The 123,419-nt window shown below is 46.8% G+C and overlaps 7 protein-coding genes across 10 annotated transcripts; 6 read left to right on the forward strand and 1 right to left on the reverse strand.

Annotated features, from left to right (window-relative positions):
- The first annotated feature begins 6,425 nt into the window (after nucleotides 1-6,425).
- On the forward strand, nucleotides 6,426-16,852 carry LOC136764978 (uncharacterized). The gene has a single exon (XM_066719384.1). The coding sequence runs from the start codon at nucleotides 6,517-6,519 to the stop codon at nucleotides 15,850-15,852; it is 9,336 nt and encodes a 3,111-aa protein (XP_066575481.1). The 5' UTR covers nucleotides 6,426-6,516; the 3' UTR covers nucleotides 15,853-16,852.
- A 2,174-nt stretch (nucleotides 16,853-19,026) lies between these two features.
- LOC136764979 (zinc finger protein 771) lies at nucleotides 19,027-28,658 on the forward strand. 3 transcript variants are annotated; one of them, XM_066719385.1, is made up of 5 exons: nucleotides 19,027-19,319; nucleotides 21,853-22,022; nucleotides 22,666-23,322; nucleotides 23,998-24,432; nucleotides 28,074-28,658. In XM_066719385.1, exons 2-5 carry the CDS (start codon nucleotides 21,866-21,868, stop codon nucleotides 28,334-28,336), a joined length of 1,512 nt encoding a protein of 503 aa, XP_066575482.1. In that variant the 5' UTR covers nucleotides 19,027-19,319; nucleotides 21,853-21,865; the 3' UTR covers nucleotides 28,337-28,658. The 3 variants fall into 3 exon arrangements, with proteins under 3 accessions (XP_066575482.1, XP_066575483.1, XP_066575484.1); XM_066719386.1 differs by having other exon boundaries at nucleotides 22,666-23,250; XM_066719387.1 differs by having other exon boundaries at nucleotides 23,998-24,436; nucleotides 28,074-28,247.
- A 152-nt stretch (nucleotides 28,659-28,810) lies between these two features.
- LOC136764981 (myb-related transcription factor, partner of profilin) lies at nucleotides 28,811-32,389 on the forward strand. Of its 2 annotated transcripts, none has more exons than XM_066719388.1 (4): nucleotides 28,811-28,998; nucleotides 29,665-30,353; nucleotides 30,494-30,919; nucleotides 31,475-32,389. In XM_066719388.1, exons 2-4 carry the CDS (start codon nucleotides 30,104-30,106, stop codon nucleotides 32,152-32,154), a joined length of 1,356 nt encoding a protein of 451 aa, XP_066575485.1. In that variant the 5' UTR covers nucleotides 28,811-28,998; nucleotides 29,665-30,103; the 3' UTR covers nucleotides 32,155-32,389. The 2 variants fall into 2 exon arrangements, with proteins under 2 accessions (XP_066575485.1, XP_066575486.1); XM_066719389.1 differs by having other exon boundaries at nucleotides 28,811-28,938.
- A 15,316-nt stretch (nucleotides 32,390-47,705) lies between these two features.
- LOC136764079 (zinc finger protein 665) lies at nucleotides 47,706-50,230 on the forward strand. Its single transcript, XM_066717905.1, has one exon. The coding sequence runs from the start codon at nucleotides 47,747-47,749 to the stop codon at nucleotides 50,228-50,230; it is 2,484 nt and encodes an 827-aa protein (XP_066574002.1). The 5' UTR covers nucleotides 47,706-47,746.
- A 1,516-nt stretch (nucleotides 50,231-51,746) lies between these two features.
- On the forward strand, nucleotides 51,747-58,491 carry LOC136764080 (uncharacterized). Its single transcript, XM_066717906.1, has 6 exons — nucleotides 51,747-51,881; nucleotides 52,762-52,935; nucleotides 53,080-54,210; nucleotides 54,419-56,374; nucleotides 56,556-56,744; nucleotides 56,897-58,491. Exons 2-6 carry the CDS (start codon nucleotides 52,788-52,790, stop codon nucleotides 57,469-57,471), a joined length of 3,999 nt encoding a protein of 1,332 aa, XP_066574003.1. The 5' UTR covers nucleotides 51,747-51,881; nucleotides 52,762-52,787; the 3' UTR covers nucleotides 57,472-58,491.
- Nucleotides 58,492-65,586: 7,095 nt separating this feature from the next.
- Nucleotides 65,587-79,343, forward strand: LOC136764081 (uncharacterized). The gene is made up of 4 exons (XM_066717908.1): nucleotides 65,587-66,024; nucleotides 68,046-72,906; nucleotides 73,144-73,172; nucleotides 75,614-79,343. The coding sequence occupies exons 1-4, from the start codon at nucleotides 65,646-65,648 to the stop codon at nucleotides 77,191-77,193; spliced, it is 6,849 nt and encodes a 2,282-aa protein (XP_066574005.1). The 5' UTR covers nucleotides 65,587-65,645; the 3' UTR covers nucleotides 77,194-79,343.
- Nucleotides 79,344-84,302: 4,959 nt separating this feature from the next.
- Nucleotides 84,303-99,725, reverse strand: fpr1 (formyl peptide receptor 1). The gene is made up of 3 exons (XM_066717909.1): nucleotides 99,627-99,725; nucleotides 90,554-91,723; nucleotides 84,303-87,585 (listed from the first exon to the last, which is right to left on the reverse strand). Exons 2-3 carry the CDS (start codon nucleotides 91,665-91,667, stop codon nucleotides 86,969-86,971), a joined length of 1,731 nt encoding a protein of 576 aa, XP_066574006.1. The 5' UTR covers nucleotides 91,668-91,723; nucleotides 99,627-99,725; the 3' UTR covers nucleotides 84,303-86,968.
- Nucleotides 99,726-123,419: the final 23,694 nt, after the last annotated feature.

The raw sequence follows: 123,419 nt of genomic DNA on the forward strand, positions 1-123,419 counted from the left end.
CAATGTGGACCATGACCAGTGGATTCCCCCCAGCTTTGGCCAGTAGCCCGTCTACTAGTTTAGGGAGATCTGCAACCTGAGCACCAGGCAGGCAAGATATAATATATAAATCAAGTTTACCGATGTGTTTTTTCGGTAAACTTGATTTATCTTTTATCTATGTTTTCTATATATCGTGTTTAGTTGTATAAGCTCATTGTCGTGTTATTCGAGGTGATATTTATATTTGCAAGACACAGTTATTTTATTATCACTCAAGATGGCCGTGCAAACCCTCATTCAAACTCGGTTGGTTGGGATTTTGTCTTCGGTCACCAATTTTCCTCCAATCCCCTCGCTTCACTGGAACTGGATTCGCCGTCCGTCCCACGTCGATGACGTCAGACGCAGGTCGTGCAGGGTTCGCTTCCTGTGCACTACGGATGTTCCTTTGAGTTACATTTTTTTCGTACCCTAAAAAAAATAAAAAATAAACAATAAATAAAAACCAATACAAATAAAAAAAAAAACACAATTATATTACAAATATATATACATACGTTTTTGTTTCATTTTGTAAAAAAAAAATGCGTTATGTTTGGTACCGAGCGGCGGTAGGGTCCACCGCTAACAGAGCTGCGAGACTCCGCCGTTGTTGAAAGCATGCCCGGAAAACGAGCGACTCCTCGGCACAGTTAGCGGAGCGGCATCGAGGAATTTGGGTAAGTGCTTTTATACTGGGTGGCTTAAAGAAGCCCGACAAATACGGCGTCTCGGCCCTCAAAACGAAGCTGTATCGCCAGACAGAAAGGGGGATCAAAACGTAATAAAAACACCTTTGCATTACGTGTCTTTTATATTCAAATAAAACCTGGTCAGCGTTGTCTCGTCTAGAGACTTTCGGTTAAAACAAACAAATAAACTACAATCATGCATGAAAAAATACATGTGCAGATAAACACTTGGTGCATTGATTATAGTTCAAGCTCTATATACAGCGATATATTGATCATTAACCAAGGTAACAAAATTACATCAAAGTCTGTACAACCCCTCTACGTTATACCCCAAGTCCCCACACTTCTCGTTATTAAGAGAATAAGATATGTATTTCAAATTCATCTTCTCGTTATCATACGTTCTCTCACACACACACGGGGATAAATGGGATTATTGGAAAGGAAATTGCCTCGAAAATATGTTTACATAGATAACAGCGTCTGTTAGTACTACTAGTGTGCGTAAAACTACGTTAGTTACGTCGACTTGGATAAAGGCGTCTGATTTTTTTTTTTTTTCTGCACACCATGCACATAGGTGAATATTTGTGCGTTTGAATCATTCAATCGTTTAGCTTGTGTGTCTTTGTTCTTGTAACCAATTACGAATTGTCATTCACAATTCCGCCTTAACGTTGATTTCTGCACGTATGGTGCGGTGGAAATGAATATCGAGAGCTCAGCCCCGGTGTGCAGGAGCGTCGCTGTGACAGAGGTACTGTGGTGCAGCACAGGGACGATTGGATGTTTGCATTGTTGATATTGTGACTGTAACATCTTCCATATCGATAACATATTTGCAATTTCTCAAGACTTTCACAAAGGTGGCAGTTTTCTTTTTGCTCAGTAACCCAGTTTGAAAATATTGTAATATGATCAGTTTCTTAAATGATACGTTTTATGTATTCATTACTGTACTATAGATCAGCAGTGAGCATTAGTAGTGTCTAATTTACAGTGGATGTTGTATCTGTAGAGTACTGTACATTCCATTAGTTGGTCATTAATCTGTGTAATGCTGTACACAAACTCAGTGTAGATTACTAATAACAACATTTGAAAATATATAAATATGATCAAATTCTTGTCCTTAAAGTGATGTAATGAAAGTACAGGGGATTCATTTATTTTGTCTGCAGGATAATAACGATTGGGCTTTAATTCTTGTTTACTAGAATGACAGATCATGAAAGTCTCTGAATTTCACACAATGGACTGGGGTGTCCTCCAGCAAGATACAACCTGAACACACCTGTAGAAGAGGATATATTGTTCTTTATAAAACAATCAAGTTATTAATGTCACTTAGACAGAAGCGCAGCTGTGATGTTATTGGAGTGTGCCAGAGGGGTGGCTTGGGACGTGCATGTGTGCGGTGCAGGAGATGGGCAGATGAGTGCATGTTCAGGATCATTCACTTTCGCTGCCAGCTGAGGAGCTGGATTCACACAGACAGCTGGTACAGCAACACTGCCTAGATTTTAACAGGAGAATAGAAATGAGAGTGGCAGTCAGCCTGGGAAAAGCAGTACACTAGGAAGTGTGGTGTCTGACACTGGTCTCTACTCTATGTGGCTGTCTCTCTGAATGGATCCCTTCCTGGCCAGTTCTCTTAGGAAGATAGATCTGAAGATTTGTGTTTGTTAGATTATCTTCCTGCTTAAATAAATGTTAAATGCATGCATATTTATATATATTTGTGTGTCTGTCTGTCTGTGGGGGGGGGTTAGAAGTTCTGTTGTGTGTGTTATTGTGATATAGTGATGCCCAGCACACACACAGCACAGCAAAATGAGTCATCAGTGCCAGGGGTAGGATCTGCAATAAATGCTGGAATATGGTTCCAAGGGCTCAATTCAATAACATTAATTTTGGGCACTTTGACATGTTACAAATAGAACTGGTGGGCAGTAGTGTGGAGTGGTGGTTAGGGCTCTTGACCCTGGATTACAGGGCTGTGGGCTCAATCCCAGGTGAGGGCACTGCTGTTGTACCCTTGCAAGCAAGGTCCTTTACCTAGATTGCTCCAGTAAATGCCCAGCTGTATAAATGTAAAACATAATGTGATATCTTATAACAATTGTAAGTCATTGTCTGCTAAGAAATCAGGTTATAATAATAATTTCATGAAAAGAATATCTCGCCATGTTTTTCACCCCTCTCACTGCGGGATGGCTTTTGGCACAGAAGTGACAAAAACACATCACAACAATTTGCCCTTCAGGGTGCTGCAGGTCAGGGAGGCCAGACCCAGAGCCCTCTGCGGCCCTCTCTCGGCTGTGCATCAAGTCAGAGATTTAATGCTGACAGTCTCTTCTTTAGGGTGACGAATAGATGTGGCTCAAACTTTGGTCACATTGATTAGAGCTGAGACCGAATAGTTGAACATTCGTCTATTAGTTAACTATGGCCACTATCAACAAGTGAATCCAACATTCGAAAGTTTAAAAAATAAAAAATAAATGAAAAATGTATAGATTTTATTTTAAAGTCTGTACTCTGGATTGGCTCTCTATGTAGTAGTTAATGAAGGTTGACTAGAGGGTGGGATTTGTTATTTATTGTCTGTGATTGGCTACAATAGAACATACCTTGGCTAAGGATGACTTCTTCATAGAAAAGTACTGCATGGTAATACTTTAACAAAGTGAATGAAAACACTTAAGTGTAAAATGTGCAGTGCATTTACACTAGCACAGATCTACAGTGTTAACTCACATAAAAGCAAAACACCCTTCTGTGAAGCTAGCTACATGCATACCCAGCTATTGCCTATAGGCGATTTACTTTGAATTCACTGGAACTCGACTCTATGAACATACTTGAACGGTATGTTTACAATTTGATTTAGCATAGACCAGTAGTCTATATGTTGTGTGGTTTGGAAACGTGTGAAAAGTGAATCGTTACTATTGATTGAAAAGTAGGCTAAATTAATAATTTAATGCAAATTGAAAAATAAAAAACTCTGGTCAGTCAGGTTCCAGCTGTAATTCCAAAAATGTGTACATGTATTCTGTAATTTTCAGGAGAAACCCATATAGTATAAACAAGCGTTCCTTAAATGTTCTTGTTTGCAAGCAACCTGCTTGCAAAATACAAGTCTGATATGAGATGTCAGAGTTGACAGGTGCTTATTGCTGTTATTATTATGCCATTTCCACTTGTCTCCTAATAGGAAGGTATATTTTTACATTGCTTAATGTTTTTTTTTTTTTACATTTTTTTTTTAAATTTGTTGCCTTAAGTAGTTAAGTAACGTTCCGAACATATTGAAATAGCAGAAAATGTCACGTTGCATTATTTTGCATTTAGTCTAATTTTGAATGGGTGATAGGGGGGAGGGCAACTATTCGAATAGTCATTGACAACAGCTGTAGACTTATGGCTAGTTAAAATATTTGTCATGCACATCCCTAATATTGTACCCAGTCCCTATACAGGGTTTTACACTGCGACCAAAACACTAGCATTTGCGGCCCTTTTATTTGGCATTGCGACACTTAATTTTGTATTGGTTGGAAGGGTACCAGTGAAATAATGTACCTCATCACGGTGAAAAATGATTTATCGTCAATACCGGCTTTTTTTAAATTATATATTTTTAAAGCTGTGCTTAATAACCTGCAGCTGTGATAGAAAATAAAACCATTTCTGGTGTGAAACATTGGACTATTTGTCTCTCAGGTTGTTCACAGCCGTAGCATCAACACATTTCCATAACAAATGCCATTAACCAGCCGCATTTTCTTCTTCTAATAGTCTAATAAATTCTCTCATGATTCTCTTATGTTGCCATTTTCTAAAACATTGAGTTGCAGACAGTTAAATTACATGGGGTTACTTCTTTTTATTCAACATATTGAACAAATATAAATGTATAAAACTCCAATGCTATGATAGTGTAATCAGATAGAAGGCTCCATTGAAGAGCTGATTTAAAATGAATAGCAAAACATTGCAACTCTGTTGCGAACACAGTTAAAGTCAGTATATTGAGATTTTTGGCACAGAACCTCCACACACACATAACTGAAATATTTACTTTTTTTTTAACAGACATTTTCTAGCATGGATCCCTCAAATCTCTCCCTGTCAGAGAGAAAATGTCAAATATGCACTGAAGGCAGGATTTTTTTCATTTTACATAATAAACTTAACATTCATTTTCATCATAAATAACATCCACAAATCAAACATTGTAAAAATAAATTAGTTATAGTAAAGGAATAGTAAAGGAAATATAAATGTGCATGTTCTGTACATTAGAACAAAGGACAAGGTATATGAGCAATTTCACACACACATTGAAAAATGTGCATGTTCTATACATTCTTGCAAACAATGATATAGTGTTAAGTGCTGGTCTATAATATATTTGCATTTTACAAGCATCAGGTTCTCAGGTTTGCACAGCCTACTCAGTGCTCAATAGTGCCGATCACACAGTGGCAGGGTATAGTGCAGCCAGCACAGCTGCATTTGTTTTTAAAAAATGTATTTAAAAATGCCCTCGAAAGTGAAAAGTTAAACGTATTGCAATACGAATCATAGGCAAAACATGATGTAGGATTTGAAATAGTTTTATAAATATCATGTATAGTTTCAGTTTTATCCAACATCATCTGAGAGATGTGTTTTTCACTAGTTTTCATTAGATGTTTTACTGTGATCTGAGCTTGCTTGTCATTTGCTGATATCCAATCTGCATCTTCAGTGAACATTTACTGTTTTTCTTTATTTTAATTGCTATTGTGAATTTTGAAAAGCGATTTCATTAACTTTTCAGTAAAAATGTGAGGGGTGAAATGCGCCATAGTATACGGTGATCTTCAATAATGATGAAAATAAACAATCAAAACCAATGATACTCAAATGCAGCACAACTTTCAAAAACATTTTGTATTGGTTATGAGGGTTTTAGTATAAACATATGTTTATTGGTTTATCAGCCCTGTGTTTCTCAGTGGGTGAGGGTGTGTTTCACCGGTGCTCAGTAGTGTGTGCGGTGCCGCTGCACATGAGAATCACTGCAATTGGAAGCTTCCAGCGAAAACTAAACCACCATAATAACTGTTAAAAAAGAATGGTAAATAATTATAGTAACTGTAAAACCATATAAACATGTATATATTTATTGTCTGAAGCTTGACAAAGGATTTTATGGTAATTTAAAAAAATATATTTTGCCAATAGTTTTAGAAAATATATCGGTGCATTATCGGTGGAATATGTACCTGTATGGGATGCAGGTAGATAATGGGACACGGCCGATTCATCTCACAGTGGTGAAAAATTGGTCTGACCAAATCACGTGCTGGTTCCACCAACTGAAAATGTTAGTAGCACCAGTGGCACAAGTGGAAAAAGAACCCTGCTGTAGGAACCCTTTGAGATCACATTGATCTTTCATGATCAGTGTTAGACAGAGAAACAGGAGGGTATGGCAGTCATTTACTGTGTGCATCCCTCACCTGGTCTTTAATTATTTTCCTCTTCCCCCACCTCTTTTCTCAGGTCTCTGCCTCGGAAGCCCTCTGCGCCGCCCTCCACCCCCTGAGCCAAGTCTGCAGAAGACGACATTGGAGAGGAGGAGGAGGAGGAGGAGGTGGAGGAGGAGGCGGAGGCGGAGGAGTGGTGGTGGTGGTGGAGGCGGTGGTGGCGGGAGAGGGGGAGGAAGAGGAGAAGAGGAGGAGGAGGAAGGAGGAGAGAGGACAGAGAAACAGCCACCAGAACGGACGGAGAGAATCCTCCAGTGATGCCTGAGGAGGAGGAGGAGGAGGAAGAAGGGAGGAAAGGAAGAGGGGGAGGAAGTGGCGGAGGGGCGGAGGTAAAGGGGAAGGGAGTGAAGAAGGAGAGAGAGACAGCCGCAGCATCAGTCTTGTCTCCAGAGTCTCTCCCCCTCCAGACACTACAGAAAGGGGATCCAGGGTGCCCCAGGAAGGCCCCAGAGGTTGACAGGATGTGGGCGGAGCCAGTTCTGGGGGAGGGGCACTTCTTGACAGACTCTGGACTGCTACAGACCTCTTCCTCCTCCTCCTCTTCCTCTTCATCTTCTTCCTCCTACTCCCCTCCCACTGTGTCTCTGGGGCCAGAGCTCAAACAATGTGTGACGGAGAACGGGAGTCCATCGAAAGAAATCCAGAAGCAGCAGCAGCAGCAGCAGGAGGAGGAGGAGGAGGAGCAGGGACGAGGAGAGGAAGAAGCCAAGATGCAGCAGGATGGAGCGACGGTGGAGGAGGAGTGTAGGATGCAGATGAGGGAGGACAAGACAAGGGAGGAAGAGGAGGAGTTTTTCAACACTGCACAAACTGAAAAGCAGCAAAACTGGTGGAAGGTCCAGAGGGGTGCTGAGGACAGGGGGGCCACACAAGGTGGTGAGGAGGAGGACCCTGTCAGCAGCCCCCTACCTGGTCTAACGCTCGACAGACCAAAGGACATCTGCAGAGAGGACGAGGAGGAGGAGGAGGAAGAAGAAGAAGAGGAGGGAGAGAGTGGCATCCCTGTCCTCCCTTCTCTTGGGGGTGTCTCTCCAAGTGGGGGTGGTGTCTGGGAGGCGGGCAACCCCACAGAGTCTTCGGGATGGGGAGGAGCTGTTGCAGTCATGGAAACCCCTGCCAAGAAAGGACACCTGGACGAAGAGAGTGTAGGAGGAGAGAGGGAGACTAGGGAGGGAGAAGGAGGAGGGTCAGGGCTGGAGATGGACACTGAGATGAAGAGCAGGAACTCGCCAAGAAAATCAACCACAGACCCCCCTGTCTCTCCACCCCCTCCCCTTCCTCCCCCTTCTCCCCCCCATCCTCCTCCACCTCCTCTTCCTCCCGGAGAGCAAAACCCCCAAGAGCAGCAGGAGAATCCAGACCAGCCCCAGTGTGGCCAACTGTCAGGGTTTCGCTTGGGTCCCGGCCGGCCTGCTCTCCACCCTTCTCCTCGAAAAAAACGGCCCCGACCCCTACAGCAGGGCCAGCTAGTCCACGGAGCAGCAGGGGCAGTGGCAGAGGAGGAGGAGGAGGAGGAAGGAGGGAAGGCCACTGCCAATGTCAGCGCCCCCTCTTCTGCCACCGCTGCCGCTGGCAAGCAGGTTTCGTTGGAGCCGGAGCCAAAGCGACGCCGGAAAGCAGGTCGTCCCCCCAAAAGGAAGTCTGGGTCCACAGCCGCTGGGAGAGTGGCGGCCACTGGTGGCCCTGTTGCCGTGAGGGAGCTCATCCCTCAAGGGGATGAGGAGGAAGAGGAGGGGGTGGAGAACCACGCAGGGGGGATGAGGAAGAGGCGTGATGCACTGGTGGTGAAGAAAGAGGAAGTGGATGAAGAGGAGTTGAGAAGGGGAGACACTCACCAATCCATCTATCCCTCCCCCTTGCTCCCCACCCCTCCACTGCTCGGGGAGTGGCGACCAAGGACTGTGAAGAAGGAGAGAGGGAGAGGGAGAGGCAGAGGCAAAGGCAGAGGGAGTTGGAGGGAGCCATGCCCAGGTCTGCCTGAGGCAGAGGCGGGCTTTGAGGGACCGCGCAGGAAGGTTGGTCGGCCCAGGAAGAGTCAGCCTGTCGGGGAGATCAAAAGGGAGTCTGGAGGTGAGTCAGGGGCAGAGTCAGGGGCTGCCTTGGCATTCTTCAGCCTGATGCAAGAACACAGCTCCACAGCTTCTGAGGCAGCAGTGCTGGTGCAGGGAGAGTCCTGCACAGGAGAGAGGCTTGTGCCTCCCCCCAACCCCCAACAGAGCCCGTCCATGAAAGGCAGAGGGAGAGGCAGGGGCAGAGGGAGAGGCAGGGGCAGAGGGAGAGGGCGGGGACGCTGGCTGGTCTCCCACACCTCGGTGGCAGTGGGGACGCCTGATTCCATCTCCGCTGCCGCCGCCCCCGCCATGGTACCCTGGGGGGACCTCAAAGCTGACAGAGGTGGTTTGGTTTGTAGTCAGCTGCGGAAGAAGGTGGGGCGCCCAAGGAAGTTTGCAACCAATCATATTAAACAGGAGGAGGGGAAAGAGGGAGCAGTCAAAGATATTCCTTTTCCTCTTCCTGAGCTACAGAACTCCACCCCCATCCATGGGCAGACCCCTCCATCAGGGGGGGACATCTCCCAGGATTTCAAATTGGAGCAGGATGAAATGCCTGTTGGATCTCCCAGAAACCACCTGGGCAAGAGGGGGCGGGGAGCAGGAAGGTGGGGGAGGGGCCAGGGGGAAGAGGGTATGGCCAAGCAAAGGAAGAGTAGTGTGGTAGTGGAGGAGCAGTGGCCAGCGGAGGCCGAGAGAGAGGGAGAGGACATTGTGAAGCACAAGGGGGAGAGAGAGCGAGCATGGGCAGGTTGCGCCACAGGCACCGGGCTTCTGCTCAAAGTGCGCCGGAAAGTAGGGAGGCCACCCAAGAGGGGGAGAGGGAGAGGGAGAGGGAGGGGGGAGGCTAGGGCTATGGAGGGAGGGGACACCAACCTGACCCACACCTCCACAGCCAACCACCTCCCACTCCTGCAAAATCGCATGATCTCCCCTGAGGACATGCCCCAGGGACCCCAAGGACTGGAGCTGAAGGAGGAGAAAGATGAGGGGGAGAGAACAGTTGAAACCAGGACAGGACAGGGAGCTGGGAAGCCCCTAAAGAATGCAAAACTGACCAGGGAAGCCACTGAGGGGGAGGTGGAGGACTGTTTCCCTGAGCCACAACATCGCCTGGCACCCCCCCTTGAGAGTTCACTGCATCCTTCCCCACCTCCAGATGCCATTGCCATCCCTAGTGCCACCCCAAAAGTGAAGCGCAGGGTCGGGCGGCCGCGGAAGAACCCCAGCCAGACTGGGGACGCCAAGACTGAGCTGGAAGGGAGACGGCAGTCACTTGTCGCCTCCTCCCGGGAACACCTACTGTGCCCTTCACAAGAAAACCCTGCCGCTGCAGATGCTGCTACAGCCCCTGCCACTGCTGCTTCCGTCACTACGAAGCTCCAACGGACAGTGGATCGACTGCCAAAACTCCCCACAAGCTGTGGTCAGGATGCAGCTGATGACAGCTTACCAGAGATGCCAAAAGTTTCCCCACCACTTTCTCCTTCTCCTCCTCCTTTTCCAGTGGACCCCACAGTGAGACGGAAAGTTGGGCGGCCACCGAAGAATAAGAGCAGCACTGTGAGTAAACCCAGAGAGCAATCGCCCCCTCCCACATGCCCTGAGGAGCCCCTCCCCCTGACTGACAACATCGCTGCAGCTGTTGCCAAGGTTGGGCGAAGGGCCGGACGGCCACGCAAGAACCCTGCCACAGCTGGAGGAGGAGGAGGTGCACCGGTAACAGACACGGGAACCGTCTCTGAGTTGCACGTTGGCCCCGCCCCTGCGGAGCTCGCCCTGCTGTCCCCATATGAAGCCCTGAAGCAGCCACCGGAAAGCCCTTGCAAGACAGAAGTGACACTGGAAGAGACAGTGCCCGGCAACATCCCCCATTTACCAGTCGACCAATCCCCCACCAAGGCCTCCCCACAGGCTCTCCCAGCTATCGAACCATCCCGCAAGGGAAGGCGCCCAGGAAAGAAGGATGGCAAGAGGGGGATCTGGACACTGGACGGGGCTGCCCCTGCCGTCACTCCAGGGTTCCTGCCTGCACCACAATACAAGGAGCCAGCTGGACTGGGTGCGGGCAGGGCCAGGGGGGCAGGGCTGCGGAAGGGAAGGAGGCTGCAGAGGACGACCCTGCCACGGAGGACCAGGCTACCCAGGGGAGTTGTGACAGTGGAAGCCACAGCAGCGGTGCCTCTCGGTTCCCCTGAGGAGCTGAGGAGTGATGCTGAGGCTCATGGGTGGACTGTAGGGGAGAAGGCCGCAATGGGCGGCATAGCCAACAGTAGCAGGAAACCTGGGCAGCTGCTACTTCCGTTCTCTGAAGGCACAGAGCTGAGGAAAGCGAAAGAGGAGGAGGAGGGGCTGAGCCTGAATCTGGACTATACCGGTCACAACCTTGGCCCGCCCCTCTCCTCTCTACCCCCACCCCCGCCCCCACCACTGTCCATCTTTGCTGCTGCCGGGCCCACGCAGACGAGGCTGCCCAGGAGGGCAGGGCGGCCCCCGAAGAAACGGGGCCGGCGGAGGGGTCAGGGGACAGTCGAAGCCACTGATCCCGGGCACCTCTATCTCGCTGGGCAGGACCTGGTGGCCACTCTGGAGGCCTCTATGCAGCCTGGGCAGGCCAGGACAGGGGAGATGGCGGAAATGACATCACTAATGGAGCAGCCCAGTGCCCTGGCTCCTCCTCCAGCTGAGGGTTCAAGAAAGAAGAGGTCAGAAGAGACCACAGAGACCCAAACTGAGCCCTACACTGCCCCCGTCGATGTACCCTCAACCCCCGTCTTTAAATTGCCAAGGAAAGTAGGGAGACCACCCAAGAAACGCCGCAAGAAAGAGCAAGCAGCAATAACGGTGATGCCCACGCTCCTCGCCCCAGTCTCTCTCGAGCCATTGGTCCCAGCCCTGGCAGAAGCAGCGGCAGCACAGAGGGACGTGACATTAGGAGAGACCCGGGCTGAGGAGGAGGTAGGCCTCAGTGATGCTGCTGTCCCAGGAGAGAGGCACAGTGGGGAGGAGCATGCGGCGGTGCTGGCACATGGCCCACATGACAATGAGCGATCAGAGGAAACCTTAGAGGAGGAGGGGGAGAGCCAAAGTGCAGATACAATTGTGGACAGCCGAATTGGTGGGCGTGGGGTGGAAGGAGAGGAGAACGAGGACGAGGAGGCATTAGAGCCACACCAGCTGCCCAGGTTGAAATCGAAATTGAAAACGCCAACCACCACAGAAGCCAACATCCAGGAGAGAGATGGCAGCCCAGTCCAAAATGTGTCCTCCAGGACACCAGCAAGTAGTGAGGAAGTGGATGGGGTGGCGGTGGTCGAGGTAAAGCAAGCCGCCACCTCTGCTCCCCCTTCCCCCTCAACTCCAGAGTCATCCCCAGACAGGCCCCCCCCAAGTCCCCGTCTGCTCTCATCCCAGGAGGCTCTGGGGGCAACGGTCACCACTCCCCTGCAAGACGTACAGTCCACCCCACAAGAGGAGCAGGAGGAGGAAGAAGGACAGGAAGTGGATGGGGAACCAGACATCCCTCCTGCCCCACTGGATGAGGCAGAGGAAGAGGAGGAGGAGGAGGAAGGACAGGAGGTTGATGGGGATCAGTGTTCCAAAGTGCAGGATCAGGCTGACAACGCAGCAGCTACGGAAGAACTGCTGGCTCTGCCCTCAGATAGGCCAGCAGGGGGAGCAGAGGCCGAGCAGACAGTGAGAGAGAAGGACCCACCAGGCCCAGAGTCAGCACAACCAGAGAGAGGGCCAGAGAGGGCAGCGGAACGTGAAAGACCACTGGCAGCTGCTATGGGGCAGGCGCCTTTGTCTGGAGAGGAAGACAGCAGAGAGGACGAGGGCGAGGAGGCGGCCCTCCAACGGAAGCCCGCGAGACCCAAAAACAGGAAACGTTCGCAGGCTCCCTCAGAGCAGAGAGTCTTGAGGAGCAGGGAGCCCCGTGTTCAGGACTTGGGGCACACAGAGGCCAAATCAGACAACCAAGACCCCCTCCAGAATGGCCCAGAGAGCCCAGTCCCAGAGTTCAAGCCCACCCAAACAGAGCCACAGAGACTGGAGGTGGGAGGAGAGGAAGCGGAGCCCCAAGAGGTTAGCCCAGTTGAGCCCAGCCCTGCCCCAGCTGACCTTCAGTCTCCTGGGGCTCTGCCGTCTCTGCAGACTGACCCCCCAGCCCTCCCCAGCAGGACAGAGGCAGACACACAAGACGAAGCCTCCAATGCAATAGAGATCCAAGGCTCAGGGGGGCTCCAGGAGGTGCCCACAACCCCTCAGGTACCCCTCCTGGTGGCAGCAGCAGCCCTGGAGGAGACGGTCATTGAGGTGGAAGACTCCGCATCTGTCTGCTCTGGCCGCACTACCCCCTGTCCTGGGTGGACCGGACTTGGCCCCCTGGTGGTCAAGGCAGAAGTGGAGGAGCTCCCCATCATGTGTATCGAGGAGGTGCCATTGGCCACCTTGGATCTAGAACCAGAACTCCAACCAGAACTAATACCAGCTGCCACTGACCCAACCCAATCCCGAGCAAGTCTTCCAAAGATGGGCCTGGACCAAACTGCCTCCCAAAAACCACAAATTGGAGTCAAGTTGGAGGAAGAGGAGGAGGAGGCTGAGGAGGAGGAAGAGGAGGAGGCTGAGGAGGAGGAAGAGGAGGAGCTGGAAGAGCAGGATTACAGAGAAGAGGGGGAGGAGAGGGTTCAAGATGACGACAGAGAAGAAACAGGAGTGGGGGGGCGAGACATCGGGGAGGGAGAGCAGGCTGCCCCCTCACCCCGCAGGGCCCGTGGCCGTCCCCCCAACTCACCCAGGTCCCTGGGCAGGAACCCAGTTGAGTGCCAGTACTGTGGGCGCTTCTTCCGCCACCTTTCACCCTACATCATCCACCTGCGGGTGCACACAGGCGAGCGACCCTACAGCTGCCAGGACTGTGGCCGCTCCTTTGCCCAACTGTCCAACCTCAATGCCCACCGCAAGCTGCATGAAGCTCCCGGCCTGTTCCCCTGCCCACACTGCCCCCGGCGGTTCCGCCAGCTCGACACCCTGCGCACGCACCTGCACAGCCACGCCTCCTCGCCCCAGCACCTGTCCAGTGCCCAGTCCCCAGCTCAGTCTCTTCTTCAGTCCCAGTCTATCACCCAGTCTGATACCCAGACAAAGTCCACGGCTGTTACCCAGCTGCAGCCCCAATACCAGTCCCAGTCTATTTCACAATCCCAGTCCAGGTCTCAGTCAGTCCTCACTGGGGAAAGGCCGGAAGCAACCATGACAACATCTGAGGGTAGCGGTCAGTCCCAGGCCAAGTCCAGCTCCAGCGCTGCCCCCCCCACTCCTGCTGCCCTCCCCCCGGCACGTGACGGCAAAGCGTTCGTGTGCGGGGAGTGTGGGAAGGCATTCCGGTATGCGGGGCCGCTGCAGATCCACCTGCGTGTGCACAGTGGTGAGCGCCCTTACCGCTGCCCTGTGTGCGACAAGAGCTTCAGCCAGGTGTCCAGCCTCAATACCCACGAAAAGACTCACTGGCCGGTCAAGCCCTATTGCTGCGCAATCTGCGGCCGTGGCTTCACCCAGCTGGGGGCGCTCAAGGCCCACTCGCGCACCCACACAGGAGAGCGGCCCTTCTCCTGCGCCGACTGCGGCCAGGCCTTCACGCAGCTGGGCAGCCTGCGCACACACCAGGCTCTGCAGGTGTGCTGCGCGGGGGAGAAGGGAGCAGAGGCAGAGGCAGAGATAGAGAAGGAGAAGGAGAAGGAGGGGCGGCCGCAGTGCGAGTTCTGCGGAAAAAGCTTCCGCTACGCCGGGCAGTACGACGTCCACCTGCGCTCACACACCGGTGCGCGGCCCTACGTCTGCCAACACTGCGGCCGCCAGTTCTCTCAGGTGTCCAACCTCAACGTGCACCGCCGCCACCATTGCCCAGCCGAAGGGGGGATGGGGGGAGCGCAGCAGCAGTCAACTGTGACATCGCCACCTGGCCCACTGCTGCCCCACAGTCCTCTATCGGCGCAGGCCACACCCAGCTCCAATTCCTCTTCCTTGCTATCCTGCCCCCCACTCCAATCCCACCCGACCCACTGCCGTAGCCTCCCCAAGAAGAGCTCTGAAGACCGGCTTTCTGCCGCAGTTCCCTCATCCTCTGCCCCCTCCCCCTCATCCTCCTCTCCCCACGTCTTTCCACGCCCTGACTGGCACTGCCGGCCGCCCCGGGAGCACGAGTGCCCGGACTGTGGGCGCCTGTTCGGGCATGCGGGGCGTCTGCGGGCCCATATGTTGACTCACGCACGTGGCTCCACCTACTCCTGCACTGACTGCGGCAAGACACTGGCCGACTGGGGCAAGTTCCGACTGCACCAGCGCGTGCACAGCCGCCGCCGGGTGGGCCGCTATGCATGCACCCAGTGCGGCCGCCGCTTCCGCTTTGCCAGCTTGTACCAGGAGCACCTGCGCCAGCACGCCACCCAGGCACCCCACGCCTGCCCCCTGTGCCCACACTCCTTCACCAGCCAGAGGGAGCTGCGTGCTCACCACTGGGACGCCCACAGGCCCCGGAAAGCCCACAAGTGCAACCTGTGTGGCAAGGGCTTCAACCATCCCGGTAACCTGGACCGGCACCAGCTCATTCACCGTGGGGGGCGGCCGCACCATTGCCCTTGCTGCGCCAAAAGCTTCCCACACCTCTCCTCCCTGCAGGCCCACCAGAGCAGCCCTGGGCCCTGCCATGAAACACCCCCTACCCTGCCCCCTGCCCGGCCCCCCCGCTCGGCTCTGTATCAGTGCGGTGAGTGCGATGCCAGCTTCAGGACCCTGGACCTACTCTTTCGCCACCAGCTTTGCCACTCCTCCGCAGATGACCGGTCGCCCTGGGGAAATGGGGAGATCGCTGGGCGCAGGGTCTCGGCACCCCCCCTCCTTCAGCGCTCCTCCACCCCAGCCCCAACCCAGCCCAGCCCCCGCCACCCCCACAGTCCCCACAGTGTCTACATCTCTGCGCACCCTGACGACCTCTACACCTACCCCAGCCCTAGTGTGCCGCTCCCCCCCCTCCACGAACCACCCCCCAGCACTGCCTACCAGTCCCCCCGCCGCCACTCCCACTCCCTGCTCCACCACTCCACCCGAGGCCTTGAACTGTACAAGCCGCCCTCCTCCCGTCCCCCTCGTTCTTCCGTCGCCCTGTCCCCCCTTGCCCCCCTGCCCCGCCACAAGCTCCTACCTCAGCCCCCTGCGCCTCAGCCCAGTCTGGTCAAGCCTGTCCCCGGATCCCGGAATGGGCGGGGCAGTGGTGGGGCAGCATTCGTCCAACACGCACCTATTAGACTGACCCAGCCCCTCGCCACCAGCAGCCCCCAAGAGCCCCCTTTCCACAACCAGAGCTGCAGCCACGTCTACAGGGAGAGCACGGGCCCTGTTGGGCCTCTGACAGAGACAGAAGCAGAGGAGGAGGAGGAGGAGGAGGAGGAGGGGTTCCAGTGTGCCGAGTGCTGTGCTGAGTTCCGGACTGTGCAGGAGCTATACGAGCACTATCTCAAACACGCCAGGGGGGAGGTGTGAGTGGCATCCACAAGCAGTATCATAAAAACTTCACTTTTTTTCTTTTCTCCTCATATATATATACATTATATGTGAATCTTTTTTTTTTTTTGCCCTGATCTTCAGTTTTTAAAAACATTTTCTAAACCATTTGTTTTTATTCCCCCCCTGCTCTTGTTCCTGTAAGATTTTGTTCTAGTAGTTGTTGTTGATAACGGTGTCAGAATGGTGGGGGTGGGGCCGGGGGGGGGGGGGGGGGTCTGGGATAAGCGCCAGCCTGTCCAGAACACTTCTTTCTCATAAGCGGGGAGGCGGTGACCGAAACCTTATGGAAGCTACAGTGCTGAGTGTGCGACTGCAAAGAGACTGGGGGGTGGCACTACTGAGATTACCTCATTGGAGGGGGTGGTGGGATGGGTGGGGGGGCTGTATTTTGAGAATTTGTAAGTTTTGGGGTGCAGCTGAAGTTGTGTAGGCAGGGACTGGTGAGGGTGGTGAGACTGGGAGGAGAGGGATTACAGGTGGTATCCAAATCTAATCCTATAGTGTTGTAGGATTCTTTCAAGTCGCAGGGTTTGTGGACCACAGGGGCCTCCAGCCCTGGTCCTGGAGAGCTGCAGTACAGCACACTCCCCCAGACCAGGACTAGAGACCCTGTTGTATAAGATTTAGAAGGCAGCAAAGACTTAGAGAGGAGGAGAGAGCAGTATGTGGACAAACATTTTTTTCCCCCCTGCTATTGTGACTTATTTTATTATTGTTACTGTTGTATTGTTATATATTTTTTTAACTCTCCAGTTTGTTTTTTTGCTCTTGTTTTCGTTTTTAAAGCCACAGTGATGCTTGTAGGTTCAGGGTTAAAGGTCAAAGGATAGGACCCCGGAGACATTTGTACAGAATTCCTTGAGACTCCGTGTTTACCCTCCGCAGCACCTGTGTTAAGTGACAGTGAAAAAGAAACCAACGAGTTCACAGACATCTGTAAAATAATATTCAAATAAAAACTGAATTCAACAACTGATCTGCACTGTGTGTGATTGTTATTTTATGTTGTTGTTTGTGGGTGGGGGGGGGTTCTTAGCCATTTGTCCATGTTTTTGATTTTAAATGTACTTTAGCTGTTGGTAAGAGAGTGTATGGAGATTGAGGAATGAGTGGAGGTTGGTCTAAGCACTGTTTTAATAGTTTTATACCTTCAGCTTCCTTAATTGAAGACTACTAGTGGGATTAATTTGGGCAGCAATGTGGGGTAGATGTTAGAACTCTGGAGGGTCGTGGGTTCAGTCCCAGGTGGGGGACACTGCTACTGTACCTTTGAGCAAGACACTGTACACAGATTGCTCCAGTAAAAAGCTAGCTACATACAGTGAGGGAAAAAACTATTTGATCCCCTGCTGATTTTCCCCTTGCTGATTCTGTAAGTTTGCCCAATGACAAAGAAATGATCAGTCTATAATTTTAATGGTAGGTGTATTTTAACAGTGAGAGACAGCATAACAACAAAAAAATCCTTCGACTTAGTACTTGGTGGCAAAACCCTTGTTGGCAATCACAGAGGTCAGACGTTTCTTGTAGTTGGCCACCAGGTTTGCACACATCTCAGGAGGGATTTTGTCCCACTCCTCTTTGCAGATCCTCTCCAAGTTATTAAGGTTTCCAGGCTGACGTTTGGCAACTCGAACCGTCAGCTCCCTCCACAGATTTTCTATGGGATTAAGGTCTGGAGACTGGCTAGGCCACTCCAGGACCTTAATGTGCTTCTTCTTGAGCCACTCCTTTGTTGCCTTGGCTGTGTGTTTTGGGTCATTGTCATGCTGGAATACCCATCCACGACCCATTTTCAATGCCCTGGCTGAGGGAAGGAGGTTCTCTCCCAAGATTTGACATGGCCCCGTCCATCGTCCCTTTGATGCGGTGCAGTTGTCCTGTCCCCTTAGCAGAAAAACACCCCCAGAGCATAATGTTTCCACCTCCATGTTTGACGGTGGGGACGGTGTTCTTGGGGTCATTCCTCCTCCAAACACGGCAAGTTGAGTTGATGCCAAAGAGCTCGATTTTGGTCTCATCTGACCACAACACTTTCACCCAGTTCTCCTCTGAATCATTCAGATGTTAATTAGCAAACTTCAGACGGGCCTGTACATGTGCTTTCTTGAGCAGGGGGACCTTGCGGGCGCTGCAGGATTTCAGTCCTTCACGGCGTAGTGTGTTACCAATTGTTTTATTGTTTCCCAGCTGCCTTAAGATCATTAACAAGATCCTCCCGTGTAGTTCTGTGCTGATTCCTCACCGTTCTCATGATCATTGAAACTCCACGAGGTGAGATCTTGCATGGAGCCCCAGACCGAGGGAGACTGACAGTAATTTTGTGTTTCTTCCATTTGCGAACAATAGCACCAACTGTTGTCACCTTCTCACCAAGCTGCTTGGTGATGGCCTTGTAGCCCATTCCAGCCTTGTGTAGGTCTACAATCTTGTCCCTGACATCCTTGGACAGCTCTTTGGTCTTGGACATGGTGGAGGGTTTGGAATCTGATTGATTAATTGCTTCTGTGGACAGTGTCTTTTATACAGGTAACGAGCTGAGATTAGGAGATTGCTCCTAATCTCAGCTCGTTACCTGTATAAAAGACACCTGGGAGCCAGAAATCTTGCTGATTGATAGGGGATCAAATACTTATTTCCCTCATTAACATGTAAATCAATGTATAACTTTTTTGAAATGCGTTTTTCTGGATTTTTTTGTTGTTATTCTGTCTCTCACTGTTAAAATACACCTACCATTAAAACTATAGACTGATCATTTCTTTGTCAGTGGGCAAACGTACAAAATCAGCAGGGGATCAAATACTTTTTTCCCTCACTGTACATGTGGAGAATAAACTGAAGTCAAATAAAACTGCATCTATAAAATACTATATATATATATATATAGATATAATATATATATATATATATATATATATATATATATACACGTTTATATATACATGTTTTTTACATTGCTTGGCAAAATACTAATAAATAGCAATTTGAACTACAGTATACTCATTAAAGATATGCGCTTATGTTACATGCCATACGGTACACAAATACAGCTCCGCCAACCTCGGATAATAGTATAGAAAACCAATGCGCCTTTTGACCCGTGTTACGGTAAACTCCCACTACACATCCATGAGGGCCTAACGGGAAGCAGCGACAGTCGTGCGGAGGAAACTGACGGGCAATAATAATAATAATAATAATAATAATAATAATAATAATAATAATAATAACACCGTGGAGTGAGAGATCCCGCCCCCTGTGCCCCTCTTCCCCCTCTCTCCGGTGTCAGTTAACTCGATAATCCCCGGCCAATCCTGATCTAGAGTGGTGTTATAGTGGGGGCACTGAAGGGGGGGGCGTTTTGTTGTTTCTCGGAGGAGCAGCTGACACCTGGAGACGCCAAAGAGAGAAAGAGACAGAGGATAAAGAGGGAGGTGAAGGTAAGGTAGCGGGGCTATGTCTCCAGTGCTACACAGTGCATGCTCGGATTATGTTAGGGTGCTGGAGGACGGTGCGATCTCGACCTGTCTGTCTATTTAGATCTGCGCGTCTGCATGATTATTTCTCGGCATTTGTGTCTTTTTTGCCACTACTGCATGTTGCTAAGGTAAAGGTCAGTGTGTGAGAGAGAGAATATGTACGTCCAGAGACGCAGTGTACATGTAACCACCTATTATTACTCACACTATAACGGCTGTGATCGTGATTTTTTATAATCATCCATAATTATAGTTTTTTCAGTTATTAGTTGTAGCATTATCATGATTTACTGTATTATTACTACTGATCATCAAGTCATTCTAACATAAAACTCCTTTAATATGCAATTTGAGCCGATAAGGACAAGATAGGTCCTTGTTCCATTATTCAATATTATGGTTCAAGGCAGGCGGTGGCAATGTATGGAGATGGTCAGGATACTTTACAGTAGGGAGTCACTTTTATGTTAGTGCTGCTGTTAGCGAGCGACTTTTTCAAGCGAATAATATTTGAAGCTGCCGCTAGTGCTAACGGTACCTAATTTTGTTTTGCTCAACAGCTAAAATAAAGCCTTTTTTGGCGGAAGGCTTTGAAATAAGGAGCTGCCTTTCCATTGCTGGACTGTCGCTAGCGCGGCTCGGATCATGGTTAATGCGAACTGGCTGTTGAAAATGAAGGCTGTTATTTTCACAAGCACCACATTGTATATTTTAGCTCTAAATGTAAACATGGCTGAGAAAGATACTCAACTGTTTGAACTCTAAACTAAACGATTCAGTGTGACATTTATTTTCCAAACTGGAAAATATGCTCTTTAAGCATATAAATCATATTGCATAAACCAGGGGTATCAGACTGCAGTCCTGGACGGCTACCGTTGGGTCTGCTGGGTTTTCTTCCAGCCCAGCTCTTGGCTACTTAATTGGTCTAATTAAACAATTAATTGGATGAATTGAACACTTCTCTCCAGGCTCTGAAGTGTGCTGTGGATTATTATTATTATTAATATTATTTTTAATTAAGCAGCTATACAAAAATAAAATGATAGTTTTAGATAATTACATTAAGTTATTGGGAATGCAGTATACTGCACCACAAACTGGACCAGATGACATCTCCTATACCAGTGGTCTCCAGCCCTGGTCTTGGAGAGAACCTATCCAGTAGGTTTTGGAGGTCACCCTTCTTGCACCACTTTATAAAGACCAGGAAGTATTTAATTCTGATCAGTGAAGCTTTGGACTGGTAAATTCAGTAATTTAGAAACCACTGGAATACCTTCAGCCTCTCAGCACAAGAGCTCCCTCACCCAGTATTTAGAAATTGGTGATTTAGGGTGACCTATAAGTTATTGGATTGGGGCTCTCCAGGACCAGTGTTGGAGACCCCTGTCCTATACAATAGAAGACACCCTTCACTTGTTAACATATGTAGTTGTATTCCTTATTACCAATACTATGCTTATTGTAACACCTCAATGCGAAGGTCAGGCTATAGAAATTCTGTACGTGTTCTACACACACTCAAATAATCTTTTGATCGGGTTGGTGTTCACAATTTCCTTACAATAAAACCCAAGACGGACAATTACAGAAACCTTCATTAATTGTTAAGAATCACAACCATGTGAAAGGTGGAGGGCTGGGGGTGTAGCTGTGCTCTCCCAAAGAAACACAAAAAACTCATACCACTCCAATGTCAAACCAAACAATAGAACTGTAAACTTAGAATAACCAAGTAAAACCCATGAACAATAGTCGATGAATAAACAGAACACTGCAATACCAGCCCCCCACCACTAAACAATTGGATCTTTAAAAGAATGTTTAAAATAGTCTGTCATGCTAAAATTATCTATTTAAATATAAAAAGTTTATTAAAAGAAGTTAAAAACAAAACAATTATCCTAATATTGCACTACCCCAAATAGCAATAAATAAAGCATCAGGGAGACTGAGGGAGGAACTACGAGGACAGCAATAGCCCGATATAGATATATAGACAACACACAAACAGGACAGCTAATTGGTTAATCCAAGCACCCTACTAAAGAAACTGAGATAAAATGTAGTTTTCCCCACTAGTGCTTAGTGCAAAATAGCAATTTAAACATGTGGTCTTGCTACCACCAGTCCCCTTACCCTATCATTCACAAATAGAATAACTCTCCTTCCTTTACACAAACATCACTGAACCGCAGCCCACTTGTCCTGGCTGTTCCCCTCTCTCGCACAGATTCCAATGCACTCCCAACTCCTTTTGCTCTCTGCAACATGGCATATATAAGACAGAACCAACAAATCCAGGAGAATCAGGAGAAATCAGGAGAAACTTTAAATCAGGAGAAACTCCTGATTTATAGAGCCCTGGATACAAATATACCTGGAATCTAATACAGTTAAGAAGTACAATAAATAAGTTTAAAAATACAAACCCCACATAAAACACGTTACATCATTATTCATATGAATCCTGTATTTGCCGTGTCTGCAGGCCGGAGCGAGGGATGGAGAGGGTGCGTGTCAAACGAGAGGTGCTGGACTCTGACACTCTCCTGGTGGTCATCAAGCAGGAGGAGGAGGAAGAAGAGCTGCCCACACCTCCCCTCTTCATCAAGAAAGAGGAGGAGGAAGAGGAGGGGAGGGGGGGAGAATATCTGTTGTGTGAGTGAAGTGGCCAGAGTTCAGCCCTGTTGTGTCAGTATGTCAATCACTGTGTCAGTTTATCAGTCAGTCAGTGTGTCGGTGTAAGGCTCACAAATATAATTTTCCAGGTTTTTGAAACCCAAAATCAATATACAATACTTGCAAGTTCTCCATAGATCTCTGGTAGAGATCCCTTAATACACATAGAAGCAAACACACACACACACACACACACACACACACACACACACATCTTGTTTTCAAACCATTATTCTCTGGTCTGAGCATACAGTAAATTCTTTGCTTAACAGTCTGCACAGACACTGACATTACTGTTACAAAAAACACTTTTCATATATTTTTCCTTTGCAATCTAAGCACCTTATTTTTAGATTTCCTCCAATCATCACTAACCTATCCTTATCCTATCCTTTTCTTTCTTTGGACACTTTTACAACCTTAATATGTCAACTTCTTTGTTATTAAGATCATAGATAACCATTGTCTTCACAGGTCAAAGAGAGAAATATTCAGAGAATGTCTTAGAAACATTTTGAAACACAAAATACATGTAATATATAATATATAAATATCAGAGTCAGTGTGTCAGACAATCAGTATTGACCCCTACTCTCTCTCTCTCTTTTTCCTCTTGGTCCAGCCCACCCTGATCTTCTGCCCCTGAAGAAGGAAGAGCAGGAGGAAGAGGAGGAGGAGGAGGGGGAGGAAGAGCAAGGAGAGCGAGCGGAACTGCAGGAGGGCAAGGCGCCTCTCAGATGCCAGGAAGGAGAGAGGGACCAGGAGGACAGGGCAGAGGGAGACAAGGAGAGGTCGATGGATGGAGGAGGAAGAGAAAGAGGGGAGAGGGGGGGAGAGGGCAGTCTTTGGCGATGCCGTGGCTGTCAGCGATGTTTCAGCTCTTCCTGGGAACTCACCGGTCACTGCTGCCAGGCTGGAGACTCCAACCCTTCCTCCTCCTCCCAGCAGTTCAGGTGTCCAGTGTGTGGTGACCACTTCCTGCGGCCCACGGCCTTCATCATGCACAGACGCAGCCACATGGGCCAGTCCAGCTACGCGTGTCCAGACTGCGGCCACACCTCCCCCTCCCTGGGCCACTTGGCCACCCATCGCCGTGCCCACTGTGGCGGCGGGTTTAGGAGCATGGGGGGGGGGCTGCGGAGACAGCTGTACAAGCGCCACTGGTGCTGGGAGGAAGAGGAGGAGGAGGAGGAGAAAGAAGGGAGGGGTGAGGAGGAGGAGAGCGAAGGTGTTACAGCTCGGGTGTGCCGGGGGAAGAGGGCAGCTGGACGTAGTGGGGGTGAGTGGGGTGTGAGTGAGAGCAGGGCCGTCGCTAGACCCTATTTAGGGGGGCTTCAGTATTTTCACTCTGCCCCCCCCAAAAATAATACGATTATAAAGCAACGGCCAAAACACCATCAGCCGCCCCTTGTATTTTCTCTCAGCCCCCTTAAAAATAATACAACAAAAGAATCCAAGAATGAAGAAGTAAAAATACTGTCAGCAACCCACCCCCCACTCTGACACCGGAAAGAACCACCATCAGCACCCCCCGCCCCCCCAATCCTGGACACCATTTCGAAGCCCCCCCTAAAACTTGAATTCTAGAAACACCCCTGAGTGAGAGAGAGAGTTGGGGGGAGAATGGGAGAATGAGAGAGAGAGAGAGAGAGAGAGAATACCAAAACACCACACATGCAAACTTATTTTAACACCCTAAAAGACAAGGTGTGGGGAGGTTAATGGTAATGGAGGGAATGATAAATGCCTCTTTGATGTCTAGCTTTCTGCTTCTTGCTGATTTCTATTTTTTGTTGATTCATTTATGATTACTTTTAATGTATTTAAATATATATCTCCTCCCCTCTTCCTCCCCATCTCTCTCCTCCTCCCTCTCTTCCACTCCACCCCACCTCTCTCTTCCTCAACCTTTCTCTCTCCTCCTCCCTCTCCTCTCCCCACCCCCCATCTCTAGCCCGTCCCAGCTCCCCCATTCCCCCCCGGTCCCTGCAGTGTGCCCAGTGCTTCATGACATTCCGGGACGCAGAGACGAGCGAGAGGCACCTGCGCTTCAAGCACCCGGCCGAGTACGAGCGACTCCTTCGCGGCCGCACAGTGTTTGCCTGCCGCCGCTGCGACCGCACCTTCCCCTCCTCCGCCCAGCTCTCTGCCCACCAGCGCGCCCACGGCAACTGGAGCCTCACGCTTGCCTCCAGCTGCAGCCTGCTGCCCTCGCCATCATCGCCCCCTGCTGGCTCAGAGGACAAACTACACAGGGAAGCAGGGAGAGGTGACGGAGACTGGGAGAGGAGGCAGGCGGAGGAGGAGGAGGAGGAGGAGGGACAGGAGAGGAGTCAGAAAGGGCAACAGCTGCAGCTGCAGCTCTGGCGCCCCCTGTCTGAGCCCCTGGGTGTGTGCGTGTCTCCCTTTCTCACTCTTTCTCCCTTTCTCTCTCAATTCTTTTTAATGTTTTTTTCTTATTGGCATGACAACAGTATATTGGTATTGCCAAAGCATCACAGAAATTATACTAAACAATATTTCAATAATAAACAATACAGAAAATACATATACATATATATATATATATATATATATATATATATATATATATATATCCACCCGCACACAGCTCAAATATATACAGAAAAGGTCCCTCCCTCTCTCTATTCAAATGACACAATACAATTGAAACAAAACTAAAACACACAATAAAAATAATTACAAAAAACATTGTATATACCCTGGGTGTTGTTGCCCAGGTGAAACAGTATCTGTTTCCCTGAGATCCAGCTTTCTTATTGAATACCAGTCTGGTCTTGTCCAGATTGACTGTCAGGGCCCAGGACGGACAGTACTGCTCCAGAAGGACCAGATTCTGCTGCAGTCCCTGTTCTGTGGGTGACAACAACACCAGGTCATCAGCGTAGAGCAGGAATTTAATTTCTTTGTTATGTAGATTGCTCCAAAACTGTGGCCAACTCGTTGATATACAGTTAGGTCCATAAATATTTTGACAGTGACACAATTGTCGTCATTTTGGCTCTGCACCACCACAATAAATTTGAAAGGAAACAAAGTGTAGACTTTCATCTTTAGTTTCAGGGTAGTTACATCCAAACTGGGTGAACAGTGTAGGAATTACACCCATTTTTATATGTAGTTCCCCCAATTTTAGGGACTCAAAAGTAATTGGACAAACTAACATAATCATTAATTCAATTGTGAGTTTCAATACTTGGTTGCAAATCATTTGCAGTCAATGACTGCCTGAAGTCTGGAACCCATAGACATCACCAGATGCTGGGTTTCTTCCCTGGTGGTGCTCTGCCAGGCCTGTACTGCATCTGTCTTTAGTGCCTGCTTGTTCTTGGGGCATTTTGCCTTCGGTTTTGCCTTCAGCAAGTGAAATGCATGCTCAATTGGATTCAGGTTAGGTGATTGACTTGGCCATTGCAGAACATTCCACTTCTTTGCCTTAAAGAGTCTTGGGTTGCTTTTGCAGTATGCTTCAGGTCATTGACCATCTGCACTGTGAAGCACAGTCCAATGAGTTTTGTAGCATTTGGCTGAATCTGAGCAGATAATATATCCCTAAACACTTCAGAATTCATCCTGCTGCTTTTGTCAGCAGTCACATCATCAATAAATATAAGGGAACCAGTTCTCTTGGCAGCCGTACATGCCCATGCCATAACATGCTTCACAGATGAGGTGGTTTGCTTCAGATTATGAGCAGCTCCTTCCCTTCTCCATACTCTTCTCTTCTCATTATTCTGGTACAAGTTGATCTTTGTCTCATCTGTCCATAGGATGTTGTTCCAGAACTGTACAGGGTTCTTTAGATGTTTTTTGGCTCTAATCTGGTCTTCCTGTTTTTGGGGCTTACCCAATGGTTTACATCTGTGGTAAACCCTCTGTATTTACTGTATCAAGTCTTCTCTTGATTGTTGACTTTGACACAGGTACGCCTACCTCCTGGAGGGTGTTCTTGATCTGGCCAATTGTTGTGAAGGGGTTTTCCTTCACCAGGGATATAATTATTCTGTCATCCACCACAGTTGTTTTCCGTGGTCTTCCGGGCCTTTTGGTTTTCCTGAGCTCACCATTGCTTTCTTTCTTTTTAAGAATCTACCAAATAGTTGATTTGGCCACACCTAATATTTTTGCTATCTCTCTGATTGGATTGTTTTGATTTCTAAGGCAAAACTGAAGGCAAAACACCCCAAGAACAAGCAGGAAAGCAGGAACTAAAGACAGCTGCAGTACAGGCCTGACAGAGCATCACCAGGGAAGAAACCCAGCACCTGGTGATGTCTACGTGTTCCAGACTTCAGGCAGTCATTGACTGCAAAGGATTTGCAACCAAGTATTGAAACTCACAATTTAATTCAAGATTATGTTAGTTTGTCCAATTACTTTTGAACCCCTAAAATTGGGGGACCACATATAAAAATGGGTGTAATTCCTACACCGTTCACCCAGTTTGGATGTAACTACCCTTAAACTACACTACACTTTGTTTCCTTTCAAATCCATTGTGGTTGTGCACAGAGCCAAAATTATGACAATTGTGTCACTGTCCAAATATTTATGGACCTAACTGTAGATGTTGAACAGTGTTGGGCTCAAACTGCAGCCCTGTTCTTTGGTTCCCAATTTTCACACCACACTTGTTCTCTGTGTACATTGACTTAATGATGTCATAGACTTTACCCCCACACTGCTTTGTAAGGAACAAAGGAATATTCTAAGGGATAAACCTGGATGCCAAATTGAATCAGATGCTTTTTTAAAGTCTATAAAACAAGCAAAGATTTTTCCTTTATTTTTTGGATGTACATGTTTATCTGTTAGGGTGTGTAGGGTGTAAACATGGTCAGAGGTGTAGTAATTTGGTAGAAAGCCATCTGACTCTGACTCAGGACACTGTGCTCGGTGAGGAAGGTCAGTATCCGGACATTAATGATACTGGAGAACACCTTCCCCAGGTTACTGCTCACACCCTGGCAGTTATTAGTGTTGAATTTGTCTCCATTGTGGATTGGTGTTATAATCCCTAGGTTACAGATGTCAGGGAATCAGCCCATTGCCAGGATGAGGTTGAATACTTTGAGCAGCGCCTCCTGCATCCTGAGGCTGCTGTGTTTCAGCATCTCATTGATGACTGTCAAACCCGAAGGCTTTCCTGGGTTTGAGAGCTTGAAGCTTTTCTTTTAGCTCTGCTTCTTTTGGGAAGTCCAGTGGGCTTTGATTGTCCTTGATTTTGGTTTCTAATTCATTTTGTTTGTTTAAAATTAAATTTTGATGAGGATTTAATTATTTTTTGTCAAATTCTTGATAAAGTTTTTCCAAATATTACGATTTTTGATTGCTAATTCCTGATTGGATTTGTATGGGTTTAATTTGTTCCATAGTTTTCCAAAAGGAATTTTGCTCAAGGGATTCTTCAATTAGTGATAATTGTTTTGACATGTGTTCTTCTCTTTTCTTATTGAGAAGATGTTTGTATTGTTTTAGAGCCGTGCAGTAGCTGAGTCTTTGTTCCAGGTTGTTTGTCTCTCTGTGTTTTTGGTTTGGCAGTTTTCTTAATTCTTTCCTGGATGTTTTACATTCTGTGTCAAACCATTTTTCATCTGAATTATTTGTAGGCTTGTTTTGTTTCTTGTTTGTTTGCTCTCTCTCCTCTTTCTGTCTCCTCTCACGGTCTGTTTCTCTGTCCCTCTCAGTATATCAGCTGCACTCACCTCTCTTTCTCTCTCTCTGCATGCAGTGTTAATGTAGCGGTCAGTCTGTTCAATTCCAATTCAATTCAATTAAAAAAGCTTTATTGGCACGACTAATTGACATCAGTGTCGTCAGTGCATTGAAAGACATGCCCAATGCTCAGGAATAGGGCAATGGAAACTATAAATACAGGAATTATACATTATAACATCTATTTACAGATATTTACTGTGCCTGTATTAACCCTCCCTCTGTCTCTTTCTCTCTCTTCCTATTCCTATCCTATTCTTTCTCTGTCTCTTCCTCCTTCTCTCTCCCCCTCAGCCCCTGGCCTGCTCTCTGGTGCCCCCTGCCCCTCAGCCCTGGCTCTGCGCTGCCAGCAGTGTCACATCATCTTCAGTGACCACAGCACAAGGGACCGACACATGAGGGCCAAGCACCCAGCCACACCCCCCCAGCCTCCTCCGTTGGGACCCTCCCGCCACCCCCGGGGGCAGCCTCGCCCCCACTGCTGCCCCTGCTGTGGGGAGAGGTTCATACACCAGGACAGTCTGACACGGCACTGCAGAGAGACACACTCCGTGTGAGAGAAAGACAGGGAGGGAGGAGGGAGGAGGGGCAGAGGTAGAAAGGTTTATGACTCCCTGACTCAACAGTACAGTGACACAAAAGGAGAGAGAGACAATAAGAGGGAGAGGCGAAAGAAGCCGTTGTCGTGGACACTGTTTCCACGCACACTTCTGTGTGAGAATGGAGACTCCAGGACGAAGGGGACAAGGGGAGCAAATTTCATCAGCATGAGCCTCTGACCCACAGCACCGCGCCGCGCAGCACTGGGCAGTGGCACTGTCTTCAATTTCATTTCTGTTATCCCATCAACAGTGTGAATTATATTGTGCCTGCACCTTCTATGAGCGTCTGTGTCTGCTTCTGTGTGTGTGTGTGTGGGGGTGGGGGGTGAAATATCATAATAATTATTATATTAATAAGAATGAATAACAAAAAGTTGCTAGCTTCAACCATGCACTTTATCGCCTCCCACGAATTCCTCTGGGGAAGCCCGTCAGTGACGTCAGTTTCCAGCGACGGCAGGAGCTGTCTGAGCGCTTGTCGCTGTTTATTTGCTTTTGGGGGTGAAGCAGCGGAAGACAACCCGGGGAAACGTTTATTTCGCTCTTCTGTTGTCATGGTGATTTTTTTTCATAGTAAATACATATTTTTTTATTTTTCATATATTTTTCTCATTAAGGTGAGATTTCCGCGGTGTCAAATCGGCAGCTTCAAATTCTTGTGAAACTAGCGACCTAGTTTACACTCAGCTTTGCGGCATTCCTGACAAGAAGAAAATGAATTGCGCTATGTTGATTAATTAATTGATTAATTAAAATATTTGAAGATTTGGTAATATTAATATGTATATATTTTACTCATTATTTATGTATTTAATGTATGTCCGTTATGTGCTATTCTGTATGCGCCACAGCTGCAGCCGCAGTTGCGGAAATGGTGCAGAATGAATGCGCACAATGCGGTATTGCTGACTTTATTGTCATTATTATGAATATAATCTGCTAATAATATTACGTTGTATTGATTATGCAGTTTTGCACATGGAAAGTCTTATTAGGTTAGACAAAACTTATTTGTATATATATACACTGGTCTGTATCGTTATTGTTTGATCTTCCGGTATTTCACTATCAGTGGCGGTTTGTATAGAAATTAACAATTGTCAGTGTTATTTATCGATTTATTCAACGTCCCTTTTAAAACAATTATACGTCCTTTTGGGTCTACCATTAAACATATTTTACGGCACAAGTGATGTATTTAATATATCTGAGAAGACAGCCACTGTTCAGGTTTAATGCGGTCTTTTAAACTGTTCGTGTGTTCTCGCTTTCTCTTCTCTTAGGAGATCCTCGCCTCATCCCTTCATCATATTTGTGTGTGTGTGTGTGTGTTTTGTTGTGTGACTGTTTGTCTGTCTCACTGATTGACTGACCACTGTGGCAGTGTCTGAGTGTGTGTCTGTCTCTCTGCCTGTCCGCATTTAAGTTAGTGTATGTGCGTGTCTGGATGTACGGTTAAGTGCGACTGTGGGCTGCAAGGGAAGCAAAGTCTGTCTGTCAGTCTGTGTGTGTGTTTGTCTGACTTAACTTTTCTGTGTGTGTGTCAAAACAGTATGTATGCATGGCCTGACTGGGCATCCCTGTGTCCATATGTGTCTGTCTATCACCTATAATCTGTCTGACTTACTGTCTGTCTGCATCTTTCACTGTGTGTTTGTGTGTGCTTGTGTCTGTGTGTGAGTGTGTGTGTGTGTCTTACCTCCTACCCCCTCCCCCGTTGCCATGACAGAGTACTACGAGGAGGGGGGCATGCTATACGAACGCCCACCCCCACTGCCTGTCAAAGTAGAGTCTCCTGAGGGTGAGCAGTTCTCGAGGGGGGCTGTGTCAGAGGATGGGGTCACTCAGGACGACGAGGACTCAGACTCTGGCTGCGGTGCGCTGGGGGCCGAAGCAGGGGGCCTCCCCTTCAATGTTGTAGTGGTGCATCCCAGCGTCTCTGGGAACGACCGACACCCCGCCCCCGAGCACAGTAAGGCTTACTGACATACTCGTTAGTGTGTCAGTCAGTCAGTGTTGTACAGTGTAGTATAGTTTCAGTGCAGCACAGGTGAAACTATGCTCCTAATCACCTCCACTTCCCCCTCTCTTTTATCCACTTTGTCTCCACAGATGGCCTGGTTTCCGGGGGTGTGGGGGGCGTGTCTGGAGGCAAACGCAAGAGCCGCTTCAGTGGGGCAGAGCTGGAGGTGCTGGTGGCCGAGGTGACGGGGAGGGAAGGCGAGCTGTTTGGACCGGGGGCGGGGCGCCTGCGGCGGCGGGAGCGTGAGCGGATCTGGGCCTGCATCCTGGAGCGGGTCAATGCTGTATCCCGCGTGCCACGCACCCTCCGTGAGGTGAAGAAGCGCTGGGACGACCTAAAGAGGCGCAACAGCGGCCGGCTGGCGGATGCGCAGCACCGCTGGGGCTGTTACAGCCCGGGGAGGGAGCCCCATCCGCTTCCCTCGCGTCTGCCAGGCCGTCTCCCGCAGGCAAGCCCCAGGCTGCGGGGCCCCAGACGCAGGGCTTTCCCAGCCAGGGCCCCTGCCAGTGCTGTTGGTAGGTGGAGAGGCAGAGACTTAATTGTAATTGACTGACTGTATCTCTACATCACTCTATCATTCAGTGTGTCTGACTCTGTCCATCTGATATCTTGTCCCTACTGCTTGCTAACTCCTTGTTGAGTGTAAATTAAACGTGAAACAGGTCCCCAACCTACACATATAAATAATGAAACAAACAAGAAAAAACTGTAGCCAAAGTCTACAAACCAATACCAGTTGTTCTTTCTTCCATTGTTTTGTTCCCTTGCTGTCTCCTCACTCCACCCAGACTCTGCTCCTGTGACAGTGCCGTGCACAGCCTTGTGGGGGGGCAGGGGCTCAAACCAAAAAAGGGGCACTGGAAAGTTGTGGTCCAGGGTGGAGGAGAGGTGCCGAAATGCGATTCAATACTGGGGGAAAGAGAGAGCACAGTTGGGACAAATAAGGCACTTCAGAAAAAAATGGGCAGTGGCTCGCCCCACAGTTTATTTTACTTAATTAAACTAATTAAAATAAAAGTTTCTTAGGAACTCATATTTTCAGTGATTTCTCTCTCTGTCTCTCTTTCCAGACACAGTAATAGTGGGTGATGGCCCAAGGCGGAGTGGCGAGTTCGAGGGGGAGGGTGAGCTAGAAGAGGAGGAGGAGGAGGAGGAGGAGGAAGAGGGAGGGGAACCAGGAGGAGAGAGCAGCACTGAAGACAGGCTGGGGCAGAGGGACCCCCCCCCAGGGCGCTGGTTGCCTCCCTCCCCTATTTACAGCGTCCCCTTCATCAATGGGACCCCCCCCCATCCCAGCCCCCCCGCAGCCTCCCAGCTCAACCCCCCCGGTCACCCCCACCTCTCCCATGACCCCTGGCTGGAGCAGGAACTGCGGGGCCTGAGCGAGGCGGCCGTCCGACTGGGGGACAGGATGGAACTGAGTTTGAGGGAGTGGGGGGAAGGGTTTCGCCGTGACACCAGGGCCCTGGCAGCCTCACAAGATGCCCTGGCCCTCAGCCTGCAGCAGAACAACATCCTGCTGCAAAGGGTGCTGGGAATTCTGGAGCGGCAACAACAGCAACAACAGCAACAACAACAGCAGCAGCAACCACAACAGCAAGTCACCGAGTCTGCTGCCCCTCCTGCCCCAAATCCACCCCCTGATCTCTTAGATGGTACAGCCCAGCCTCCTCCATCTCCAGCAAGGTCCGGGAGAGCCCAGCGGCTGCGGCGGGGGAGGGCGGCGGAGCAGAGAAGGAGGAGATCCTAGCTTGTTTTGGAACTGATTTTGGTTCTCCTTAAATATATGCAGGGGATTGTATAAGTATTCACCCCCAAGGACTTTTGGACACTTTGCAGCTTTACAATCTGGAACTAAAATGGATTTAATTGGGATTTTCTGTCACTGATCTACACAAAGTATTACATAATGTTGATGTTGGAAAAAAAATCTATTATATTTTTGTAATTAACTACAAATAAAAATCTGAAAAGTCTTGATTGCATACGTATTCACCCTCTTTGCTATGATAAACTTAAATGAGCTGTGGTGCAGCCAACTACCTTCAGAAGTCACATAATTAGTTGAATAAAGTCCACCTGTGTGCAATTAAAGTCTCACTTGAATTTAGATTAGATACACCTGTTTCTGGAAGGCAGAGCAAATAACCACACCATGAAGACTAAGCAAGCTTTCAAAACAAGTCAGAGAGGAAGTTTTGGAATAGCAAGATTTAGGCTATAGACAAACAGGCCAAAATTTGAACATCCCCCAGAGCACAGTTAAATCTTTTTTTTTTTTTAATGAAAGAATATGGCACAACCATGAATTTGAAACTGAAACTGAGTGACCGGGCAAGGAGGTCGGTGGACACCAAGAGGCAAAGATTAACTCTGAAGGAGCTACAGAGTTCCACAGCCAGGGTGGGAGAAACTCTATATGTCAACTGTTACCTGGGTACTTTACAAAGCTGGGCTATATTTAAGAGTGGTACAGAGAAAGCCATTTCTGAAAATCCATCACCTCAAATCCTGTTTGGAGTTGCCACAATGCATATGGAAGGCACAGCAAAGATAAAAGGCAAAAGGCTCTCTGGCTGAATGAGACCAAAATTTAACTTCATGGCCTAAATGCAAAACACAATGTGTGGCGCAAAGCCAACACAGCTCTTCACCCTGAGAACTCACCCCCACGGTAAAGCATGGTGGTGGCAGCATCATGTTATATAGGAAATACAGGAAAATCCTAGAGGAAACCTGCTGCAGTCTGCAAGAGACCTTGGACTGGGGCAGAGGTTCACCTTTCAACAAGACAATCAGTGTTTCTCCCAGAAATGTGCATATCTGCAATTTGCAAACAAGAAGCTGAGTGTCCTAGAATTGCCTAGTCAACGCCCAGACCTCAATCCAATTGAGAATCTGTGAAAAGACTTTAAAGCTGCTGTTAACCAACAGTGCCCATCCAACTTGAAAGAGTTTGAGCAACTTTGCCAAGAAGAATGGGCAGAAATTACAGAAACCACATATGCAAAGCTGGTAGAGCCTTACCCAAAAAGACTCACAGCTGTACCAAGCTACCAGGTGGTTCTACCAAGTATTTACTAAGGTGGGTGAATACTTAAGCAACTAACACATTTCAGTGTTTTTTGTGTAATTAACTTTTGATTCACAATATTTTGCAACTTCAAGGTGTTGTGTCTACAAACAATCCCAATTAAATCAATTTTAATTCCAGATTGAACCATAACAAAAAATGTGAAAAAGTCCTTGGGGGGTGAACACTTATGAAGTCCACCGTACACATATTTATATCGATCTTCTTTTTCTTCAAATTTGTTCCAATGTTTACTACCTTAAAATGGTAACTATGGAGTTATCCACTCAAGTTCAGTCTAGCTCAGTCCAGTGCAATATATTCCAGTACAGTACAATCCAGTCCACTGTAAATACAATCATAACTGAACCCTGCTCTGTCAGTGCACTGCTGGTGCTTCTGTCAGTACCAGTGCCACCTGGCCAGCAATTCTGTACTCCCCAGCTGAGGCCACTGTCTGCTCTGTATCTGCTAAAGACGTGTATTTTTAATATATGATATGCAATCCTTTCATTTTCAGTCTGTAAAAATTGGATTTATTTTTGTATTTCTAAAATACAAGGGGTATATTTGAAATCTATATTTGGCCTGTAATCTGGACATTTACTTGACAAAGAAATTCACCCGGTCATATATTTGGAAAATCAAAATATGTGTGAGCCAAGAAATAGTCAACTCTACAATTTTGGCACACTTGATAAAGATGAGCAAACAAATTCTGTAAAAAACAAACAGCACAGGTAATTAGCTTTATTTAAATTTTCCAAAATGTGGAATATATTGTATTTTATGAATGATTCAAGGCAATCAACCAAAATTACATTTCTCAAATTATACATTTATTTCCAAAAAGAAAAAGGATCACCATGATTGGCATCCTCCCTTGGCAAGGGTAAAGGCACAGAGACTTTTTCTATATTTTTACATGAGATTGCAGAACACATTGGAAGGATCGTCGAAAAATATGACTTCGGAGTATTAGTATACAATAATATAATTTCCCCATATTGTTTAGCATAAAAGAGAGCTCATTCCCTTTTTGTTTATTTCCTACAGATTTTGTTGCTCATCTTTATCCAGGGTGCCAGTAATTTTGGAGGTGACTGAATATCGAATGAAAAGAATAAAAATTCAACTGCACTCACGGGAAACAGTCATAGTAATTAGTATACATTAAACCTAAGCTTTTTTTTAATGCCCACTTTCTAGATTTTGTGGTGAACAATCAAATTTTCCACACCTACAGTCCATCTGGAAAGTATTCACAGCATTTCACTTTTTCCACATTTTGTTATGTTACAGCCTTATTCCAAAATGGATTAAATTAATTATTTTCCTCAAAGTTCTACAAACAATACCCCATAATGACATGAAAGAAGTTTGAAATCTTTGCAAATTTATTAAAAATAAAAACTGAAAAAAGCACATGTACATAAGTATTCACAGCCTTTGCTCAATACTTTGTTGAAGCACCTTTGGCACCAATTACAGCCTCAAGTCTTTTTGAGTATGATGCTACAAGCTTGGCACACCTATTTTTGGGCAGTTTCTCCCATTCTCCTTTGCAGGACCTCTCAAGCTCCATCAGGTTGGATGGGGAGCGTCGGTGCACAGCCATTTTCAGATCTCTCCAGAGATGTTCAATCAGGTTCAAGTCTGGGCTCTGGCTGGGCCACTCAAGGACATTCACAGAGTTGTCCTGTAGCCACTCCTTTGTCATCTTTGCTGTGTGCATAGGATCGTTGTCCCGTTGGAAGATGAACCTTCGTCCCAGTCTGAGGTCCAGAGTGCTCTGGAGCAGGTTTTCATCAAGGATGTCTCTGTACATTGCTGCATTCATCTTTCCCTCGATCCTGACTAGTCTCACAGTTCCTGCCGATGAAAAACATCCCCACAGCATGATGCTGCCACCACCATGCTTCACTGTAGGGATGGTATTGGCCAGGTGATGAGCGGTGCCTGGTTTCCTCCAGACATGACATTTGCCATTCAGGCCAAAGAGTTCAATCTTTGTTTCATCAGACCAGAGAATTTTGTTTCTCATGGTCCGAGAGTCTTTCTGGTGCCTTTTGGCAAACTCCAGGCAGGCTGTCATGTGCCTTTTACTGAGGAGTGGCTTCCGTCTGGCCACTCTACCATACAGGCCTGATTGGTGGAGTGCTGCAGAGATGGTTGTTCTTCTGGAAGGTTCTCCTCTCTCCACAGAGACACACTGGAGCTCTGTCAGAGTGACCATCAGCGTTCTTGGTCACCTCCCTGACGAAGGCCCTTCTCCCCCGATCGCCCAGTTTGGGCAGGCGGTCAGCTCTAGGAAGAGTCCTGGTGGTTCCAAACTTATTCCATTTATGGATGATGGAAGCCACTGTGCTCATTGGGACCTTCAATGCTGCAGACATTTTTCTGTACCCTTCCCCAGATCTGTGCCTCGATACAATCCTGTCTCAGAGGTCTACAAACAATTCCTGAGACTTCATGGCTTGGTTTGTGCTCTGACATGCACTGTTAACTGTGGGACCTTATATAGACAGGTGTGTGCCTTTCCAAATCATGTCCAATCAATTGAATTTACCACAGGTGGACTCCAATCAAGTTGTAGCAACAGCTCAAGGATGATCAGTGGAAACAGGATGCACCTGAGCTCAATTTTGAGTGTCATGGCAAAGGCTGTGACTTATGTACATGTGCTTTTTTTTGTTTTTTAATTTTAATACATTTGCAAAGATTTCAAACTTCTTTCACGTTGTCATTATGAGGTATTGTTTGTAGAATTTTGAGGAAAATAATTAATTTAATCAATTTTGGAATAAAGCTATAACATAACAAAATGTGGAAAAAGTGAAGTGCTGTGAATACTTTCCGGATGCACTTGTACACCATACTCCCTCTAATACAAACTAATGTTTTAACTCAGTTCAGTCAACTGGAACCTTTTAATCATTTAAACTATTTGTGTACATTAAAATACATACATGTTCGTAGTAGTAGTGCTGGTGCTGGTAGTAGTTGTAGACGTAGGTTAGACCACCTGCCTAATATTGTGTAGGCCCCCCTTTTGCCGTCAACACAGCCCTGACCTGTCGAGGCATGGACTCCACTAGACCTCTGAAGGTGTGCTGTGGTATCTGGCACCAAGACATTAGCAGCAGATCCTTTAAGTCCTGTAAGTTGCAAGGTGGGGCCTCCATGGATCGGACTTGTTTGTCCAGCACATCCCACAGATGCTCAATTGGACTGAGATCTGGGGAATTTGGAGGCCAAGTCAACACCTTGAACTCGTGATTCATCAGACCAGGCCACCTTCTTCCATTGCTCCGTGGTCCAGTTCTGATGCTCACGTGCCCATTGTAGGCGCTTTCAGCAGTGGACAGGGGTCAGCATGGGCACCCTGACTGGTCTGCGGCTACGCAGCCCCATACGCAACAAACTGCAATGCACTGTGTGTTATGACATCTTTCTATCAGAACCAGCATTAACATTTTCAGCAATTTGAGCTACAGTAGCTCGTCTGTTGGATCGGACCATATGGGCCAGCCTTCGCTCCCCACGTGCATCAATGAGCCTTGGCTGCCCATGACCCTGTCGCCGGTTCACTGCTTTCCTTCCTTGGACCACTTTTGATAGGTACTGACCACTGCAGACCGGGAACACCCCACAAGAGCTGCAGTTTTGGAGATGCTCTGACCCAGTCGTCTAGCCATCACAATTTGGCCCTTGTCAAAGTCGCTCAGATCCTTACACTTGCCCATTTTTCCTGCTTCTAACACATCAACTTTGAGGACAAAATGTTCACTTGCTGCCTAATATATCCCACCCACTGACAGGTGCCATGATAACGAGATTATCAGTGTTATTCACTTCACCTGTCAGTGGTCATAATGTTATGGCTGATCGATGAATTAATGAATGTGACATCACAGCAGGACAGGAAACATGGCAGCTGAGTTTATGGTTTTGAGTACGGCAAGTACAGATTCCATGTTAACATGCAGAACGCAGTGCAGTTCGGGGTGTACGGCAGCGAGACACCACACCAGGAGAATAAACAGGATGAGAGATGGCGATGGAGTTTGTTTGTTGTGGCCACCACTGACCCAGGCCCTTCTCCTGCACCCAGTGCGGGAAAAGGTTCTGTATGACCAGCAAAGTCAGGGGCCACGGAAACATGCACACCTGCAGCCTGTTCCCCAAGAGGTACACTCAGCAGAGGGGGCTCATGCTGCACATGAAGATGCACCACCAGAGTGAGGAGGAGGAGGAGGGGATGGGGCAGATGAGAGCAGAGGAGGGCAGTGGAAAGCCCCATGACCAAGAAGATACCCCTCCGCAAGCTCCACCCCCACAATGCTCCTCCCGTTCCCGTCCCCGTTCCTACTCCTATTCCTCTCCTCTCCTCTCCTCTCCTCCTCCTCCTGCTGCCCCGCCCACTTCTGTCTCAGTCTCAGGGAGGGCCAGCGTCCAGAGGCCAGTCGTACCCCAACCACGGGGAGTACCCCCAACTCTCCTGTCCTCCTTCTCCCTCTGCTTCTCTTCTTTTTATTCCTGACCCTCCTGCTGCTGTCACCAATCCCACTCTTCCTTGTCACTCACACCTACCTCCCCATCCTCTGTTGCTGGCTGTTCATCCCTCCTCACCCTCTCCCTCTCCTCCTGTCTGTGCCATCTTCTTCTCTATCCTGCCTCCCTCCTCCTGTTCTGCCCTGGCTTGTCTTTGTGTCTGTCAGAAATACTTTCCTGGTCTCAGTGAATCCCTCTCTTCCTCCTCCTCCTCCTCCACTGTTGGTGTCTGCAGGGGCACAAAAATAGGGTATGCAAAAATTTGCAGTGAATAGGGGCGCCGCACGATGGGGGGCGCCATTGTGCCAAAATCATTATTTGAAAATCTTCTTTCATAAAACGTTATAAATAATCAAAAGCTTATTTGTTAAATAGTGAAAGGAAACATTTTTATTTAACTTTTGTTTAGCATTTTAAATGAGTTCAAGAATGTATTTTATTATATCAAGTGATTGCTTATCAACCACTCACCCTCCGACATTACTCTAAGTCTGTCACAGACACAGTCACATGACCAAAATGATCGAGGAGGGAAGCGTTCTAGGGCGCAGAACAGAAAAAGAAAAAGGGAAAATGAAAAACAGTAAATTGAAATGAGGACAGCAATGTCCAAGTGGATTAACAGAGATTGGTAAACTTAACCTATCATTTTTATCACTGTAAGTGTTAAAGTTAATCAACATTTTACGTTCTTGCCTGAGAGGGCAAAGTGATTATAGTTAATATCAGTTCATTAACGAGTATCTCCGTCGCTCAAAAAATACAAAAGTCGCGTATGTTTGTAAATGGGCGCTCGATTTACATTCGAGAGAAACGGAGGAGAGTGTTCAAATTGAGCCTCCCCACCAAACACAAGCTCGTTATTGCGCTTTTCGACATAAATCCTCTGTTAATGCAGACAAGCACGTTATGTCTTGCAGCGCGCAGTCAAATACAATCTCAGAAACCACTGGATGTGGTGTGAGTAATGACCTCATCCAGATCTAATTAATAATTCCAGAGGGAAAGTCATTGGCTTGCTTGTGATGGAGAGGTTGCTTAGAACCAATCATTTGGAACAAATTATTTTAAAATGTTTTATTTGTATTGTGTGTGTGTGTGTTAAGGTATATATAGTTTACGAAGACTTCACTAGGCCTCTTCTATATTATACACGTATAATTATGCTATAAACAAACACTTAAGCCTCCTCATAAAACAAAATGCTTAAAAATAACATTAAATGAAGGATATTTTAATGTAAAAACGTTTTCTGTGAGGGTTAGTGTTAGGGGATAGAATATACAGTGGCAAGAAAAAGTATGTGAACCATTTGGAATTAATTGGTTTTCTGCATTAATTGGTCCTAACATTTCATTTAATTTCATCACAAGTATAGACAAACACAATGTGCTTAAGATAACCACACGCAAACAATTATAATCTTTCATGTTTTTATTGAGCACATCCCATTAAACATTCACAGTGCTGTGGAAAATGTAAGTGAAAAGTTTACATCCCCCAGCCCTTGATGCATCATGTTGCCTTCTTGAGCATCAGTGAATGTTTTCATCCTTTGTAATAGTTGTCTATGAGATGGATCTGAAAATCATACAGTCACTGTTGGAAAGGGGTCAAATATGCAGAAGATGCTGGAAAACCAAAGAATGTGCAGGACCTGGAGGATTTTTCTGAAGAACAGTGGGCACTTTAACTGCTCAGGATAAACAAGGACTCATGAACAACTATCACAAAACTAAAAAAAAGTTGTGGATCATGCAGGTAACAACAACAAGGTAGTCACTTACACAGTTCACTTACTGTTTCCACAGCACTGTGAATGTTTAATGGGATGTGTTCAATAAAGACATGAAAGATAAGAATTGTTTGGGTGTTGTTAGCTGTTCCCAAATTTGCAGCTTCTACCACATTGCCTGGGAGTTTGTTCCAGATTGTGACGACTCTCTGTGTGAAGAAGTGTCTCCTGTTTTCTGTATTGAATGCCTTGAAGCCCAATTTCCATTTGTGTCCCCGGGTGCGTGTGTCCCTCCTGATCTGGAAAAGCTCCTCTAGTTTGATGTGGTCGATGCCTTTCATGATTTTGAAGACTTGAATCAAGTCCCCACATAGTCTCCTCTGTTCCATGGTGAAAAGGTTCAGTTCCCTCAGTCTCTCAGTAGGACATTCCCTTCAGACTTGGAATAAGTCTGGTTGCTCTCCTCTGAACTGCCTCTAGAGCAGCGATATCTTTCTTGAAGTGTGGAGCCCAGAACTGTACACAGTATTCCAGATGAGGTCTAACTAGCGCATTGTACAGTCTTAACATTACTGCCCTTGTTTTAAATTCTACACTTTTGACAATATACCCTAACATTCTGTTTACCTTTTTTATTGCTTCCCCAGTTTGGATGTAGAAAGTGAGGAATCCACGTAGACTCTTAAGTCTTTCTCATGCATTACTTCTTCTAGTTCTATTCCTCCCATAGTGTAATTATAGTGGACATTTAGTGTTATCTGCATGTAATACCTTGCACTTGTCCACATTGAATTTCATTTGCCAGGTGTCAACCCACAACTTAATATTATCTAAGTCCCTCTGAATAGCCTGTGCTGCCAAGATTGTATCTGCTGAGCCACCTATTTTAGTATCATCTGCAAATTTGACAAGTTTGCTAACTATCCCAGAGTCCAGATCATTAATATAGATTAGAAAAAGCAAAGGCCCTAGTACTGATCCCTGTGGAACTCCACAAACAACCTCACTCCAGTTAGAAGCAACTCCTCTAATCGACACCCTCTGTTTCCTACACATCAACCAGTTCATAATCCATCTACTTTACCCTGAATGCCTACAGCTTCCAATTTGAGGATCAGTCTTTGGTGTGGAACCTTATCAAAAGCTTTTTGGAAATCTAAGTATATCATATCATATGCTTTCACATGATCTACAGCTGCAGTTGCATGTTCAAAAAATTCTAATAAATTAGAGACATGATCTGCCTCGTCTAAGCCCATGTTGACTATCTCCAAGAATTTGGTTTTCATTAAGATGCTCCTCTATTTTCTGTCTAATTATTTTTTCCAACATTTTACAGGTGATGCAGGTGAGACTAATTGATCTGTGATTTCCTGGCTCAGTTTTGTCCCCTTTCTTGTGGATTGGTATGACATTTGCTGTCTTCCAGTCAGTTGGCACATTCCCTGTTCTAAGTGTCATTTGAAATATTTTAGTTAATGGTCTATACATATTTTCCCTAATTTCTTTAAGTACTGTTGGAAATATACCATCTGGCTCAGGTGATTTGTTTGTTTTTAATTCTGCTAGTCCCTTTAGTACCTCCTCCTCATTTATCTTGATCTCTCTTAGAGTTTGACTGGACTGATTGCTAACCTGTGGTATGTTTTCTGTTTTTTCTTTTGTAAAAACCTATGTGAAATACTAATTTAGAACATTTGCCACTTCTTGTTCATTTCCCAAGATACTTCAATTTCTGCCCTTTATCTGTTTCACTTCCTCCTTTATTGACCTCTTGCTGTTGTAATATTGAAAAAAGATCTTTGCATTAGTTTTAGCTCCAAGAGCTATGTTTCTTTCTATTTCCCTATTTGCTTTCCTGATCCCTTTCTTAAGATCTCTTTGCAGTTCTTTGTATTTTGTTTTATCTCTATCCCTTTTTTATGCTCTATACAACATTTTCTTTCTCTTGATATGTTTTGCATACTTCTGTTAAACCATTTTGGCCAATGTTTTTTAGTGCTCAATTTGCTAAGTTTTGGTACAAATTAGTATATTCTTAAAATATAACCATCCATGTTCAACCGAATCTGTATCCGGTGTGCTCCAGTGTCGTCTCATACCTTTAAGGTTTGCTTTTCTAAAATTGTAGACCATTGTTTTAGACTTGGTCCTTGTTTTTTGAAAGAATGCCTCAAAGCTAACCATATTGTGATCACACTTTGCCATTGGTTCTCTAACTAGTGTCCCTCTGAAAATATAATTTGAAATCATTTGAAAATATCAAGTCAATGCATGCTCTCTCTCTGGTTGGTTCCCTGACAAATTGAGTTAGAAAGCAATCATTTACCATGTCAACCATTTCTATTTCTGCTTCTGTAGTCCCAACTGGGCTATGTTTGGGAAATTGAAATCCCCCATTATAACAGACACATCCTTGCTACACTGATTACACTGTACAGTGCAACATCTTGCTGAATATCTGAGTTGGGTGGTCTGTAACACACTCCTACCACTAATCCTTTGGATCTTTTGTTGAAAAGTTTAACCCACAATGATTCTGCTTCGTTACTAAGATCTAATCTGAGTTCTTCTGCCTCAATGTCATTTTTGACATATAATGCTACCCCACCACCTCTTCGATTTTGTCTGTCTCTAAACTGTGTGTATCCTTTTAACTTGTATTCATCCCATAATTTTCTATAAGCCATGTTTCTGTCACTACCATCATAGTCACATGCCAGCACTGTTCAACTGTCCAACATCTTGTTCCTTATACTCCTGGCATTGAGGTACAAACATTTCAGGACTTTCCAACTGGTAGTTTCCCTGTTTCGTTCCTTAGTGGAACATCTCCCATTGTCAGAGCTCCCTGCCCCCCTCGTCCCTATTTTAAAAGATTCTCAATTTCTCTGTACATACGCTCTCCCAATGCATTAGCCCCCCTTCTGTTTAGATGTAGACCATCCGGTTTGTACAGGTCCCATCTATCCCAAAAGAAAGACCAATGACTCATACATCTAAAACCCTCCTCCCTACACCAAGATTTCAACCACGTGTTCAACTTTCTAATCTAAGCCTGTCTCCCTGGCCATGCACGTGGTACCGGAAGTATTTCATAGAAAACTACCATGGAGGTTCTGCTCTTTAGTTTCTTTCCTAACTCTTTAAATTTGTCTTGAAGAACCTCTGTCCTACCTTTTCCTATGTCATTGGTTCCAATGTGGACCATGACCAGTGGATTCCCCCCAGCTTTGGCCAGTAGCCCGTCTACTAGTTTAGGGAGATCTGCAACCTGAGCACCAGGCAGGCAAGATACCATGTGGGTCTCCTTATCACTAGAACACACTGTGTGATCTACACCTCTAAAGGTACATTTCCTTTTTTCTGCAAAGTGGCAAACTATTTATTTACAGCTATCTCGTCCAGCCTGCAGCTCTGTCAAGGTTGTGAGATGGTTAGTTTGATATGGGACTGTGTATAATATGTATAGGCCTATTTTATGTAAGGGTATATATATATATATATATATATATATATATATATATATAGTAAGTCATAATATAACCTTGAATCACTTGTTCTCAGGACTGTGCAGTTGAGGGTTACTTTTGAAAAGTTCAACCAAAATATATTGAAAACTGGCACTTGTCATATTTTTCCAGGCCTGCTTGCAAGTCTGTTTCACGTAGTCAGATACATTACAGCCCAGTCTATAGTCCCTGCGCAGTACAGTCTTTTTTAAAACAAACAACACATGCATTATAATTGGTAATTAAATGTTACTTAGAAAATAACAAATTGAACAATGCCTAAATCCTGTTTGATTTCTGTACTTTTGGATTGATATAGTTCGTTGGTAGATGTTTTCAAGAAAGGGAGGTGTGCTTAAAGTTAGACTGTACAATGTGCTTCGGTATAACCAAAAAACAGACACACAAGGACGTGTGCCCCACTACAACAGAAGACTTTGCATCAGTGTAAGTCGAGATTGCTTCAGTACAATCTCACAAAGCAACGAAATCCCGTAGTGGCCGGTGTACGTGGATCACCAGCACTGCCGGTCTGTATCCTTTTGAGCGTTATTTTCCGGATCCGTTGTTTTTGCAGCGGCGGAGGGCATGCGGTGTGAAAGATGGCCACTGTTTATACCGCGGAATCTCCTCCAGATAAGCTGAGTTCAACCCTAGAAGAACAGCGAGGTTTTGTGAACGGGAACGCTTATGCGGAAAGCACCTTTAATAATAATAATAATAATAATAATAATAATAATAGTAGTAGTAGTAGTAGTAGTAGTAACAGTAACAGTAACAATGTTATTAATGTGGAGCCAAGAGAATGCGGAGAAGCAGAGACGACGGGGAGCAATGGACAGCCTGGTGGAAACGATATATTGTTCCCGGCAGACGTCCGCCCAGAATTACCAGGCGGAGTGGAGGCCCGGGGGATCCTCGATGTTGCCTGCGGAGATCACCGGGATTTCGAGCGCTTGCAGACGCCGCAGGGGTTCAGACAACACACGGGCTCCGGGGCGTCTGATAACAGCGCAGGTGAGACGGAGACAAAAGAAAAAAACAGTTTTATATATAAGATGTAAATTAATGTTTAGCATTATTATAATTATTCTCATTTGAAATCTATTACCTTGTATGTAAATACATGCACACCGTATCGATTTCATTGATCATATTATTTATACTACTGTGGAGTCGGGGTATAGCTTTAAACAACGAAAACAAACAAGTTTAAGCGTTCAAGTGTTTGTTGCTTTTAATAAGACCAGACAGTTGACCCTAATGTAACCCGCGCATTCTGTCACTCCGTCGCCTGTACTGTGACGGTGAGGTGAACTGTGGTGAGATGCGCTTGTGTCCCTGTGCTTTTTATTGTGCTACAGCTCCAAACCCCTCTCCACCTGTAGTCCTTATGTGGTAATAGTGCTTATTGTCATTTTTCAGTCACTCCTACTCCTTTCTTTTTCTTCTCCTTCTTCTGTAAACAGTTACTTAGTTTATGTACAGGCGGGTGACAATTAAAGGAAAAACCAACATAAAGTGTCTCAGTAAGGTGTTGGGCACCATGAGACGCCAGAACAGCTTCAATGCTCTTGGCACAGATTCTAGGAGTCTCTGGACTCTACTGGAAGGATGTTCCATTGTTTCAACAGATATTCCCTCATTTGGAGTTTTGATGATGGTGGTGGAGAGCACTGTCTTAACACATCAGTCCAAAATCTCCCAAAGGTGTTCAATTGGGTTGAGATCTGGTGACTGCGAAGGCCATAGCATATGATTCACATCATTTTCATACTCATCAAACCATTCAGTGACCCCTCGTGCCCTGTGGATGGGGGCATTGTCATATTGGAAGAGACCATTCCCATTAGGAGAGAATTGATTCACCATAGGATAAAGGTGATCACTTGGCATAACTTTGTAATGATTTGCAGTGACCGTTCCTTCTAAGGCGATAAGTGGACCCAAACCATGCCAGGAAAATGCCCCCCACAGCATAACAGAGCCTCCGAACCCCCTCACTGAAGTGGTCAAGCAGTCAGGCCTGTACCGGTCTCTTGGTGTTGCCACACATGCACTTGCCCACTTATCAGGAACACTAGCCAGTTGAACAATGTTTGTGACTGAAGCTTCTGCCATTTGTGCCCCAATAATGACACCTCTTTCAAAGTCACTTAGATCCTTTCCTCTTGCCATCTTGATAAAATCGAGGTCAACTGGGCCTGATCAGCATTTGTATATATGCCACAGAGCATGATAGAATGTTAATTGCTTAATTGTATCATGCAGTACACCAGTTTAGAGGCATCTGCATTCGTTATGTTCCTTCACTCATTTATTCCGGTTTTTCCTTTCATTTGTCACCCGTCTGTATATATATATGTATATGTGCACTACACACACACACACACACACACACACACATATGGCTTGCAGGCCTGCGCAGGAAACAACACACACGTGTACAGCTATTCTACATGTGTCCAGTGTTCTACAGGTAAACTAAACTGACTTTATATAAATATGCCCCCTGCACATATGTGTGTGTATATGTAATATATATATATATATATATACACACACACACACACACATATATAGCTTAAACATACATACATATGCATATATATATATGTGTGTGTGTGTGATATATATTTCACACACACACACACTACTGTGCAAAAGTTTTAGGCAGGTGTGGAAAAAAAATGCTGTAAAGTAAGAATGCTTTCAAAAATAGACATGTTAATAGATTATATTTATCAATTAACTAAATGCAAAGTGAGTGAACAGAAGAAAAATCTACATCAAATCAATAATTGGTGTGACCACCCTTTGCCTTCAAAACAGCATCAATTCTTCTAGGTACACATGCACACAGTTTTTGAAGGAACTCAGCAGGTATGTTGGCCCAAACATCTTGGAGAACTAACCACAGTTCTTCTGTGGATTTAGGCAGCCTCAGTTGCTTCTCTCTCTTCATGTAATCCCAGACAGACTTTGAAGATGCAAAATATTTTTTATTGTGAAACAAGAAATAAGACAAAAAAACTAAACCTGAGTGTGCATAACTATTCATCCCCCCCAAAGTCAATACTTTGTAGAGACACCTTTTGCAGCAATTACAGCTGCAAGTCTTGGGGTATGTCTCTATAAGCTTGGCACATCTAGCCACTGGGATTTTTGCCCATTCTTCAAGGCACAACTGCTCCAGCTCCTTCAAGTTGGATGGGTTCCACTGGTGTACAGCAATCTTTAAGTCATACCACAGATTCTCAATTGGATTGAGGTCTGGGCTTTGACTAGGCCATTCCAAGTTTGTTGTGGTGCCATATTCTTTCCATTTTTTAAAATAATGGATTTAATGGTGCTCCGTGGGATCTTCAAAGTTTCAGATGTTTTTATAACCCAACACTGATCTGTACTTCTCCACAACGTTGTCCCTGACCTGTTTGGAGCGCTCCTTGGTCTTCATGGTGCAGCTTGCTTGGTGGTGCCACTTGCTCAGTGGTGTTGGAGACTCTGGTGCCTTTCAGAACAGGTGTATATATGCTGAGATCATGTGACAGTTAGATTGAACACAGGTGGACTTTAAGTAATTATGTGACTTCTGAAGGTTATTGGTTGCACCAGATCTTATTTAGGGGCTTCATAGTAAAGGGGGTGAATACATAGACATGCACCACTTTTCTGTTTTTTATTTTTTGGGATTTTTTAAAACAAATAATTTTGTTCATTTCACTTCATCAATTTGGACTATTTTGTGTATGTCCATTACATGAAATCCAAAAAAAAATCCATTTAAATTCCAGGTTGTAATGCAACACAATAGGAAAAATGCCAAGGGGGGTGAGTACTTTCACGAGGCACAGTATATCTCAGAAATACTGTTTTATTGGTATGAGTATTTTACATTTCAAATAATAAAAACAATCAAAACAAATTTTAATACTTGTGATTAAAATTTTTATAAATCAATTCTTAAAATCACTTAAAATTTTTAAAATCTTAGTGATTAACGGAAACAATATACATGAACTTCAAATAAACATATCTCAGAAAACAAGTAACATTTATAATTCAGCAATGTGACATCTAGTATGTTTCCATGATCCCTCATCAGGACCCTAGGGACTCACCCCACCCCCCTCCCCCACGGTGGTCTCATATTGACTAATATTGATGATACTATTCCTCTGTTTTGTGTTGTCTGTCTGTTGTAGGTGCTGAGATCCTTGGCTATGCAGAGTCTGAAGGGGGGGAGCACAGGCGAAGAGGAAGGGGAGGGATAGGAGAGGAAGAAGCTTTGGATCAAGACACACAGCTCTTAGGAGGTCCAGAGTTGGTGCAGGGGGTTAGGGGAGCCAAGGAAGGGAATAAGAGAGGGGTGGGGAGGTTTGGCTTGGGGGAGGGTGAGGGTGAGAGTGAGGGGGAAGGGGAAGGGGAAGGGGAAGGGGAAGGGGCGGCAGCAGTGGCACTGACAGCGATGTACTCTCCCAGAGCTGATGAAGATCACTGGGGAAGAGGAGGAGGAGGAGACGGGGGGAAAGAGGAAGCGCAGGGGCTGGGGCAGTTACCAGGGCAAGAGCAGGTGCCGGGGCAGAAGCCATCTAGGCGGTGTCTGCAGTGCCGAGAATGTGGGCAGCAGTTCCCTCGGCGCGAGACCCTGGAGCTGCACTGGCTCTCCCACGCCCAGCAGAGGGTGCCGCATAGCCTGGCCTTCCAGCGCCAACGTGGTATGCTCTACAGCAGTCAGCAGCAACGCCTGCAGGCCGGAAGGTGGGCTGGGGGTGATGCAGGCAGAGAAGGACGGGCTGGCCGTGGAGGAGCAGGCAGTAGTAGCGGTGGAGTTGGCAGAGGTGGCGGTGGAGGAGTGGGCAGCCATCGCTGCGGTCCCTGTGGTCGCTCCTTTCCCAGTGCAGCCCGGCTGAGATCTCACCCGTGTCGGCTCCGCCCACAGCTGGAGAAGGCGTTCCGCTGCCCGCTTTGCCGCAAGGACTTTCGCTACAGCGTGTCAATCAATGCCCACATGCGCGCCCATTCGCTAGATGCCCCGTACCGCTGCCTGGAGTGTGGCAAGGGCTTTTCCTGTGGCCTGGCGCTGCACGCCCACCAGATGTCACATGCCGTGCTCAAGCCCTACGAGTGCCCGGAGTGCGGCCGTGCCTTCCGCCACCGCTCTGTCATGGAGGGCCACCGGCGCAAGCACTCGGACGAGAGGCCCTTCCAGTGCAGCCTGTGCGGCAAGCGCTTCAAGTACAGCAGCTACCTGCACCAGCACCGCTTCCTGCACACGGGGCAGAAGCCCTTCAAGTGCCCCGACTGCGGCAAAGACTTTGCCTTCGCCCAGAACATGAAGTCACACTGGCGGCTGCACCGGGAGCAGGCGCCACAGGATTTGGGCGAGCAGGGCAGCGGGGTGGAACAGCAGCAAGGAGAGGGGGAGGGGGACGGGGAGGGGGCAGCGGTGCTGGCAGGAGGAGGAGGAGGAACAAGATCTGGGGCAGGTTCTGGCAAGGCATGGGCCGGTCAGCTGACTCAGAAGCACCTGGAGTGCCCAGAGTGTGGCAAGCCCTTCCGCCACCGCTCTGTAATGGAGGGCCACCGGCGCAAGCACACAGGTGAGCGGCCGTTCCAGTGCAGCCTGTGTGGCAAGCGCTTCAAGTACAGCAGCTACCTGCACCAGCACCTCATCCTGCACACGGGGCAGAAGCCCTTCAAGTGCCCCGACTGCGGCAAGGACTTTGCCTTCTCCCAGAACATGAAGTCACACTGGCGGCTGCACCGGCAAAAGCCGCACCGCTGCCCGCATTGCCGCAAGGGCTACCGGGAGGAGGCAGAACTGCGCCGCCATCTGCTCAGCCATGCTGGGGACAAGCCTCACCGCTGCCAACAGTGCGGCAAGAGCTTCAGCCTGGCCTACCAGCTGCGTGACCACCACAACACCCACACGGGCGAGAGGCCCTACCGCTGCCCTGAGTGCCACAAGGGCTTCCCCTGGCTGGGCAGCCTGCTGGTGCACCAGAAGATCCATGCCAGGCAGAGACAGGCCGGGGAGGAGGGGGCGGCAGGGGGCAGTGTCACTGGGCAGAGGGGCCGAGGCAGAGGGAGGGGGAGGGGCTGGGGGAGGGGCAGTGGCAGTAGCGATGGATGGGTGGGGTTAGGAGGAGGGGGTGTGGATTGTGAGGGGGGGGCTTGTTTGGGTTGGGCAGCAGAGGAGGTGAATGCAGACCGGGCCAGGTGGGAGTCCTCCTCCCTCCCCAGCTGCCCCCCCAGCAAGGACCAGCCAGGGGAAAGGCAGGAGGGGGAGGGGTCCCTGGAGGTGAGCAACTGCTGGGGAACTGGGGGGAGTGCTGGTGATAGTTCAGGAGGGTCCGCGGTGCCCCTGTCTGTCACCCCCCCCCAGCAGGACTCGGCCTCCCTTTTGTTCGAGGAGCCAACGCCCAGGCACCAGGGAGGGGCTGCCCCCCTGAATTATCCACACCCTCCGCCTCATCCCTCCCTCCCTCTCACCTCCCCTCCTCCTCCTTCCTCCCTCCCTCTCACCTCCCCTCCTCCACCTTCCTCCCTCCCTCTCACCTCCCCTCCTCCTCATCCCCCAGCCCTCCCCTCATCCCTGCCGCTGAGCCTCCACACAGAGCAGGGGGGTCAGCAGCAGAAGCCAGCAGTGATACTGGGAGGAGCTGGGGCAGCAGCAATGGACTTCCCCCCCACTGGAGAACAAAACACACCCTTCCTTACTCTCCCTCCTCCTCCTCCTCCTCCTTCTGTAGCTCTCCCTCTCTGTGCAGAAAGCCTACAGCAGTGTGCAGCCCCTCTCCCAGCCTGCCAGCTCCCCCAGCCTCCCCTCCGGTTCCTGCAGCAGACGCAGCCCCCTGCACGCTACGGGTGTATGATTTGCGGTCAGTCGCTGCCCCAGGAGCTGCTCCTGCACCAGCATTACATGGAGCACGCACAGGGCGAAATTTGAGCCAGGCAGACCCACACTGCTGCTGCTGCCAGACACACAGACACACACACACACACTTAAACAGAGTGAAAGCTAGAAGGCCTGGGAGATGGGTTTACTGGTTTATGGTACATATATACAGCAAGCCGACCATGTGTCAACAGTGGCTTCCTGTCTAACTCCATTGCTGTCCCTGTCTCCTCATGTACAGGTGTGCTGTTGGTGTCACTGTGTCTCTCTTTCTCTGTATCTCCATTCTACACTCCCAATAAATGCCTGAATAACTGAAATTCTGAAATTGTGTCACTGAAGCTTTCTTTGTTGTCACACAGTACTTCTTTAGCGTAACATGGAACATTATATATAACATGGAGCATTCCATAGACTAGGGGGTAGGAATGATATTACCAGCTGAACTGTACTGCTGTAGAGGTGCAGACTACTGTACTGCTGCATTTTTAACAAAATGCCAAAAAACAAATGGCTGTTTTTTAATAAACTATAGATCTATAAGGGCTATTTAATTTAATTCAGAAAATGGTATACTTGTTTGTAAGGCCATGTAAGTCGCATTTGAGAAAAGTGTTTGATAAGGTGAAAGTAGTAGCAAAACCTGTGCCAATGCACACGTATTAACGGAGTGAAAAATTAGCGCTTAGCAACCGTTCATAGGAACTAAAAGCTCGTTCGCCTGCCTTCCCCAAACTGGCAACGCCCCTATCTGTGACATCATTGGGTTGTGACGGCCCAGGCTGGTGACGCAATCAGTGATGTGATAGGAGCAGGCGAGAACGGGTAAGTTTTGGGTCGTGTTTTTTTTTTTTTTTTTTTTTGGTCTTTTTTCCCTGTCTCTCTTTTGGTGAAATAAAATTCGTAGCGGTATAATGCATGAGCTCTCGCTCCCAGAAACACTGCATGTAAAATAAACACATGAAGAGCATGATCACATCAGTTCAGAGTGTGGGGAGAGATTGCGAGATCTTTGCGCAGCACCTTTTGTGAAAGGTACACAATGCTATAGTGGTGCAACTTGCGATTTCTCTAGGGTTATTTTTATTATTGATGACCGCACACTCTGTAGCAAACCTTACTGTGTGTAGATGTTACGAAAACACATATCGCCATTCCCAATTATTATTATTATTATTATTATTATTATTATTAATAATAATTAAAACACTCATACTGTGTTGTCGTTCAGGTTACGTCTACAAAAATTAGAATGAAACAAAAGCACCCTTTCGTCGCCCGACACTGGTGTTGAGGCTAATCGTTGTCTATTATCTTTGCATCTCGGGCAGGTAAGATTGGCAACCTCGTAAAAAAAGTGAATTCCATCTGCAACTATCGATGCGTGTTGTCAGTTGTGTTCTTCGGCTTTTACCTGTACAACTTGGTTTACTAGCGTCGTCCTGTTACTGCAGCTTTTGTTGCTGTTTTCTATCGCAGTTTTTAAGTCGACTTAAGGAATTCAAAAGTCAATTCCAGTTTCCCCTTTTATTGTATGAAGTGTGAGAGTGAGTCAGACAGCTGCGAGCGACTCCCAGGGCTGGGTCAGAAATTCACTTCTCCAAAATCTTTTACTTATTTCCTTAAGCCGAAAGCCGCGCACACCGTTGCAGGAATCCGCCGAGCTGGTAGAACGCAGCGGCGCCTCGCTTTGAAGTGTTCTGTAAGTTCGGTCAGCGATTGTTTCTTAACTTCATTTTAAGCAATAAAAACTTTTTCCCGACTGTTACCTGCGTGTTTGGCAATTAACCCTTATCTGTCCAACTGACTGGGGCTCTCATGCCGTCTGACTATCCATCTACCTTATTTGGAGGTTATTTTCCTGCGTTAACTTAGCGTTCATCCTGACATTTTTGTTGTCGAATCACGTTTTCTTACCGCAGGTCGTTTATAACGACAGGACAACATCAGTGTGCTTGTTTTAGAGTTTGAAAAGTGTGGGAAGCATTACTGTGCTGTGTTGTACCACTGTGCCATTGTGTTGTGTGCTGTGTTGCGGGGGAGTTACAGGGGGAGATAGACACATGGGGGGGAGGTGAACGTGCTATACAATCGTGCAACATTACACAGACAGAAAGATAGAGGAGGGGGCTGATGGACTGTCCACACTCCCTGCACTGCACAGACACTAGATTGGAGAGAGACAAGACAGTGCATAGTCTTTGCAAAATTAAATATGAGAGGGAAAACAGGCGCTAGTGTCGGCAGCGGCAACAGCCACAGCCAGATGTTTGAACACTGTTCTTCCTCATTCTGAAGATGAGCTACTCTCCGCTTCCTCTTCTGTCTCTATGTGTGTGTGTGTGAGAGAGAGTGAGTGTGTCGAATTTCAGGCTTTTTTTTTTTTTTTACTACATATCCCCTTTAAAGACACACAAACATTTTTTTCCCCAGTGTTCTTTTTCTGTTTCCTTGTCGTTATGAGCTGTGAATGTTAGTGGATATTCTGATTTGTAAAGCAGGTGCTATATTATGATTATTATGGTCATGATAATGTGAGCAGTCTGTGTAATCTGTGCTCTGTGTGCCATGTGTATTGGCAGGGCGTGTGCCAGTGCATGTGGCTGCCATGCAGAACACAAACGGGAGAATCCGGAACATGGTGAGCCAGGATTCCAGGGTGCAGTTTTCGCCAGCGCCACCAGAGGGGAGAGGTGTGATGGGACACCTCTCCCAGGAGCCAGGCCTGACCCCTGACCCCTCTACCAGCAGCTCAGGTGAGAGGTCACACACAGGCTGGAAGCCATGACACTCTGTCATATTGTTGTTATTAACCATGCCCTCTCTCTCTCTCCCCACCCCCCCTCGCCCCCCGCCTCCTGGCCACAATGCCCTCTCTCCTTCCCCACCCCCCTGGACAGCCCCTCTGCCCCATAGCTGCAAAATCACAACCCCCCCCTCCCCCTCCCCCTCCCCCTCCCCCTCCCCCTCCGCCTCCGCTCCACCCTTCTCCTGTGATTTGTGCTCCAAGACCTTTGCCTCGTCCCAGACCCTCAGCCTGCACCGGCGCCGGCACACGGGGCATGGCCTGCTCCCCTGCCCCCACTGCCCCAAGTCTTTTGCCGGCCTCTCCAACTACCAGCGCCACCTGCTGGTGCATACCGGTGAGCGCCCACACCGCTGTCCACTGTGCCACCGCGGCTTCAACCAGGCTGTGAACCTGCGCCGCCACGTCCGCACCCACTCCCGGGAGCGTGGTTTCCCCACGCTGGCCCACCTGCTGCAGCACCAAGTGAGGCAGCAGCTGCGGCTGGAGAGCGAAGGCCGGAGGGGGAAACAGGAGGGTGAAGGTGAGGATGATGGGGCGGAGGAGTTAGGGGTGCAGCCTGGATGGGAGAGAGTCTTCCTCACCACCCCTGCCTCCTCCTCCTCCTTCTCTGAGGTCCCTCCCTCCTCCTCCTCCTCCTCCTCCACTGCCTCATCTGTCTCCTCCAACACTCCCTCTTCTGGCCCCTCTCCCTCCTTCTCCCTCCTCCACCAGGGCCTCCCCAGACTGGATAAAGATCTGGCCCAGCTTCTGGCTCCACTGAGGGGGGCAGGAAAAGGAGGAGAGGGTGTGGGAAGGGGTAAGAGAGGGAAAGCGGAGGGGTTGGGGGGGGGCTCAGCACAACAGTTGAGGGATTATCTGTTTAAAGGGGTTCAGGGGTGGGAAAGAGGAGGAGGAGGAGGAGGTAGGAGGGAGTTGTGGGCAGAGAGTAAGAGGGCAGGAGAGGCTGGTGAGACCGAAGATGTCGGCATGGAAATGGAAGGAGAGGAGGAGGACAAGGAAAAGAAGGAGAGTGGGGAGGAATGGTGGTCAGTGCTTTCCAGTGAAAAAAAGCGAATGACAATTTCGGGAGGTCGGTGGCCCAGGGGGGGCTGGGGAGGAGAGGAGAATGAGGAGGAGAGGAAGAGGAGGAGGAGGAAGAGGAAGAGAGACATCCCCAACAGAAAACCAGGCCTGAGGAGCAGAAAGGGAGAAAAGGCCACGGGGGTGGAGTTTACAGACACAGGTAGAGAACAGTAACACTGTGATGCATACTCATTTTGGGTGATATTTTTACTTTATAGTGACTTGTAAAACTGCATGTTGTGCTGACTAATTCAGCCCCAATTAGTGAGCCAATTAATGTAGTTTAATGAGTGGGGGGGAAGCTTAGGTGTAAGTTCTGTGTATATAACTGGTAGTGCTGTGTGTGTGTGTGTGTGTTTGTGTTCCAGGGGCGGCAGTAGCAAGCGAGGGAGAGGAGAGCAGGCTAAATGGAGAAGAGGGGGTGATAGGGGGAACAGGGGCCCAGTCAAAGAGAGGAGGAGGAGGAGAAAAGTTGTGTATCGCCGTGGTGGTGGTCGGAGAGGGGGACAAGGAAGAGGAGGAGGAGAAAGAGGGAGGACAAGAAGAAGAAGAAAGAGGGAGAGGGAGGATTGGGGGGGATGAGGAGGTGCTGTCCAGAGAAGAAGGGATGGTGTTGCCCTCTCAGCTTGCCACCCCTCCCCCTCTCCCTGGGCCCGCTAGATCTCCCTCAGATTCAGTGCATGATGGGGGGCGGGGGCGGGGGAGGGGTGGCCACACTTGCTCCCTGTGCCAGCGCTGGTTCTCCTGCAAGTCCAACTTTAACCGGCACTGGAAGACCCACACCGGTGAGCGTCCCTACAGCTGCCCCCTGTGCCACCGCCTCTTCAGCCAGATCTCCAACTGCAGGCGACACCAGCTATCGCACCTGGGGAGGGGCTGGGCCAGGGGAGGAGGAAGAGGAGAGGCCGGGCTGGAGGTGGGGGTCAGCGAGGGCAGTAGGAGAGGGGTAGGGGCAGGGAGGCAGGGACCGACACAGGAGTGGAGTGGCAAGAAGGGGCAGGTGGGGCATGTGGGCGAGTTGGTGGATTTTGAGGTGAAGGGGGAGGGAGAGGAAGGTGGGGGTGTGGTGGGGGCAGGAGCAGGGGGGCAGGCTAAGAGGCGAAAGGGGAAGCCGGTGAAGGTCAAGGTACAGGAGGATGAGAAGGAGGAGGAGAGGGATTGGGGGAGGAAGGTCAAGAGAGAGGGGGAGATGGAGAGCGAAGATGAGGAGGAGCTGAATGAAGATGGGTGTGGCTACCAAGGGGGGCGTGTCCATGATATTGGGCATATAGCCAATGAGGAGGCAATGCTGATTGGAGGAGATGAGGAGGAGGAGGAGGAGGAGAAAGATGACTGTATGGAAAGAGTGGGAAGGGGTGAAGATAGGAGAATGGCAGGAGAGGGAGGAGGAGGAGGAGGAGAGAGAGGGGGACCACTGAGGGAGGAGGCTGGGTGGGTGGAACCAGAACCTAGACCCAAACTCTTGCTCTGTGTGCAGGAAAGCACTGTGAGGAATGGGAGTGTGAGAGGAATCGGAGTCAGACTTGACCCAGAGTCCCCCTCTCCCTCTCTTTCTCCCCCTCTGTCTCCCTCTCTGCCACCCAGTAGTGGCGACTGCAATCATCAGAGCTTCGCGCAGCTCTCCCACGCTCACCCCCGCCCTCTCAGCTGCGCACTTGCATTCCCCCAAGCCGGGCGCCTGGACAGACACCTGCAGACCCACAACGGCAATAAAGAGGATGGAGGGAGGGAGAGGGAAGTTTTAGCTAGGGGGGGGGAGGAGGTGACTGAAGAAAAGGAGGAGGAGTGGGGTGCGGAGAGTAGAACATGTTTGTTGAGTGAGGCAGAGGATGGGGAGGAGGAGGAGGAGGAGAGAGGAAAGGGAGAGAGAGTAAGCAGGAGTACAGAGGGCTGCCCCTGGGGAGAAGGAGAAGAAGCAGAAGAAGGAGGGATGGCCAGACAAGCAAAACGAGAGGTAGAAGGAGAGGGCGAGACCTACATCTGCTCCCAGTGTGGCGTCTCCCTGTCCTCCATGACTAGCTTCCTTTGGCACCAGGAGCAGCACGGGGCCAGGGGGGAGGTGGGCCGGCGCTGTGTGTGCCCCCACTGCAGCCGTGCCTTCACCTCCCCCTCCAACCTCAAGAAGCACCAGGTGGTGCACTCCGGCCAGCGGCCATACCATTGCGACCTATGTGGGCGAACCTTCAACCAGTCTGGCAATGCCCTGCGGCACCGGCGCTCCCACCATCCCCACACCAGCGCTGGCCCGGCTGTCCATGCCCCCCGCCCCGGCCGACGGGTTCAGGGTGGAGGGGAGGAGGAGGAAGAGGGGGAGGCGAGGAATGGTGGGTAGCTGCTTTAGATTGCATACATTTTTGTAGTGGGATATTAACGATGATTATGATGATAATAATAATAGGTTATTATAAGTGTGAATATAAGTGTGTGTAGAAACCTTTATTAATATATGCTGTTGCAATGTAATATTATTATTTATAACCATAACTTGCATTTGTTTCTTCACAGGAAGTGATGTCACCGCTATGGGGGTCACAACCCCAGCCAGGGGAGGCAGGCCAGCTCAGGACACAGGGCTGTACAGGCCGAGCATGAGGTATAGAGAGCTGGAGGGTGACCGTTGGGCCAATGTTGTGGGCCCAGCCCCCACCACCCTGCTGCAGTCCCGCAGACAGAAGTCAGCCAAGACCAGTACAGGTGAGTCAATGGAGCAATGGAGAGACGTGCAGACTGACAATGTCGCCCTGCTGTAGTGGACTGTACTATGTCTTTCCGGGACCAGGGCTGGAGACCCTGCTGTACTGTACTGTACTGTAACCCTCTCTCTCTCCCCGGACTGTTTCCTTCAGGAAAGCAGCAGTGGGAGTGGGCTGGGAACTCAGTGGGGAGGGGGCCGTGCGCAGAGACCCGGAATAGAAGGCGTGGAAGAGGAAGTGGCGGAGAAGGAATCCCACAAGCACGAACAGAACCCATACCTCCTCCTCTCACAAACGCTCCCTCCCTGCCCCCCTCATCCTTCTTGGATCCCCCATTCCCCTGCCGAGTGTGCGGGCGCAGCTTCCTGTCCCAGGGCAGCCTGAAGATCCATGAGCGTGGGCACACGGGTGAGCGGCCGTACCGCTGCCCACTGTGCAGCAAGGGCTTCACCAACACACCCAACTTCACGCGCCACCTGCTGGTGCACACGGGCGAGCAGCCATGGCAGTGTGGGGACTGCGGCCGCCGCTTCAATCAGATCTCCAACCTCAACCGGCACCGGCGCAGCCATGGGCATGAGGGGGGCCGGGGGGCAGGGGCAGGGGTTGGACAGTTGGGTGCTCCACCACTCCCTTCCTCCTCCTCCTCTTGTTCTTCCTCCTCTTTGTCCTTCTCTGCTGCTGACACTGTGGTTTCTGCAGGGACCAGTCTCCGGGTCACACTCTGAGGGGGCTGGGGGAGAGGGCGATGCTACACTGCACTGCAGAGACCTGCATTGAACTATTCTGCTCTGCCCGATGCTATACTGCATTGCCTCTGCTGGACTGTGCTTTATTGTACTGTACTGGAATTAACTGTACTGTAGTATACTGTACAGCAGTACAGGATGTATTGCTGGCTAAGCTGTCCGCTGCAGCTGCACTCTCAGCAGCATGGGGACTGCGCTCAGAGGAGCCTGCGCTAAGATGCACAGACCCCTCCCACCCTGCTGTAATGACACTGAGATCTTTGTCCTTCCACACAGACAAAAGACATAGCACCAAGCATGAAAGGGAGCGGGCACCAATTGTACTGCTACTGCATAGAGGACTGAACCATACTGCAGAGTGTGTGTGTGTGGGGTGGATAATTCCACTATGTTGGCCTGACACTTCAAGCAGTGCCAGAGGATTGTACCAAGAGGGGAGTGGAGAGGGGGTTGGACACTGGACACTGTTGGTGGGCAGTTAATTGCTGTGTGTGTGTGTGTGTGACTTTGTGTCAGTTGTTTCTCTCAGTGTTTGACAGTGTGTGCTTGTATCACAGTGAGACTCGGTTGCTAGGGGCTGTGGTGTCTCGGTGTGATTGAGCCTCGTTACTCAGCCTCCATTTCCAGATGTATTTCTGTGATTATTTTTCGCTTAATGTGATATGTGCACAGAGACACAGCCACACCCACACATTTTTGCCAAAATCAGCAGCCACACTCTCGCACACAGATGCCTTCCTCAGATCTGCACACTGTCCCTTTCATTTCTAAAATAAATTTTTCCTTTTTTACATCTTATCATGATTACTTTTACTATTTTATTTTTCTATTCCTGAGGGTCATCTTCTGTTTGTGGGTAGAAGAAAAAGGATGAGCGAAAAGGTGCAGGGGCTTGAATAAATTGTTTTTTTTTTGTTCTAAAATAAGCGGCATCTTTGAAACACTGAATACAGGTCCCTGGTAACTGACTTAATAATAATAAAGTCTGCCCTGATGATGGATGCTGAGTTTAATCTTTGATAAAATCTATGATTTTTTTTTCTATGATCCTTGATTTCTCTTTGAAGGCTCCAGGGCTCCCCTGTCGTGATGGGTGGAGGAATGGAGATGGGACTCCTTCACGTTCTCTAAAATACCTGTCTCTCCGTCTGCCTCTCTTGTCTGTGTCTGCCCAGATATCCATGTCTTGTCTGTCTGCCATGTCTGTTCCTGTGTGCCTGTCTGTCTATCTGCTTCTCTGCAGCAGAGGCAGATTAACACCAGTCCAGAGAATGAAAATCCACCGTGAGAGCGTTGGTCATTATTTTGTTTTTAAATGAAGAATGAATTTGAATGACATGTGTGTTTGAATATTAGAGTGTGTGTGAGGGAATATGTGGGGCTACGTCAATGTGTGCAAGTGAGCCATCATGTCTGCAATGGCTTTGATGGGATCTGCCTTCCCTCCCTCTGCCCAGAGGATCATGGGACACAGACATGATTACGCACGGTCTGTGAATGAAGAAACTGATGACTGCACACGAAGAAGCCAACAACCGAAGAAATGAAGTCCTCTGCTATGTTTACACAGTCTATTCGGAAAGCACTAAATGTGTCTTTTTGCCCACGATTGCCCTGAGTGAGTGTGAACAAGTCCAGGGAAAGGTTATGTGTTTTTAAATATTGCCAAAAATTCCCCCAACTTTATCTTTCAGTATAAACACCTCACTCCTGCTCTCTCTGAATACTGTTGTTGGGTGCAATAGTTCCCAGAGTGTAACACTTCCTGTTCCTGACTTCCTGTTCTGTTCTGTTCTGGTTGTGAATGGAAAGTATTGTTTTGGGTGTTTGGCTGGGCTGTCCTCTAACCAGACCAAACCCCTGAACCCCAATTCATGACATGGGCACACACACTGACACAGAGACAAACAGGCACACACGCTGTCACACAGAACAGACATAGATAAACTCAAACACTGACACAGTGACAGACACTGATACACAAAGATACACTCACACACTGACACACACACGAACCGATCTAAAACCATTTACGCCCCGGGCCAGACAGTGACATCACTTTAGTGTTGATGTGAGGTCACTGTGACATCATCAACACGTCAGCTGGAAAGCACACCCTGAGGGAGTTTTGTATGCATGTGGCAGAGCAGACACAGTGACATCACACAAAGACAGACCCCTAGGTGTTACTGACCAAGCACCACCATCACAATGCGAGTCGCTCTCAGAATAGCAGCGCAATTCTAAACCTCATCGCAAACACCAACATACAAAAAACCCTCAATGCAAACACACTCACAAAAACAATCTAAATGCCATCATATATTAGTGTCCATGTTTTTATTCCATGTTTTCAATTCTATTTCAAACTGTTCCAACATGGCAAACTCCAACTGTCCCTTGGAGCCGGAGCCCAAGCAGTACGGCAAGCCCATCTGGACAAAAAAGCTTGTCAGTGTAACACTAGTCTGTAGCTAACGATGGGATGGCCTGTACGTGTGCAGCGAACAAGGCACCGTAGGATACATCAGTCCCCAGCCTACACAACTTCCCTGGGCGACTTCATCAAGAAGCGCTAGAGAGCTGGCCGACTGGGTTGGAACAGGATAATACAAACGGAAGTCCGCCTGGGAAGAAGGGTACGCTTAGGACTGCGGTGTCTCACCCTCCTCTGCTCTCTCTCTTTCACAGCAGGCCCTGGGCGTGCTCCATGTAGTGGCGGTGCAGTGAAGGTTCATGGGAGAACAGAAGGTTGCAGTCCACACACTGAAATAAAGGCCTGCTGGGGCGGCATGTGTTATTATCCCCAGCACCCACTTCTGATGGCTCACAGTTGGTCTCAGGGGGAGGTTGGCTCCTCTGCCTTACCTCAACCTCCCCATCTCCCTCCCACTCACCCTCCTCCTGTGAATAGCCAGCTGCAGATTTGGGGCCCCATCTGTTCTCATACGGGAGGTCCTGTGTGTTGCTGGGGATTCCAACTCTTCTGCCCTTCCTCAGTCTCTTGGTCCCCATAACCTCTGACCCCAGAGGTGGCCGCCTTCCTTTTTTCTCCTCCTCCTCTTCCTCCTTCCTTGTTCCCTCGCTCTGCATAGACTCCAAACTCCTGGATACCCCCCTGTTCTCTCTCCCTGCTGCCCCCCCACCCCTCCGCTTCCGTGGTCGCTTTCCTGTCTCTCCTCTCTCCTCCTCCTCCTCCCCCCCCCCCGTCCTCAGCCCCACTGCCATCTCTCCTCCATGGCGGTGATGGTCGTGGGGACGATGATGGCGGGGGCCTGTAGTGCTGTCCCTCCTGCCCTGTGTTTTCCTGGGCTGGGGGGCGGCGCTGGTGGGGGTGCCCTCTGCTTTCTCCAGCCTGTGTAACGCCACATGTTTCTTGAAGGACTCCAAGTACACATAGGTTTTGTCACACATATTGCACACATGGGTCTTCACCGAGGGGGTCGGGTGGGGTGGCGTGGGTCCACGGAAGCAGCGGAGAAAGATTTCGGGGTGCGAATAAGCTTTGCCCCGTCTCTGTGGGCCCTTTCTGGCCTCTGAGTAGCCCCCCTCCCCCTCCAGCCCTACTCCCTGCCCCTGCTCTTGGCCACCCCTGGTTTGCCCCCTTTTACTTGCCCCTGACCCCTTCCTGGTGTCGCGCTCTATCCAGTCCTTCTCTAGCGAGACTTCCTCCACCTCCTCCCCGTGCTCCTGTTCTATTAGTCTGTCTCCCGCCTCCTCGTCAGTGGGGAAATATTTGACAGGCACTCTCTGTCGCAGATGTTGCTTGAGGACTGGAAAGGAGGTGGGAATTTAAATAAGAGGGAGAGAGGAAAGGAGAGAGGGGCGGGGAGAAACAGAAATCAGATTACCAAATTGGCATATTTATTTATTGTGGGTATAATCCTAAAATATATGTCTCCCTCAATACACTTATCAACACATCTTAAATCACCCTCAATCTTTGCTGTTTTGCTAAAAGGTGTGTTTTTTGTATGTGTTTTCGGCATGAGGGGTATATTTTCGATCTTCATTGTGTGTGTGTTGTAGAGGGCGGGAGCAAGTGATTAAAGTAATGGTATTTAAAAACGTGCTTTATTTCTAAACCCTCCATTTCACTGATCGATTTGACCTACTTTTTTGTTCGTATTGCGACACACTTTTTTTCTCTAAACGAGGTCCACCGATATGTCATTAACAAGTGAGTAATTAGTAATTACTCTGAATGGCGAACGATTTATCAATTCGCAAAACCAGCAATAGTTAGTTCGTTGTGTTCGTCTATGAATAACAACAACGCTACGCTACACTACACTACTCACCGTTACCGTTCAAGTCGTAAGTCATATTTTCACTGACAATATGCGGAAGCGACGCGGCACGTTGGGCTCCAACTTCCATCTCAAATGTCAACTCAAGCTGAAGCTGACCGGTCTCACTGAAGACAACCCCGGCCTGGCTTCGGCCACCCTTTTGCGGTCCAATCACACTTCTTGGTTGCCGGTTCCGACAGCGAGGCCTGTTGTCGTTTCGACGCCCCGGGCTCAATTTCTCCACGTCCCCGAGTGAGGGATCGTTCTCCGAAGATGATCTTTATTGTAATTTGTGTGTGTGAGGACAGAGCGACCTCTATCGACGCCGCTTTTAAAACGGATTTCGCGGCTCTCACATAACCTAGACACAATTGAATGTTTAGTTAGTTAGTTGTAGGTTGCATACATAACTGTCTACATTTATTTTAGCTTTGATTTCGTCGCATTGCTTGTACATAAATCACGAGGTGACGTAGTAGACCAATCACAACCGTGTATATATCTGTATGTAAGTATGTACCTATGTGTATCTGTATGTAGCCTATCTGGTGTGTGATTATGTATATATATAATTAGTTGTTGTTACAATAACTGTATTAAGTAAGCTACTTTTTAAATTAACTGACTTTGCTCGGCATGGCAGCACTTTTGCCCGTTACACTCCTTAATTTAAACTCAAACTGGTCTTAGAAATCCCCCAAATCACACATTTTCACCTCGAATTTGTAAAACGATTTTTTTTACGGAAACCTGTTTTTATATTGTACAAGAATATGAGATGGGGGGGATAAAATATATACAATAACCTGTTTACACAGAACATAAAATTCCCGCGTTTCAATCTTAATCCCCCAGGTTAAAAAATTACCCCCGTACAAATATTGCCCCCAAATTTCCTCATAGGCACTTAAATAAATAAATAAATAAATAAATACTGGGGGTACAATCCCCCAATTGCGCATACTGGTGGTCAGGGCTGGACGCAGAGATGGGGGACTCTGCTGTTGTACCCTTCAAAAATGTACTGTACCGATTGCTGATTGTATGTTAAAATAAAGTCGCCCTGGATAAAGGCGTCTGATAAGAAATATAATAATATATAGTAATACAGTCTATAGCTAAATCTTCCATCAAGTTCTGAAAATCGGTTTTGAATTTAACGAATAACAGTGTGGCAGATTGTATTTTGTATCTTTCACAAAAATAAAGCTAATACGGTCCTGTGTAAATAAAACGAGTAACCAACCAGTGTCTCCCATTTTGTTATAATACACATTTTCAGTTACATTTGTGTATCATAGTGGTCTATAGTTATTAGCGAGAGTAACTATATGTTTAAACTGTGTTTATTTTAATTGAGTATTTTGGGTAACAATTCAAGATTATGTGTATTGACATAACAAATATCAAATTGATGTCTGACAATTAAATCAGTTTAAACTATAAAACCAATACGCGTCTTGTATTTTTCTAATGATGGTCATTTTAAATAACCATACTGAAAAGGTATAATGAGTCTTAAACGTATGGGCTACTGGATTTATTTACTACACGCAACATCTTAGTTGGAACTTGTTTTTTTAAGTTAACATTTCTTTTCTGTACTAAACTCAAGTGGACGTTATCGGTTAATATTATACGCACTGAATTGTTATGTAAAGTGAATGTGTGTTTGTGTAAATTGTGAACCACGTAATATTTAAGGTTTTGAACGGGAAAACAACATTCAGCCATTTTACATTCCCAACTTCAGGCGGAACAAAGAAGGGAAAAAACACCGACAGCGGCCATTTTAAATTCTCAAGTGTAACTTCAGGAACAAAGAAGGGAAAAAACACCGACAGCGGCCATCTTAAATTCCCAAGTGTAACTTCAGGAACAAAGAAGGGAAAAAACTGACAGCGGCCATCTTGCTGTTTTAAACAAATATAATAAAATGGATGACCATCGTCTATTGTGTATGTGTATGTACGATATATACCTATATAGTTACGTGTTCGCTTCGTCAAGTTTCCTTAATGTCCAATATATATATGGCAAAGCATGTGGTAAATCTTGCATATATATATATATATATATATATATATATATATATATATATATATATATATATATATATATATATATACACACACACACACACACACACACACTTTTTATAGGAATATGTAGATCTCGCGAGAGTACAAAGGGCGCTTTTTGCGTTAGTACTTGCTTTACGCATTCTGTGGTGATCTGACTTGCGATAAATTATATTTACAAAATGTTATTAGTTTTTGTGTTTGAATTAATATATATATATATATATATATATATATATATATATAAATACAAAGACGTGTTTAGTTCTTAATAATTATAACACTACTACTGCTGCTTGACTGTAGGTATCACCGCGGTATTCAGGACAAGGTCATCAAAACATCAAGTCTTTATTGGTACAGTGGAACCAATTATGTGATTATGTGTATTGACATAACAAATATCAATTGATGTCTGACAATTAAATCAGTTTAAACTATAAAACCAATACGCGTCTTGTATTTTTCTAATGATGGTCATTTTAAATAACCATACTGAAAAGGTATAATGAGTCTTAAACGTATGGGCTACTGGATTTATTTACTACACGCAACATCTTAGTTGGAACTTGTTTTTTTAAGTTAACATTTCTTTTCTGTACTAAACTCAAGTGGACGTTATCGGTTAATATTATACGCACTGAATTGTTATGTAAAGTGAATGTGTGTTTGTGTAAATTGTGAACCACGTAATATTTAAGGTTTTGAACGGGAAAACAACATTCAGCCATTTTACATTCCCAACTTCAGGCGGAACAAAGAAGGGAAAAAACACCGACAGCGGCCATTTTAAATTCTCAAGTGTAACTTCAGGAACAAAGAAGGGAAAAAACACCGACAGCGGCCATCTTAAATTCCCAAGTGTAACTTCAGGAACAAAGAAGGGAAAAAACTGACAGCGGCCATCTTGCTGTTTTAAACAAATATAATAAAATGGATGACCATCGTCTATTGTCATTACATATATTCCTATACAATTTTAACAATGTCGAGTTTATCATTTTGATTAATGTACATTTGTAATGCAGTGCGCCCGTTTCCACAATGTAGTTACTATTACAAATACAAATGTTTAAAATCATAATCTTGTACACAGTTCCTGTTCCAACCGCAGCCAGAAAAAACGTTTTGGAAGTCAATAAATACAACAAAATTACGTTATTATTGAACATAAACACCACTTTTAACACTATTTAATGTGCCCCCTTCCCGGGCCTTAGCTCTTAACTATGACTTCACATCTTGTCTGCAATTATTAGCAATCACTATCTAGGATGTAGGACTTGTATTAACTGTATATTTTCCCTATGCACTTCATAATAATTTATTCACGTTAGAAAACGTGGTTTTTGTCTGATTTAACTATTATTAGGATTTTCTGAATTCACCTCAGTGTTTTGTAAAATTAAACAATTTGACACGGGTTTAAAATCATTATTTTATCATTATCCTTTTTTAGTATGTGTTGTTTCTAATAGGTTATAGAAATTTAAATGGTAAAGGTAAATATTAAGTTCATTTGTTTATGTATGTACTTGCTGTAAACTTAACCAGGGTGGGTATGTAACGTGTGCGCTCAGAAACACACACATCTACAGAAACTCAGATGTGAACAATGATCGCGCCTGTGCCCTCGCAGTGCCGCTGCTCGCCGCGCGGCCAATAGCGTCGCCGAGGAAGTGGTCAGCGGCTGCGCTGGGCGGGGCGCCGAGCCGGGTATGTGTGTGCGGCGGCGGGCGCATTTGTGTGTCTCGTTGCGACGAGTGTGAGATTAGCCAAGATGGCTGCTGTTTACACGGGCAGCGGAGGCCTCTCGCAAGAGGCAAAGGGTGAACGGGCAGCCGACAATGCGAAGGCGGACTCGGCAAACGGCTGGGGCCACGAGTCCCGGGTGCTCGTTAACGGGAAACGGATTAAGGAGGAGAGTTTGAGCGGCGATGAGGAGGCGAGCGGCGTGCAGTCACTGAGCCACCCCCCCCACCACGCCACCGCCGCGGCTCCAAGCAGTAGTTTGCCCTCGTCCGTGGCGGTCAAGGAAGAATCCATAGACGAGGAGTACTTCCAGATAAAGTTGTGTGAAATCAAGCAGGACTCGGACGAGACCACAGAGGACAACGTGGACCGCGGAGGATCCCATGGGGACGATGGCAGTAACAGTGGTAAGTTGTTTAAAACTTGCAACAGTGATCTTTTTTTTAAAGAAAAACATTAGTTTTTAATGTTTTAAAGTTTGTGTAAAGTTGAAGGTTGTATGTGTTGTGGTGGAGGGTTATTACATCTGCATGCTCTTCTGCACAGCTTGAACTCTGGTTGCATTGTATGGGTTGCATGCATGCATACATGCAATAGTTAACGTATAGATCTTCACTGAGCACAATCCAGTATCCGACTTAAGGTTTTCAGATCTGCAGAATTACCAGTATGTATAACGATTTGGTATTACTATGCATTATTAATAATAATACCACCAGTACTACTGTTAAAACCACATCCGGTTTTCTACGTCTCTGCATTGCTTGGATCTCAAAAACGTTATCATCTCATTTACTAACGTAATGTGTATGTACGATATATACCTATATAGTTACGTGTTCGCTTCGTCAAGTTTCCTTAATGTCCAATATATATATGGCAAAGCATGTGGTAAATCTTGCATATATAATATATACACACACACACACACACACACTTTTTATAGGAATATGTAGATCTCGCGAGAGTACAAAGGGCGCTTTTTGCGTTAGTACTTGCTTTACGCATTCTGTGGTGATCTGACTTGCGATAAATTATATTTACAAAATGTTATTAGTTTTTGTGTTTGAATTAAAATATATATATATATATATATAAATACAAAGACGTGTTTAGTTCTTAATAATTATAACACTACTACTGCTGCTTGACTGTAGGTATCACCGCGGTATTCAGGACAAGGTCATCAAAACATCAAGTCTTTATTGGTACAGTGGAACGATTCTGGGTCGATGGGGGATGGCGGGGGACCGGCAGTGTGTTGTCAGTACGCTGCTCTTTTAAATGATCCCACCTGGATCTAGGCATGAATTAGCGTTTTTTGACACAGCTGCAGTCGTCACAGTTTCTGCTTACTATGCAGAAAACCTTAGGTGCAGTATTTCTTCCTACATAAACTTGTAGTTTCTTAGCCATGGTTGCATGTTCTGTTAATCAAAGAAAACAATAGTTAAGGGGGTTGTAGGTGGTGTTTTACATATGTGAATATTTGTAATTGTAGAACCTGTATCAGGTCAGAGCTAATAGTCACTTTGAGCAAAGGTGCATTTCTGTCCATTGGACACCAACATTGGCAGACTCTGGGTGAAATGCATTGGTAGCCGTCTTCAAATGGCAAGATGGTGCTCACCCCTGTTCAGCGAGGTGAGCCCACTCTCCCTACCAGTCCTCCCTGTCCCCTCACACTGCGATGGCATTCTCCTGGCCCTGATCTTCTCCACCACTGCCTAGTTGTCACTTGCTCAGCGTTGGGGGTGCGTGGTTTAGACCAGGTGAGGTTGCTGTGATTGAAGGGGGAGTTCCTAGGGGATTCAGGAGTGCTCATCCTGATGAATAAGTTTATGAATATTGGTTGCATTCATGTAGTGCAGATTTCCACGGTTCTGTGCAGATCTGTGCAGAACTGTCAAACTGCTATATGAACATGACCATTGCTAATGCCTTTGAGCTCAGGGCTGCACAGTGGATTAAAACATTGGGAAGGGGAAGGTGGGACGTAGTCGGACATTCCTCACCCCCCCCCCCAGGAGGACTGACTGAGGAACATTATGAAATAGTTGGCTTGGGTCACACAGTTTGACGACTGGCCTTTCCTTTATCTCGGAACACCACTATTTTTAAGTACTGTTGTAAAAATCAAAATTGTCAAATGTTTTAATTGTGTGTATGTGTAATAAATGTATAGTGTGTGTGTGTGTATCTGTATACATCAATATAATTTTGGACCTAATGAAATACAAATATAAAAAAACAAAACCTGTATACGAGAAAAAAAAACTGTGCCTGGCCAATTTGTAAAGTGTATTTAAAAAATAAACCAATAAACTGTTACTGTGTGTGGGCTGTTTCTTTTCTTTCTCTTTTCTTTTCTTTCTTTCTGGGCAACGCCATCGTGGCCTGACCCCCCTTCTCCCCTTTCTGTTTGTAGGGGATTGGCTGTTCCACTGCTGGGAGTGTGGGCAGGGCTTCGGCCAGAGGGAGGCCTACCTGGAGCATCGACGAACCCACCCTGGCCTCGCCCACCCCCACAGCCTCCCCCACGATGGCCCCATAGTCCGCATGGACCTGGACGCTCAGTGGGACGGCATGCTGGTATCCCAGGAGGGGCAGGGCGGCCGCCGGACGTTCTGCTGCGCCCTGTGTGGGAAACAGTTTTCCAGCCCCCGAGGTTTTTATGGACACCAGCTGACCCATGGCCACCAGACCCCAAAGCGAGAGCCGGACAGCCCTGGTAGTGCAGGTGGTGGTGGAAGTGGACGGTGCTACGAGTGCCCCGACTGCAGCAAGACCTACCGTACGGTGGGGCTGTTTCTCAACCACCAGCGCTCGCACAAGCAGGCTTCCAAGTCTGTGTTCCACGAGCTTGCTCAGCTGCAGAAGAAGGGTTTCCGCTGCCCCGTGTGTGGCCGATGCTACTCCCGTGCCTCTGCCCTGCAAGCCCATCGCCGCTGTCATGAGGTCAAGCTCTTCAAGCCACCCAGCGTGGGGAAACTCAAGGAGAAGAAGGAGGAAGAGGATGAGCCAGAGGAGGAAGAGGAGGGGAAACCGGCCAACATGTCCAAGCCCTATGAGTGCCCCGAGTGTGGCCGCTCCTTTCGCAGCCTGACCGGCCTTGGTGCCCACCAGCGCTTCGGCTCGCATGGCCGCCCCCCCGAGGCCAAGGCCAAGGCCAAGGCCAAGGAGGAGAAGAAGGGGTTTGAATGCCCTGAGTGTGGCCGTGCTTTCCTCAGCGCTGCTGCCCTGGCCGCCCACCAGCGCTGGCACGCCCGTCGCGCCCTCAACCCCCAGGGCCGGCCCTTCCCATGTGAGCAGTGTGGCAAAGTGTTCACCTCTCTCACCTTCTACCACAAGCACCAGCGCTCTGTGCACAGTGAGGAGGCGCCCGCCAAGTCCTTTCTGCACCAGGTGTGTCAGCTGCAGAAGAAGGCCTTCGAGTGCCAGGACTGCGGCCGACGCTTCTCCCGTCCCTCTGCCCTGCATTCCCACCAGCTGTGCCACGCAGACCTCTATGGCGACACCCTTGACACCCCTGCCCCACCCCGCCCACCTCAGCCACCGCCACCCCCTCCCCCTGCTCCTCCTTCTGCCCCGGAGACTCTGTACCTCTGTGACAAAGTGGAGCCACGCCTCTTTGCCATTGGAGCACTGTCCTACTCCAAGACCGGGCCAGAGCCTGAGGTTGATGTGGAGGCCATAAGTGAGCCTGGGTCTGAGCAGGACCCCCAGGAGTGGGTGTGGCCATCTGGAGAGGATCATCTCACCTTGGAGAAAACCCAAAACCCACTGCCACTCCCCCCTCACTCCTCCCCATCTGGGGCAATCCCTGGAGGTGAGAGCTCTGATGCTGATGTACAACTGGATGCGGAGATCAACTGTGAGCCCCCCAAGGCTGGCAGGGGTGTGGAGGGAGGTGGGTACGAATGCCCCGAGTGCGGCCGCATTTTTGCCAGTGCCTCGGCTGTCAGCTGTCACCTGCGTTGGCACAGGGGCTCCCTGCACCGCCGCGGCATCGCCTCTGTCTGGCCCAGAGGACAGCGAGGACGCAGGTGGCGTCCCGGAGGATCCCAGCAGGCCCAGGGTGGGGTGGGTGTGGGTAAGCGGGTGTTTGCATGCGGGGAGTGTGGACGTGAGTCGGCCACACTGCACTCCCACCAGAATCACCAACGCCGGGCTCATGGCAGCCGGCAGCCCAGCAAGTCGCTTCTGGCCCAACTGGCCGGGCTGCAGAAGAATGGCTGCGAGTGCCCAGACTGCGGAATGCGCTTCTCCCGGGCCTCAGCGCTGCACTCCCACCGACAGCACCATACCCAGCCCAAGCCTTTCCAGTGTCAGGACTGCGGCCGCGGCTACAGCAGCCTCTCCGCACTCTGCACCCACCGCAAGGCCCGCCACCACAGGAACGAGCCGGCGACTGCGGAACACTGCAACGAGGATAAGGTCAAGATTGGGATGGATGAGGTTGAGGGAGCAGACGCAAAGGCGGTGACGGGGACACTGGCTCATGAGTTCAATCCCAGGAAGACCTTGCTGGGACCCAAGGTGCACCACTGTGTGGAATGCGGGAAGGGCTTCTGGTCACTGGGGGCATTTGTGGAGCACCAGCACAAGGCCCACCCCCAGAAAGACAAGGGTGAGGGAAGTGACAATGGTTCCAGCCCACTTGCCAACCCGAGACCAGTCCCAGCAGCCCGCCCTGGACCCCGAAAGAGGCAGGCCTGTCCAATCTGCGGAAAGAAGTTCCGGCATGGTGGAGTGCTCAGGGCCCACGTGAAGAGGCACGGTGTGGCCCCTGGAAGGTCGTTGCACCGCTGCGAAGTCTGCGGCAAGGCCTACCGTTTCCTTGCCTGTTTCATCAAGCACCAACGGACTCATGCCTCCCCCTCCTTGACATCCTCTTTTCCATCCTCCTCCTCCACCACCCCCCTCACTGCCTCAGCCCAGTCCTCCTTCCTGCAGCAGGTGGAACAGGTGGAGAAGAACGGCTACACCTGCCCGGAGTGTGCCAAACAGTTTTCCCGCGCCATGGCCCTGCAGTTTCACATGCGCAGTCACGGCTACCTCACCGGCTACTCCTCCTCTCCCTCTTGCTCCAACACAAATACCTCTACTGCTTCCCCCACAGCCCAGAGTTCAGCCACAGCCCAGTGCCCAGACTGTGTGGCTTTCTGCCCCAACCAGGACGCCCTAGGGGAGCACTGCAGGAAACAACATACTCTTCTGGACAGCTTCCAGAAGGGTCAAGGGGTGGCTTCTGAGGCCCAGCTGCCCCATGGGGACGTAGCTGCTGGAGCAGGGGAGAAAACACCAACTCCCTCTGCTCCTGTTCCTGCACCTGCCAAGTCCCTCACTACTGGCGGAACCGACGACAGCTCTGAGACCTTCAGGTGTGTGGATTGTGGGAAGGCGTTCTTAGCCCCAGGCATCCTGGAGCTGCACAGGAAATGTCACGGACAGGACCAGACACTTGGTGTGGAAGGCCCAAAGTCAGACAAGGACAAGCAAGAGCAGAACGGATCCAGCACGTTGACACCTGGTAGCTGTCTCCTGGGCAGCAGCCCCTACAAGTGCCCAGACTGTGGGCGCTGCTTTGGCACCAACTCAGCACTGGGAACCCATCGGCGCTGGCACCTGGACAAGCGTCTGGCGAGTGCCCTGGTGGGGGAGGGGGAGGGCAGAAGATCAAGAGGGAGGCGGGACAGGCGGCAGGGAGGCAGGAGTTCGCAGAATGGGCCGTTCCGCTGCCACCAGTGTGGCAAGGGCTTCTTCTACTTTTGTGTTCTGCGCCGCCACCAGATGTACCATGCTGAAACTGCCCCCCACTTGCCCCTCTCCAAGCTGCCGCGGTCAGATAGACAGAGCTTTCAGTGCCCAGAGTGTGGCAAAGCTTTCCCCAAGGCCTCTGCCCTAGCCGCCCACTACCATAGCCACCGCGCCTCCCCTGCTGCCACCCCTTCCAGCACCTTCCAGTGCCAGGTGTGTGGGGACGACTTTGCCTCGGCTGCGCAACTGCAACTGCACCAGAGTGGTGGTGACTGTGCAGACCTAGAGCAGAAATCCCCAAGGAAGACCCTGGTGAAGAGGAAGCTCAAGCCCCTCAGCTGCCCCGACTGTGGCAAACGTTTCTTCCGACCTAGCGGACTTGGCGCGCACCGGTGGTATGCCCACGTCAAGTGCAGCAAGGCTGGGGAGCAAGGAGGGGGGAGAGCAGGAGTAGGAGCACCAGGGCCTCTGCTGAAGGATTTGTGTACCAAGCCCTTTCCTTGCCTGGCCTGTGGAAAGAGCTACAGCTCCCAGGGGGCGCTCTACAACCACCGCAAGATCTGCGGGGTGCCCCAGCAGAAACGGGGATGCACACCCCCGAGAGCCGCTGCTGCTGCCACACTCCCACCACCGCCACGGCTCTCGCTCATTCGGGGGGAGCGGGGTATGTGCCTCTTCAAGTGCCATAAGTGCGGTAAGGCCTTCTGCAGCCCCGAGGAGCTGGCCACCCATCATCAATCGGCCTCCTCTAAGCCCCATTCCTGTGCCCTGTGTTGCCGTGGCTACTGGACTGAAGTCCAGCTGCAGCAGCACCTGTCCTGGCACGACTCCATACGCCGTCGTCTACCAGCCGACCTGCGATACCGGCTGGGCAATGCGGACCAGTACCAGGACATAGAGTGGGGCGGTGGGAGCCTGAGTGTACCGACCAGTGCCTCGCCAACCCCTCCTCCTCCTGTGTCAACTTCCCCTCCCAAGGCACCCCAGTGTTCTGTCTGTCTCAAAGGATTCGCCACCCCTTTCAGCCTGAGAAGACACCAGGCCGCCATCCACTCGCCCAAACACCAGCCTGGCCCTCTCGGCCCTTCAGTCTCCACCGTGCAGGGGCAGCTGGGGAAACGTGGCAGGGAGCACGGGGAGGGAGAAGATAAAGAGAGGGAGGAGATGGAGAGTGAGATGGAGGGGGAGGTGGAGACCGGGAGGGAAGTGGAGGACAGGGGTAGGGAGGTGGAGAAGATGAATATTAACACTGAATCCAGGAGAGAGCTAAGGGAGAAGTGTCAGAGCGAAATGGAGAGCAGGGAGGAGGAGCAGAAGGAGGGGGGAAGCGAGAGTGAGAGACGGACAGGAACAGAGGAAGAGGAGGAGCAGCAGGATGGGCCGGTGGCTTCGTTATTCCCCACCTGCCCTGCTACCCTTGCACTGCCTCTGGGGGGTGCTGTAGGGAGTCTGGCCTGCATAGAGTGTGGCATCACCTTCGGACAAGAACTGGAACTACACAGACACTACATTGAGCACGCCCGCGGGGGGTTATGAAATGCATCTCCCCCTGCCCCCCCCCATTGCACACTAAATCCACCCACCCAGCACAAGAGAAGTGGGGAAGTGGCTGTGTTTCAGGATTTGTGGAATAACTCAGTGCAGTAGCAGAGAGTTGGACTGGGACACAACCTTGAAATCAAGATGCTGTATTGTTGTAGTGCCCCCGTCCAACCCAAAACCAAAACTCTCTCCCTTATCTCTGCTTGGTGTGTTTTTAAATGCAGTGCTGTGTTGAACACCACACTTCCCAAGTGTACCCATCTTCCCAGGCTGACTTCCCAACCTGTTGCTCGTCCTGTTTAAAACCCAGTTGGTGCTGCTTTACCTGCTTTTCTCTTTGAGTAATCCTGAACATACTTTCATTGTCCCATCTCCTGCGCTGCACACAGAACATCCCAGGCCAGCCCTCTGGTACTCGTCAATATCACTCTCCTGTTGAAGTGAAGTTAATAACCTTCTCCAGAGGTGTTCAGCTGTTTGAGGCTCCAGTCACCTGAATGGGAGCGGAGGTCAGTCGTGAAAGTGTGTATATTGGGGACTGGTGTGTCCCACAGCACTATAGTGTATTACATCACTGTACTGGACCATTGAATAACTAGGATTAATATGATATTAGCATGTACGGTCAACTGTGTTAGATTTAAGAATTGTAGTGTGACTGGACTCAAGAATGTGGATGTGTGTACTTTTTCAGGGTGTGCGTGGGTGGGGGTCTCAAACCCAGATGTTGTCGATGCTTAAGAACAGAAGCCTCTGCTTATGAGCTTCTCAGTCTAGTTGAACTGTGTGTGTAATTATAATGTATTAATTACACACAGTTTTTGCCAAGCATCTCAAGGTGTGCACTTTTCTTCTCCTCAGTAGCACTTATTCAGTAAGCTACAACCTCAATTATGCACTCAATTAAAGCACAGTTAAACCCCATGCAGGTGCAGTCACGAAAGGCATTTTGTGGTTGGTTCACCCTGCAGCATTTTGAAGCACACGTGTGCCACTGTTGGGGCAGTGACTGTGACATTTATTCTGTTCGAAGGAAACTACTCTTGACCTGGTGTAAGTGTGCATCAGAGACTTGTTTGACCATGAAATTTGCAGCAGTGGTTGAGTTTAGTTTGCTGATTGAAACTGTTGGTATTTGTTTTAATTTATAAAAGGTTTTTTATTCCCTTCCTAACGACATAAACACAGCCAAACCAATGCCTGACCTGTAGGATTTTTCTGTTTTTGGTTACATGTGTACATATTCTTTGTAATTTAAAGGTGTAGCTTTTTGTAGATAGCTTTTTTTTTTCCCCTCTCTCATTTTATGCTGCCGTCTTCTCCTTCCTGAGGCTGACCTTGTCTTCTCCTGCCCCTGACTGTTATCAGTCTGGCTGGTTTGGTGTCTTCCAGGCCCTGCATTTCAGCCTGTGGTCCCTTGTCAGTGTATTGACATGCCTGACTGGACCTATTTAATAATGGCATTGGTGCTATAGGCCACAGCAGACTTGCTAGACTGTCCTAGCTTGACTTCCTTTAGGTTTGGGGGGTATAAAGGGAAAATTGGGTGGCCTTATACATACCTCACTGGACTCTTATTGGAATGCTACCGTTATCTTTCACTGGAGTAATTTTAACTGCACTTGTTACTAGAGGGATAGAGTGATATTTGTTGTGTAGGTCTGTATATAAATATATATTTTTTCAATTTTAATATGTATTTGGTCTGAATGGTTTCATTGTGCAGCAGGCAGTGGGTGTTCAGGGTACTGTAGGGCAGTATTGGACTAGTGAGGGAGAGGAATTGGTGCTTGTGGGGAGGGGGAAGGGTGTTTATCTGGTGAGGTCAGTGGAGGAGGGTGTGAAAGCACTGCACTACACCACCCTCCCCCCCCCCCCCCCCCTCGTTCGCTCTCTCTCGTCGCCCCGTCCCCCTCGTCTCGCTCCCTTGGCGCCCCCCCCCTCGTGTGTCTCGTACTTACTGACCTCACAATAGTCGATCTGGCTTTGTGACTGTGTATTCATATTTTATACTTTTAATACTTTTCTGTGGCCCAACGGTCTGCCTCAGTCCACTACAACCGCCGGAGGGTCATTCTGAACGCAGGATAGACTGGGGAATTAAAAAATATATATTAATGTTTGAGTTTAACAAAAATAGACAGATGTGAGTGAGAGACTTGCTCTTGTTCTGACTTTTGTAACATGTACGAAGCTTTTAACCAGGTGCTGCTTGTTTTAGTAATTGCATTATGATCTATGTAATTATGAACACAATCAATAAATGGATGGATGGATTGATGAATTGAAGCTTGTGGTCGTTGTGAGTACATCAAACCCCAGTCCACTAGGGTACCACACAGATGCAAACTCACATACTCGCACACACATGCGCGCACACACTATTGTTCTAATGTTAATATTTAGTATGCAAGTCTTAATTCTGCAGCAGGGTGTGTGTGTGTATATCTATCACTCTGGGATCTGTGCCATTTCACTGTAACAATTAATTTTGTGTTTGGCTTATACAATAATTAATTTTGCTCACAAAGACATGCATGTCAATGTGGAGTTCAGTATTTATTTATTACTCTAGGCCCCACCAAACAGTACAGGAAATACACAACCATTGACTGTGACTGCGCCATGAGAAATACATTTAACTTTATTTTTAGCCTTGATTTTTTTTTTAATTTGTTTTGTTTCTTTTGCCAGCCAACCTGGGCAGCATGCGGTGCCTGGATTGTGGCCAGCAGTTCATCCAATGGGAGGCATTCAAGACTCATCTGCAGGAGCACAGCGCGAGGGAGGCCGAGGAGAGGGCAGCGGCATTGGCAGCAGGAGAGAAAATGGGGGGAGGAGAAGGTGGTGAGCCAGTGGCATCTGAGGGGGCGGTGGCTAGGCAGAGACTTCCAAAGAAGAAGAAGAAGAAGGACGAGGAAGAGAAGAGCAAAGAGAATGAGCAGAGGGCAGAAGGGAAGGAGAAAGAGACTGAGGAGGAGGAGGAGGATGAGGATGAGGATGAGGAGGACCTGTGGTTTGACAGTCCCTGGGCTGACAAGCCCCAGGAGGTGTTCAAAATGCGTCCCCGAGTTGCCATGTTGTCCCAGGAGGGCAAGCCGGTGTATAGTGGCAAGCGCAAGGTGTACGCCTGCTCCGTCTGCGGCAAAGTCTACTCCTACCTGGAGTCCTTCCGCAACCACCAGAAGCTGCATGCACTCCCCAACAGCACAGAGGAGCCACGCACATTCCCTTGTGTCGATTGTGGCAAGATCTTCAACCGGCCCTCGGCTTTGGGGGCACACAGGCAGACTCACAAGGTGGCACCGGAGGCCCCCCTGAAGGTGGTGGCAGCAATTCCGAAGGCGGGAGAAAGAAGGATAGTAGGAGGAGGGGGTGGGTCACCGGCAGGGTTGGCAGCGGGGCCGGATGTACTGGATGTGCACGATTGCCTCCAGTGCCGCAAAAAGTTCAACTCTCTCCAGACGTGGCGCAGTCACATGGAACTGCACCGCCTCAAGCCCTACTGGTGCCGGGGCTGTGCCAAGGGTTTCCGGGACCGTGATCAGCTGCAGCGCCACCTGCTGGGCCATGAGCTGAAGCGCCACCGCTGTGACCTCTGCCCCAAGGCCTTCCGTGTCCCAGCTGAGCTGCGCTACCACCGCAACACCCACACAGGTGCTCGGCCCTTCCAGTGCGAGCTGTGCCAGAAGAACTTCTCCCAGCTGGGCAACCTCATCACCCACCGTAAGAAGCACCTGGGCGTGTACCGGCTGCAGGCTGGAAGCCACACTCCCCTGGGCTCTGCCCGGCAGCCCTATGGGCGGCACCGTGTCTCCAAGATGAAGGTGCTCATTATCAAGGCCGGGGCAGGGGTGGCACGGGAGGTGGGTGAGGAGGAAGAGGAGGAAGAGGAAGTGGTGGAGATGATGCTGCCCCCGAATAAGGAAATGGCAATTAATCCATTGCACTTGGAGGATGAAGAGGATGAAGAGGAGGAGGAGGAAGAGAATGAAGATGAGGAAGTGGAGGAGGATGAAGATGAAGTGACGGAGGAAGAGCATGTGGAGGAGATGAAGAGGAAGAGGCAGAGGATGATGGCCACTGCGGTGCTGGAAAGGCACCAGAGTCATCAGAAGCTGACCCCTGCCAGTGTGCCCATGGCAGTGGTGAAGAAAGAGCAGGATGAGGGGGAGGGAGGGATGGAGCTGCAGTGCTTTGAGTGTGGTGCCCTCTTCGCCCAGGAGTCAGCCCTGCACTTGCACTACATGCGCCATGCTAGCGGGGACCTGTGAGTGCCTGGGGAAGCTGAGGGGTGGAGGGAAGGGCGGGGGACAATCAGGAGGCGCCCCAGCCCCCCTACTCCCCAACACAACCCACCCCCCATCTCAATGACACTACAAGAAAAGACAAGACTTTACTGGGCTGCTGCTAACATCTATAACTAACAGCATTGTGTTATGGACAAAAGTCTAGCCAGGCAACTGAATGCCATCTAGAACACAGACTGACTTATTTCAAGTGAATTAATTCCTGGAGTCCATTTTCTATTCCAGTTTGGGATTCCAGATTAACCTTGCCTATACTGTCTCTCTCCAGGTCCAGAGCTGGAGATCCTGCTGAGTGCCTTTAAACTGACTGTTATCTGTACTGCCAAACTAAGCCCAACCTAGCACCGCCCCACCCCTCCGCGACATCCATCCACTGATACAATGTGCCTCACTCTGTGCCCAGGGGATTGGAGGCAGTGATGCCTGCCAGAGCTTCTGGCCCCTGACAAGGGGGGCGGCTACCTCGTTAAGTAATTACCTGAATTATCTGCTGCTTAAAGCCGCCGCCTCCTGCAGACCCCTCTGTAGTTTATGGTCCCGATGATTAACCTTAATGGACTTGAACTGATCCAGATTCCACTTAAAGCTTTGTAATCAGTTCTGTTGAGTTATCAAGTCCTTTAGTTTGTAATGAGGAGCTGACGGTTTGATATTGTAGACCCCTGTTCCACGGTCTGTCCAGGAGTAGGGCTGGAGACCTCACTGACCTCTCCCAACCCTCTTGCACTGGATGTTGCTAGTTTGAGGGTTTGTTTGCTCCATCCCAGTGGTTCTCAACCCTGGTCCTGGGGGACCCCCCTACCTTGCTGGTTTCTGTTACAACTGAACTCTCAATTACTTAATTGTTAAATTAAGGGTGTGATTAAGTAATTGAGAGCTCGATTGGAACAAAAAACAGCGGTTAGGGTGTCTCCAGGACCAGGGTTGAGAACCATTGGTCTGTCAGGTGCCCTGGAGGTCTTTCTAAATATGTGCCAACAAACTCCAGAATGCTTTATGGTGATGCATTAGTATTGTCAGTTTTAGTGTTACTGTGTTATACAAATCTGTATTGGAATGATTGTATTTTTCTGAATCGACCTTTAAGAGGAGAGTTAAAGGAGAAGACTGCTTTAGACTACTACTGCAGACGTGTGTTAACATGTTCAGCATTGACTAATGTACTTTCAGAGTTAATGGTGAGTGTTTTTTTGTTGTTTTTGATGTATAGATGCATCTTCTTTAAAGTTATTTTTGTTACTGTTTTGGAATGAATTTGTCCCAGTCAGATATAAGCTAAACAATGGTCTTTTGTATTTTATTTTAATTTTTCTGTTTGAGGCACTCACTATTTAAAAAAAATACTGCCAAATCCCCCCTCCCTGTCTTCCACATCAAAGATGCTCTGTATGCCGCCGATTCTGTGCAGTTATTTCCGGTTAATTGGGGGGGATAGGCGAGTTGGTAGTTAATTCGTTCAAATATTGGGGCTTAATTGGTATGTATGTAATGTACCCCTGCATTCAAGATTATTCAAAATGGATTATATTGCAGAGGAAGGGAAAGAGGCATTTACTCTTGGCTAGGGGGAGTGGTGGGTAGTCTCCATTATACTTGTGTGTGTGTGAGAGAAAATTACATAGACTAAATCGATAAATCAATTCGAGGTCTGGTTTTAAAGGCCGTTTCCTTAGGGGAGCCCTCTTGGCTCACTGATCTATTGGTTTTCCTGTGAATTTGATTTAGTGTCTCAATCTCTGTCCTTTAAGGACCTTTATATGCTGTAGTTACAATAAGCCGAGATGCCGCTGGCCATTGATTTAAGGCCTTCACAGGGTGCCAGGGTGTTCATATTTGTGTATGAATTTGCTTTATTTTGTATTTTTCCTCCTCTAATCCACTGTGAATTCTCCCTGAATGGGATTACACCAATCCGTCTCCCCACTACAGCTCTATTTGCCAAAGGAACAGGAAGGTGAAACGTCACTGACTTATCAATGCAAAGATGTTTCAGGATTCTTTTTTTTTTTTTATGCTTAAACATTTATATATGTGTGTATATACAGAGTTGTTTCCCTTTACCTCTTGTACTGTACTCATTCCCTTTTCTACAATAAAAACAAAATTACATCTTTTATCAGTGTAGGAGTCTGTGTCTTCAGTTGTGTCTGTGTCTCATTCATGTTGGAGTTGACCAAAGCGGTGTGATTTGTGTCCTGTGCGGTACTGGACTGTGCTGCGAGTGCAAATGTCCAGCTGTCATCAAGTGAGGCAAATCGCTACACCGTAACCTCCCAGCACTCCAGTCTTATTATAAAGTCAGGAGTTGGGACAACCCAAATATTTGTGTGCAGAAGGTAAATGGTCTTTTTTAGTCCAGACTGCTGAGGAAGAGGCCAGTGCAACCCCCCCCCCACTGGGTGGAATGAGCCACAGAGCTGCTGCAGGGGGTGGAGTCTGGGAGTGGAGGATGGAGGAATGACTGGGAAACTACACTCACCTAAAGGATTATTAGGAACACCATACTAATACTGTGTTTGACCCCCTTTCGCCTTCAGAACTGCCTTAATTCTACGTGGCATTGATTCAACAAGGTGCTGAAAGCATTCTTTAGAAATGTTGGCCCATATTGATAGGATAGCATCTTGCAGTTGATGGAGATTTGTGGGATGCACATCCAGGGCACGAAGCTCCCGTTCCACCACATCCCAAAGATGCTCTATTGGGTTGAGATCTGGTGACTGTGGGGGCCAGTTTAGTACAGTGAACTCATTGTCATGTTCAAGAAACCAATTTGAAATGATTCGACCTTTGTGACATGGTGCATTATCCTGCTGGAAGTAGCCATCAGAGGATGGGTACATGGTGGTCATAAAGGGATGGACATGGTCAGAAACAATGCTCAGGTAGGCCGTGGCATTTAAACGATGCCCAATTGGCACTAAGGGGCCTAAAGTGTGCCAAGAAAACATCCCCCACACCATTACACCACCACTACCAGCCTGCACGGTGGTAACAAGGCATGATGGATCCATGTTCTCATTCTGTTTACGCCAAATTCTGACTCTACCATCTGAATGTCTCAACAGAAATCAAGACTCATCAGACCAGGCAACATTTTTCCAGTCTTCAACTGTCCAATTTTGGTGAGCTTGTGCAAATTGTAACCTCTTTTTCCTATTTGTAGTGGAGATGAGTGGTACCCGGTGGGGTCTTCTGCTGTTGTAGCCCATCCGCCTCAAGGTTGTACGTGTTGTGGCTTCACAAATGCTTTGCTGCATACCTCGGTTGTAACGAGTGGTTATTTCAGTCAAAGTTGCTCTTCTATCAGCTTGAATCAGTCGGCCCATTCTCCTCAGACATCATCAACAAGGCATTTTCGCCCACAGGACTGCCGCATACTGGATGTTTTTCCCTTTTCACACCATTCTTTGTAAACCCTAGAAATGGTTGTGCGTGAAAATCCCAGTAACTGAGCAGATTGTGAAATACTCAGACCGGCCCGTCTGGCACCAACAACCATGCCACGCTCAAAATTGCTTAAATCACCTTTCTTTCCCATTCAGACATTCAGTTTGGAGTTCAGGAGATTGTCTTGACCAGGACCACACCCCTAAATGCATTGAAGCAACTGCCATGTGATTGGTTGGTTAGATAATTGCATTAATGAGAAATTGAACAGGTGTTCCTAATAATCCTTTAGGTGAGTGTATATACTTCTGCTGGGGAAGGTGGAGAACAGGTGCAAGAGTCGGATGGCCCTCTAGAATTTCAGTCTTAAAAATCTGATACATGTTGCTCTGTTTAGGCATAAGACTTGCAACAACATTAATTCCTCAAGGAGCAAATCCCCCTTCCAAAGATCTGCCTCAACCCTCATGTTAAATATACGTCGTCTTCCATCACTATAAAGTCAGATATCTCGGTGTAGACATTATTAATTGACAGTGTTTTTTTTGTTTGTTAGATGATTCCTTGAGCTAAATAATGAGGGTATCCGCGTTGCCGTAGCACTTCAAACGCGGGAGCTATGTCATTGTAAACATCAAGGAACACAAAATCGGTGCGTAAAGAGGATGTGAATTGAAAAATATGATTATTAATCTGCACATTAAATTATCCAACAAAATTCAGAACAATGATTATTTGAGGATTTGGACAATTCAGAGAATATACTTTCCTCCGAAGAAGAGCAGGCTACCGGAGAAAGAATGGATGCTCACCTGGATTTGTAAGTACATTTATACTTTTATTTTTACTATAAAAACAACCACAGTAGTAATAACAATGATACATTCTTATTAGTATAATAAGTAGTCCTAATTAGCACGTATAATTTATATTATTATTATTGTGCACCATGTATTAGCATTATTACCAAGCTTGCGTATCAAATTGGTGAAATACATTGTGGTCATATTATTTATATTTACTTATATAATGACACAGAGAAAATAACTTCATATTATTGCAGGGAAGAATGGGAACCGCAGCTGCTTCTGTGAAGAGAAGGACAACTCCGAGCCGGGCGCACAAACCAGGTCCAGCAGGTTTCTGAGGCTGACCTGCGCACTGAGCGCTGCCTGGGGCGATGGCTGCACAGCAGGGGGTACAGGGGCACAGATGGAGAGAGACGCATCTCTGCCCCATTGCACTCCAGGAGTCCAGATAATAAATAGACCCCATGAAGGACTACAGCCATTCATAGTTATTGGGCATTCCCAAAAGGATTTTTAGGAAAACACTTGTTCATGAACTGGCAGGTGAACAATTCACTATACAGACCGCATAACTGAATTGAAGTTGATGAATTGATGAAAGTGAAAATAGTTTTATTGTTTTAGTATTTTACATTACAAGCAACACAAGGAAGGAAGTATTGTCCCTTTTCCAAACATAAGGACAAACATTCCCAAACACCTTGCAGATGCAGGACCTGTGCAGTGCCCCTCTGTTCACGGGAGGAACTGTTTTAGTAAATGGCACTACAATTAAGCATTAGAATTACTGTCAAATGTACCAGATGTCAAATATGTCTGAATACTGTTATATGTTGTTGTAGAGTTATTTTTTTCTCCCTCTGTTATAATTGTTATATCTCTTTCAATTTGTGATGTATTTACATAGCACTTTTTCCCAATTTTTAAAACCCCTTTACCTACAAGTTCAAATTGTCAAAAAGCTTGACCACACATATTTTCATACTTCGTTTTTCGAATAAAAATGTTTTTTTACTAATTGTGTTTTTGATAATCTTTATTAGTGTATCAACTGTGGCCTCACAGCAGTAGTTATATGCTAGGTAGCTTTATAAAATGAAACTTCCAATACTTGGAATGGTTGTTTTAGCCATTCTGGCTTGTAGGACAGAGGAATATGTAATTTATTGTTGAAATATTCCATTATTTCCACCAAATGTAAATTTGTGGAGTCTTCCTTGTGAGCATAAAAGGGTTAAAGAAACCAAGGTGGTATAGAAAATTTAGTTTGTCAGATGAATTGTGTAAATGCTTCTGCTAAATATCTTTACACACTGCATTAAAAATAAGCTTCAGTTCAGTATCATAATTGAGGTGGATGAAGGGTTTTGGACAGTGTGAAATCAAATTAAACGTTAGATTGGTCAGCTATTTCTGTCTTTGTCAAGCCATTATTATTAGAGGAGCTGTGGAGTCTGTAGTTGGTGCATTGGCCACCGCACCGGCCTTCGTAATCACAATAACCACCAAGTCCCCTCTATAATGCCCACATCAGTCACTATGAAGTTTAATTAGTTTTTAAAGTTATAAAAAAATGTTAAATTGACAGACTACTTAACTGACACTGTACAATTGACACATATAGCATTGGATTATGTTCTGTAGACATGTGGGTTATATACTACAATGGTAATCAATGTAAACATATTTTTTGTTATGTATACGCCTATACATATTAATACACTGTGACAGAACAATTAGAGTAATAATTCCAATTATAGAGAAATGGAGAGTAGCTGATGTTTGTTTTTGTCAGTGTACAGTTGTGAGCAAAATTATTCAAACCCCATTGCAAATCAGGTTTATTGTCAAAATGTACAGACTGTCAGCTGTTTGCAATGAATAAATCAAACAAAACCAATTGAAATAGCTCAACACAACGAATGCTTCAAGTGGTTTCCCCAAATTCAACTGAAAATGCAACTTATAATGACTTCTCCAGTCTCAAAATTATTCAACCCCCTGAATAGAATCCCTCACAACAGCACAGATATGCAAAACAGATGTTGTCTCAAGCACACCTGATGCAACTAATCAAGGGCTTCATACATTAGTTGCACCAGATGTTCTTGAGCTAGAACACATGAAATACCTGAACTGGCTAGGGGTTTGTTGAGTGTCACGTTTGACTGCAAGTTAGAAATAAGTCAAAAGAATGGTCCAAAAAGTTAAGAGAAGAGATCATCGCCCTTCACAAACAAGGAACAGGATACAAAAAGATAGCGAAGACACTGAATGTTCCTAGAGATGCCAGTGGAAGCATAGTTCGCAGGTTCAAAATGAAAGGAACAGTGGTTACACTACCTGGACGGGGCAGAAAAAGGTAGCTATCAATGACTGCAACCAGATGGCTGAGAAGGCAGGTTGTGAAAAACCCTCGAGTGACTGCAAAAGACGTGCAGCAAAACTTGGTGGCAACAGGCACTGAGGTTTCAGTGAGCACAGTAAGGTGCGTACTAAATGCAGAAGGTTTCCATGCCAGAACTCCAAGATGTGCACCACTACTGACCCAAAAGCACAAGAAAAGTTGGCTCCAATATGCTCAAAATCATATAAATAAGCCACAGAAGTTTTGGAATTCTGTTCTGTGGAGCGATGAAACAAAACTAACTTTTCCGCACAATGGATCAGCGGTATGTCTGGAGGAAGAAGAAAGAAGCATACGCTGAAAAGAATGTTGTTGCAGGTGATGTTCTGAAGCTGCTTTGCATCCTCTGTCACAATGGCCGGCCCTAACCAGTTTGGTGCCCTAGGCAAGATTTTAGCTGGTGCCCCTTGCATTGCAGCCAATTGCACCACCGAGCATTGTGTTCATACACTCACACAGAAACTGCATAGCTTTATGTCTTTGAGATTTTCTTTATTTTAGAAAAAAACAAAACAAAATAAAAACAAGTGACATAAAACGAATTATAAATACAATATAAATAAAAAACTATATTACAGACACCTTAGTGCAATATGCATAATGTAGCATTGTTCTACAGCCTTACTCGCCATGCCTTTCTTGCAGCAAACAAGTCACATAAAACGAATTATAAAATAAGTGGATGGTTCGTGCAGCACACTTTAAAGAAAAGGTGTATTTCTCAAAATTATGTTATAGGTAATGGAGGTTGATGAAAGAGTTAAATAGCTGATCGTTCAAAAGGTGTGATCGTTGTGGGGTTCGGTAAGGATGCACAATTCTCATTCGTTCCAAACAGCGTCCCTTTATTGCATCACTAGCACTATATCCAAAACGGTGTCTTCAGTAATTGTAATATTAAGTTTGATGAATACGTATGTGTGGTTCTACAAAGAAATAACAATAACATAAATCAGTCGTATAATAATCAATATAACCAATGATCATGCAAAGAATAATAATACAAATATACACAGTTCTGACAGCAGAGCCAATACACTCAAATGACTTTACATGCAGCACAAATGCAAACCTATGGATCTATGCTATCTTACTACAGCTAGATGCTGAGAAATTACCTTAACCAAGATTAAATCATATAAACTTATAACCGTTATTCATATCGATAATACACTGTCTTCAATTCAATAGACATGTAAACAATAGATAACGGTAATAAATAATATATTATAAATCAACGCAGTTCGCATTATGACCACATGGTGACGCAGTAGATAATTACTCAGCTGGCTAACAGACTAGCATTGCTATTCTCAATATGTAGCGGCCATAACTTATACCAAACATAGACAAACATGTCTACTTACATTTTGTTGCACACACACAATCATATCAATAATAAACAATTACTGTCTGTTTTGTAGACCTAAACTATAACTTTTCCAGCACCAACCTACACATAAAACGCCAGGGTAAACTTATTTTCAAAACTCAGAAAGTGTAATATCTCCAGGCGTGGCAGTTCGGCACTCGGATTGGCTAATTGTTAAGGATTGGCTAATTCATCCCATAATGAATGTAAGGTAAAAGTAACTGACATTAACTCTAGCTAGCTCTTTAAAGTAGCGAACGTTACTAGTATCATCCAAAGTAATCTGCTAGTAGTAACACTGCTCCAACGGTAACTAAGCAATTAGATACACTATTCATTCATCACATCACATCACCTCTGCCCTTATCCCGTTTTTCCTCCTCTTCTCCTCTTCTTTATGTTGCCTGGGCACCAGAGGGCTTTGGTCTTTTTGACATGGTTTGAAGTGGCTACTGATGCTAATTGATTATGTTTTGTGTTCAGTGTCACTCACTGCTTCAGATAACTGAACTCGCCCCCCCACAATCAGGTCAGTCTAACTATGAGAGCGCCAGGCTGGGGGGACGCTGCGGGCAACACAGAAAATATGGCCTAATAAGCTATGTAATTATGTTGTTGTGGGGGCTTTCGTTTTTTGGTAATATTTCAAATTAATAGTATTAGTAAAAGTAAAAACAATCTTCACTCATATGGATGGACGGCGCCCCTAGCATTTGTCTATTCTGCCTATGCCACGGGCCGGTCCTGTCTGGCACTGGAAACCTGCAGCGTGTGGAAGGCAAGATGGATTCATTGAAGTATCAGAAAATCATAGGAGAAAATGTCATGCCGTCTGTGAGGAAGCTGAAGCTTGGGCGTCATTGGACCTTCTAACAGGACAATGATCCCAAGCGTACCTCAAATTCCACCAATTCTTGGTTGCAGAAGAAATCCTGGAAGATTCTACAGTAGCCATCACAGGCACCTGACTTGAACCCCATAGAAAATCTCTGGTGGGATTTGAAGAAGGCGGTTGCAGTTCGCAAACCCAAGAATATTACTGGACTAGAGGCCATTGCTCATGAGGAATGGGCTAAGATTCCTCAGGAACGCTGCCAGAAGCTGGTGTCTGGCTATGCATCTCGTTTGTAGCAGGTCATAACAGCAAAAGGGTGCTCTACTAAGTACTAAAGATGCTTGCCATGAAGGGGTTGAATAATTTTGAGACTGGAGAAGTCATTATAAGTTGCATTTTCAGTTGAATCTGGGGAAACCACTTGAAGCATTCGTTGTGTTGAGCTATTTCAATTACTTTTGTTTGATTTGTTCATTGCAAACAGCTGATAGTCTGTACATTTTGACAATAAACCTGATTTCAATGGGGGTTGAATAATTTTTCTCACAACTGTATAAACAAGTAGAGAGAGAGTGCACGGTCTTTGACAATTGGTACAAACTTAAGAAAAACAGACTCCCCTGTATTCGCTACACTGGCAGAGGGGGGCCGTGCCCTGCCAGTACAGTATTATTGAGGCTAGGGGGAGGGTTGCATTGTGACTGGATTGTCCATCACAAATCCAAAGGGCATCAAACTGTGGAGAAATGTCCCCTCCCAGATACATACACACACAATTAAACACTAAACTAAACTAAACTAAACTAAACTATACACATACACAGCTACACACACAAATACAGTTAAACACAAACCCACACACACACACACACCGCTAAACACATAGCTACATACATATACAGATAAACACACACACGCATACACTTCTAAACACAAGCCCTGATGCTCCGACCCCCTAGAGCTGAGTGGGAGTGGGAGCTGCTGTGGGAGTAGCCCTCCTCGGTAAAGGCGCTCTCCAGCACAGCCAGTACGGGGCGCCGGACCTTGTCCTTGAAGTCCTGGCCCATGCATACATACAGCAGAGGGTTCAGGCAGCTGTTGAGGAAGGCCAGGCTGGTTGCCACAGGGATGCCGATAATGGAGGCCTTCTCCAGGGCAGGGCTGGCCTGGGCCGCCATGTGGTTGAACATCTCTAGCAGGGAGAAGGCGTGGTAGGGTGCCCAGCACAGAAAGAAGGCTGCCACCACAGCCATGATGATGCGCAGGGCCCTCCCGCTGCGTGAGGCCAGCGCCTGGTTGTGCCGCAGCCGGCACACGATGGTGCCGTAGCAGCCCACAATAACGGAAAAGGGCAACGCAAAGCCCAGGGTCACCCGGGTCACAATCATTGCACGGTGGCGGAAGAGCTGCATGGTGGGCGAGTTGTTGTCGGGGAATGCGAAGTTGTTGAAGCAGTTGATGACTTCGGGATTTCGCTCTGAAGGGGCCGTGTCCCGGAAAACGAAGTAGGGGGCGCTGAGGAAGCAGGCCAGCACCCAATATGCTCAAAATCATATAAATAAGCCACAGAAGTTTTGGAATTCTGTTCTGTGGAGCGATGAAACAAAACTAACTTTTCCGCACAATGGATCAGCGGTATGTCTGGAGGAAGAAGAAAGAAGCATACGCTGAAAAGAATGTTGTTGCAGGTGATGTTCTGAAGCTGCTTTGCATCCTCTGTCACAATGGCCGGCCCTAACCAGTTTGGTGCCCTAGGCAAGATTTTAGCTGGTGCCCCTTGCATTGCAGCCAATTGCACCACCGAGCATTGTGTTCATACACTCACACAGAAACTGCATAGCTTTATGTCTTTGAGATTTTCTTTATTTTAGAAAAAAACAAAACAAAATAAAAACAAGTGACATAAAACGAATTATAAATACAATATAAATAAAAAACTATATTACAGACACCTTAGTGCAATATGCATAATGTAGCATTGTTCTACAGCCTTACTCGCCATGCCTTTCTTGCAGCAAACAAGTCACATAAAACGAATTATAAAATAAGTGGATGGTTCGTGCAGCACACTTTAAAGAAAAGGTGTATTTCTCAAAATTATGTTATAGGTAATGGAGGTTGATGAAAGAGTTAAATAGCTGATCGTTCAAAAGGTGTGATCGTTGTGGGGTTCGGTAAGGATGCACAATTCTCATTCGTTCCAAACAGCGTCCCTTTATTGCATCACTAGCACTATATCCAAAACGGTGTCTTCAGTAATTGTAATATTAAGTTTGATGAATACGTATGTGTGGTTCTACAAAGAAATAACAATAACATAAATCAGTCGTATAATAATCAATATAACCAATGATCATGCAAAGAATAATAATACAAATATACACAGTTCTGACAGCAGAGCCAATACACTCAAATGACTTTACATGCAGCACAAATGCAAACCTATGGATCTATGCTATCTTACTACAGCTAGATGCTGAGAAATTACCTTAACCAAGATTAAATCATATAAACTTATAACCGTTATTCATATCGATAATACACTGTCTTCAATTCAATAGACATGTAAACAATAGATAACGGTAATAAATAATATATTATAAATCAACGCAGTTCGCATTATGACCACATGGTGACGCAGTAGATAATTACTCAGCTGGCTAACAGACTAGCATTGCTATTCTCAATATGTAGCGGCCATAACTTATACCAAACATAGACAAACATGTCTACTTACATTTTGTTGCACACACACAATCATATCAATAATAAACAATTACTGTCTGTTTTGTAGACCTAAACTATAACTTTTCCAGCACCAACCTACACATAAAACGCCAGGGTAAACTTATTTTCAAAACTCAGAAAGTGTAATATCTCCAGGCGTGGCAGTTCGGCACTCGGATTGGCTAATTGTTAAGGATTGGCTAATTCATCCCATAATGAATGTAAGGTAAAAGTAACTGACATTAACTCTAGCTAGCTCTTTAAAGTAGCGAACGTTACTAGTATCATCCAAAGTAATCTGCTAGTAGTAACACTGCTCCAACGGTAACTAAGCAATTAGATACACTATTCATTCATCACATCACATCACCTCTGCCCTTATCCCGTTTTTCCTCCTCTTCTCCTCTTCTTTATGTTGCCTGGGCACCAGAGGGCTTTGGTCTTTTTGACATGGTTTGAAGTGGCTACTGATGCTAATTGATTATGTTTTGTGTTCAGTGTCACTCACTGCTTCAGATAACTGAACTCGCCCCCCCACAATCAGGTCAGTCTAACTATGAGAGCGCCAGGCTGGGGGGACGCTGCGGGCAACACAGAAAATATGGCCTAATAAGCTATGTAATTATGTTGTTGTGGGGGCTTTCGTTTTTTGGTAATATTTCAAATTAATAGTATTAGTAAAAGTAAAAACAATCTTCACTCATATGGATGGACGGCGCCCCTAGCATTTGTCTATTCTGCCTATGCCACGGGCCGGTCCTGTCTGGCACTGGAAACCTGCAGCGTGTGGAAGGCAAGATGGATTCATTGAAGTATCAGAAAATCATAGGAGAAAATGTCATGCCGTCTGTGAGGAAGCTGAAGCTTGGGCGTCATTGGACCTTCTAACAGGACAATGATCCCAAGCGTACCTCAAATTCCACCAATTCTTGGTTGCAGAAGAAATCCTGGAAGATTCTACAGTAGCCATCACAGGCACCTGACTTGAACCCCATAGAAAATCTCTGGTGGGATTTGAAGAAGGCGGTTGCAGTTCGCAAACCCAAGAATATTACTGGACTAGAGGCCATTGCTCATGAGGAATGGGCTAAGATTCCTCAGGAACGCTGCCAGAAGCTGGTGTCTGGCTATGCATCTCGTTTGTAGCAGGTCATAACAGCAAAAGGGTGCTCTACTAAGTACTAAAGATGCTTGCCATGAAGGGGTTGAATAATTTTGAGACTGGAGAAGTCATTATAAGTTGCATTTTCAGTTGAATCTGGGGAAACCACTTGAAGCATTCGTTGTGTTGAGCTATTTCAATTACTTTTGTTTGATTTGTTCATTGCAAACAGCTGATAGTCTGTACATTTTGACAATAAACCTGATTTCAATGGGGGTTGAATAATTTTTCTCACAACTGTATAAACAAGTAGAGAGAGAGTGCACGGTCTTTGACAATTGGTACAAACTTAAGAAAAACAGACTCCCCTGTATTCGCTACACTGGCAGAGGGGGGCCGTGCCCTGCCAGTACAGTATTATTGAGGCTAGGGGGAGGGTTGCATTGTGACTGGATTGTCCATCACAAATCCAAAGGGCATCAAACTGTGGAGAAATGTCCCCTCCCAGATACATACACACACAATTAAACACTAAACTAAACTAAACTAAACTAAACTATACACATACACAGCTACACACACAAATACAGTTAAACACAAACCCACACACACACACACACCGCTAAACACATAGCTACATACATATACAGATAAACACACACACGCATACACTTCTAAACACAAGCCCTGATGCTCCGACCCCCTAGAGCTGAGTGGGAGTGGGAGCTGCTGTGGGAGTAGCCCTCCTCGGTAAAGGCGCTCTCCAGCACAGCCAGTACGGGGCGCCGGACCTTGTCCTTGAAGTCCTGGCCCATGCATACATACAGCAGAGGGTTCAGGCAGCTGTTGAGGAAGGCCAGGCTGGTTGCCACAGGGATGCCGATAATGGAGGCCTTCTCCAGGGCAGGGCTGGCCTGGGCCGCCATGTGGTTGAACATCTCTAGCAGGGAGAAGGCGTGGTAGGGTGCCCAGCACAGAAAGAAGGCTGCCACCACAGCCATGATGATGCGCAGGGCCCTCCCGCTGCGTGAGGCCAGCGCCTGGTTGTGCCGCAGCCGGCACACGATGGTGCCGTAGCAGCCCACAATAACGGAAAAGGGCAACGCAAAGCCCAGGGTCACCCGGGTCACAATCATTGCACGGTGGCGGAAGAGCTGCATGGTGGGCGAGTTGTTGTCGGGGAATGCGAAGTTGTTGAAGCAGTTGATGACTTCGGGATTTCGCTCTGAAGGGGCCGTGTCCCGGAAAACGAAGTAGGGGGCGCTGAGGAAGCAGGCCAGCACCCACACACCCAGGCTCAGCATCCAGGCCCCGCGCACGCTACGGTGGTTCTGTGCCCAAACCGGCCGTGCCACTGCCACGCAGCGGTCCATGCTGATCACAGCCAGGATGTAGACACTGGCAAACATGTTGAGGAAGGCCAGCGTGCTGTTGAGCTTGCACATAAACCTGCCGAAGGGCCAATGGAAGTCCATGGCGGTGTAAGCCACGCTGAGCGGCAGGAAGGCGGTGAAAAGGAAGTCGGCCACTGCCAGGTTGAGAAACCACACCGTGTTGACCGTCTTCTTCATCTGAAAGCCAGTCACCCAGATGACCAGGCCATTGCCCAGCACGCCCAGCAGGAAGGCCAGGCTGTACACCACCAGTGACATGACCTTCAGCACCTCTCCCAGCCCCTCGATTTCCTCCTCGTAGTCGTAGTCGTAGTCTTCGTAGTAGTCTGACGTTGTGTTGTTGTCCAGGGAACCGTTGCTGGGGGAGGGGGTGGCTGTGGTGTTGAAGAGAAGGTCATCCATCACTGTCAGGAGAGGACGGAGCTGGGTGGCTGTCTTTGTTGTAGGCTGTGGGTTGGCTGTTAGATGGGGAAATCCAAGAAAATAAGAGACTGCTGTTAAATTAAGTGAATTATTGTATAATTACTGTATAATAATTATTGTTAATGCTGTTATAGATTTAGCAGATAACAAAATGTGATTATTCATATCAGTGTCTGTCTGCTGTTCAGCACCTCTTACACTCCCATTGCTTGGAAGCTAACAAATATTACAGTCCTTCTTATTTAAGAGACAGAGAAATATATAAATATATATTGGAAGGCGGTGGAAAGTTACTGCAAGAATGTGTACCCTAAGAAGGGATATGCGTCTGTCAGTGTCAGTTTTGCAAGGTATTTAGTAATATGTTTTTGATAAGGTCAAGTGGTGTGAGACAGGAGGATGAGTTAGAACATTTTATACACAGCGCTTTCTTTGGTCACAGAGAAGAAACTTGGCATCCTGCCTAGAATCAGAGGACAGTTTGATACAGGAGAAGAGAATATAAGGTGGTGTTGTGACCACTGAAATAGGTGCTCTCCCTGCACAGTCAATAAAACGATATTCTTTGCTGGAACTTGGCTCAGTGAATGGTGAGTGACCGTTCCTCACTGGGTTTTCGGGATTTCAGCGGGAATATTTTTTATCCCGCCTTCAATATATAAATATGTGTAATAGTGCTATTTTCATACTCCCGTCTCTGCGGTCCACAGCGCTGCAGTACCTCAAGGCGACCACCTGAGGGAGCCCGCCGATCGCAAGCGCACAGTCTGCACAGACTCGGCAAAGTATGTGTGTCGTGAACGCAGCCAAGGTCAACAAACACGTTCGTGGAGTGCAGATGTCCGCAGTTATACGCAGATCTGCGCTGCTCCACCAATGAGATCAGTGGATTTCTGCAGATCTGTGCAAAACTGCGAAAATCTGCGCAACTAGAACACGGCCACAAACTGCTGTTGCTGTCCGTGTTCGTGTGTCGGACAAACACACGAAGCGCAGAGAAAAGAGAATGAGTGTGAAGACATGGCCGTGAGAGCTGCACTGTGACAGCTGCAGCTGCAGTCACAGCTCTATCCATCCCACAGTGTGAGCAGCGCATTGTAGGGTCGATATTTAGCGCAGACCTGGGACACTTACAGATGGCTGCTGATCACGTCACTCTCCACGATCGGTGCCGATCGAGTCGTGAGGGCCAAATCCAGTTGTTGTGTGACCCCATCACAGTTTCGTCGCAGAGTATGCGAAAAGACTGCGCTGACTCGGCAAATTATGGGTGTCTTGAACGCGGGCACACACACCACCCTCCGGCCCCTAAACGGACCTCCAACTCCGGAAAGCCCATCTACAGCTATTCGCAGTGTTCGAATTGGGTTAGAGCTTATGGGGTCCCCTAATCCTGTGGGGGGGTTGCCAAAAAATAAAATAAAATAAAACAAAGTTGTATCTTCTTCGTAATGACATTATCCTTCAAGAAAAGACTATGGACATAAATACCATAATACATCTTTTATATCTTTAAAATAACCATTACAAAGATAACCATACATAAACAAAACAACCTATGTTTTCAATTAAACTATTAACCTCGAACAAAACTCAGTGGTGTTCACAAACATTTTCTCAGATAGTTTCAACAGCACCCATTCAACAGCAATTGCATTTTCAATTAAATATTTAACTAGTTATCACTGTCTAACCTCTGCTAGACCTAGATGAACAAACATGCATCACAGCTGCGTTTCTTATGCACTATAGTGTAATTTTACTTTTCCTGAATCTTTCACAGTAATTATATATATATATATATATATATATATATATATATATATATATATATATATATATATGTTGCTAGATCTCACAATGATAAAATAAGGAAGATATGGTTTAGGCGACAATAACAAATACAAAGTTGCTAAAACATTTATTTGCAGAGCGCAAACAGACGGCATGCAAATAGGCTGACATTAAATTAAAGATGAGTGTCTAACTGTCTAAGCATTGTTTTCTCTTCAAATCATGATGTTTTGCTCCATTTAACCACGTTTTTCAGATTAACGATAGCAGAACTACCTACAATGGTATGATAGATAAAAAAAACTTAGCTAGGGGCTACGTTACAAACGAGCTGCTGTTCATCATGAAGGTGAAAAATTCGATAGTTATAACTAAAGTGTCAACAATCCAAAATCAGAGAAGAATTTCATGTTTACACTTACTTAACTGGTGAAAAGTCGAGCAGCCTCCGCAGTGTCAGTCGCTGCTGTAACTGATTCACGACACTGTGAGTTCACGCACGCTCACGTTCGTGATGGAGACGAATTGACGTGCTCCCCACGTGCACGTGTTTAGAACGTCACTGAAGAAAAAACAAACGATTTTGGAACACTGATGAAAATTGGAAGAAGCCGACAAAGTCGTCTCGTATCAGGGCATTCATTTCGACAAAAAAAAAAAAAATTATTCAATAAAATATCGGGACCCCCCAAGTTAAAAGTTCTCTCTCTTATGGGGGGGTCCCTTACCTCTTATGGAGACCAGCCTGCTCCCCCTCACCTGGACTGAGAATGTGAGCTCTCTGTGTCTTGTCTGTGCATTAGACCTTATTATTATTGTTTACAATTCGATTACTATTCGGTTGGTTGGCTTCACGGCCGTGCTGTCACCACCATTTACTTCTGTGTCTATTTGTATTGTTTAGATATTATTATTGATAGCTCTGTTCCGTCCGCGCTCCGGGGCTCCAGTGCGCTTCAGTTTCAGTTTCGGACACAAATAGTACACTTTAAAAATAATAGTTGTGTTTATATAGTGCCTTATATATTCCGACTGCTTGCTGTGTTGGTTTTTTGTCCACAGGGCTTTTTCCTCCACAGCAGAAGCGCTAGCAGCGGCAGTAAAATCCAAGGCCCGACTGCCCGGCCTGAGCCTCGGTGTGTCGTAAGTGATCTCGTCCCCATGAGGGGCTCCTCCGCCGGCTTGCGCCCGCACTACAGCCCACTCTCTCAGTTCGCTGAGAATGAGCACTGCTAGCCCTCCCAGTCCGTGCATGTAGGCCTCAGCTTTAGATCCCGCTACGGCTGGTGGTCTACTACCCTCGGCCCCCTCGGACCCTGGACTCCATGTCACCTGGTGTCCCCGGAAACCCCGGCACACATGGTGTGGTTAAGCCTATGGGCCTACGCGGCGCTTGTATCCAGCACCTGGTGCTTGGTATATACAGTGTTCAGTCCGGCAACAGCAAGGTTGACAGCAAGGTTGCGTGTGGTTGGTGTCGCAGCGCCCCCGTGTATATAAACGTAGCCGGGTGGAGACGCACTTACAGCGGCGGGCCCGCTAGGCGCTCCACTTGTTGCAGAGACGTTCCAGTTGTTGTGTGCCCCCGGTGCAAACACTGATCGGCGCCTCTGCTGCACGTTTCTCTGTGCGTGCGCGTGTGCGCTCAGCTCGGCGATGAGCTCCTCTTGCCCCCGCCACTGTACCACTTGCGGCTAGCGCACCTTGCCCGCCTGGAGTGGGGAAGTCTTATGCCCCGTCTGTCTGGGCACTGACAGCGGGCGCAATTTGGCCGCGACTTCTGGGTCGACCGTTCCACCGGGCACCGCCGCACTCGCTACCGCACCCGAAGATCCCCCAGTCCGGCAAGTGACGGGGGGGCCTCAGGGGTGCTGGATCTCCACCTCTCCCCGAGCCCCTCCATCTCCACCACCAGGGCTGCAGTGATGGAGACAGCCACACCCCCTGCGCTTGCATCTCCTCCTCCCCCCCGCGGCAGCTGCGCCCCTCTTGCCTGCAGTGCCCACGGTGCATGACAGTGTGAATTCCACCATAGCCCTGCTGGTCTCCCTACCTCTGCTATCCGCGGAGCTGATCTGCCCCAACAGGCAATGTCGCATCACAGACACGCTGCTCTGGAGAGCTTATGAGGCTGGAGCCCAGGCGGCTCGCCTCTGAAACACTGTGGCCATGTGGCCGCCCCCTATCTCGGAGATAGCGGTAGCGGCGGACCAGCTCATTGTGGCTGTCCCCTCACCTCATGGATGCCCCTATTTCACCGGGCTTCACTTTTGGCCCCTCTGTGGAGGCGATGCTCACACTCGCCCTCCAGGAGAGGGAGCAGTCCCTGCAGCTGGCCCAGGTGTACCCCGTGGCACCTCAGGCCCAGCAACGCAGGCCGTCTGTGGCAGCTTGCCGGTGGGGAGGCCCCCCGACCGTGGCTCCCAGGCCACAGCCCAGGCCACAGGCCCACACATGTGCCAATCTCCGCCAGCATCTCACTGGCAGGCTGGCACCCCCCCAGGCTCGCCGCCCTGGCCGGCAGACCACAGCAGCTCATGGTTGGAGGGGACCTGGTCCGATACCACCCCCTCCACCACCCGAGCCCCATCCCTGAGGCGTTCCAGCAGCCTCTGGCCCACCCTTACACCCCCCAGCAACTCTCCAATTGGCAACACTGCACCCAAGACTCTTGGGTGCTCCAAATTATATAAGTTGGCTACTCCCTACAATTTCAGGCATGTCCACCTCCCTTCCAGGGTGTGGTGTGGATGCGAGTGAGGGACCTGTTGCAGAGTACGGCACTTTGCATTGAAATCGCCGCTCTCCTGGAGAACTGAGCAATCCGTGAAGTACCCCCACCGGGGCAGCACGAGGGATTGTATTCCCCATACTTCCTTGTGCCCATGAAAGATGGCGGTTTCTGCCCCATATTGGATCTGAGGCGCCTGAACCGCCACCTCAAGGTGTTGTGCTTCAAGATGCTCATCTTCGCCTTCGAGAGCCAAGCGTTTGAGTTTGCTGTTCTCCCCTTCGGCCTGTCGTTAGCCCCACACACTTTTTCCAAGTGCATGGACGTTATGTTAGCCAACTCAGCAGGCACAGTTCCTCGGACTGTGCCTCGATTCCGTTTCCATGCTCGCCACTCTGGCGCCAGAGAGAGTTGCCTCCATACGCACGTGTCTCTCCCTCTTCCAACTGAGAGCTCTTGTCAGGGTGTCCCTTTGCCAGAAGCTGCTGGGCCTCCTAGTGGCTGCATCACAGACCCTCCCCCTCGGCCTCCTCCAATTGAGGCCGTTGCAGTGGTGGTTCAGGTGGTTCAGATGTACCCTCGCTGTGATTGAGCATGCCGAGTCACAGTCACTCTGGCGTACAGGAAGGCGCTCTGTTGGTGGCAGAGCCCTCACAATTTGACCCTCGGTGTGCCCCTAGGACCAGTCTACCACCGAGCAGTCATGACGACAGACGCCTCCAAGCAAGACTGGGGAGCAGTCTGCGACAGATGTGGAGTCCGAGGCAGGTGGACGGAGCCAGCACGGGCCCTCCATATCAACGTCTTGGAGTTACAAGCAGGAGGAGGTCTCCGGTCGCGCAGACTGTACTGTCTAGCATGCCGTCTGCTTCTGTGGGCGCAGCCACAGTCACCATTCCCCGGTAGAGCGTGACTGCAGTCCTCGCTCCTGGACAGCCCAGTTTGGCCCCAAGGGGCCTATGTGGCTCCTGTCTGGAGTTGTGTTGCCGAGGTCCCTAGCGGTACACCTCGGGGCAGGCTCTCTTATCAGCTCGCTGCCTCCTCCCTTGCAACGGTTTTGTTATACAGTAACCCCTCCCCCTTGGGCAGTGCTTCCGACTTGAAAGTTAACGATAGGTTGCGAATGCAACCCCGGTTATCTGAAAAAGGAAGCACTGCCCAAGGGTTGCAAGGTCGTGTGGGAGTCCTGGCTGCCGGCAAAAGAGAACAAACCTGCCAATGGCAGCTTTGATAGAGTGACATTTTCGATCGGGTTCCTACGGAAGTGCGCAGAAACCCCTGCACAGAGCACAATTGCAGTATGATTTCTATCATGAATTTATACCACTGTAGCTCCCTTAATTTCAGAGATCACAGAGAGATTGGGCTGAAGGTCTTTCAAGAGCAATAAATGCACAAAAACAGGATATCAGGAACGGGCATGCACTGTTGAAGTTGCACAGTTGCATGCTGCTTACAACATAGACGATGTGTTACTATGAACCATTCCATTTTCTGACATCCAGGTCACTTTTCAGGCGTTGTTATTTCTTATTGACCTATGGTGTGTACTTTCCCAGTCTGATATATATTTAGGGGTACAACGATCTCTTATCCAGGGTCGACCAGTCACGTGATGAAGATTCTCAGTACTGCCTTCTTCACTCTGACCTCACATATCTCCTCTCCACCCCCCCGGAAAATCAACAACAATGTATGTATGTATTAATTTTTGCACAAATTATACATACTAGTCCTATACCACACACATGCAATCTCCCATACTATTATTAAGACGCCTGTGGCCTTTTGTAACATTTGAACTGACACAACCTTGCATTCAGTGTTCAAGTCGATTGTGAAATAAGAGCATCGCTCTCCAGATGCACCGCTAGGCAACTTCCTCAGTTCTTAACTTCCAATAAATTCTAAATTCTCCGAAACCAATTTCTCCATCCTGGATTTTCCAGTTGTTGTTGTTTTTTTTCTTTGGTTTGATTTTCTTTTTCACTTTGAATAAGTCGCCTTAAAATAGAGGAAGATTCGGTTTAGAGGTTTAGTGTTGTTTAATCACAAGAAACGGAACAACCAGTGTCATAAATAAGCGTTAGTCATTCAAATAATAAAATATTGTTTTAAAATGATGATGATGATGATTCTGAATTTATTTTTATTATTATTATCCGTGAAATGTAACGTTTAATAATATCTCATGTAATCCTAAGTTTACACACCTTTGGATCTGCAGGTTTTAATTATTCATTCAAATGAGTTTCTGAGAGAACATATTTCTAAAACCACACAGCAAATTTTAATGTTCGAATTTAACACCATGAGTGTTCAATTTAATTTTTGAAGTGTATATATGGGAACCACCACAAAAGTGTTAAATCAACATAGTGTTGAAATTATAACACTGTCTTGGAGTTCATTATTAACACTTTGAGTGTTCAACATAAATACCACATCAGTGCTAATAGCTAATAGTGTTTTCCCATCACTAGGTATAGTCAAATATGTACTCTGTATCAGTGTAAGTAACACTACGCAGCAAAAAAACATTAGCAAATTAAACACTGTAGTATTAAAATCAACCCTTTTAAAGTGTACATGCATGACCACCCCAAAAAGTTTAAAATCAACTCTCATGCATTGTTGGGTTCCCAACACTTCTAGCAGTCCTTTATATATACATACATATATACATATACATCTAAAAATGTATTGTAATTGAATTGGTTTTATACTTATATACTTATAAAAAATACCCAGGCCCAGTCAGACAAGCAGACTGGTCATGCATATACAAGTGATGCTCACAAGCAGAGAAATAGACAAAAGAAAAACAAAATGTGGTAAGTGTTGACTCAAAGACATGACTTCACACAAATATAAATATATTGGCGGGTAAAGACACATGTTACACTCAAACAATAACTGCTTTACAAAAAATAATATTTACACAATAATAACAATTAAACAATTATTCTGCAAACTACCACAATGCATTGTGGGAATGTTTAGTTACTTGATTTTACACCAGTACAGTGTTAATTCAACACTTTTTATTTTGACACCCAGTATTAACAGTCTCAAGATGGTTTAACTCTCAGTGTTAATTTCACCCAATGAGTGTTGAAACAAAACTGATTTTTAACACTACATTTTAACACTATAATTTTTACACTATAGATTTTCTGTGCAAATGCGAATAATGATAATAGGGTTCACATTAGTATTGTTGATATTAGTACTGTTATAATTATCATCATCATCATTATTAGACTCGCATTTAACAAGAACATTAAAAAAAAATGTTTCATAGTAGCAGTACTACGACTAGTTTAAATTTGAATATTCTGTTACTACTAGCCAACTACTAAGAACAATATTTCCATTACTACGCTACTAGTAATAGTAAATATAGACCTTACCTTATAAAATTGTTTTTGCTTGTCTGCCTCTATCCCTTTATACCTCTATCCTTCTACCCCCTCTCTCTTTCTGTCCCTCTCTGTCTGTCTCACTGTAACTCCAATCTTCCCCTGTTGCTCTGGACGGGATGTTTTATATAGCTTTCGAGTGGTGACGTCACGGTAAAAGGGAGGTGGGGGCGCTTCCAAACAGCGCACCGTGCTGTGCATTTGAGCCCACTTACATGTAGTGCAGTATAGTATAGTACAGTAAAGTAACTTATAGTATAGTATAGAATAGCATATTAGAGTGCAACAAATTGGTATAATACATTCCTATGGCCTGCAGTCCTTACGGAGGAAGGTATTTAAGCACACCAGGCATATCTCACTACAGGTACACAGTGCGGTCCAGTACAGTTTCTTTTTTTGGGGGGGCAGCATGTTTGTGTCTTCGTGCGTTTTACGTGCTCTGTGTCCAGCGCACAGGGTTAAGCTCGGGTTTAATAGCGGCGGCGATGTGGGTCTGTTTTGTGTTGACGCTCCAGAAAAACGCTGAGATCACTTGAGCAGGGCGAAGCTGTAAATAACCACAGGGCAATAGCAGGCTATTATCAACAGCGTGAATCCGTGTTTATCTGTGCATTCCCGTGAGTGAGAGAGATTTTGCGTGTGTGTGAGTGTGTGTGTGAGAAGGAGAGTGTGAGAGAGTGTTTGTGTGTGTGAGAGAGAGAGTGCGTGGGATTATTGTCTTATTATGCATTTCTTAGCAGACGTCCTTATCCAGGGAGACTTACAGTTTACACAAGAAACAGTTCAAAGCATTAAAACAGTGGGATGATGCCCATATGTGCCCCCAGACAGGCAGGCACAGAAACATACAGAGGCAGGCTTGCACAAAGACAGATTGCTGTCCACACTGCAGTACACAGGAAATGTCTTCCTCTCTCCCCCCAAATATAGTAATTTAAAAAAAAATCTCTTTTTCTTTCTTTCCCTCAGGAGAGACTGTCATGAATAAAATATATCCCAATCAGATTTTTTAGCTCTTCCCTCAGAAAACCAACACTACCGCTCAAGTGGGGTTAGAGCAGGCTCTGCTTTGTGTTCAGCGTTTGTCTCTGACTTCAGCGCTGCACATTGCAAACAGACCTGGGAGAGTCCAGTTTCAAATCTTGGTTAAGCAGAAGTTAAACTGCACTGCACATTGTAGTAAGAGTTCAGTTCAGGCTGCTAGAAGCTTCAAAATATTATCAGGACAGCACAGCTTTAAGACTGAGCACTTTGTGATTCGCACGACTCTCCCCCATCAATTACTGCTGGTAAATGTGCCAGTGCTGACCTCCCTGCTCACAGCGCCGAGCCCACTGCTCACAGCTCTGACCCCAAAGCCCACATCACTGACCCCCTGCCCATAGCACTGACCCCCTGCCCACTATGCCAACCCCTTGCCCACAGCACTGACCCTTCAGCCCACAGAACTGACCCCTTGCCCACCATACCGACCCCCTGCCCACAGCACTGACCTGGCGAATTGAACCCAACCTGAGCATATTTCCATCTAAGCTGTCCTTCTGGTTGTTGCCATTATTGGGTGTTTTGAAGCACCCGTTGTGTGTCGTAGAATATATATACAGACGTACTCAAATTTGTTAGTACCCCTTCACAAAAAACGAAGAATGCACAATTTTCTCTGAACTAACTTGAGACTGACAAAAGTAATTGGCATCCACCATTGTTTATTCCATATTTAATAGAAATCAGACTTTGCTTTTGATTTTGTTTTTCAACATAATAGTGTAAATAATAAAACTAAAAAAAAAAAAAATGTAATGGACAAAAATGATGGGATCCTCAACCTAATATTTTGTTGCACAACCTTTAGAGGCAATCACTGCAATCAAACATTTTCTGTAGCTCTCAATGAGACTTCTGCACCTGTTAACAGGTAGTTTGTCCCACTCTTCCTGAGCAAACTGCTCCAGCTGTCTCAGGTTTGATGGGTGCCTTCTCCAGACTGCAAGTTTCAGCTCTTTCCATAGATGTTCGATAGGATTCAGATCAGGACTCATAGAAGGCCAGTTCAGAACAGTCCAATGTTTTGTTCTTATCCATTCTTGGGTGCTTTTAGCTGTGTGTTTTGGGTCATTATCCTGTTGGAGGACCCATGACCTGCGACTGAGACAGAGCTTTCTGACACTGGGCAGTACGTTTCACTGCAGAATGCCTTGACAGTCTTTAGATTTCATTGTGCCCTGCACAGATTCAAGGCATCCTGTGCCAGGCACAGCAAAGCAGCCCCAAAACATATCCGGGCCTCCTCCATGTTTCACTGTAGGTATAGTGTTCTTTTCTTTGAAAGCTTAATTTTTTTGTCTGCGAACATAGAGCTGATGTGGCTTGTCAATATGCATTTTAGCAAACTGTAGTCTGGCTTTTTTATGTTTTTCTTTCAAAAGTGGAGTCTGGGTCTTCTTCCATGGAGGCCACTTTCGCTCAAAAAGCAACAGAAGGTGCGATCAGAAACTGACGTACAGTGAGGGAAAAAAGTATTTGATCCCCTGCTGATTTTGTACATTTGTCCACTGACAAAGAAATGATCAGTCTATAATTGTAATGGTAGGTGTATTTTAACAGTGAGAGACAGATTAACAACAAAAAAATCCAGAAAAACGCATTTCAAAAAAGTTATAAATTGATTTGCATGTTAATGAGTGAAATAAGTATTTGATCCCCTATCAATCAGCAAGATTTCTGGCTCCCAGGTGTCTTTTATACAGGTAACGAGCTGAGATTAGGAGCACTCTCTTAAAGGGAGTGCTCCTAATCTCAGCTCGTTACCAGTGTAAAAGACACCTGTCCACAGAAGCAATCAATCAATCAGATTCCAGGCCCGTCTGAAGTTTGCCAATGAACAACCGAATGATTCAGAGGAAAACTGGGTGAAAGTGTTGTGGTCAGATGAGACCAAAATCGAGCTCTTTGGCATCAACTCAACTCGCCGTGTTTGGAGGAGGAGGAATGCTGCCTATGACCCCAAGAACACCATCCCCACTGTCAAACATGGAGGAGGAAACATTATGCTTTGGGGGACAGGACAACTGCACCGCATCAAAGGGACGATGGACGGGGCCATGTACTGTCAAATCTTGGGTGAGAAACTCCTTCCCTCAGCCAGGGCATTGAAAATGGGTCGTGGATGGGTATTCCAGGATGACAATGACCCAAAACACACAGCCAAGGCAACAAAGGAGTGGCTCAAGAAGAAGCACATTAAGGTCCTGGAGTGGCCTAGCCAGTCTCCAGACCTTAATCCCATAGAAAATCTGTGGAGGGAGCTGAAGGTTCGAGTTGAAACGTCAGCCTCGAAACCTTAATGACTTGGAGAGGATCTGCAAAGAGGAGTGGGACAAAATCCCTCCTGAGATGTGTGCAAACCTGGTGGCCAACTACAAGAAACATCTGACCTCTGTGATTGCCAACAAGGGTTTTGCCACCAAGTACTAAGTCGAAGGGGTCAAATACTTATTTCAATTGATTTTTTTTTTGTTATTCTGTTAAAATACACCTACCATTAAAATTATAGATTGATCATTTCTTTGTCAGTGGGCAAACGTACAAAATCAGCAGGGGATCAAATACATTTTCCCTCACTGTACCTTCACCTTGGAATTCAGCCTGTATCTATTTGGCAGTTATCCTTGGTTCTTTTTCTGCCATTAGCACTATCCTTCTGTTCAATCTGGGGTCGATTTTCCTCTTGCAGCTGCGCCCAGGGAGGTTGGCTACAGTTCCATGGACCTTGAACTTCTTAATAATATTTGCAACTGTTGTCACAGTAACATCAAGCTGCTTGGAGATGGTCTTGTAGCCTTTACCTTTTACCATGCTTGTCTATTTTCTTTTTGATCTCCTCAGACAGGTCTCTCCTTTACTTTCTCTGGTCCATTTTTCAATGTGGTGCACACGATGATACCGAACAGCACAGTGACTACTTTCCTCCATTTAAATAGGCTGAATGACTGATTACAAGATTGGAGACATGTGTGATACTAATTTGTTACACCCGCTACCTGACAGTTCCCAGGATCTCCGCCAGAGGCGGCCCCTTGCTACAGTGTTTTCCCATGATCTTCACTTCACTCACCTCATTATTGATTAATTAGTCCTTGTCTCTCGTTTCTCAATGCACCTGCTCCTAGTTCCCTACTAATCATCTCCTTGTGTATATTATATTTATATTGTATATATTGTGTAATTATATTGTATATATGTATATATGTGTATATTTTGTTCCCAGTCTTGTCGTCTGTATAGTCACATTTCCGAGCCTTATCTTTCGTATTGTTTTCTCGTGTACCAGTCCCCAGCTTTTGTCTCTCGATCCCTGATTCTTGGATTTTCCTGACCAGCCTGTTTGCCCGATCTCTTGACCACCCACTAGTGCCCTTGACCTGGAGTTTTGCTTTGCCCTTGTTGTTCCAGTTTGCTGGCATTCGATCTCTCACCCGACCTGACTTATCCATTGTGCTCTGCACCTGGGTTCACCACACCTGGCGATCCCCGTCCTTACAGAAGACTTTGCCATAATAAACTATGGACACAGCAGAGCTGTTACAAGTACACGCAGCCGTGGCCGTATCCATCATTGAGGACACCGAGGTCCGGACCTCGGTATTTGTTTTTGAGGTGTATATTAAAAGTCATAAAATAATTACCTAATAATAACTCTTTGGTGGCGCAAAGATCGTACAACGTAAAGATTACCGACCTTCTCAAGTGACTGCCTGCTTGAATTGACCAATGAAATCGTCTGGGAGGCGGGCTTTGCGCTGCACTGTGCTGTGCTGGTCTCAGAGCCTAACGCTGCGTCACACTGCCCGCTCGCTAGCGCGACAGAGCGACTCGCTCCCATTCATTTCCAATGAGAGCCGCGACTCCCGGCGACAGGGGGCGGATCCGCTCGGAGACAAAATCTCCCGGCGACAGCGACAGCGCAGAATTGCGCATGTTCAAATTTATGCAAATTAGCAGCGAGCGCGCCGGAGGCAGATGTGCTCTGCATATTGAAGTGCCTTCTCTTTCTACTCGCTAGTTTAAAAATAAGACCCACCCCCTGCGAGCGGGCAGTGTGCACACAGTGCAGGGCTCAGTTGAGCGAGCGGGCAGTGTGAACATAGGGTAGGGATTTCTCTATATGACTATCAACTATGTCAACACACCGGACAGGGCAGGCACCTTAATCCGCCGAAGCGTTTTGAGGTAACTAGAGAAGTTTACTAGTCGTCTGCTTGTAGTTCATTCATTCATTATTCATCCCCACCCAGTCACACATCATTTGACAAATAGCTCCAATGCGCGGTCGCGCTTCGTTAAACAGTGGCCGTCCATCATGAGTAAACAGCTACCAGCTAACATGAACTCCATCCATCCAATGACGGACTGATGTTATGATATGCTTTCATATCAGTTTGTGTTGAAATGCATGTTAAAATGATGAGGTACTACTATATATTATTATTTTCATTGCAAGATTATCCTATCAGAGGCTGGTAACATTTGCAAATAAAAATCAATTTACCCTGTGTTTACTTTCTTTCAGACAAAAATGAAAAGACTACATCAATTAAAGCTCAGCTTTGGGAAGGGAACAACAGGGAACAACGAGATGAGACTGAGAGAAAAAGAAAAAGAGAAGATGATGGAGGTGAGAGAGGAAGAGCAGGTACTACCCACTGTGCCCAAAATATGATTAGCATTATGTTACTGTGCTGTTTAACACAAAAAAAAAAAACTGACCTGATCTCATTCAAACAATGTAGGCTAATTACCACAGAGAAATGTGTTCTTTGGTAATTACAGTGAAGCCTATAGTGTCAAATTATTGGGTAAATTATTTTTACTACACTTTGGCAGGAGACACAAGTGAGGAGTCACAAAGAAAGGGACAGGTCACACTGCACACTGACATGGTTTTAAAGCTATTATTATCCAACATCTTAAAATGCACATATGTCGATCGGGGAAATCAATATTCTTTGACTCCCAACCCCGCTAGCAATTTTTTTTATTTTTTAAACACTGCATACGGCCATGCACACAGCCGTGACTGCTCAGGGAGATCTCATCGGAAAACACAAAGTGATGCTTAAACAGATCGTGGAAACCCTTGACGCTTTAGCGTTCAGACTCCAACCGAGCACACCAGTGGCTAGCCTTCCAGCAGCTGCAGCTGCTGCTGTTTCCCCTTTTCCTGTAACTGAAGTGACAACAGTTTGAAAAATATGACGGCACCCTAGAACGATGTGAGGGCTTTCTTCTTCAATGCTCGCTCTATTTTGCCCATCAAAACACCTTTCCCATGGATGCTTCTAAAATAGCATTTGTCATCACTCTCCTCACGGGAAGGGTGCTCCAGTTGGCATCGGCAGTTTGGGTGCAGCAGGGGGAGATCACCCGATTACTCACAGCCTTCTTCACACACTTTAAAGATGTGTTTAATCACCCTGCGGAAGGCAGAGATGCGGGGGAGCAGCTGCTCGTTCTCCGACAAGGCTCTTCCTCGGCAGCGGATTATGCTCTCCGATTCCGAACACTTGCTGCTAATAGTAGATGGAATGAACGAGCCTTAATTATGGTCTTCAGATGGGGTCTTCATTCGGACATACAATCTGAACTGGCCTGTAGGGATGAAGCCCTTAGTTGGATCAGCTTATCCAGCTTGCAGTCCGCATGGATAATCTCCTGAAGACCTGGAAGACATGCTCCATTCCCGACTATTCACCCCAACAGAACACTCCTCATCATACACCCAGTTCCCTACCCAGACCAGAACCCATGCAGCTTAGCCACACTCGTTTGACATCGGAAGAGAGACAGTGACGCATACATAACAGTGCCTCTGTCTCTACTGTGGCCATGCAGGTCATTTTCATGAGGCTTGTCTAGTCCGTCCCGGTGTTTCCCCAGACCCCACAGTGAACATTGTCTTATGCCCACTTCTGAGTTGTTCTCAAAGTTTAATACGAGTTAAGGTCACGTGGGATTCACAGAGCATCTTTGTCTCAGCCTTGTTAGATTCCGGTTCGGCAGGCAACTTTATCCACAGTGCTACAGTCAGACGACTTGGACTCCCTCTTCTACCCTTCGTGCCTCCACTCCAGGTCAAAGCTGTCAACAACCAGCCTATAGGAACAGGCCCCATTTCACAGAGAACTGTCCCTTTCACTCTACAGATAGGTCTCCTCCATCTCTTTTCTGGTCTTTGACTCCCCCGGTGTGGATATTATTCTGGGACTCCCCTGGCTCACCCACAATGACCAAAACATATCCTGAAAGGAAGGAGAGATAATATCCTTTCCCTGTCGCGCAACACACATAGAAAGTCCCCTTCTTTCTATGCCTCCTGAATTCCCATCTGAATACCGGGACCTGGAAGCAGTCTTCAATAAGACTCAGGCCTCTCGTCTGCCTGCTCATCAACCATGGGACTGTGCTATTGATTTGCTACCAGGTGCGTCACCTCCTAGGGGACGAATATATCCTCTTTCTCTTCCTGAGTCGCAGGCTATGGAGGAATACATTAAAGAAGCTTTAGAACTTGGAATTATTCGACCATCCACATCCCCAGCCGCAGCAAGCTTTTTTTCATATACAAGAAGGTCGGGAGATCACTCCGACTTACCGGCTGTCGATGATTGCTGCCGATGTCTGGCAAGCAGCCAGTCTGGCTCTCCACTCGGGACATCAGACTGAAACTCCCTTCAAAAAAATTTAATCCACACTTCATTGGACCCTTCCGGATCCTCCGGCAAGTAAATCCTGTAACCTACCACCTTCAATTACCTCCACAATACAGGATATCTCCCATGTTCCATGTTTTCCTGTTGAAGCCCGTGCTGTCTGCTCAGCTTAGCCTGCCAGTTCTGCCTCTGCCCAACTTCCATCGCTGCCTCCTCCTTTGGATCTGGAGGATGGTCCCGCATACACGGTGCGCTCCCTGCTCTGTTCTCGCCGCTGGAGGGGCCGTATACAATATCTGGTGGATTGGGAGGGACCGGAGGAGCGATCCTGGGTTCCAGCGTCAGATGCCCTAGATCCCTCACTAATTTCGGACTTCCACTGGGACCACCCTGATGACCTTGCCCCCCGACCTTGTGGACATCCTTGTCGCCGCCGGTCTGTTGCGGCTGGGGCCATGCGTAGGGAGGGGGTACTGTTACACCCACTACCTGACAGTTCCTAGGATCTCTGCCAGAGGCCGCCTTTGCTACAATGTTTTCCCATGGTCTTCACTCACCTCATTATTGATTAATTAGTCCTTGTCTCTCGTTTCTCACTGCACCTGCTCCTAGTTCCCTACTAATGATCTACTTGTGTATATTTAGCCCTGTCTGTATAGTCAGTCCACAGCTTTTGTCTCTCGATCCCCGATTCTTGGATTTTCCTGACCAGCCTGTTCGCCCAATCTCTTGTCCACCTGCTAGTGCCCTTGACCTGGAGTTTTGCTTTGCCCTTTTGTTCCTGTTTGCCGGCATTCAACCCCTCGCCCAACCTGACCTTGTGCTCTGCACCTGGGTTCACCACACCCAGCGATCCCCGTCCTTACATAATTAAAGAAATTAATTAGTTTGGAATATCACTATAATCCAATTATTTATTATCTTTTCTAAGGGGTACCAACAAATGTGTCCAGGCCATTTTAGAATATCTTTGTAGAACAAGCAATAATTCATCTCTTTTCACAGCTTCTTTGCTTTATCCTATGACATACCAAAGGCATGCAAGTATACATGATGCAATAGTTTTTTATTTCATCACTGTTCAGGAGGAATGAAGCATTATTTCAATGAGCTGTTAGGGGACCAACACATTTGAGCACGTCTGTATATATATATTCTATATATATATATACTGTATATATATATGGAAAAAAGTTATTTCTCAGTAAACCATCAATTTATAAAGACTAATGTGCACTAATAAAGACTAAAAAGTGCAGTACAGTGCTAGTGTAGTGTGGACTAGTCTGGAAATGTATAAAAGCTTAAAAATGAACACTGTAATAACAGCCAGAAAAAACAAAAAATTGGAAGCATGTACACATTTGACTCTCTATTTTGGGGCCATGGTAGAGTTTGGCTCATGTGGAATTCGGAACTGGATGTGTGTGTGTCTGTGTGTGGTTTGAATGAGAGATCTCGGTTTTTTGCCTTGGTTCAGTTCTGTTCATCCCAACTGCACTGGAGTCGACAGGACAAGACGGTGGATTATAGTAAATTTATAGGAAAAGACAGGATACAACTATAACCTCTCACCTTATATAATGTCCAATCAAACTCAATGTGGCTTTAAAAAATCAGAAAACAAAGACCATGCAAAATACAGAGACACCAAACTGCCACCCTGACTCAACAGAAGGGATTCGCTGAGTGTAGGCCAAAACCACGCTGGTGCAATGAGGAGGGGTGGCATGCAAAAGTCAGGTTACGGTAAGAGAAGGGTTTTTTCTCTCTTGTGAATGCAATGACGATTAGGTGAGTGTATTGTGGCTTTGTATCGTGTGAGTGTGTGTCCCTCCTCTCTTCTTGTCTCCAATAATATTACTCACAGGAACAGGGTGATGGGAACAATATATACAGGAATTACACATTTTTCATTTTAACATCTATTTACAGATATTTTGTATAGAGTTGTTTTATACACAGAAGTCAGATGTGATCTTAAAGAAACTGGGGGTTAGAGACATCTAATAACACTGTACCAGTTTGTAAGAAACAAAAAAAACCTGAACATTTCAAACAGTGTAATAGGTTCAGCTGGGTCACACTGGAGAAAAGTAATTAAAAGTAGAGCGTACAGTCTGCCCAGCCTGGGAAACACAGCCCCTCCACCATTAGGAAGAGGACTGGGGATCTACAGTGACCAGGGCCTTGGCAGTGAATTCCTCTGTGTCCGTTATTACTAGACTACATATTAGATGACTGTCCCTTTGTGTGGCTGGGGTGTTACTCACTGTTATTTGCAAGGCAACAGACTACAACCATTACATACACTGGGATTCGCTCTCTCCCTTACTAAGGTTTTAATATCTGTGAGGTGTATTATGGAGTAGTTGACAGTGAGGTGTACTGCAGTGTGGGGCAGTTCTGTGACAGTGAGGTTTATTGTGGAGCAGTACCGTGACAGTGAGGTGTACTACAGTTTCTTAATACGGACTAATATTTTAGAAGTTTGGTTAGCGGGTTGCTGTGATACAATACTATTGGGTCAAATGAATATACACAAGAGCCCAGTGTTCCTGCTTAGGTGCTGAACTTTGAAGAATTGGACGGTCCATTTCCCAGTCTAACAAGGTCAATTTGGGCTTGGAAAAGAAACTGTACAAATGTGTTTGGCATTATTGTTTATTAATTGACATATATTTTAAATCATTATAGTTCTTAGCAGGCATTTACAATTGTTACATTATTTTTAAAATACAATTACCCATTTATACAGCTGGGTTTTTACTGGGGCAGTCTAGGTAAAGTACCTTTGTCAAGGGTACAACAGCAGAGTCCCCACCTGGAACTGAACTCAGGACCCTCCACTCAGGAATCTAGACGTCTGACCACTACTGCACACATTATTATTTTAGTAGCCTATTTTTGTTTTTATTATTATTTTGTACTTCATGGGGTCAGTCTGGTCTCCACATGTTGTCGACGTGGGACCAACAGTCAAGGATGCCAAAATTCAGGAATGTCCGAGAGGAATAGAGAATGAGGTGGGGAATTGAGCAATAAGCAGCCAAAGAAAACGGTCTTTGTCCTCCCCGCAAGATGCTGAAATCGCGGTTTGGTTTTCGAAACTACGAAACGTAAAACTCAAATTCATTGCCTGGCGCAAACTGGAACGCTTCGTGTGACGTTATCGATTGAACGCTAATTTATATATCATTGTAATTATATGTTTGTTTCTTTCCTTAGCACTACAGATAATAAAACCCTGTAACTATGTATTTGTCTGGTTTAACTTTCCCGAACGTCAGCTACAAAATAGCAGGCACGCAAAAGACCAAAACAAAAACATGGTACTATTTTTGTCAACTCTCCATCAGCGTTATTTTCACCGGCAGCAAAATAAATATGCTGTGGCTGGCCGAGTTCCTCCCAGAACCACTTTCGACGGTACCTCGTTGACATTAACTGTTTGGTGCACTCACTTTCTGGATTTCACTATGGGTTGATATCACATTGTATTATTATTATTATTTATTTCTTGGCAGACGCCCTTATCCAGGACGACTTACAAAACATAAGCGCAATACTAATTGCAATAATACTGTGATAATACAGTACTTTATGTGTGTAAGTCACTTTCATAATGCAATACTATCACTATTATTATTATTATTATTATTATTATTATTATTATTATTATTATTATTCCGCCAGACCCGTTCCTTGAGGTGTAAAATAGTAGGCATAGACACCGTGGGAGTCAGAATACGGCACCAGTCTTAAGTAAATTAATCTCCATTCCGGTGCAGTATGACGTTTCGTGACAGTGACGTCAGTGCTGGGATCAGTGCGGTCAGAGCAGGCAGAGGGAGCTGCATCGACGTAGGTGAAAGGGCAGGATGGGGAAATCATCTATTCCACTAGGGCTTTGGAGATGTGTGGCTGAAAACACACGCATCTACCACGCTTATCTTTTATTCAAAATCTGATCCCGTTTAGTAATCAGCGATACAGAATTCTTGTTAAAATGCTCTGAGCTGCTGTGGGGTTTTATAACAAACTCACTGTTTATTCTCACACAGCGTCCGAAATCTGAGGGGATGTTTTTTGAGAATCCACATAGCCAGACAGACGTACCCTCCCACACACGCCCAGACTCTCATAGAAATACACATTAGCTCGCTGACTGGCACAACCACTGTGTGTGGATGGGCAGACAGACAGGCAGACTTAACGGAGATACACACACACACGCGTGTGAGAGACTCAGAGACGCAGTCAGTTAGCCAGGCCCGTTTACACAGACCGACAGACACAGATACGTATACTGACCCACTCAGACATTGAAGATGGCTCTTGGCTGGACCAACAGAGACAGACAGACACAGACTGGTACGCTAACTGGCACAGAAATGCATACGGAGAGATGGACAGACTTAGACATACAGAAACACAAACACAAAAACACAGACTAAAATGTTAATAATAATAATAACAACAACAACACATGATCATTTATTTCTTAGCAGACACCCTTGCCTAGGGCGACATACAGTTTTCACAAGGACCATTAATGCAATAATAACATCATATAACTATTAGTATTATAATTGAAACTGTCATTATTATTATTATTATTATTATTATTATTATTATTATTATTATTATTATACTATTACTATTATTATTCCAATTAAAATTGCAATCATTATTATTATTAATATTAAAAATATTGCTATTGCCATGGCTACAATTATTACTGTTACAATTTCTTCTTAAAAGCACTTACATGTATTAATGTATATGCTTCTTATGATTTATGACTATTTTGTCATGTTAGTACAGCAGGCTGGACTGTAGCCATGCATGCGGCTGCCAGAGCCTCCAGCAGCTCCTTCTGCACCTCCCTCCCTTCTCGTAAAACTACACTTTATTCCTCCTCCACATCCATCTCATCTAACTATTTTACACTCACCCAGACAGCCCTGGCCTTTGTGCAATAGAAATCCCCAATCCCACCCCCTCTGCCTCTATCCCCCACCTCCCCAAACACCACCACTCCTTAAATTTTACACCCACCCCTTAACCCCTCCCAAATCCAATCCACTCAACCCTACCCCAGGGAGGCCACAATAGAGGGATTCCTGCAGATGGCTCTTGTGTGTTGAAATGTTTCCAAAAATACAGATTACTGTAATGAGAGAAATGTGTGCGCAGCACTACAGCGGAAGTGACTGTTTTATAAGATAATGATTATTATTTTTGTCTGTCAATTATAATTGCTATTGTGGTTGTTTTTATTGTAATACTTAATGTGATGCCTTACTGACCGCAGAGGAGGAAGATATTGGGGAAACACCTGACCCACTGTTCCCTCCGTGACTGGCTACCCCCCTCGACAAGGGACAAGTCAAGTCTCCCTAAATATTCTTTGGTGGTGTGCTGATTCAAAGCCGTTGATAAAGATTGGTGAGGGGACAGCCTGTTTAACATGCTTTGGGAAGAGATACTTTAATCACCTTTGAGAGAGGTACGGGTTTGGAAATCAGAATTGTTACCCTGGAATTATATAGAGGGGGTGAAGGCTCCATAGTCACATTATATGCTAATAGGCAGCTGCCATTGGTTACTCTGGTGTGTAGGGTGGTCACTCTGGAAGGTGGAGTTAAACAGGGGTTCAACTCATAAAATGTGACTTGTCCATTAAAGTCTTTGTACCAGTTTTGCCTTGCTGTAGTCAGTATACCTGTATACTGAGCTCTATATTCTGGACTCTGTAATAAATCACATTTAACCTGAATTGTCTTAGTTCCCATCACTTCTAGAGCAGGTTCATTTCTTACAGCAAGAGAAGGAATCTGATTACAGTAAGTTGAACTGGACTTTGGATGAAGCGATTTGGCCCGGCTGCTCTTGTGTTTGGTGTTTCATGTTTAGAGAGGGCCCTGTGTTTGTATGGTCGTTTAGGCTCAAAGAGGAGTGAGTGTGTTGGTTTCTGTATGTTTGTGTATAAATAAACCTGCACGTGTGTGGGCACCATACACCTGCCTGCTGTGTCATGAGCCCCACCTTCAGAGCCCAAACGTTTCCAACCCCACCTGCTGTCACCTTCATATCATTATGCGTTTCATTATTATTATTAGACATCCCTCCAGTATCACTCCTCCAGTACAGGGGAGTCGGCAGCATCCAGTCCGACGGGCACAGGGTGCGGGGCAATGGACACCATGGATGGGATGCCAGTCACTGCAGGGCAGCACTAACACACACAGAGAGACACACACTGTGTGTGTGCGTGTGTGCGCGTTAGTATGGCTGTTCTTGTGTTCCAACTGTGTCAGTGGGCTGCACGCTGAGAGACCCTGATTAAACACAACAGACTGACTGAGTGGGAGAGAAAGGCCGCTTTGAACTAGAGCCCAGTGTGTCTGTGTGTTAGCATGTGTTTGTGTTGAAGATGAGGTCTAGTGAGTGTGAGTGAGATTACTGTATACTTTTCCTTCTGTACAAATACTGTTATTTCTGTGATTTAATTATATGTACTGTATCTACTGTCTAATACTGTACTGCACTGAAACTATACAGTTCCATGCTATTACTGTCTTATAATTCTATACTTTACTGTAAGTTACCACACTATGCTGTACTATATTATTTATTTATGTATGTATTTATTTATTTATTTTTAATTTCTTGGCAGATGCCCTTATCCAGGGCGACTTACAACACAAGTGCAATACAAAGTGCAAGAATACAGTTAAGTACAAGGCATCAAACATTACAAATTCAAATTTACATTATACAAAGCAATTCAAAGTATAATACATTTTACAATTTCCAATTTACACAGGTAAGTGAGGTCATACATCCTGGAAAGTAAAAGCTAAGATGTTAGATCACAGTCAAGGGCTACGGGAAAGGGAGCAAGGGGGAAATCAATCAATAATACAAGTATTAGTAACGCAAGAAGCATGATAAAATGCTGTGAAGTGCTTTCATACAGGGATTAAAAGGACTAATATTACAAGTACTGTCTGAAAAGATATGTCTTGAAGCGCCGGAAGGAGGTCAAGGACTCTGCCGTTTTGACTTCGGTGGGAAGGTCGTTCCACCATTTAGGGGCCAGGGATAAGAAGGAGCGGTTCTGGAGGAAGGGGAGTAGAGAGGAGGCAGAGTTAGTCTTCTGGCACCGGAAGATCGCAGTGGTCTGGAGGGGATGTATGGGGAGACAAGTGTCTGAAGGTAGCTTGGTGTAGTGTGGTCGAGACAGCGGTAGGTGAGGGTCAAAGTCTTGAACTGAATGTGTGCCAGTATCAGGCGGGTAGTAGTTGCAGGCAGGCTGGCCAGGAGGGAGTTGCAGTAGTCCAGGCGGGAGAGGACCAGTGACTGGACTAGATTTCTAGATTTTTAGCGGAAGAAGAAGGAGAGAGTGTTGTGGATTCCAAGGGGATCGAGATGGAGAGATCACCAGAAGGTGAGGAAGAGTGGGGGAAAAACAGGAGATCCGATTTGGAGAGGTTGAGCTTCAGGTGGTGCAAGTGCATCCAGGTGGAGATAGCAGACAAACAGGAAGAGATGCAAGAGGGGATGACAGGGTCAGAAGAGGGAAAAGACAAGAAGATCTGGGCATCATCTGTGTAGAAGTGGTAGGAGAAACCATGGGATGCGATGAGGGGGCCCAGGGAGCAAGAGTATAGAGAGAACAGGAGGGGGCCCAGGATGGAGCCTTGGGGTACGCCTGTGAGGAGAGGTTGAGGGGTGGATGAGGAACCTTGCCACAACACTTGGTAGGTCCGGTCGCTTAGGTAGGAGGAGAACCAGGTGAGACCAGTCCCAGAGATTCCAAGGTCAGCGAGGCAGGAGAGGAGGATGGAATGATCGACAGTGTCAAATGCTGCGGAGAGATCAAGGAGGATGAGGATTGAGGAGAGGGAGGCTGCCCGAGCACAGCTTAGGGAGTCAGTGACTGCCAGGAGAGCCGTCTCAGTGGAGTGAGCTGTGCGGAAACCGGATTGCAGAGGATCAAGGAGTGAGTTATTTGACAGAAATGCAGAGAGCTGACGGTGGACAGTACACTCAAGAGTCTTTGAGAGGAAGGGGAGTAGGGAGACAGGGCAGTAGTTCTGAGGAGAGGTGGGGTCAAAGGTTGGTTTCTTGAGGAGTAGGATGACAGCAGCTTGTTTAAATGCAGAGGGGAAAAAGCCAGAGAGCAGTGAGGAGTAGAGGATGGAGGAGATAAAGGGGAGTAGATCAGGAGCGGTCGCTTGGAGGAGGCGAGAAGGGAGAGGGTCCAGGGCGCACGTTGTAGGTTTGTGATGTAGGAGGAGAGCAGAAGCTTCAGAGTCCAAGAGAGGTGAGAATGAAGAAAAGGAAGCTTGATCTGTGGGAGGTTTGGGTGTGATGGGAGAGGAGGGGGTACTGTTGAAGCTTGCGGATGTCTGCAATCTTGGAGGAGAAGAAGGAGGTGAAATCATCAGCAGTGAGAGATGAGGGAGGAGGAGGGGGAGGGGGGCAAAGAGGGAGGAGAAGGTGGAGTAGAGTTTGCGGGGGTTGTTGACAGTGGATTCAAAGAGTGATTGGAAGTAAGATTTCTTGGCTGAGGCAAGTGAGGAGGAGAATGTAGACAGTAGAGAGCAGTAGAGTATGAGGGCAGCTGGGAGTTTGGCCCTTTTCCACTTCTGTTCGGCGGCATGCAGACTAGTTCAGGTTGAGCGGAGAACAGCAGAGATCCAAGGCTGAGGAGGGGAGGGACGGACAGGACGAGATGTGAGAGGACAGACAGAGTCAAGGGAAAAACAGTCAATGGAAGGTAAGAGAGTGAGTGCAGTGGAAGCAAGGGGCGAGGGATAGACAGACGGAGATTACGGTGGAAGGTGACAGAGGGAGTGGGTGGGGTGGTGAGGGATGGGAGAGAATGGGAGAAGGAGATGAAGTGGTGGTCAGAGATGTCCATGGGTGTCACGGAGAGTGTTGAAGGGGAGCAGCCTCTAGATAAGATGAGGTCTAGCTGGCGGCCTGCCCTGTGAGTGGGGGTTAGACAGGGAGAGAGAGAAGTTAAAGGAGTTGGAAAGGTGGATGTTGAAGTCTCCCAGGAGGATGGTAGGTGAGGACAGCGAGGGGAGGGAGGAGAGAAGAAAGTCGAGTTCATCCAGGAAGGAGGCGAGTGGACCGGGGGGAGAGGTGAGTTCCACTGCATGGAATTCAAAGCTGTTGGTCATGATAGAGGAGAGAAAGGGGGGCAGAGAAGAGGAGAGAAGGGGAGAGCAGGAGCCCTGTTCCTCCTCCTCACCTGGTAAGATGGAGGGAGTGGGACAGGACAAATGGAGAGGATAGGGCAGCAGGGGTTGTTGAGTTGTCTGGGGAGATTCATGTCTCGGTGAGAGGGAGGAAATCTAGAGAGTGGTGGGAGACGAAGGCAGAGATGAAGTCGGCCTTGTTGGAAGCTGAGTGGCAGTTCCATAGGCCTCCAGAGAGTGGAGTAGAGGGGAGGGAGGAGGAGGGGATAGGCAGAGAGATGAGGAGGGATTAGGGAAGCAATGGCGTGCAGGTGCATGCCGAGAAGACGGAGAGAGCAGGACGGGAATCGGAGAGATTGTCATGGTTGCCTGGTGTTGCTGTGCGGCGTCTCCTCACAGTCTTCTCCTTGCTGGAGTCCCGCAGCTAGAGTCCCTGCCCTTTGGAGATGGGGCCCTTGTGAGTCCCACAGCTAGAGTCCCTGAGATGGGGCCCTTCGGAAGGGGGGAACTGAAGGCTGCTGGCACAGAGGTCCATGAGGCTGTTAAATGCTCCCCCTGTAGCTAATTAGGACAGTGCACACCTGTGTTGCGTTGAATGACACAATGCTGTCAGGATGGCAATCCCTCCCACATAGGACTGCTAATAGCACAATCAATTGACGCTTTATCTGAATACAGACAAAGACCGTGCCGGACACACGCAGTTACACTGAACAATATCTCGCAGTAATGCTAAATAAATGCTAAATAATAATAGCCTACAATGTAACCACTTCTGATTTACAGAAAGTGTGTGTCAAGTGTGCTGCGTAAGTTGCTAATTAACTAACAAACAGTCGCTGCTCTTACCAAAATACAGGTGCAAGATATATAATTCTTAGCTAAACATTAGCTAACATTACAATGCATTATAATATACTGTATACTTATATACACATAGACCCTGCCACACTCTCACACACAAAGAGAGGAGAGAGTGACAGGAGAGGGTTACAGTGTGTGTGTGTTGAGGGATGGGTGTGAAACAGTGTGGCGGAGGGTGTGGCAGAGGGGATGAGGTCATGTGATGCGGTAGCAGGGGTGTTTGAGGCTTTGTGGCTTTGCAGACTCCCTGTCTGAGCCTCAGTTACTCAGCAAGTCTGCAGCTGGAGAAACACAGGCTATAGAGGACTAGGCTGGGCAGTGCTTTGTTGTACTGGACTGACAGTGTGTGTTTCTGTGTGAGTGTGTGTGTGAGATTGCATCATAACACATGAACACACCACAGTGCCGCAAACCCCTCTCTCAGCATGACTCCACACAGCGTGCTTATCACACCCGTGCTGACTGCTCATTTTTCATTGTGGAGATGGAGATGGCGAGCGAGAGAGAGGGAGGAACAGACACCGGCAGACAGGGAAGCCCAGAGAGGAGAGAGTGTGTGGGGTGGAAATGGAAGTGGAGGACGAGGCCCACTTCTGGCTGCACTGCCCCAAACACACTGCCATCAGGGCCGCCTGCTCCCACAGACTGGCAGGCCTGACCCCTGACCTCAGATCACCAAGCAGGGACAACAGAGCGGCCATGTTGCTGGGGGAGGAGCACAGACAGCAGAGAGATCGGCGCCGTACAGCACTGACTCACACACAGTGAGAGGCAAGCAGCACTGTGGGTCCACGACACTATACACTGTACACTATAATTCTGCACAAAAAGTCTGTAAATAGATGTTCAAATGTATAATGTATAATTCCTTTATTTATTGTTCCCATCACCCTGTTCCAGAGTGCTGGGCCTGTCTGTCATGTCAGCTTTTTTTAATTGAATTTGAACTGAGAGAGAGAGGTAGATAAGCAGAGAGAACAAGAGAGACAATGCTAATGATACATAGACAGGGAGAGAAGAGAGAGTTTTAGCCTTTAATAGATGGATGGGATCTGGTGGATTCCTGTCTCAGGTGTGTTGGCACTAAAGAGAGGGAGATGGAGAGGAAGAGGGCTAAACACAGGCCAGGAAGGGGGCTTATAACAGCGCAGTGACCTCAGCAGGGAATGACAACATGCACTGAGAAATGTTCTGGCATGAGAGGCTTGGTGTCCTGGCAAGAAAGGGGAAGTGGGGCCTCAGATCTTACCCAAGCACTGTCACAAGACATGCACCCCGGCCCGGTCTCCATCATGCTGCTCTTGCTCCTTCTTCCTTCTTTTTATTTTTAAAGAACACTACGGAAGCAGCTGACCTGACCACAAGAGCCCCTCCTTCCGCCTTCCCTCCCAAAATAGGGTGGTGGACATTATTTATTTGCATACTTACCATTGTCACAAAAATAATTGTGAAGTATTACTAAAGAGCAGCAATACAATCAGGACAAAATTCGGTGAGCACACATCCCAGTACACTGAGCTAACCAATGCAGACATTATATGGTTGAGTCCTGTGTATGTGCTACACGGAGGGGGGGAGTAAGAGAAGTCACAGTACAACTAGAACAATACATGAGTACACAGGAGCATAAGGATAAGAAGCATAGTTACATAAATACATAATAGCAGAAGTGCTGAATAGCTCAGGAGAATAAGCTGCTGTATGACAGATACAGTATTAACAGATATGTCTGGAGTAATAGCTGGACAGTGGTCAGGGACACTACTGTCCTGACTTCCATGGGAAGGTCATTCCACCACTTATGGGTGAGGGGAGAAGAGGAGTGGCTCTGGAGGAAGGGGAGCAGAGAGGGGTTTTCAGTGAGTCTTCTGGCGCAGGCAGACCGTACAGGTCTGGAGAGAAAGTACGGACAGATGAGGGTCTGAAGGTAGCTCGGTGCAGTCTGGTCCAGACAAAGGTAGGTGAGGGAAAATGTCTTGAACTGAATGTAAGCCTTGTTCGGGAACAAGTGGAGCAGCAGAGCGGTGGAGTAACGTGTGCGAATCGGGGCAGAGAGACACCAGACAGGCAGCAGAGATCTGGATGAGCCGGAGTGGGCAAGGAATAGTTGCAGGCAGGTGAAGGTGCGACAAATAAATATTCCTCCAGAAACCCAGAAGAGCCAAGGAGGAGTGAGTCAATGAGACAAGTTCCATCAAACTATATAGTTTTCTTTACTGTGCAGGGAGAGCACCTCTCTGTGTCAGGCAGTACAGGAAGAACAATCAACTTTCAGTGGTCACAACACCTTATAATCTATTTTTTCCTGTATCAAACTGTCCTCTAGTTCTAGGCAGGATGTAAAGATTCAAAGAAAGGGCTTTGTATACAATGTTCTATTTCATCCTCCCGTCTCACACAACTTGACCTTATCAAAAACATATTAATACCTTGCAAAATGGACACAGACACAGACATATCTCTTAATAACTTGCAAAACAGACCCTGACAGATGCAGAAGTCCAATAATTTCCAACTGTTGCAGTAACTTTTCACCTGATTTATGGGCCAGCCAGGAGGGAGTTGCAGTAATCCAGAAAACCAGGTCCTGGAGAGAGACATGTGCATCACACAGCTCAGTGTTTTGGGGGTCACAATCAGAAAATGAATTATGATTCTTACAAATGGTTGATATTTAATGCTTTTAACTACATCTATAGGATATTCTAAGTTATTTTAAATGTAAGTGTACTTTAATGAAGTGCTCTAAATACATATTCACTAGTATTTCTTGTTTTTTGTTACTGATAAAACATCTTTGTTTGTTTCCAAACAAAGTTTAAGGGAAGGCATCTATCACAGGTGGAGTGGGAACCTTTTTTATATATTCTTCTCTTGCCAGTGTCAGTTTCAGATTTAATAATAAAACAAAGGCCTTAAAAATGTGTGCATACTGTATTGTAGAAACTATAAGAACAGTCAGGTAAATAAATATGATTGCAATTAAGATTTATACAGTCCCACTTGAAAGTATTACTAAAGTATTTCTTTGGTCTTTTACTATTTCATTTTTAACTGTCACCCTAAAACCATAATCACCACTTTATACCTTTCAGAACTTCACTGGTGCTGCTGCTACTGCAACTGGCATCAGGGGAGACTTCAGTCAGAGGGGCTTAAAAAAAAAAAAAAAAAACCTTGGATACACTGCTCTGCATCCTTTCTCAACATTATATTTTTTTAAGAGGAAAGGGTCTCAAACAAACAATAATAATAATTTATATAATCTACATTCATGTCTGCATCTCCAGATCACATTGTTGTATTGATTTGAAATGTACACTGCCCTCCAGATGTATTAATAACTGATTTAATGTAAAAGGAAGTTGATTTTAGCATAGTAAAGTGTACAATTAGTTTTGTTTTCTTGGATCAATACTAGCAAATATAATGCTGGGGTCACACTACACGATTTTAAGCTCGATTTGGCCCTCACGACAGATCGACACCGATCGTCACGACGAGCAGCCTGGTCGGGCAGTGAGAGACGGACTGATGCTTCGCTGCCCTCCGATCCGATCGTAAGAGTCGCAGCCGCTACGACTTTATTAAACATGTTTAATATTTACGTGCAGCGATCGTGGAGAGTGACGTGATCAGCAGCCAATGAGAGCCGAGCTGACTGAAGAAGAGAAAAGAAACAAGAATAAACATGACAGGAGAATAAGATTTTCATACGTATTTATTAAAATACTTCAAATACCAATGATTGTTTCCGCGCAGGTTATTTAAAAATACTCTAATACAGGGAAAATAATATTTTCAAATACCAATTAGTATCTGTAATTGTCCCAGGTCTGCGCTAAATATCGACCCTACAATGCGCTGCTCACACTGGGATGGATAGAGCTGTGACTGCAGCTGCAGCTCTCACGGCCATGTCTTCACACTCATCCTCTTTTCTCTGCGCTTTGTGTGTTTGTCCGACACACGACACACGACAGCAACAGCAATTTATGGTCGTGTTCTTGTTGCGCAGATTTCCGCAGTTTTGCACAGAGCTGCAGAAATCCACTGATCCCATTGGTGGAGCAGCGCAGATCTGCGCATAACTGCGGACATCTCCACTTCATGAACGTGACCAGTACATGTCCACGTCCGTGTTTGTTGACCTTTTCTCTGTATGGATCACGCGTGTTTCTGCGAGGTGTGGGGATTTTGGAGGCTGTGACACAGATCGACACGACAAGGGTTTCAGATCAGTCGTGTGTTCCCCTGTACGTGTGTGCGCTCTTTCACGACGCAAAATACATAACTTCGGTGCAAAATAGTCGTGAATTGTGAGTTGGGTAATTCTGGAGGCAAATTATGATTATTATTATTATTATTATTATTATTATTATTATTATTATTATTATTATTATTATTTTTAATTATTATTTATTTATTGGCAGACGCCCTTATCCAGGGCGACTTACAACATAAGTGCAAACAAAGTGCAAAACTGCAGAGAAGTACAAGGTATCAATCATTACAAATTCAACTTAGCTAAAACATAGCAATTCAAAATAATACATTTTACAAATTCCAATTTACAAATGTACCTGTAGTTAGTACAATTACTAGATCTAACTTTTTTCTCTGAAAACATTTGAATTGAAAAGCAGGAAAGCACCTAAACACTTAATTAATAATAAAGTACCAAAAGTAAACTGATTGACAGCAATTTATGCTGTACATCTGTTACACAAAAACATTTAATAGCTTTACTATTTTACTATTTCTATCCCTTAAAAGTAGTTTTAAGCAGATTGCATACTGATTAAGTTTGTTCTTGATTGCTTGAGCACATTTCTCCAAATCTTTTCAAAACAATTGACACATGCCCCAAACTGAAACACACTTGGCCAAAATAACACAAATCCTTTGCAAAATGCACTCAGACTCTCAAAACAGCAAATACACACCACAAAACCAAATCAGTCCATAAAAACAGTATCATTTGTCATCTAATGAAAAGTTCTTTGCATCAGTCATTTCACAATGGCAAAATAAACACTAACTATGAGCATGAATATGACATGGTCAACCCTCTACATGCTCTCTTTGTCTTCTTCTGCTTGTTTGTAAAATAAAGTGTAAATGGTCAGTAAACATTTCTGACATGAACTGTTCTCTTGAGTGACTCATATCATGAAGACCAAAGTAGAAACAATCACTCAACAGCAAAGTACGCTGACAAAATGTTCTCGAATGTACCTGGAGATGCTTTACAGTAAATATAAATCAAGTCCTCTGAAGATACTCAGGACCAAGCTGGTTACGACAAGAAAAATAAATTACATAAAAGAAGCAAAAAAACTGTGTAATTGATACAAAGTTTGTCATATCAGCAGGGGTGGGTCTAGAAATTTTTTGATGGGGGGGCCAGGCTGGGGCACAGACTCGGAGAAGGGAGGCACATTTAAGTAACATGTAAAAAGTAAAACTGTAAAAATTACAGCCCTATATTCTAGGAAATAATAGACTGTACATAATTAATAACAATATTGTTTATTTTTTGTAAAAAGGAATGCAAAACAAGCAACTTCACATGTGATATGAAGTAGCAGTAACAAATAACTTATATTTGCAGAAGCACATAGCCTATGGTAGAGACAATGCAACAAGCAAGGTAGTTTCCCACCATATATAGATGTGCATAGGATATAACAACTTCATTGACAACAGTAGAAATTGGCTCTTGAGCCCAGTGAGAAGCTGTAGCAGAGTGTTTATTCCTCATTTCTACAGTTAAACTAGCAGCCAAATTGTTTCCCCAACATCACATAGAGGTGTATTACGTATACAGAGTATTACAGTTTTAAACATTCAAATATTAAACACTACTACTACTACTACTACTACTACTACTACTACTACTACTAATAATAATAATAATAATAATAATAATAATAATAATAATAATAATAAGTACCTTGTACAACTTTGGTAGGCAGCATTCAGAATTG

This window comes from Amia ocellicauda, chromosome 12, assembly GCF_036373705.1.
Source record: "Amia ocellicauda isolate fAmiCal2 chromosome 12, fAmiCal2.hap1, whole genome shotgun sequence".
Lineage (NCBI taxonomy): Eukaryota > Metazoa > Chordata > Actinopteri > Amiiformes > Amiidae > Amia > Amia ocellicauda.

Bases quoted from the DNA above. Each gene is read 5' to 3' on its own strand.
- fpr1 (XM_066717909.1), bottom strand. From the start codon at position 91,667: ATGGATGACCTTCTCTTCAACACCACAGCCACCCCCTCCCCCAGCAAC. The intron at 87,586-90,553 runs GTGTTTAGAAGT...TATGATTTTGAG, and splicing joins GGGTCGGAGCATCAGGGCTT to CATATTGGGTGCTGGCCTGC.
- LOC136764979 (XM_066719385.1), top strand. From the start codon at position 21,866: ATGGAGAGGGTGCGTGTCAAACGAGAGGTGCTGGACTCTGACACTCTC. The intron at 22,023-22,665 runs GTGAGTGAAGTG...CTCTTGGTCCAG, and splicing joins GGGGGGAGAATATCTGTTGT to CCCACCCTGATCTTCTGCCC. The intron at 23,323-23,997 runs GTGAGTGGGGTG...CCCCATCTCTAG, and splicing joins GGCAGCTGGACGTAGTGGGG to CCCGTCCCAGCTCCCCCATT.
- LOC136764981 (XM_066719388.1), top strand. From the start codon at position 30,104: ATGACAGAGTACTACGAGGAGGGGGGCATGCTATACGAACGCCCACCC. The intron at 30,354-30,493 runs GTAAGGCTTACT...TTGTCTCCACAG, and splicing joins ACACCCCGCCCCCGAGCACA to ATGGCCTGGTTTCCGGGGGT. The intron at 30,920-31,474 runs GTAGGTGGAGAG...CTCTCTTTCCAG, and splicing joins GGCCCCTGCCAGTGCTGTTG to ACACAGTAATAGTGGGTGAT.
- LOC136764081 (XM_066717908.1), top strand. From the start codon at position 65,646: ATGGCTGCTGTTTACACGGGCAGCGGAGGCCTCTCGCAAGAGGCAAAG. The intron at 66,025-68,045 runs GTAAGTTGTTTA...TTCTGTTTGTAG, and splicing joins GGACGATGGCAGTAACAGTG to GGGATTGGCTGTTCCACTGC. The intron at 72,907-73,143 runs GTTATGAAATGC...TTTTAAATGCAG, and splicing joins ATTGAGCACGCCCGCGGGGG to TGCTGTGTTGAACACCACAC.
- LOC136764080 (XM_066717906.1), top strand. From the start codon at position 52,788: ATGCAGAACACAAACGGGAGAATCCGGAACATGGTGAGCCAGGATTCC. The intron at 52,936-53,079 runs GTGAGAGGTCAC...CCCCCTGGACAG, and splicing joins CCCCTCTACCAGCAGCTCAG to CCCCTCTGCCCCATAGCTGC. The intron at 54,211-54,418 runs GTAGAGAACAGT...TTTGTGTTCCAG, and splicing joins GGTGGAGTTTACAGACACAG to GGGCGGCAGTAGCAAGCGAG.
- LOC136764079 (XM_066717905.1), top strand. From the start codon at position 47,747: ATGTACTCTCCCAGAGCTGATGAAGATCACTGGGGAAGAGGAGGAGGA.
- LOC136764978 (XM_066719384.1), top strand. From the start codon at position 6,517: ATGCCTGAGGAGGAGGAGGAGGAGGAAGAAGGGAGGAAAGGAAGAGGG.